Raw genomic sequence first — 144,179 nt, 5'->3', positions numbered from 1 at the left:
ACAAACTGGGTGGAGGATATTATGATGTTTCATGGTCATAATTGCGACCTTCTGGATACAATGATGGTTTTACTAAAGTGCTACCAATATTCGCATTATGAATGAAAAGCAAGTTTGGTGCTGCTGCCAACGTGACAGATGGAAAATTATTCATGACCGAGTGTGGATCATACACTGAATACGAATGCGGCGAGCAAAACATTAAACTAGTTATCTTTGTTAGTTCGTACTTACATGTAAACAAATCATGTCAGTTCGTACGAAACACGGTCATCCATATTCTACAACACTACCTCTTGATGTCTTAGATCAGTCAAATCACACCCTTGAGTCTCTTCTCGGAAAAAATACATTTTTTCCGCTAGATCAATTTACCATTTTACAACAGGCACAGCATCATTAAGGCCAGTAGGTCCTTAAAAGTACTTAAGACCTCTAATTCCTGACTTGATGGTTGTCACTTCTTCTCTTAGGACAGACTCTTGAGTAAGGTACCAGAAGTGCTTCAGCAAAATTTATTTAGCTGTATAAATTGACAAAATCGTAAGCCTCTTCTGATATGCATTGGCAAAGCAATGATGGCAGTATGAGCAGTTAAGAATCCAATTTTGCACATTGCAGGAATGTTTGTATCATCATTTGTTTGGGTGGATTGGATGGAAACAGGTTTCCCTGATCCCGTGTCCTATAGACGCCGCCTGCTTCCCAAGGTCACTGTGGGCTGGCAGTCCTGCTCTCCCCTGTGTGCAAGTGTAATAGCACTGGCAGGAGAAGCAGGTAGATGGAGATCCATAACAATCTGTCACCAGCTCGAGTGACAGCTCTGGGCAGCCTCAGTGAAATGGAGGACAATCAATTACTCCGTCACAGCGCCTGTGCACTGCCAAACTTGCAAATATGTCAACGCACCTGGAATGAGATAATTGAGGTCGTCCTGGGCCGGTAGCGGATGTGGATGGATCGCTATAATAAAAAAAAAAAAAAGCTTCATTAAAAGAATCCATCACCAGCAAAATTTTGCATATGGCAGTTTAAATGTCTTGCCATTTTTTTTGGGGGGGGGGGTGATGCTTGGTGTTATAGATACATTTTCAGCAAATTGCAGCGCTATCGGAACATCATTCATTTGAGGGTTAAAGTGAAACTCCCCCTCCTTGAGACTGAAATAAGCACATCCTTAGTTACATTCAGCTTAGAGGTATTTCCTTCAGCCACTCGTCTGCAAATGGATTTTGTCATGCCTGCCCTTTCTGTTGTCTTAAATGCATGAACTATGAGGGAAGCCATAAAAGAAAGCTGAATTAAATACCTTTATTGTATTAAAAAAATGCATATACTTTTCATTTATCACTTTGTAGGCCACAGTTACAATAAATACAGAAATATGAAAGACACTAGATTTCCTTTGTGCAGTACTGTCAGTATATTAATTTATATTCATTTATACTGATAATCAGTTTTTGATAAATTGTGCTTAAGTCAGGCAAACCATATGCTGGTGCTACATAATGCCATCAAGAAAACAGATGAACATCTTCACATTGAATAAAAATGACTTTTAAATGAAAGAATGAGAAGATAATTACTTGGAATGTGACTAATGTGTTTATGAGCTTGACTTTCATGTCTTGTTAAAATTCAGAATTGCACTGATTTTGCAGGGCTATTGCTTTGGTGAGAAAGTTTTTCTATATATAAATTAGCAGGAGCACAGTGGCCCTCCACACCTGTCCACATGGTGGTCCCAACCCTCAGTACTCCATTGGTTTTCAGTTGTTGTTCCAGTGTGCTGGAATAATCACCCCCCCCCCAACCCCCCAACCCCTCAGAACTGCTGAATCCCTTTGAACATTCAAGAAGGGTCTCAACATCTCTTTCAGACCCATTTCTCTCCTGATCTCCTAATTTCTCCACAAATTTGCATCTCACCATCTGTCATGGTTATCTGTATATTTTGTTTTTGACAATCAGTTCTATTAGCAGACGAGTAGCTTCAATGAACAGAGGTATCACAAGCTGAGCTTCGATAATTGTGTCTCTCTCCAAGGCTGTCCACTGAGAAATGTACTTTGTCGCCTCGGAAAAAAGCATCTGTCAAATGAATGTAACGTAAATGTAAGTCACTCGCTTCTCTGTGTTTTGTGAACCCATCTAGACACTTCTTCAGGCTGGTTTCTCTAAAATGATGTCTTTGAAAGAGTGCCGAAACAGAAAACGTAAACAAAATGCATTTTGTTTACCTTTCAAGGTAAAATCCGACTGGTTGACAATCGGAGCAGTGACTTTAAGGGATGAAGTTGATCTCTGAGCTGGTGACTGGAGCTTTGGGCTCAGCGACAGGAGAGATAACGCAACTGCTCCACCCCAGACAGATACATGCTCTTTTTGTCCAGCAGACACTCTCAGCTTTGTACCCATAGTTTCCGCGATCTTGTGGACTGTCTGGTTTGGTGCAGGTGTACAAGGGACCTCCTCTGTGTTGTCTCTAGGCAACCCGTCTGTCTAATCCTCACAACAAGTCTGGGGAATAATGAAAGGGCTGGTTTGGAGGGTGGAGGGGTGGTGGAAGGGGAACACAGAGAAAAGGCAACACGTCTGTTGCAACCAATAGAAGCGCAGATATGCTCTCCTAACATTCCGGCTAATCCCCGTGTTATCACCTCAGCAACGCTTGCTAATTGGCGAGGCGCACGGTTCGGGCCAGACCCCGAGTCGCAGGTTCATTTCCCAGGCTGCGGGCCTCTGCCAGCAGCCCCCCCCCCTCTGCCCATCGCCCCCGGGACCCCATCAGACCCATATGGAAAGCTTACGTACAGCGATAGCCCTAGCAGCTCCTCGTGTGTCTTCCAGCTCTGCGAGTCTTTGTGATCGATGCTGATCAGCAGTTCACAAAATAAACATGCTTCCGCAAACTGGAGAAGCTCGCCGAGCTGTGAATTTTACGGTATATCGCCGCGTGTAACCCGACGGCCTCTTATACAACACTAACAATACTGTATAATAAGACAAAAAGGTTGTGATTTGAAAAAATTAAGTGTTTCTGGCTAAAGATATTTTCCTGAAGAATAAGTGATGAAATAAAGAAGGATTTTATATTTTCAGTTTTGGAATTCTAAAATAAACAAAGCTGTGCTCTCCAGAGAATACTTTGTCTCTTAGCATTCATCATGAAATTGGCCTTGTTTTTATGCGAAAGTCTCATCTTCATCTTTCAAGACTGATCGTATAGTGCAGCTGGTTACTGGCTGTCAGTCAATGGTCTCTGAAGACCTTCTTGAGTTTGAACTATTGGTCACTAGTGATACAAAAAGCAATACCTCACTTTACCGCTCTTTCCAGTGTATGTTTTCTACCATTGCTTGCAACCCTGAAGCCGTATGTATTATTCTAATGGGGATGGTTGCTGCTGAGTGCTTTGGGTTTATTGGTCTGTGGATAACTGGTCCACCAATTACCAACCACTTATCCACAGACGGGGGGCGCAGTGGGCTTGGCCCGTGCCAGCTCTCTGGGGGGTCTGGGGTTCAAGTCCTGCTTGGGGTGCCTTGTGATGGACTGGCGTCCCCCTCCAGCCTTGCGCCCTGTGTTGCCGGGTTAGGCTCCGGTTCGCCGCGACCCTGCTCGGCAGAAGTGGCTTCAGAGAGCGCGTGTTATCCACAGACTGGAGTCAAAAACATGCATGTTTTGTGGAGAAGGAAGGAATTTTCTTTAGTAAGTACTGGGACAGACACCTTCTTTCTCAGATACAGCACACAAGATGACACCTGTTGCGTTAAAACGGAAAAGGTCATTCTTCTTGTCTTTATATGAATATCTCATACATTTCATTTAAACATCTCCAACTAGTAAACATTGAACTTTACATTTACATTTATTCATTTAGCAAACACTTTTGTCCAAATCAAATGTACATCTCCGCATAAGTACAATTTATGCATTACATTAAGAGAAAGAGACAGAGCTGCAGACATGTGACTCAATTAAACCTAGTTTGTTTCCTACCACTTGCTGCACCGAGGTTCATCGTTCAAGCAGGTGCATAAAACACAAGATAGACAAATCCTGATACCCTCCTACCATTGATTTTTTTAAAAATATTAGAAGATACACAAACAAGCAAATACAATGAATGCCGGAGTAGTGGCTGAATAAAGGCTTTATGTGGTGATGCTCATGAAGTTACGGTGCGTGAACATTTACACCGTATCTTGGACGAAATGATTTGAAATGGGTCTGGAAAAAGGTGAGTTTTCAGACCCTTCTTGAATATAGACAGAGTTTCTGCAGTTCTAAGTGAGAAGGGGAGGTCATTTCACAACCGCGCCAGAACCGAGAACCTCCGCACTTTACTTTCCGTGCGCGGGACCACCGATAACATACATGCTAGTGAATAGTTTTGCAAGTCCTACAATGTTTAGGAATGAAGTGTGCAGGTATTTGTTTAACTGGGATTATTTATTACTTAAGGTTACTTCTTGAGTGGGGAGTCTGTCAAATTGTTCGTGCTACACCGCGCATCCGAGACTTCACCATGGAAGCTACACCGAATCAGTGTTAATTTGGACATGACGGAAGTCGTCCAGAGGAAGATGCAGGAGAGCAGAACTGGCCACTTCCTCCACCTGCCCCACACCGCAATGCCCCACCTGCACTGAGGGAAGCGACGTTAAGCTTGGAACCGAAGGAGGCTGGCATAGCAGCAGGAAGGAAGGGCCAGAACGAAACGCTATTCATCTGTCGCTCACAACACGGAACAGATGGACTGAATGAGTCGGGAAGTGACACAACGTGATGGGAACTGAAGGCAGAAGCAGGGGTCATTGCACATGGGTAGGCAGCTTCTACGGTCAGCTGCACAGGAGCAGTATGTGAGGCACAACACGTGTGTTTATGTGACTACTGAGCCAACAAGACATATATATATATGTTTTTTTAAAGACGCAAACAACATTTTGTCTCTATGGACTTAGTGCTACACTGGTCCGGCTGAACTCCGAGGGGCTTTTCTTTTCCATAATTTTGTCTGCTGATTTGCTGCCTGTTTCCAAACTCCTGTGCCTTGTGTCATTGCTACATATAATAATAATAATAATAATAATAATAATAAGAAGAAGAAATACATGTAAATATTATTATTATGAAGAAGAAGAAATGTAAATACAATGCACTGCTGCAACCTGGTATAATTTCTATTTGGGATAAATATTTTCAGTTCAACTCACACACACACTCACAAACACGCATTTCAGATGTACTGTGTTTTTCTCCCTAGAACATTTCTTTTTTTGTTATATGCCTTATTCTGTGCGCCAGTAAAGGTTACCTGGACCATCACTGGTTAATTTTATTTCTCTAAGTGAACTTGCAGCATGTTGGGCCGCTAAGGTATCAATACTTCGCAGAAACGCTGCACATGAGAAGGAGGAAGTACTTTGTGAGAAAGGGTTTCATGCAGTAATATACCTGCCACATGTCTCCCTCCGCACTGTGATCTTTCACTCCCTGCGGGAATGCCAAGTACCAGAAATATGGAGTTGTGTGCCAGTGTTGACAGTAAATATCATAAATCGAAGCTTACAAGGAAACTTACAGTTTAGCCGATTCCATGCGATCCGGCTCACTGGGTGAAGGAGAGAGTCTGCAAGAGAGCTTCAGATCCTGCTCCTATTTGGTTCAAGCACAGCTTCTTGTGATCACCTGCCTTTCATAATACATCACAGATCAAAAAGTACTTTGCTGTACTTCAAATACCATACGAGCCCCACACGTACATTTCAAACCTACTACCATCTTGTCATAAGGCCTGTGCTTTATTCACGGAGCCACCGTCCCTTTTTGCGAAAGTCTAACACCCATTCTTTACAACACCCCATATGGAGCTAAATCTCCCCATTCCCAGCTAAAGGGGATATAAACTATATTGAATATTACTCAATATTTAAGGGATTTTTTTTTTTTTTAACGTGCAAAATACAATTGTTTGATAAAATCTGTTTTAGCTCAACAGGGAGAACACGGAGGTACAATGCACAACATTTCTAATAAATATAGAAACAATATTACTTTTCCTTTGAACGAGCCGCTGGTCTGATTTCATCGTGGAGCCTGTAATTAAAACCACATCTGTAACAAGACATAAAGCCACCTGGTGATCTCCCTCTCACCTTTTATGCATAGCCAGCAGGAGTATAAGGATATTTATTGCATATCAATCAAAGAGGGTAAAATGAGCAACAGACAACAGTCTGAAATAAGATCAAACCGGCGAACGTTAGGTCTCGGAGGTCGTACATCAAAGATCCCAGACATACTGTAACCCAAACACATTTATTCCAGCATCATTCGCCAGGACACGGGAAAGAAAGTGTGCCGAAACCAATGTGAAGATTTTTTTTTTTGCCTTCATCATAACATTTGGCTACAACCAAGAGAAGAGCTCTGTTGGTACCACTGCTTGCCTAGAACGCATCTCGTACCCTTTACCGTAACGCTGGCTTCTCAATCTGTGCCACTCATTAGGCAGAAAGAGTGCACTTGGTTTCACGATGTAGCTACGCTTCCATTACCTCAACCCAGAACTGCTGTCGAAGTCAGAATCACTAATCGCACCACGTGAACGTTCCCTCACTGTTACTGACCGCTGAGCCACAGACGGGTGGCTGAAGTGCTGGCGGTGTTTTTAGCGTTGCTAGGCGTACACAAGACTTCATTATTGACCATTAGCTCCACTTGTCCCCATTCCCAACGCTCAGAATGTCGGCCAGACTCGTACCCTCCCGCGGGCTCAGCGGGGTCCAGTATCCAGATAAAGGGAAAACCTTCTGGTTTTGTCTTCTCTCTGAATTAACAGGAATGTCAGTGCAAAGAGCCCTTTCACATATGAGCACCATTCGGCTGCTGCCTGACCGCTGTGCCCAACCTGTGCTCTTCACGGGAGTCATTGTGCAAGTGCTCCACAGAGGGGGTTGATGGGATGTTTGCTCACAGAGAGGACTTATTTCATGTCACATGTGCCGGAGGCCTTGATTCAGAAAAAGTAAAGCATTAGACAGACATCCTTTCCTTTCCGGCCCTTGCCTGCGTGTCCGTCAGTTTAGTGTCGCCCCACATGATACATATATATAACCCAGGTTTAGGGTTAGATGCAACGAAAATACAGCATCAAGTCATACAACATTGCGAAGCGGATAAATGTTTTACCATCCCAAAAATAGATATTGCAGTGCCAAAATGAAAATGTAATGGGGTGCGCTCTGAATTGCAGTACAGCGGTACAGTATGATGGACAGACCTTTTAACACCTATTCACGGTCCAAGGTTTGTGACTGGGGCCTCTTTCCGTTTTGACCAACGGCAGACTGTCTCCTGTATTTGTGAACAGTTAATCAATAGCACTCAGGCTGGCATTTCCATCCGAGATCCGATTAAGCTGTGTAAGCAGGGATACCTCTCTGTCTCGCTCTCCGCCTGCTGCAGAATCCTTCGCTCTATTGATCAGGCTGCAGGGAGGAGTGCCAGCGAGAAACCCAGTGCCAGCTCTTCCGTCCCACTTAACCTTGAGATGCAGTTGCCCCCTCTTCTTCACCCCTTTCCACCCCACCCCCAATTACCTGCAGTCTGGCGTCTGCCGCTCCGGCCGCATACCCACGTTACGGCTGTAGAACCCGGCGATGAACTTCCTGCTTTCGGCTGCTTGATGCTGACAGTAGTTCTGAGACCTCGAGCTCTGCTGGAATCTCTCATGGGCTTCGACCCAGACTGCTGAGCTACCTTTATTTCCCTGTCCTTTTCACAGAAGAACTCCAACAGTTTTAAGCTTTAATTCAGTTGTTGTATGAAGGTTTCTTACAGAGGGAGTGTGGGGCAAAATATGGCCCCCAGAACAATGATAGACTCAAGTAGGAATGTTCTGAATCGGAGAATAAGTTATTATAAAAGAGAGTCTTTCCTGCCCACTACTGAACAGGTATTTTCACCATGGTGGTTCTGGAGGAGGCGCTGTGGCCTCACGGCTCCTGGGCTGTTTGGAGGTCGATTCAAGTCTGGAGTTGTCTTGTGTCCGCATGGGTTTCCTCCAGGTGCTCTGGTTTCCTCTCACTGCTCAAGGACACGCTTTAGGAGAATTTGTGTCACAAAGTTGTGCATAATGGTTTGGCCAGTGCCCGCTGCGTGGCGAGTCTGGGGTTCGAGCCCTGCTTGGGGTGCCTTGCGGCGGACTGGCAGCCCGTCCTAGGTGCGTCTCCCCCCCTTTCGGCCTTGCGCCCTGTATTTCCAGGATAGGCTGCGGCTCACCGTGACCCCGCTCAAGACAAGTGGTTGTTGACATTGGTTGGTTGGTTGTCTGTAACGTGTGAGTGAAAAAGTGAGTGTGTGTGCTTGCCCTGTGATGGACTGGCGTCCTGTCCAGAGTGTACCCTGCCTCATGTCCTATGCTTCTGCAATAGACTCCAGTCCAACTGTACACTGGACAAGTGTTTACTGAGGCTAAGTGTTTTCTGAAGTACCCTGGGACATCAGTAGAGGGCAGTGTACATTAAATGGTACAATTCGCTGTATCAATGGTATTAAAATGTTTCTCCTCCTCCTTTTGCTGTTCACATGGACACTAAGAGGAATGATTAAGGTAAATGTTTATAAAAGGCTTATTACTGATGATGACAGAGGCCCCATTTTGTGGTTTTAGTTGCCAGGTTCTCATTCTCAGAATCTGCACCAATGCCTGGTGATTTTTTAAAAGTCAAGGTACAGGAAATTCCAGCGCAATGTTGTTGCAATGCGATTATGGCGAGGGCTTCAGTGTAAGATACAGAATGTTCAAGAGCTCTCTTTCTCAGCTTGACCCAAAATGCCAGCATTGTTTTATAAAAACAGTGTTTTACGGGGGGGGGGGGGGGGGCAGGCTCAGTGGCACAGTGGGTCTGGCTGGGGCTCTGTAGCAGGTCTGGGGTTCGAGTCCCGCTTGGGGTGCCCTGCGATGGACCGGTGTCCCATCCTGGGTGTGTCCCCTCCCCCTTCAGCCTTGTGCTGTGTTAGGCTCCAGTTTGCCATGACCCTACTTGAGACAAGCAGTTGTAGACATTGTGTGTGTGTGTGTTTTAAAAGCTGCATTTCACACCGCAGAGAAGAAAGTTGGTACTTAAATACTGAGTAGTACCAAGTAAAATGACACCGAAGCACAGGTTCATGTTACTAACAGACTATAGCAATGTCTTTACAAGTCATGCTTTTGATCAGCTGTATCGATCGCCCCATTCCCCTGACACACCGAAAGGACACGTTAACTATGTCTCACTGCCACCTTTTCTAGAGACCACAAAGTTCACTGTTTCCCTTCTAATTCCATTACCTCCTACACCGAGGAAATGACACAAGTGTACTGGTGTGATTTTTCCTCTTCGTCTCTACTTATAGACTACTGGGATTGAACCGAATGTCAAAAAGCTGCAGAAACAGCAATAACTGCAAGGGGGCAAATACATTTTCACAGCACTCTACGAGTTCTTAACGATTCAGTAACCGAAGGCTTTTCCGTAACTGGGGAATTAGTAAAAACACAGTGAATACAATCACTTTGTGCCATGCGCCCGAAACAGACAACAGGCTAGTTGTCCACTCATTTGTGAAGCGCCCCGGAACATGCCACATAGAGCGTCTCGGGTGTACGATGGGAAACAGTATTTCGTAGTGAGAGGCTCCCTGAATAAACTTCAACACAGCAGGTTCTGACAAATGAAAACTAGCGCAATGTTACATCCCACACAATCTCAGCACAAGACATTATCCTGAACATCGTAGGGAAATTCTCCAGCTAAGCTTCACGCTGTCTAAAGGTATCTAGCAACGCCCCGCTGGATTAAAAGGTGTTGACAAAGATATACATATATTGCTCTCTCATTGTAATCTTGATAGATGTGCAGTCTGTCCAGTTAAAGTAAATTGTTTATACTGGGAAGAGGCTCTGTTTGAGTTTGGGGTTTTATGTTATATGTCCTACTGTAAGCTGCTCTTAAAACAAGCCAAGGTATCCAGTTGAACATACGAAAGACCCACCAAGTGTATTGCTTGTTTTTCCATTTATGCGACTGAGCGATTTAACAGTTCAGTCGAGGCCGACTTTCGGTCACTTTACGGATCATCATTCTCCATGCTTTACGATCTTTGACCTCTTTCCGTTTATAGTACATTATAAATGGTGTGTACAGATGAGTCACAAATTTGCATAGGCACTATGATATATAGCAGTTTAAGTCAGAGAATACAGCCAGAAAAGGACACTTGGGACGTAAAATCAATACGTGGGACGCTTGATGAAAATTGTACCCAAAATTGGGAGAAGGACTCTGTATAGTTAAGCTTCTCATCTGATGTCTCCCCTCTGCTCAGTGCTCTGTAATTTCTCCCATACCATACATCACTCCGGCAGGCTCCTGGTCAAGAGCTTATCTTTTTCATGCAATACATCAGTGTTTCCACCAACCATGGTCCAGGGTCGCGAGGGTGTTCTTGAGAGTCATGGAACAGTCTCAAAAAAAATAAATATTACACTGTTATAAGGGGATTACTTCACCGGCACAATATGAAGGATTTTTGAAGTAGTAATCAAAGTAGAATATGTGTGGATAATACAGCATTCTTCTGCGCTTAAAATAACGTTCGAGACTCTCACGTCCAGCACTTGTGCAAGCAGACCAGTGAGGACCCTGCTGTTAAGCAACACTCTTATCAGAACGCAATATTATGGCTGGTGTTGCAATTGTAGCTAATTTAGAGCTTATCCACAAAATGAAGCAGGATCATGGTAGCCACTGAAAAAATCTTTGTTTTCAATACGACTATAGGAATAAAAATAATTATGGTGAACAACTCTGTATACACCAGTGCTGAGATTCACCGGGCCTGGAGTTTTGCACATTCTTTCTGTAGCCCCTTGTATCCTTCTACTGCTCCATCATCCATCCCTCAGCTTCTTACGATTTGACCCTCCAGCTCCAGATGATCTAAAGATGCCTACTCCTAAACACAAACACATGTACACACCAACGTGAACCCGCCATCGCTCTGTTCACTGAAGGCTGTGGACTCTGAGAACTTAATGTTCCTCTCCCTCACACCTGATATTCAAAAGTGAATGAACTGCTAGTACCTAGATTGTGCCCATTATCTGCTGCCTCACTGGTTGAGCTGGAAACATTGTTGCTGAAGGTGCTTCTCTCCCAGGGGTGCTCACCCTGTTAGCCCTGTATACACACACACACACATTTTCAGAACCGCTTGCCCCATACGGGGTCACGGGGAACCGGAGCCTACCCGGCAACACAGGGCGTAAGGCGGGAGAGAGGGAGGGGACACACCCAGGACGGGACGCCAGTCCGTCGCAAGGCACCCCCAGCGGGACTTGAACCCCAGACCCACCGGAGAGCAGGACTGCGGTCCAACCCACTGCGCCACCGCGCCCCTCGCCCTGTATATTAATTTCTAATAAATTTTAATTAATGTTTTAAAAACCCCTGACAAGATAGAACAGCAAGCATTTAGTAACATACATAATTTTGCCCATGTATTAATAAAATTATTCAAAAATACTTCATATTATGTTTTGACATCTGCTATAATGTGATCATGGGCAATGGATTCCTCCGTACTGCAGCATATGCATCATACCATAATGACAAAGAACAGCCTAAATCTGAGATGATATGCAAGTACCATATTTTGACTTTTCCTCCTTCAGTTCTATTTAGCTAAAAGGAAGCTGATGCCCAAATATTTCCACAAGAGTTTGAAGCTACTTCAGAAGCCAATTTTCTCATGCTGAGTTGGAAAAACTCTCACGTCAGATTTAATATAGTTTTTTTTAAAAAAAAAAAAAAAAATCAGTCATTCACTTCCTTCACCCAGGTGTGCAGTTTTGTTGGGTACCTGCTTCTGTTCTGTGACGCTTTAATCATGTTTTGACATCGTTCACTGCATTTAAAAACGTGCGCGGAAATAATTCCTCCACATCTCCTTTTATTAGAAATGGAGGAACGTTCCAGACGTTCTGTTACACCTAGATGGTTCAGGGAGAAAAAGTGTAGGAGAAAGGCAGGTTAGGGCAGAAGCATTCTTTGCAGTCACATGGGTCACTAATGAACTAAGCTGGTTCAGATCTCTTGCGATTATATCTAGAAGGGGGGAGTGAGAATGCCTGGGGGGGCAGGGGGACAACTCAGTGGCAGGTGGTGCTTGAAACCAAGCCTCATTAATGCCACCTTCTGTTGCCTTCATCTACACATTCAACAGATGGATTCCCACCTCCATCTTAACATAACCTGGATGGCAGGATGAGCAGGGCATGTGGAGAAAGGTGTCCTGCGCAATAACCATGATGCATTTCCATCACAACTACACATCCATTGCCATTTCCCATGGACGATAAAGACAAGATTAACGGGTGTCTACTGGGTAATCTGCCTCAAGCCACATTGACACCACTTCCTCCCCACCTGGAGATTACGGACAGGTGGAGGAAAACTCCCAGCTCCTCACTTGTTACTCCCTGGGCCTCAAAGCCCATCTGGAATGCAACTCCCACTCCTGCCACAGAAGGCCTGACCTCCCCACCCCATTCTACGAGGACACACATGGGCTGAAACCAGAGACTGCGATCAACCGCCTCCTCAGTCTGCCTTTGAAATTTACTGCCATTGAGGACTATAAACATGCTCATCCAGTGTTTTGGTTTGTGTGCAGAGGGATGTTTTCATCATTTCACATGATGGCTGAGAACATCTTATTCTACTACTTTTTCCAGATTTGTTCATCTGCCTTGGCAAGCCCAACAGCCCATATGTTGGAATTTCATAAGAAAATCACATTTCAGAATACTATCAGGACCAATATACAAGTACACTATGGAAGAAACCAGGCTCTACTGCATTGTCATGGGCAGTAGAGTGGTACAGCACGTAGCACTGCTGTCTGTGCTCAGTCTGTGTGGAGTTTGCATGGTCTCCCTGTGTCTGTGTGGGTTTCCTCTGGGTGCTCTGGTTTCCTCCCACAGTCCAAAGACATGCAGTTGAGGTTCGCTCAGTGTGTTCCACTGATGTATGGATGAGTGACCCATTGTAAGTAGTGTATCTAGCGGTGTAGTCACTGTGGTGACTAAGGTGTGTGGGCTTGTAACACTACATAGTATCCATGATTGTAAGTTGCTTTGGAGAAAAGCATCTGCTAAGTGACTAAATGTAAAATGTCATACTCTCATGATAATATGTGGACACCACCACATGAACAAATGAAGGCTTTAAACAACCATTCAGTGTCATAATGGTATGTTACATTGGAAATCAGGTAATGCAACTAAAAAAAATACCTTATATCCTATATAATGTGGTCAGAGTAGGACAGTAGAGACCTGCAGGCCAACAATTTGAAAGCAACAAGTTTGAGTGTCAACTGGAGAAAGAAAAGCAAGGCAATGTGTTCATTAACCCACAGCTCCCTGAATGAATTATATTAGAACAATTGCAGCCGTGCACAAGGTATTTACTGATTCAAAGCTGGACACACACTAGAGGTGTGACACCAATTAGCTTGAGAATCCAGATGCTGGACAGCTGTCTGCTCTATTGATTTGCACTTACAGTTTCCTCTGGCAGCTATAGTCTTGAGCCCTTTCAATTTTGTATGAATACCTCCTAAAACATGATCTGTGCTATAAATGTGATCTCTTTCTTATATATATATATATATATACACACACACACACACACACACACACACACACACACACACACACACACACACACACACACACACACACACACACACACACACACAAATTCTGTTGTGAAAAGCATGCATATACAATTGTGTTTTTTATATGCCAGAGCAGGTCAACTCAACACCTGAAAACTGACTGGAAGCTGAAGACACCTGACTCATAGATTGGAATAGCTGAATCTAATTATCTCCTTTTTAAGATACCATCAGTCATCCTCAAGGTTCACATACTTTTTCCATAAACGACATGATTCTTTAAACCATTTGTTATATAAAGATATGGAAATGTGACGTGTGCTTTGCTTTTCAAATAAGACTCTTTATTAATTATTACATAAATAATTGAAATAGCAACCCCCCCCCCCCCCCAACATTACGTTTAAGGTTAAATCTATCCTTGTTTAAGTGAATTATCATAGGAAAGGATAATGGGCAGTCATTATAAATTTACTGTCATGAGATTTTCTGAATGAACACTGTTATTGTGACTTCTGCACAGGTTGTGGGCAACAAGAAATGTGCTTGTGATTAGAGTTTGCCATTAATAAACAACTATTATATAGAGAGGGGTGGACCTCCTTCATTGTTTAAAACCCCAAGTAACTGCCATCAGTCCAGATACAGAACTGACAAGACACACATATAAACATCCTGACACTGACACAGACATATATAACTCTTGAGCAGTGTCCCGTACGAGGCCTATGCATGTATATAGACAATAATGTATAAAATATCCGTTGTATATTGTTTCCAAGCCAAGCTCCTGACCTGCTCTGTGATAACACAGTCTTAATGGACCAAATGGTGTAATACGGCCTTGAGAGAAGGCAATACATTCCTGGAGCACTGAGCCAAATCCAAAATTGAAAATTCAGTTTTTTTTATTGTAACTACAATGCAATGCTTTACCTTCAACAGCACTGTAATTCAATAACAGGCATGACATTTTCATTGTTAAAGCTACTGTAAAGTGGTAACAAGTGCCGTGATGGACGGAGTTCAAGTCAACTCAGCAATCACTGTTTCCAAAGCAAAGGAGGAACAGAAGAGCTTTTCCAGTTTCTTCTTCCACACATGTTCGCGGGGGGGAGGGTGCAGAAACAGGGAAACTGGTGCAAACTCCACACCCATCAAACAGCTGAGGAGTTTTAAGGTACCAGCTTTACCTGTTGTGCAAACACATCCCTGAAGAAATACTGTGGTAAGCTGTTATTAAAAAGATGTTCTTAGCTGCATGTATTCCTACTCGAAATCATCTACTTTCGGAGAAAATACATTCATGCATTTTAAGGTTGGGCGCACACACACGTGTGGGGTGGGGGTGGGGGTGGGGGTGGGGGTGCAGTGGGCTTGGCTGGGTCCTGCTCTCTGCTCTCTGGTGGGTCTGGGGTTTGAGTCCTGCTTGGGGTGCCTTGTGTTGCTGGGTTAGGCTCTGGCTCGCTGTGACCCCTTCGGGACAACCAGTTGTAGACATTGTGTGTGTGTGTGTGTGTGTGTGTGTGTGTGTGTGTGTTAATAGAAAAACAAATAAAAGCAAATGCATTTTTATCTGTTGACTTTCGTGTTTTGTTACCATGAACAGGTTTTTGTTCTTTTTCAACCCAAAAATTCTTCTCTGGTATGAAGCAAGGGGAGAACAGACAGGAGAAGAAGGGCTCTCCTGGTAGGAAGCAGAGGGAGAAACAACCTCCTGATAAGAAGCAAAGATTTGATAGTGAGCAGAAGGAGAAGGGATCTCCTGGTACAAAGTGGATAGAGAACACATAAGTCCTCTTCCTAACCACCAAGCCTTAAATATTTCATCACAGTGTAGGAGAGAGAGATATCTCAGCAGAGCATCAGTCAAGCACACATACACTTGAAATGATACCCTTCCCTTATGCTGTACAAGTTTCTGTGCTGAAGATAATACATAAATATTTATTAAGCATATTAACTCACATCAACACATACATATAACAACTAAAAACACATAAAATATATATGTTATATGTTATTAAATACTGTACATATTAAACGTATTAACACATACAAATAAAACTGAAAATCGCAGATTTTTTTTCACTGCATAATGTCAGACCTACTGGTAGCTTTAGCAAACCTTCAGCATGACAATCGTAATAATAACTTTTATCCCCTTGGTGATGAAGAGTATGTGCCTCACAGGACAAGCGCTAAGAAGTGGTACAGAACATCCATCGATGTGCCGATGGCTCTGGATCGATTCCTCTTACTGCCCAAGTGAATCTCTCCCCATCAGCTCTTTCTGGGTCCTGCATATAAAATATTTCAAGGTGTCATTTCTGCTGTTTCTTTGCAATGCCAGTGACTCTCTTCTAAACAGACCCGAGAAAAGGAAGCACCAGACATTTTCAACACTTCAGAGCCATATTCTCAGTTTCTGTTCCAACATTTGCAGTTCATCTGCAGAACCTGTCTGATGCTCTGCGTGTGTTTTGATCTTGTACCAAGTTCTGCATCCCCAATGAAACACACAGCATATGCCTCAGAGGAGAAAGCTGGCGTCAAAAAAAAGAAAAATAGCTGGGGAAGCAAACAGTATTTTTCTCTGCAAGGTTGCTCCTTTGTCTGTGTAAATGAAATATGCTTCAATGTGACCATGTCTTTGCAAATTGTACAGCTGTAAATACAGGCTCCATATGCAAATTGTGACACATTTCAGAAAATCTCAAAAGGCAAAAAATTCTGTGAATTCATCTGAGTTGGCCATGCTTTCATTCATTTGGAGCTCATGGAAAGAAGCACATATGGGTTTTTTCCTTGCGACGTCCATGAGCAGTTTTCACACACCATATGGGTGTGGGAGACTGGAAAACAGCTCACACCTACAGCATGTTGAATCCCATGAAGCAGTTCCAGAAAATCCAATAATATCCTTTCATCTGACTACCTGTTCATCCAGACACATGAGATCTGATCTGGAAATTTCTTGTAGCTACATTCTGTAAAGCACTCTAAAATACTCCCAGTGGGAGAGTTACAAAGTTACATATCTAGTCTTTGTATATTTAGTCATATTTCTCAATTTGACAATATTAAAAATACAGTATATATGTTTGGGTCAGGGTGCGGTGGCGCAGTGGGTTGGACCGCAGTCCTGCTCTCCGGTGGGTCTGGGGTTCAAGTCCCGCTTGGGGTGCCTTGCGGCGGACTGGCGTCCCGTCCTGGGTGTGTCCCCTTCCCCCTCCGGCCTTACGCCCTGTGTTGCCGGGTAGGCTCCGGTTCCCCGTGACCCCGTAAGGGACAAGCGGTTCTGAAAATGTGTGTGTGTGTGTGTTTGGGTCATATTTGAAAAACAAACAAAAACGGGTAATGTGCTTTGACAAGTTAGTATGAATTAAAGCTTGCTATATTTCATTTTAGCAAAAGTTTGTGAGAGAAGTATTGCAGTGCCCCCTACTCCTGCAGCAAAGATATAAAAACTGTGAGGTATGAGCACACGCCAAGGTACGTCTCATAAAAAAGCCTGGATGCTAAAGAATTTTCCCCTTGATCAATGGAGTTTTTATTGTGTGGAAATTGTATGAAAACCACATCCATCAGTGCAATGAATGCATTTCATGGAGCATTATAAAATCCCTAAAAAACCTCAGTGTTATCTGGTGGGTTAGCATGCCCCTGTATCATCCCTTTAAGGGGCTGAAAGCCACATATGGTATTCATTTCAGACATGGGATCCCTTTATTTTCATAGCCAAACCACAGCAAGAAACAGAAATGTTCCAGAGTTATTACGATGGGGCTAAAATACCTTACATAAATGGGACTGAAACAAAACGATGGGGAAGATTGAGTCTCTGTGCGTAAATGGGAAACTGTGAGACAACCTACTTCAGCCGTGAGCTCGGGACTCCTGATGCGCGTGGATAAGATGCAGTGGATGGGGAATGGAAAGGAAAGGTTATAAAAATATAGGGCTTAAAAAGTGCGACACAGGGTGTTTCTTACATCACTTTGGTGACTAATATCGGCTGATGGAAAGACTTGGCTTGGCCTTCGGTGACGTGTGTTTGATAAATAACCATTTAAGTTTACATTTATTCATCTAGCGAGGTTTAGCAGTGTTATGCAGATACTTGTGTGATGTACATTGGTTCATATGGTGAAAAGAAACAAACTGCACTTTAGAATCACGTATCTGCATCTAAGCTTCTCTTTAATGTAATGCACACATTGTATTTTCTATGAGATGTACATCGCTTTGGAGTAAAGCGTCTGCTAAATGAATAAATGTAAATGTACATGTAGAGGGTGCTTTCCTCCAAAGCGATGTACATCTCAGAGAGGAAATGTAGAGAGCAAATTCATCCCCTTTCAGTAGGACACACACAGAAACAAGTAGGGTGGTTGAAGGGCTGGGTGTGGTGTATGGAATGAGTAAAACATAGCAAGAGCTGCAGTCAGGTTGAATAGTTCTCATATAAATGGTAAGATTCAGATATGCACAGTACTGTTCTCAGAAAAGTCCCATAAGGAATGGATGTATTTCTAAAATCATGAGGAAATGTCTTTCCATGGGGTTTCCATAAACATGCCTTTACCTTGACAAACTCAAAGTAAACAAGAGCATTTCACCAACAGAAAGATACTGAATGTGGACACGGGATTGTCAAAGTATAGTCATTTAGTCCAGTACCACCATTTTTGGTTCCCTATAAGTAGCTGCATATAGAATTGACAGGGAGTCATTTTTAAAAACACATAATGCACATTTACTTCTTCAGTAGACGCTTTTCTTGTGACATACACACACACACACACACACACACACACACACATTTTCAGAACCGCTTGTCCCTTACGGGGTCATGGGGAACTGGAGCCTACCCGGCAACACAGGGCATAAGGCCAGAGGGGGAAGGGGACACACCCGGGACGGGACGCCAGTCCGCCGCAAGGCACCCCAAGTGGGACTCGAACCCCAGACCCACCGGACAGCGGTCCAACCCACTGCGCCACCGCACCCCTTGTGACATATAACTCAAAGTAAATGCAGGCTATTATTTAAATATATTTTAATATTCACGTCTGTAAAATCAGAGCAACGCTTCCAAAAAAATATAACTAGAAATGTAATCAATAAAGTAATTGTTACGACAGGCCGAGAGAACGGATGGAAAAACCCAAGTGTGGAGTCGTTCGTCTGGAGTCAGAGGATCAGGCAAGTTCTCGGTATCGGGGACAGGTGGAGGGTCGGTCGATCGGCGGTTGGGGTCAGTGCGGGAATCTATGGGCCAGGTCAGGAGACGAAGTGAAGAGTCAGTCAAATGGCAATCGGAGTTGAAACGAAAATCCATGGACGTGGTCGAGAAACAAAGCTAGGGGTCAAAACCGGAGAACAAGAACTGAGAACTGGAGATGCGTATGAGCGAGGAGTCACAAGGAAGGGCGGTTGTCCCTGACGAGATTCCGCAAAGGTATGGGAGCTGAGGAGGGTCTTTTAAAGGGTGAGTAGTCAATCTGGTGCTGGAGCAGAGTCAGGTGTTGTCGTTCGAGTTGTGGGCATGGACGTGACAGTAATAAAATGCAAATTTTAAGGTGCACTGGTTTCATTCAGCTTTGCACATGCAAGCAAATTTGTGCTCTTCGTTCTGCCTTAGTTCATCGAGATGATATTCCCAGCACGCCCAGTGCACTTTACAGTCAAAATGAGACACTCTGCAGCCCATTCCCTAACAATAAGCAAACAGCATGAAAATATGACTTCATTGCCTTAAACTTTGACCTTGAGATACGCTGCTATACTCATTATGGGAAGAGAGGGGGTGGGGGGGCACCAGTCCAACAAAGAGCAGCTACTGTAATCTGCAGGGTGCCTGTGGCTCAGTGGCATTCCCTATCTCAGAAACGCAGTCCCAGTTGGGTCATTCTGGGCTTTCGAGCAGAATCTGCTTGCATGGGGTCTGCAGCATTGAGGACAACAGCTTGTAATGTCATATGCAGCCTCAGTCTGTAAAAGTGTTTGGAAAACATTTACAGTATAGTTAATTATATACTTATTAATATAAGATAACACAATACGATATAGGATGGTGCAGCGAGTTTGGCCAGGTCCTGTTCTCTGGCGGGTCTAGGGTTTGAGTCCTGCTTGGGATCCCTTGTGATGGACTGGTGTTCTGTCCTGGGTGTGTCCCCTCCCCCTCCAGCCCTGTGCCTTGTGCTGCCGGGTTGGTCTCCAGTTTGCCGTGACCCCACTTGGGACAAGCGGTTTCAGTCTGTGTGTGTCTAGTATAATATAATGTAAAAATGAATGTAATTCTTTATATTTTATAAGAAACCCATAGCAGTTCACATTTTTTCCTTTCCTCTCAGCAACTCGGATAGTGAATCACAGACCTGTCAAAAATAAGACCATGTAAAACACCGGTATAAATGCTTTTATACAGAGGAGTTCATTGATTTTTGGTAGCATTCATGAGCACACTACTGTTCATACTAGATCATTTTTTAATTCCCACCACCACACACATTCACACCTTGTCCTTCCCCTGCTGCAGTAACATGTGGGAAGGCAGAGTCAGACCTCACGCCTCCTGTGGCCCAACAGCAGAATCCCTGCTGCTGCCTTAAAAGACTTTGCCTGCAGTACCAGCTATGTTTTCTTTGGAAGAAGCGAAGCTGCCAGTTACAGAGAACGCCAGAAGTCAGAATTCTTGACATGGTCTTCTGTTTGTAGGATAAGGTGTACTATCAGCAGAACTTTCTGAGACCACAGCAGCATACTTTACAGCAATAGGTCCGTAGCCCTGAAATCTCATCTCCCCAAGTCCAGCACTACGATAGGTTTCACAGACCAAGCTGACAATTTCTTTCCCATGCAGCTTTACATCGACATGGTGGCACAACAAGCAGCACTGCTGCCTCATAGCGCCTCAGTTGTTTGGGTACAGGTTCAAATTTTGTGTGTTTTGCATATTCTCCAGGTGCTACTTGATGTGCCAATGTGCAGTTTGGGTGGATTGATGAAGTTAAATTGCCAGGAGCGTGTGAACGGATGCGCCTGTGTGTGTGTGGCTGCCCAGTGGTGGACTAGCATCCCGTTCAGGGTGTACCCCCTCTAAGCCTTGTGCCCAGTGATTCCAGGTGAGGCTCAGGACTCCTGTATCCCTGACCAAGAAGATGAAAATGGGTGGATGGATAACTACCGGCTTAATGTCCAGTGTCCAGTAAATTCAAACCAATAATCAAAAAGGCCTTCCAACCTTCCAGCCCTTCCAAGTCCTACTTGAGCTCTCCCAGAACTTGCCACACAGTGACTTAGAGACAAAATGTTACTTTCATGGGTCTTTTGTTATTCATGTAATGAGTTTTTTTGTTGTTGTTGTTGTGCTTTTTACAAGAGGACACCATGAACAAATTTTCCTTGAGAATAAATCATGGTCAGTTTGTCTTGGTTGCCAGTAATTGAATTTGGGTTTTCAAGGTGCTGAATGGCCACTGCGAGTCTCTCTCTGATTACCATGCTTTTGAAGTCCAGCAGGAGTGCTCTCCCATCGTCCTTGGCAGCAATGAGTCTGTCTTCAACCCTCCTGTTTAAACAAGGTATGCAAATCATCTTGACAACGACTGTGAATCCACAGTCTCTGGAAGCTACTGTTATATTCAGAAAAATAAGTTTGTTAACAGGTAAAAAAGGAGTAAATCTTGATCATGTTTGCATAATGGTTAACTTACTATAGCGACTGAGGACAGGAAATACGGAGCACTGGACACAGGTTTGAGGATGGTGATGGAGCATTTTATTGGAAACTGAAGCTTTTTACAAATTACTGGGGATTTTGCACTCAAAAGTTAGAGCGAAAAAAATGAAGGAAAAAAACTGCAGATGTCAAAAGAAACAAAAACCATGCAGCCATTGGGAAATCAGTATCAAGGACGCATGTGATCCACAAATTTGCTGTGTCCTCGCCAGACAAACGGGCTGCTCATTGACGAGATGTTTAGTGTGAAGCAGATGTGAGAATCAAACCTAGAGGCAGAAACAGCTGTTGACGTGGTAAATACCTCCCACCGCTCACCAAATTGTTCTTGCTTTCGCCAGACACACACCCACACATACGCACTCTTCACTGTTTTGTATTTAAGAGTTTCATTTCATGTCAGAGGTTGTCATTTCATCCCCAAGTATCTGAGATTCACAGTGCACATGAGACAGTGATGATGGTTAAAGGATGGAAAGGAAAAGCAGCCTTGAAAGGTCTCATAGGAGGTTGAATTGAACTTGCAGGTGACTGTAAAATCTTTAAATATTGACACTGAGTGACACCGAATTGCCGCAAATTATTCAAAAATCACACCTGCAATGTGGATGAAAGCAGTCATGACTTGTGGATGAAACACAGTCACTCCTTCTCCCTAGTTGTAACTCACCAAGTGAGAAAACTGAGATGATTTTATAGACAATCCTTGTCACCAACACTGTAGACAACATAGAATAACCAGTAAAAACGTTTCTTCCCCCCAGCCTAACTTCCGGAACCTCTCATTGCTCTGAATTCTACAAAACAGTCAGCCATAAATTTCAGCTCTGAATTTGTACTGCTGGTGGGAACTGTCCCTGACTCTAGTGAAGGGAAAACCCATTGATCACTTTGTGCCCCTGGCTTGTATAGCCTTGGGTAATATGTGAGTTCATTCTGGGTCAAACTGTATTCCCCCTGGAAATCTCCAAGACAGATTACAGCAGTACACTGAGTGACTTATACATTTTTTATTCATCAGGCCAAATACGAAGGTTAAACCAGCTCTGGGATGTCAGGGTGCCGTTCCACATTAACAGCTCCTGAAGACTAAACAGAATACTGCTTTGGTTTAATTACTCAAAATTTTGTCTTTACAAACTGAAAGATGCTGAAGATGGAAAGACAGTCATATACAGTGCCATGTAAAGCTGGTTTTCTTAAAATATAACCAAGAGTATTCACTCTACTAAAATTCTACTGTACATTTTAGCCAATCAGAATATGTGATTAAAAATGAATCTGCAGGAATTTCCAGCTCATTTATAAAAATGTTCCAGATTTTTTTAGATGTAAATATGTAAATGGACCTGAAACCATATGAACTGAATATAAGTTGTAGATCTGTACTAGTTTAAAACTCTTATTTAACTATTTGTTTTGGAGCTTTTCATGAAAACAGGAACATCATGAAGCAGTCATATGTTTATTATGTACTTAGGTATAGGGTACAAACACTGTATCAATAGATGAACACTCGCGATTCTATGTTTTTCAGCTGGGAAACACCAAGAAATCTGGGAAACATAAGGTAAATAAATCAGTAAGGTGCATTTCTCCTCTAAAGCAATTTCTGTTAGCTTTGATTTTGCAATGTTTTCAATGTGATACACAATAAAAACTGACAGATGGAATCCATAGTTTTGGGTTGTTGCAGCATTCAAAATGCACTAGAAATTTTATATAATTCTAATCAAATTTGGATTCATGCAGCGGATTCATACTGATCCGGCGTTCTGCTGTTGTAAGCCTTGCAGTGACGTGTCCAGCCCATTACACACCATGAAATTAACAAGTGTGTTCCAGACAATTTATAAAGCAAAAATTAAAACTCCGCCTTTTCCACCGGAGCAGTTTTGCGTGAATAGAGTTTCCATTAAACGTGGTGACGAAAAACTGATTTGTTTCTTGTGAAAAAGTGTCTGAATTTCGTGCCTTTTTCTGCTGTCAGTTTCCAGTCTTGTTACTGAAAGAACAAGAAATATGTTTCAAACAAGGTATAGCAAGAAACTTTGCAGACTTGAATTTCTTTTCTCGCTCAGTAACACCAGCTTGTTTCGATTGAATGAAGCTTTTTAGGATGATTTCTGGTGTTGATACCATACGATCTCTGGTGTAAGGCTTTCAGCCGAATTCTGATCTTAGGTCACATTAAATCAAATCAAGGTTCTGCACTAATTTTCTCCTGTTACAGAGTGCAGTATGCGTTTATCTTTATTTCGTTATCCGGTTCTAATTTGTTCTTTATAACAGACTGAATATTGATAAACCAAATAATGAAATGGCATGTTCCATAATTTTTTATGTTGAAAAAAAATCAAATTTTTTATAAACCCCATCCCAAGTTCACCGCAAAATTACAAAAACAACCTTAATATAAAAAAAGAAGTGGTGTAACACATTAAAATTTTAAGCAATTTAACATTTTCAGTTTGTTCCCAAAATTTTGTTTGAATTAATTTGGTTTTATTCCACTTTCTTTTTAGATGCAGGTCAGACGTTGATATGAATTCTGAAACCTGTAGCACTGCATGGGGTGCAGTTCGATACTCCCTGGCCAATGTTTGTATTTTTGTTGACCTCCCTTCCTCCCACTGGGACATCTCTAACAGAAGAAAGGAGGTGATGAAATAGAAGCGGGATGTCATGAGCAGCATTAACAGAACCACAGAGGTAAGTGGCAGTGTAAATACTGTTTTTATAATAGCCAATTTGCAGCAAAGTATAGGGGGCAGTCTAATCCTTCTTGTGACATCTGCCTGGTTTTCCTTATTAAAGGACACCGTGTCGGGATTTCTGGCTTCAATCAGGCTCTTTTCCCAAACTCTTTAGGCTTTCCGAGGTGTCCGGAAGAAGGGGAATCAGAACAGTAGGCAGAGAAATGAACTCCTCAACTCTTGGTCTCTGAACTTCCCCTCTCCATCTCTCGCTTTGCATGGAAATCAAACAACAAAGGGAACTTTATAAGACATCATGTCGTTGTCATGGGGAGGGCATGTGGTATATCACTGACAATGAGGGGGGCGCATAGTGATCTGTACAGAGGTAGAACTGTGAGCATTTGTGTGTGCATGTGGTTAGTGATGTTCTGGTCTGTCTCCCCTGCATGACACACTTTTCTAGAAAAGTTCAATTTGAAAGTTAATTTCAGAAGTATTAAATAAATCATCCTAGAAAATGTAGAAGAATACCTGGTGGACTTACATGTATTCTTCTAGCTGATGCTTTTTTCCAAGCTGACTTACAATGTTAAGGTACTTACAATCATTTATACAACTAGGTGATTTTACGAAAGCAATTTTAGGGTACGTACCTTGCGCAACAGTACTACAGCCAAAGATGGGAATTGAACCTGTGACCTTTGAACTTCCATTTTGGATTACAATTCACTGGAAATCTTGGACCTGCCATCTCAACTGGTCCGTCTTTGACCAGAAGATAGGAGATGATGAAGGGACAATGGGGTGCTGTGAGTAGAAAATCATTCAGCTCTATAACCAGAATGCAATACATTTGCCAAGAGTGCAAGAGTACAGCTTGGCTGACTATAGTAGTGGTACCATCCATAGGAGGGGCCAGGCTGCACTGGGTGATATTCCTTAATGAATCATGCAGTTCAACTCACTTTTCTTGAATATGTCAGTTCAAGACTTAGAGGCGCCTTCATATTAATACAATGCTTCCCCAGTTTCAAAAGTCGTGAAATAAAAGAAACTTAATGGAATGTTTAAGCTATTTAAGTGATCAGAGCATAAGAATGTTGTAGCATGTATGCACTGTGAACACCTGAAGTCACGTTATATTTATCATAGTTTACAAATGTGAATGATAGTGACTCCTCAGATAGCTCTTCTACTATAACATTTGAATGCCTTTCATTCAATGAATAGTCCAGTTAACCAAAAGGGCAGTTCAAATAAAAATACACTGGGATTTGCCAGGAAGAGGACTTGAAAACTACTTTATGTGGCTCTATGACATTTACAAAGTGAATGACCAAGAGGATAGGATGAATGGTGAATTGGGGAAGGACACTGGAGATGACTTCTGATTCCAGATAAGCTTTAGTTGAGCTCTGTGGATCAGGAAAGTCTGAACTAAACTGGGGGATTGTGAAGAGGGAAACAGAAGTTCAAGAATTTTCCAAACATCTGACTTCACATGATTTTTTTTTTTTGACAAAGACATTCTTCATACGTTTCTATCTCATAACAATCCTACAAATCATCAGTGATTGGTTTTGGTGCTTCATGAGTTGCAGAGTCTCCTTGTAGGCTTCTCAGAAGTAAAAACAGTCTTGGGAGCAACAAAGAGATTTGTACATGTTTGACAGTTGGGTTACAAGTTGTCTGTTTCATCTGACAAGCTGTGTTGATGGGTTAAGCAACCCAGGCATACCTGAAATATTTTCCCTCAACAAGGTATTTGTTTGAAAGTATCACAGATACCAAATATGCTTATTTTAACTTCTGTGCATGCTCTGTTTGACCCAAGATGTGTGATGAATTCATGTTTTTGCTTCTAAAATATGATTTTTTAAAGATTTTTTCAATAAATTTCTTTCAGTGTTTAAATGTCTATGTATAAAATACATAAGAGTGCCAAACAAATATGTTAGTAAATTTTAAAAGGCATCTTTTCTTTTCATTATAACTTGCATTCCTTTGCCTCAGCTGAGAAACTTATGTATCATAAAGCAAGCTGTCACAAATGAATGTATTTATAGAAATTTGGCTGCATGACAGAAACACAAGGATTTGTGGCAGAAATGTTTTAAAAATGAACATGAGTATGTGTCAACATAACTGCTGAGGAAAGAACAAAAAAACCTTTTTGTTCGGCATCCTTTTCATGACACCTATGTTCACCATGCAGAGTCCAAACTGAAATGTCGCATGGACTGTTAAATAGGTTAATACGGATTTGAAAAACATTTGTAGTTTCAATTTTAATACCAAAGCTGACAGATCTACCAAAAACTATTGTGGTAATACTACAAATGTTGCAAAAACGCACCTTAGAAAACAAACTGTAAAGTAAGATTTCACGTGGAATAAGATTTCCTTTCCAGCTCCTCCTGCAGCTTGTTCCACACATTCTAGGGAAAAGTGTGCTTGAAAAGTCAGTGACTTGTGTAAATGCGATCCTTCTTGAAGTAAGTGAATGAAAGGCTGTGTGTCAACCAGTGGCAGGTCACTTGAGCGTCCCCTTTGTCTGAATGGTATGCAAATAGGCAGGGCCGGCAAGGAGCTTCATGGGAACCTGTGTGAGCTGGCTAATCTGGCATGTTAGAAATGCTCATTGAGGCCCAGCATGTTGCCTGTTCACTCCCACCCCCCGTACCCCCGGACAAGTGCCTCCCCTCAAACAGCCCCTTCCTCATCCCGCCTCCTTGGCCTGAGATTTTGCACTTTTTCCCCTCATTCACAAAGGCTGAGGCTTTACCATCCACATTAAGACAATGTCAGAATTGTTTCCATGTATCTTCAGTCCCAGGTTTTCCAACCGTCATCTGGCTGGCTGACTAAACCAGAATAATCATTTTTGTACTTCTTGGCATCGTCTTCTTTGTAGTTTGCATCTGGTTAATAAGTGTTGTGGCAAGTATTCCACAGCTTACAGAGCCTGAACTGCAGATAATGGTACTTCGACAACCAAGGTTTTTTTTTTCTTCAAGTAGTACCTGGGAAAGTGGAACAATCATGCACAATATCAAATTTTGAAATTCCTATTTTTTCACCCCTGAAGGTAATTGAATCTTGTCAGTGATATTAATTTTGTATTCATTTTGCATTTATCATGGTGTATTTCTCTTTCAATTGTAAATGCTGATAATTTTTTTAAACAGCAGTGATAAGAGTTCCACTCAGTTTCTATGGCACACCATGGTTAGTACTTCGGACCTCTGAGAGAGGCTCCAGTTCACAGAAATACAAGGGGCCAGGCTGTGTCACCCGAAGGGCTTGGTGACAGCAGATCAGATCCACTTTTTTGTACATTGCATTCAGCCTGAGAAACTTACCTTCCTGGTTTGCTGTTCAGCCAGAAATACTGCTACCTTTACATGTTTCATGAGAAATCTGAGGAAAAGTTTTTACTTCCAGCTCCAAACTAAAATACATTTACAGATTTTACTGTGATTTCCTCCCCCACAAACCATAACAGGGTGAGCTGCAGGCTATTTAACTTAATCAAATCAATGATGGCTGGCTCTGATTAAAAAAAAAAAAAAAGGAAAATATGCAGAACGCAAAAACAGCCAAAACCCTCAACCGTACTGCTATTGAAGCCAGATGTTTATTTAAATGGCCAATTTTGATAAATGGCGTAATGATAACTATTATACATTTGGTAATTTTATATCAGCAGAGGCCCATATTGCTTTTGTTTTCTAGCCAAATTCAGTCTTCTTGTGTGCCAGGCAAGGTGTTGTTTTCTAACCAGTCGTGGAGCCTGGCTTCTCAATGCTCTTTCCGAACAATCTGAAGTGTCTGGGAGCACATGCAGACTTTTGTCCAATTCATTCATTCTGTTGAAAGGACAAGAACATCACGCAGGAAATATCTTCTGCAACAATGCTAGGTCTTCATAACTGATGGTAGGTTGGATGCTCAAGAGTTTTGGGGGAAGAAAGGAACAGACTGGCCTGTCATTTCAGATATTGGCTTGAGAGAAGTTTTCTTTAACAGTCGTGAGATAAGAAAAGGTTTTAAAGGCAGATGGGAAGCAACCCGATGACAGTGAGAAATTAAAGATGGATGAAATGAGTTGGAAGAAATGGACTGTAAGAAAGGAAAGGGATGGGATCATGAGCTCACGTGGCAGATCAGTATGAGAGCAGAAGGTTGAAGATTTCACTTTCTGATGGGGAATGAAAAAGAGCATGATTTTGCTGTGGGTCCTAGCATGATTAATGCAGGTAGATGCTAACTTTTTGTTACAGAACAAATTTGTAATGAACTAGGAAAAAATTGTATGCAGTGGAGTAAGGAAGCGGAGGAAGAAGGGAAAGAGGATGAAAAAGTGGTAGAAAGTTGGTGGGGTTTGTTAGTTATGGACTGTAGTTTATCACAGAAGAAAGTAGTTTTTGCTTGTCAGTGAAAAGATGTATGGAGCCCATTATAAACTAAGTCTGTTAGACTTTTGGCCTTACACCATTTTCCTTCAACATTCAACAGAGAGTTTAGTTCTCTTAGCCTGCGCAGCATATCTGATTACGATGGGGTAGAGATGAGATGTGCTAGTTTGGAAGTTGGAGGACAGAGTTAAATGAAGAGGAGAGGGATATTAAGTCATGTTACAAATTGACGGAGAAAGCAAAGAAGCAAGGTATGGTATGGAATGGTGGAAGGAGATGAACTGATGTTAAAAAACATGGAGTCAAGTTAACAAAGAGGACAGGAAGGCCAAAATTCCTAGAAAAGATGAGATCAAGATGATGGTAGAATTTGTGAGAGGTAGAGGACTGGGGCATAGAGAGGTCAAATGATGGTAAAAGTGACAAAAGGCAGGTTGCTTAAATCTCAAAGGGAGATCAAAGTTATCCAGAAAAATCACCAATGCATTGTCAGTGGGGAGGAAAGTCAACAAAATGTCAAGGTCATCCAAGAAATCACCGGTGGGGTGGTGGGGGGGTCAGAAGGGTGGCAGAGTACAACCATAGAGAGCTAGAGAGCTGCAGCCTGGGTAGTAACAGAGTAACACCATGGATCTCAAACAATGGAATGGGAGAATTGAATATTCCCACTGGGGAGAGGTAAGTGAGCCTGTGCCTCCACCCCTACCCAAGCAGTGCTGGGTGTAGGAGAAGGAATAACTGGAGAAGAAGTTGTGGCAGGATTTTCAGGAGTGATCCATGTTTCAGTGAGGGCTCAACCAAGAGGTGGGAAGCACAGGCCAGGATAATGTCTACCTTCTTTACAGCAAACTGGCAGTTCCAAAGGCCCAAAATCAAAGAACATAAATACCTATGATTTTGTAAAATACCTATGATATTTTATCTGTAAACTAACAGATAAAATATGCCAGATTATAAGAGGAGTAAAAACACAAAGTAAATCAGTATTTACCCAATTGTGGCGTATCTTCAGCGATGACCATTGAGCATAATGCAAAGTACAACATGTAACACTGTAGTTACAAATAAGGGACAAAAATGTTCTAGAATTGAAAGAGGTGAAGTTTTACAGAGATGAACATACAACACCCAAAAAATATGGAGATATAAAATCCAGCATTTTTAGCATAGCTCATTTTATTGTTTAAACAGTTTTGCATAGGAAATATATCCACTTCCAGTAATCGACTGCAGTATGAGCAGCTGCTAGCAGTATAGGCTGGATATAACCATAACAATCACAAAAAGTCAAGCTTTATTTACACTGATTTTAATCTTGTGGCAATTTTAGCCCCTGCATAAAATAGAACTGGGCTCAAATGCAGAGCCTAAAAAAATATCCTGTTAAGACAAAATAGACAGTGGGGAAAACTTTTTTATGCAGGTTCTTGAAGAACATGCACTAACTGTATAGAGTTATTTAGACTAGGCAAAGGTTAAGAACAGCCTGGTAACAATTTGACTAAAAATGATATCCCAGAATCAACACAAGTAAGTGGACATACACACAGTATAACTTTTTTGAGCATATTTTTTTGAGTGCTGTTGTTGATGCCGTTGTTGTATTTATTATGTATTCGTTTTATTTCCATTTAATTTGCAGTACCTCAGTTGTCTTGTAACGTGATTGCAGAGGGTGTAAAAGTGCCACAAGACCCTACATGAATCAACCCTGCAGTGACGCTAACAAGATTTTTTTTTTTAACTGACAACTTGTCACCTACGGTTGGACTAAACGTAGCACTGACGAGCTAAAGGAACACATTGTCCTACACCTTTTATATCAAGAGAATGGGCACTCTACCCCAGATGACTAAAAAAAAAATGCACAAAGCAAACTGAAGCTCACCTAAGGACAAATTTCCAAATTTAACAAAAATAACAAAGACTGAGGAATCACCCCACATTCTGTCAAAATTTTCTGACATTTCCATGAAGAACTTTATTTACAATTGAACTCCACTGAGACTGTAAGCTTGAACAGGCACTGCTATTATTAAGTTTTTTCTTCCTTTTTTGGTAAACATTCCATATGCTGGTTTGTTATGTTCCTGTTTACTCAACCTGATGTTATTTCATGCCATAACAAGTGCCCTCTAAACCAAAGCACATACAACATACTTCTCAATGTCCATGTTCTGTTCACTAACTTGTTCTAGAAGTCCCTGTAGCGCTATTTTCAAACACATTCGGTAAAATGTTCTTGAATTGCACAAGTGCTGGGTTGCGTTGCCATCGCTGGCTTTCTTTGCATACAAATAAATCAAAGGACAGATGTTTAGGAGTTGCCTCACCACCAAGAGCTGGGCTCTTCAAAAAAATTCTCTAACAGGCCAGTTCCACTGATGCAACCGATCCATGTAATGCTGAGTAGTTTTAATACATGTATGTAATTTTCTTAGTTTTAAACACATCAGCCCTTTAAAAGGAAAATAAAATCTACACTAAAAATATAGATAATATTGCAAAGAAAAGTACTGATTGATTATACTTTCCCACTGTAACATTGCGAGCTCAGGGTTACGGTTAGGATTAGGGTAATAAGCAGCGTATGCAGATACCACATCACGGAGGAACCGTGTCTCAGGAACTCAATGTAATGTCAAAGGCGTTCTATAACACTGTTTCTGCGATATACTCCTTGTAAGTGTCAGAAGTCACACCATTGCTAGTCAACAACCAGGAGCTAGCAGAAAGTGCAAATGTAAAGGTAGCTGATCAACAAGCTTTCCTTGTTGGCCAAACTGAATGTCATGGAAGTCAGTGAGGTGTAACACACACACACACACACACATATTCAGAACCGCTTGTCCCATACGGGGTCACGGGGAACCGGAGCCTACCCGGCAACACAGGGCGTAAGGCCAGAGGGGGAGGGGACACACCCAGGACGGGACGCCAGTCCGTCACAAGGCACCCCAAGCGGGACTCGAACCCTAGACCCACTGGAGAGCAGGACTGCGGTCCAACCCACTGCGCCACCGCACCCCCTTTGAGGTGTAACATTCAAATGTAAATTGTTCCAATTCCTCCTTCATCTCAGCTGCTAGGTCTTATTATCTTTTTATTTGCTTCAGTTACACAATTTCTATTGATTTCTCCCATCAGGTACCACAGAAAATGTATGTAAACTTCGTTGGTGAGCCAAACTGCCAGCAACATTTACACGGTTCCATAATCTCACTTCTTTAAAAAAAAAAAGAAAAAAAAAAAACAGTAGAATCAGCAATTCTAAATCAACTCAGACGTAAAATCAGACATATAAACTCTCTAAGAGTTAATTTAACAATGCTGATTTTACTGTACATATGTATAATGGGACACTGCTGTATTTTTTTGTCTTAAGAAATTTTTTGCACAACGTGGCAGAGGGACACAATCTCGGTTACATTGGAAATATGGTGCTCATATTGTGGTTGTGACCTAAATTAAGTAATCTCGGTCAAAAGAGATACTATTGAACCTCTTGTAATGCGAACCTCACATTAAATACATTTTAGCCTAAATTACAAAACTTTCTATGGCCATACTAAAAAAAATGACAGTGTTATTTCCAACATTTATGAAATGTTTCCAAAAAACCAAGCAAATTATACTCAGTACAACAACAAAAAACCTTCATAAAATAAATTTTTACCATTTATAATCCTGTAAAGGAAAACTCCTGTGCTTTTAAAGCACGGGGATCAGAACTGGACAGCTTTTTTTGTAGTAATAAAGTAAGGAAAACATAAAACATTACATACTTTTTAAATGGAAATAGCAAATATTCCATATCATGTTTTAAAAGTTTAACTTTACAAAAACAGGGGTTTAAAAAAATAATTAAAAAACTATACAGTGTACAAACTGCTGTCTACAAGGCAGGCATTTCAAAACAAAGACCCTCAGTTTTCCATCATTCCACAGCTTCAAAGTCACATGAACACATTTTCACTGGAGAGGATGAGGTCAAATAACAACCCCAAGGGTACTATTGTAGTGCTACCATCAGCAAGATTTCTGCCTGTTTGTACTTGTCTCTCCTTCACTGCACTGATTTCCCTACAAACAAGCTTGAAAACATTCTTTTCACACTAGGGGAAAATGCACTTTAGAGGCATCGCTGGAGACTGAAGGGCTGCAAAGCACTTGTGTTTCTCGTATTAACAAAGGGAAAACAGTGCACATAAAACAGGGCGTCTTTTTTCGGTCAGAATGAGGTTGTCACTGAAAGAGGAGAGGCGAGGCTTGACTTGAGATTCCTATTTTAGATCCCCTCCACACATGCAAACATGACTGACCTGTTGCAGCAGGTGGGAGAGCTCACTTGCAGGTCTCCCAGATACCCACGGCACTGGAGACTAGTGCAAATAGTGTCAAGGATAAGGGAAGTGACAGCTAACTTACATTAGGTAGTTCGGTGGACTTTTTTAAAGGGAACATTGACCAAACTTTGAAAAAGGATAATTAAAGTCTGTAATGCCCGTGTGTGTGTCTGTGTGTGTTTTTTTTTTTTTTTTTTTTAAATTGAGGAGGATTGCTGGCTATGAATCTTTTTTAAAACTCTGACCTGTTATGCTCAGGAGTGGAACTTCTAGGCCTCAAGGCAGCGTGCTGGGGTCCTTAATACAATAACTGACATACAAATCTGTACACTTGCCAAATTGCCTTTTTTGCTGTCCTGGAATTTATATTTAAAATCTATCTGTGCAATATTAGGGTAAGTGTATAGTGTTGTCAAGTTTACCTATTAGACCATTTGGATCAATGTGATTGTAGTGCACTTTAAGAAAGTCACTTGGTTTATTAAGGCATACATTTACAAAGGTAGTTTGCATAAAACTTAGAACACTAGCTGATATTTAAAACTTACTGAATAACAGCAGTGAAATGAATATGAAGAGATAACTGAATACACCTTAGAGTGACGATGAGTACGAACATCCAATTACACAGATATAGCGACTGCTGAGAACACACCAAGTTGTCTGTCTCAGAACAGTCCATATCATCAATCTGCTGTTTCGTGCATTTTACTGCAACTCTTGCTTTACATAATTGCAAAGTGTATGATTGTCATACTCAAGTCGTGCCCCTCCTTCTTCCAGAAACCTCGCAAGCACCCTGGTGAGAAGCTGAAAGGGGACCGAGTTCATCACAGTAGACAGATCAGTGACTTTGCAGCTATTTCAGACCCCAGGGTTCCCTCTTCACAGACGTGCTGTTCAAATTGGAAAGAGTTCCCCTCCCCCCAGAATTTAACGAAAAAAACATAAAATGACATACTTCTCCATCTGTCAGTACACTAAAAAGACCTAGTCATACACTGCATAGAAAGCAGTCCCCACTTTGGTCAATTAAAAAAAAAGGACAACAACCACCATAACAGCAACAACAACAGTAACAACAACAACAACAACAACAACAACAACAACACCAACATCAACCAATTAAATGTGTACAATGTTGTCTATTTCCATACTAGCTTATAATAATCCATAAATCTAAATGCACTACCTATATAGGCAAAACTCGGTATTGCATAAGTCTTAGAAATTTGAAACCTCCTGCCCCCCCAAAATAAAAACTGGAACATGGATAAAAGGTTATAAGAAAAAAAACCACCAAAGGAAAAACAAATACTGAAAATAATGCTGGTTGATTATAGACTTTAAAATGGCAACTATACACAGCCATGATATGCATTATAAATGTGAGATAAAGTATTAAATGTTGTTAAAAATCAACAATGTCACAAATTCATCCAAAGTACAAAATATGTTTTTTTTTTTTTCTTAAAAATGTTAATTCTTAAAATGGTAATAAATGCAGCAAAAAAACTGTAGTGATGCTTTTTTCTATATTCAAAGGCAAGGCACGTAATGTGGGCTATATATCTTCGTGCAAATTAAGATTATTGAAGAGACTGTATCTGGATTGGAAAGACAAAGGCAATATCTGCCATGCAAACTGTAGTGTTACTGCTGGTTTTCTCCAAACACAGGGACCTGTAGAGTTTCTCAAAAAGCACCATGCAACTCCTCTGCACTCTATTAATCTGTGTTGAGTGCACATTTTCAGAATTTCTTTTTTGAGCTTCATCATCTAGCATTCCAATTTTTTCAAAAATTGTACTGTAAACAATAGCTTTATAAGCTGACAGCCAAATGATTACACTTTCATATTGTGGACAGGGCATTGTAGGCTATTTATACACAATTTGTGTGGTTTCCTCATAATAAATATATCCATTCTCCCCTTAGAATATAAGTGCTTTTTCGTTCATGTTCAGCTCTACCCAGATATGAGTGCTTTAGTAGACGAAGCAACCATTTGCTTTCACTACCCAGTTTTTCCCCTTTAAAATTTATGATGTAACCTTAATTAGTTTGAAAGTTTTTTGCTGTTTTCAAGAAAACTTTCCATCACCCTCGTTTAGAGTCTCAGGGCTAGCAGACTTCAATAGCTTCCCTTCAATTACAACTTCAATTGCACATCAGCGAATCTTTCTTAAAAAAATTTGTTTGCTTTGCGCCAAAAGGTGTCCAGCCGTAGGGTTTTTTTATGTAATCTTTTTTAGTTTGTTGAGTTTATATGCCAAACTTTACCTTAAACTAAACCCCAATGCTAGATCTATATGACATCTTTAAGATTACACAAATTCGAGTGAGTTGTGGTGAATGATCAGAAGAATCAAAAGCCTCATTTTCTTGTTATGGAAAAGGAATGGAAGGTTTTACCTGTGAGCCTCTTTAAATCAGAGCCGATTTCACTTGAGAAAAAGTCTGCAGTTTGACATTCGCAAGATAGTCTTTGCACAGTCAAATTATTTAAACCTGCTTGTAAAACTAGAGCTCCCAAAAATAATACCAAAAATACAAACATAAACTAGCATATCATGCACATATTAAGGCATCTAAAGTCTGATACATCACAGTTTTTCACTGGGGGGATTTTTTTTTTTTTACATGAAGCCTGCTAGGCTTTAGCAGTAATATATCATGAGAGTGCTTGAACCCACCCTGTAGCGTTGCTAGCCAGCATCCTCCGAGAGGACAATGGGGATTGTTCAGTGTTGCATGCTGGTCTGTCCTCCGCTTGGGGCTTCCTTCCGGGCTGATCCTCAGTTGCTGGTTTCCGCTTGAAGGAAGGGTTCACCAATGATGTTTATGCTGTAGTTCTGGACATTTGTTGGCAGGATCGGTGTCCCGTTCGACACTTGGAATGGAACTAAGCTCGCCCAGGTACCAGGACTGCAAAAGACAACAAAGAAGGAACTGAGAAAAAGTGAGAGAAAGAAAGGCCAACGAGGGGGAATGACATTAAAAGTGAACTTCAACACCAGAACATTAAAGTAAAGTCAATCAAGGTGCTTATGAGAAACACCACTTCCTGTTCCTGTGTCTGCATCAGTATGAGCAATATTCATAAATGCTCATTAATGCATTGCACAAGCATGGTCTTCCTGTAACAGCACTGCACAATAGCTAAAGGCAGAATGAAAACAACTTGCCTCGTTTGTAAATGTGGAATTGCCAAGTGTCGAAAACGTACAACGTTCTGAATCACAGGCCTTGGAATTCCAGTGAGGGGTATGCTTTTCTTGTGTTTAACCACCAGCACACACCTAAACCAGATGGCTTTGCTCCCCTTTAAGATCTACGACATATGCTCGCCAGTGGGTCACCTATCGCTCTCTTTAACTAACAGTATGACCGGCCACATGCTGCATGCACTGTCTCTTTCAGTAACAACACCGTTTCATTTCACCATCATTTGTTGTATGTCTAATTATTACATTATAAAGTTTCTGTCTTACACTTTAACATCAATTAAAGCCATCGGTGCCCGTAAACAGACACTGGAACTGAAGCAAGAACTTTTCAGGATGACCCAGAAGCACACAGGTGAGACAGAATTTTAACACAGTAATGGGAGGAACAATCTGACGTTGGCCAGGAAAGAGGATGGAGAGGTCTTGTGCAGGACTGATGTACTCCCAACCAGACACACCAATAACAACATAGTGGTTTTAACACAAACTACTGCATGTGAAATTTCACCATATAATTAAGAACCAACCAACCAATTTCAATAACCACTTGACCCAAGGGGGGTCGCAGCAAGCCGGAGCCTATCCTGGAGACACTGGGCGCATGGCTGAAGGGGTGGCACACCCTGGATGGGACACCAGTCCATCGCAGGGCCACAGCTACACAACAGTCACACAACTGGGCAAAGGTACTGGAGCAATTGCAGGACAAGCACCTTGCTCAAGGGCACTACAGCCGGAGGCGAGAATCGAACCGGCAGCCTCCAGAGCCAAAGTCAGCCGCTCCAACTACGGCGTCATTAACTAAGAACAACGAACAAAAATACTGTAAAGTATGCAGACCTCAAACAAAGGGTATCTTCTTACGGAACTGTATTTTGTGATACTATATGGGATGTTTGCACACTCCCACACAACCCATTGTCACTGAAACTACCATAAACACATTTGGTTCTGGTAGAAATATAACACCACCAATGCTCATAGTGGAAATACACAAAGTACACAGAAATATTTCCTGCAATGAAGCTACATAACTTAAAGCCACAAGTAAAGCAGCTGTGCCAATAAGCTAGGAAAAAACTGTTAATTTGAAAATGCCTTTGCTGTAAAGCATAAGCAATTATCAAAAATCTTCTCTCAGGCAACAGAGGCAGTTGCTAAACAAACAGAGATTGTTGTCCTGAATAGGGCCACTGTGCACTTAAAGCTATATGGCAAAGACTTGTCTATAAGGCTATAGAGAAAACAACTTAGAACAGTGCCTTTGCCAGAACGGTTCAACTGTGATTTAATTAGTGCTTGGATTAATAAGAGCCTAATTAAGTAAAAGAGTATGCATGGAAAAAAACAGCACTCTGAAGCTTTAAAGTTCTGCATTTTCACCAGTAATCTGTGTTTACATGAGAATCTTTCAGTCATGTCTAAACCCCAGCTATTTGCATCTGTCTCCCAAGATTCCCCCCTTATTCTGCAGTTGGGGAGACTGAGAGGCAGACAAAGGTCCCCATGCATGGGATGACATGATGTCCCTCTTTGTAAAGGATAGCACACACACTGCAGAGAGCGGCCCAGTACGGTCTTAACGCTGTATTTGTGCATAGAATCCCTTAGTACCTGATCAAGACAATCCCCCTTTCTGTTTGCATGGTACAGGGCTGCTCGCAGAGTTCTGTCAACAGGGTTCAGAAGAGACAGTCAAGCCTTTGTTTCTCAACAAGATGTCTGTCTGAAGGCAGCAAAGACAAGGGCTGAGAAACTAAACCTTTCTTTATGACTCTTTCTTTATTTCTCCTTGCAGGTGCAGAATCACAGAAAAACTGGCTTCGGGGTGCTTATATACTTTTTGGTGGAGAATGTTAAACGTTGTAGAAAACCTGTCAGGACTCAGCATGGCAATTCATACTGTTAAGTGCTATAAACACAAACTTTTAAAGGAATGGGAGGATCCCCTTAAGTGTAAAGACAGCTCTAAAACTTCCTTCCAGATGTTTCATGCAAATGTTGATATTTGTAAACATGCAATGTAAAAAGAATCTTCCAGCAAAACAAAAACTCAGTTATGGAATCCTTGCCGTTGCATTCTCCCATCATAACCTACATATACAGCAGTCTCAATGTAATATTAAGGACCTTCTCCCAACCACCTCAGGAGCAGTTTATTCGGAATTCCTAAGTCCACGTTCCTTGGTGATTGCCTGATTACACCCAAACAAGGAAAGAGACGTGGAATGGGAGGAGTTGCTTACTGCAGTCCCATGAGTGTTAAATGCCAAGGATTAAGCCAAAAAAGTTCTTGGTCAGGAATTAATTCCCAGTGCCCTTCCCCTTAAATTCTTTTCACTATTGGAACCTTCTACGTCTCCCTCTCCCCATCTCTCTTCCCATCTCTTGCTCTCTCTCGCTCACACTTTGGAAAACCAGAAATCATGTGGCAGGAAATGAGAGATTAGGTTTCCCCATACCTATCTGAAGAACCAAGCAAAGGCAATCCACCAGTGCAACTGAGAACTTTCCCTCCTCCAGTGGGAATGTGCACACACTTTGGGAGGCAGCAAGGCCAAAAACTGCGGAGAAAGCTGGGCTGGATGGCACCATATTTCCCTCCACAGCACCTCCCCCAACACCCAGACACTACTTAAAAAGATTCATTTAAAAAATGCGCCAGTCGATGCTGTCTGGGATTTGGACGTTACCCACTGTAGGCATCCATTGTCTACCCTGTTTCTAAGTCCTTAAAGTTCAAGTTCAGTCTGGCATTACCTCATGTCTGGTTTCCCTGGGATACCAGACAGCTTGAGACCTGGCTGCTACTACAGAGAAAACAAACTTTTCCTCATGCTTCAGCTCCCTTATCAATTCAGACCTAAAGCTGGACCCCCATGCCACTCCCCCAGCCCCCCATCCATCTCATGAGAGGCTTTCTAACCCTTCCATTCTGCCTATACCTCTGAGATCCACTCGCCTAAATCTACAGCCCTGATGCTAGCAAGCCTCCAGCACATGGCACGTTTAATTTAGGGATTAAGTTTGAAATTAGATTATCTAATGGAATCTTAATGGATTGCTGACCCATTTCCTGAAGAATGGCAGAGTACAAGTCTTAGTGCATTTAAGTCCCCATATAGCTGATGCCAAACAGGACAGCTGATGTGATGCACAAAAGAAAAAGCTTTGATTTGGGCGTATAAATTTTCAAGAAAAAGAATCAAAATGTAAAACTGTTCAGAACTTGTAAACACTAGATATGCCTAAGAATGCTAGAAGTCCCAGCCTATACCTTAATTGCATTAACTGTTCTCTTTTTTTAAAGAAACAACCACAAAAGAAAGCATTAGCTTCTATAAAGGACCACAATGCTGGGCTTTCAGCCATTTCAATAAAGCACCACACCGTTGCAAATCTTAAAACCTGCTTCCACGTCTGTAAATAAACTGCTCCCAACACTGCCACTCCCTTAGCATTACTATTTTGTTAAATTCAGCCACAGTCTTTTAGTTCACCCATGAAAAGATGATATTTTTAAGACATCACTGGATGTTTCAGACAATCAAACCTCAAGACAACAAGATAGGGTACGGTTTCATATTTCTCAGACTGGTACTACAGGAGTAAGGTGAAATAATTAAATGTCGCAGACTGAAAATCGCCTTAAGTTTGGTATGGCATATACCTTTAAAATTTGGGTAAATCAAAGTAACTCTTGGTTAAATCACGTTAACCAGTATGAGGCCCGCTCTTCCCTCCAATGTGTCTGTGGCTAGGAGCACATTCCTCCCTGCACCATCTCTCACAGGTGCAAATAAGGCCTGTGGTGTGCAGGACTAGGTCCCAAAGAGAGAGGCGACAGATGAAGCCAGCAACCGTCGAAGAAGAACACTTTTCTCAGGCAGTTCTTCCAGCCTGGACAGGCAAGCTCCGTCACTGAGTGTCAAAACAAGAGCGCAGGCAGGAAAAGGCGGGGAAGCCTGGTAGCCTTTAACACACGTGCTTGTTGTGTCAACCGCTTTTCAACATGGCCAGCAGAACACCTGTGACTTTAAAGGCTGGTCGTTGACTCAGAAACACCAGAGCTCACAAGAGCCACTTTCATAAGGTATGAGAACCAAGTAACTTGCATTTGGGCTTTACCCAAAAAGAAGTGACCGTAAACAACAGCATCCATTCAAGACTTAAGGCTATTCTAAAGCCATTCTTACAAAACAGTAAAAGTTCAAGTGTTAAAATTTGATCATTAGGAATAAAACGAGTTGCATCTGGGTGGTGTTTTTGACTTATTTTCCAAAATTTACCAGACTGAATTCAAATTTAGTCATGCAGCTAATTATGTTTCACTCTGTCATGGGATATGAACCACTGCCATTTCTGCTGTCCAATACAAACACTGTCATCTATAAAGCCCCAAAGAAATTACTCGCTGATTATAAATGAAAGACATAAATAAATTCAACAAACTGTTTGCCCTCTCAGAAAACAGAAAATTATAAAATACAAATAAATAGTGAAAAACCTTTCCGTTTTTTGTTGTTTCTAGCTGTTAGCTAAACATCATCTGAGCACAAGAAATGGAATTTTAATGAGGCACATGCCAGGCTAGTATATTTTTGTGTTTAATTGGCTGTTGAAACAGGCACCAGCGCTTACTCTTTCTCGAAGCCTTCTGTGTAACATCTGCTTTACCCCTTGTCCTGCACCAAACAAAATTTAGATCCCCTCTTTTCCCATCCCATCTAAAAGTAGAGTCTTCAGGTGACCTTTAGAATTATGCTCCCTCTATTTCTGTGAAAGTCTTAACAGATGTCTGCAGTTGGTCCCCAAACAGTGTCTATTTTTACCCTACTTAAAGCTTTCTTTTTAATGGAAAGTAATTTTCATTATTATAAAATACAATACTTCCTTCCTTAAGCGATGGCAATAATGAACAGATTATTAACAGCCTTGTGGTAGGTATAAGGAAAAGCAAAAAAACATACATAAGGGAAAACATGGCTGAGACCAGAGCAGTATGCTATTAGCGTGGGCCTCGTACCAGTGTACGGCTCACTGACCAGAGAAGGGCCTCAAACAGATGTTTAATGTATGCTTTGCTTCCAGTGACACAAGTATGTTTGCCCAAACCCTACTAGGCCTTCCTTGCCGTTTACATTAAACCAAAGTTAAACATAACAATTCTCCAGGCAGGAGGACGGGGACGTGAGAGCAGGTCCATCGGGTTAACCATTAGGGAGCCGGTGTGCTTTTCCAGCACTGTCAACTAGATGTCTTATTTTCCCAGGGACTAAAGGGGAGTAAATCAGCGAGTCCACCTGCCAGGAGAGGACTGGCTGTCGTAGCAGCTTACCTGAGCACAGGCAGCCTGTTCACATACAGCACTGCATGACAGGAACAACTGAAGGCAAAAATAATTCCAGCGCTTTCCCATTCAGTGCCTTCAAACAGCAAAGCACCATAAGAGAAAATGATTAAATAAAAGGCATATCGTAGTGCATGGTGCTCTTCAGATATCGCCATGTACACAGAACGGAGTTGTTAAAGCGCTGTCGTGCCTGATAGCCTGAACGGCTTGACCGTCCTTCGATCCAGTGACAGGGAACGGCTCAGCTAAGGAAAAACACCGAGGGCAGATGAGTTATAGCTGCTTTTACATGCAACAACAACACAGAACGAAAAAGCAAAAAAAATGGGGGCGTGTGTTGTGTTGTACAAGTGAGTGCAGGTATGTGAGCAGTGTTATGCAGGTGTGTCTGAGTGTGGCTGAACATTGACATAAAGGGCTCCTCAGTGTCACTGTGGCACTCACACATGACACCCCGTGCTCCAGTGACTAATGACTAGGCTCTCCATTATGGTTTGCCCCTCACACAAGCGTCCTGAATGGCTACTCTGCAAAACAAAAAGAGTTAACGCACGCGGTGAAGACACAGCACACAAGTCTTTCCCTGCCATGTGACTCTACACATGTGGCGAGCACAGCGTTAGCACAGCCGTTCCCATAAGCAGACACAGGGTGCAATATGGCGAGATGCAGGAGACATTTTTGAAATAATAAAAACGTTACCTTTGCCAAGCAATTCCCAAAGTATCCTCACTGGCACTGGGGTAATAATGCCTGCCGTTTTGATTCATGGTCCAGTCACAAATCCTCAGCTGTCAATCGAAACCTAGCAGTCAGATACCAGCCCAGCAAAACTGCACTTACATCTCATCAACATTATGCATGCAACATGTACTGTAGATTTTTAATAGAAGCCAGTGCTAATTGTTTTACAGCACTTTCATCCATTAACATTATACTTAGACACTTAAGAAATCCAAGCAAAGAAACACTGTATGTGGCATGCAATAACATTAGTACTGTATTTATTAAATAACCTGGAAACAAAAGACATGTTAGTGCACAAAAAAGTCAAATTAAAGGCAGATCATTCTAGATTCTGCAGGACTTCCCGCACTCTCGTGTTATTTTCAAACCCCATGCATTTTAAATGTTTACACATGCAACAATCTCACATTCAGTTACTGGTGACAGGCTTGTGTTTTGTGGACTAAGGGATGAAAAGACAGACCAGGGACAGCGTCACGCTGTGAGAAGGCTGAGCGCTAGCTAACTGTGCATTTTCCAGCCTCGGAGAAATTAGAAGGGCTCAGAGACAGTCTTTGCTCACAAATGCGTCCTCTGTTTGCTGAACAGTTACGCTTCTTTGCAAGAGCTCTCCTGTTTATGCTCTACTGAGAAAAACCTCCAGCTGTGTGACACCCGGTCCGACCTGAGCCGATGGCAAGCCTTCCCAGGACGCACACACACCATCCTTCTGCTTTAACAGGCAATATCATATTCCTGCAGTTTATTTATGTTAGTCCGAAGGCATATTTTCCTCCGTACTGCAGATTTATAGATTCTATTTTTAGATAAATTATTTAAACACAGATGAAACAATTAAAAGGATTTTTTTAAAGTGGAACTCAAACTAACACTACTCAGTCGAACAGCAAGCTGGATGTTTTAAGGTCCACATGAGTGTCATAAAGTCTGAAAACAGCACTAATGTTTGTTGTGGCATTTGTATGACCTTTTGGAAGCCTAGGTGTTGAATTTTACACGTCGGTTTCACACTTTTCTCAGGCTTTACAAAGACTTGGAACATAAAGCAAGGCTTAAAAATGTGAACTGAGGCCATCCACAGAACCCTTTGACTTTGCGCAAATAATTTAAAACGAAGATCCCTCTTCTCAAAACTCCAGAGCACAACAGGAGACCCTGAAAAGGCCCCTGTGAAGCACTGCAAAAACCCTATACCTCCTCAGGGAAGCTGAACTATTTATAAACAGGGTCCAGCTCTCCATCATTGTGAACTATTTACACTTTGTCTCCCTGGGCTACTCTGAAATCCAGTAAACTCAGTGTGCTGAAAAGGATGCTGGGATGTAAGTGTCACATGTTCCTGCTGTTGAAGCTATGTATAAAAATGAGGCTCCCAGTGGAAACGCTGCACACTTGCACAAGCAGATCACAAGATGCTGGGAACCAAGCGAGCAGCACTGCATAGTGAGAATGTGTGCAACACTGCATACTTATCAAAATACTCCAAGTATACATTCACATTCTAACTGACTGCTACTAACTCACTTTGGGACATTTTTCATATGCGAAGGAGCCTTTAAACTCAATTTATGCAGAAATTAAATCCTTCTGACCGGATTCAAACAGTCATTCCCAGCCAAGAATATGAGACTTAAATTCTGGGTATACAGACAGAATGTGTATTTCCACATCTATTTCCTTTCTAAAATGCTGGAAGCACAAAAGAATCCCACAGTGAATAACTAACCAGAAGGGAGAGAAAGAAACAAAAAAGCAATTTCCCTTCCAAGCAATCTCAATTCAGAACATGCCTCTTTTGCTACACTTACGCACTACATGTGTATTACTATGTGCCCTTCAAACACCCAACCCAGATCATAATCTGTAGCTACTTCATGAAATTCTTACCACAAAGAAACTGCCATACATGTTTTTTTAATAAATATTACATTATCGGGGCGCGATGGCGCAGTGGGTTGGACCGGGTCCTGCTCTCTGGTGGGTCTGGGGTTCAAGTCCCGCTTGGAGTGCCTTGTGGCGGACTGGCATCCTGTCCTGGGTGTGTCCCCTCCCCCTCCGGCCTTACGCCCTGAGTTGCCGGGTAGGCTCCGGTTCCCCGCGACCCCGTATGGGATAAGCGGTTCAGAAAATGTGTGTGTGTGTGTGTGTGTGTGTGTGTATGTGTATTACATTATCTATTGCATACAACCCTTCCTGCATGTTGTTTTCGGCAAAGGCATCTGTTAAATGAATTAATGAAAATGTAAATCTCAATGTAAATAGTTTATAAAAGGATTGTGCTATGAAGTGAATTCACGTTGATTTTACAATATGATTAACACAGAATTCACTATCACATGACACTTATCTTAAGGCAGGGTCACAGCGGTGTTGAGCCTATCCCAGAAGCACCGGGTATTTGGCTAGGTACGGTACACCCTGGACAGGTTGCTAGTTCATCACAGAGCAGCCACAGACAGAAATTCACAGACATGCATGTACTCTAGGCAATTTAAAGTCACCAATTCACCTGAAACATATCTTTGGACTGTGGGAGGAAAAGGGAGCACCTGGAGGAAAATCACGCAAACACAGGGTGAACATAACTCCACACAGACTGAGCAGAGATCGAATCAATAGGAAATCAAACTCACACAGCCCAGTCACTGTGGCACCCAAACCACACTACTTGTCTTATTTAGATGTTTTAAGAATACCCATTTAAATTCAAGCAGCTTGAATGTCTAGAAACCACAGGCTGAGGATTACACAAAACCAAAAATTAATTTACCCAAAGAGTCTAAAAACGTCCAAGCAAGGCTACTGCATTAATCGAAAAATGCACAATCCTGCTTTCAGGTACCCGGTCTCCTACTGGCACACAAGTGACCTGTTGTGCATGTAGGCCTTTCCCGATATGAACTAACTTCCAATCCTGCATTGCCCCGATTTTAATTTAAAGAAATTAACAACCTAATTCCATAAAATGGGTTTCCAATGCTGACGTTTATTATATTTATTTATCACTAACAGCATAAAATCAAGTAAAACTTGGAGTGTGAACACAGAAGTTTGAATCCTATACATATATGTCTCTTTTCCAACAGCAGTGAGTTCCCAGTCCTTATGGTGTGCAATTGTATGCTGGTGGGTGAGGAAAGGGGTTAAAGAAGGCAGCTCAAGATGATATGCCTGGCCACTAAAATGGTCCCTTGGCGTCATGGGGCATCACACTTCACCCCCGGATATCCATTAACATGCTGCCTAAACACAACGTCTTTCCTTGGCCCTCCAGCCTGACCGTTGTTTTAGCATGTTATAGGCCTCAGGATCATGGGAACATGGAAAAAAAAAAAAAAGAAGTATTAAGATAAACTCTCTTTCTTAGTAAAAACTAAAATGAATTGAGCTATAAAGCATACTAAGCTCTGCTGTGTTCATTACAAAGTCATGTTCAATATTTCATTATTGCAGGGACTAGTGAAAGGGTTTACACAGGTCATACAGTCATAAGAATATGAAGTAAGAGGGTAGAAATGCCTGAATGGGATCCAAGCAAAACACTTGCTTCCATGTGTGCTTTAAATCAATCCTTTAATCTAGCAAAGGGAAGGAATAAATAAACTTGTACATAATCCCAGCCTGCAGCTCCACATCACGCTGTTAAATGAACCCCTTTCCTGAACGGTGTTTCATGGCTGCAGATACTCAGGTGGGAAGGATCTACCAGAAGGCAGCTCTCAAGAATGTCCGTTACTTCTTGTGAACCGAAGCGATAAGACTTTGCCAAATATTCAGGAAAACCAATGACAGGCCTCACTGGGTTCTGATCTACACCCACCCAAGTGCCATCAGGATCCAACCATATGTACTCTGCCAGGTGGTGAATATGGTACCATGGATGGGTGGTCTTCTGGAGTGGAATAGCCAGAGGCTAGCAGAATACAACACAAAAAGCTAAAACTGGCTAGGCTTTCAAGTCAGATCCAAGGCCTCATGAGCTTCAGCAGATGGCCTCTATGATGGAAAAGCCACCTCTGGGCTGTGGATGTGCCTGTAGATAGCTGATCTTCACTATAAAGCAAGAAAAACAAGGTCAGCTACTGAGTTTCACTGGAAATCTGTTATGAGGTTGCAGGAAAATTGACCCAATAACTCATTCCATTTGAGTGGATAGGTACTTATGCCAACACAAAAAGCAGAATACACACACACACACACACACACACACACACACACACACACACACACACACACAATTTTCGGAACCACTTGTCCCATACGGGGTCGCGGGGAACCGGAGCCTACCCGGTAACACAGGGCGTAAGGCCGGAGGGGGAGGGGACACACCCAGGACGGGACGCCAGTCCATCGCAAGGCACCCCACGCGGGACTCGAACCCCAGACCCACTGGAGAGCAGGACTGTGGTCCAACCCACTGCGCCACCGCACCCCCTCAAAGCAGAATAAAAAGCACGAATTCAAAAAAAAGACAAATAATCTATTTCATTTGGCCACTTTGTGCCTGCTTTTTTTTTTTTTAAAAATTACATTTTTCAAATATTTTAATATTCATATTATTTTCCACTTTTATTTCCAATATCAGAAGGGATTTAATGGAAAAGAGCTATGATGTAACATTGTTAAACAAGTCTAGACAACATAAACGTGACTTTTTTCCCTAATTACTTATTTCTGCTGCACAGTTGCTCTAACCATAATAATACAGGGAACTTGTGCTCCATTTGAAATGCAAAGCTTCAATGTAATTTATGCACTACGTGAGTCCAGTCCTCACAGGAAAAACACAAGGCTGTCTGCGCAAAGTTGCTGAGATGTCTATAGTCTGCCAGGCCTGGTGCAGCAGACCTTCCCATATTAAAAAATAGCATTTGTCAGCAAAACTACATTCTCCTCCAACCTCAATGAGAATGTCGAGGAAAGGCTAAAGAGTCATTCTTTATAACTCCAAAAAATCCAGTTAAAAAATGGGCCATTTATCAATTTAGTGTTAACTGCCACTCCTCTGTGCAGTAAAGATTATCTGGAATTTGTGTCCTCCATGACCACAGGTTACATCACTGATGATGTGTGCAGGTGCACCAGAAAATATGCAATAGAAATGATTGTGATGAGCTGTCCAGTGACAACCAGGAAGCGACTGGTTGACAACCAAAAATAGTTTGGCGGCAGCTGGAAACACAGGAGACAGAAAGACTGCAAACGGGGCAGTGAGAACCAGCAGCCTGATCTGCACCTTCTGTGAGGAAGGCACCCAAGGCAAGCTACAAAGATTTCACATAGAACATTTCCCCATGGGAGCCAAAGAGGAGAAGAGAATGAGCAAATGACAGGCTTGGACCAAAGGTTTTTGAAATGTGGTTTTGTAGAAATGGCAACATGTGTGCAATGCTTGAGAGGCAAGATGTGCAAGATCCCACAAGGATTGAAGATCCATCAGGATAAGTTGAAATGCTTGCAGGTTGGGCATGTGTCACAGTACATAAGTAACACACCTGGTGAGTTGCAGGAGGGGTCAGGCCAGGAGGCACCTACAGCACATAGAATCTTCAAGTGACATGACCCTGAACCCAAGGCAGAGCAGTAGAAAGGTGTCAGGTAAAGGGGGCTTAAGGTAACAAGAGGAAAGTGTGATGCCAGTTTGAAGCAGATGTAGATAAGGTGCTGGAGGGAACCTCAAAGGGTGACATTCATAAAAAGCTTCAGACAATGACTACCATTGTCATTAGTAGCAGAAACGTTTGGCACAAAAGAGAAGGCAGTCAAGTCGGGGTTCGGCAGAATCAATCGAACATGGAAGAACCAGACTGTAAGGCAGGAACTGAAGGCATCAAGGCGTCAGTTCAGGGTAACAAGAGAAGAGCAAAGAGCAGCACTGGTTAAGTTAAGGTGCATTCAGAGAAGAGGGTTATGTCATTGCAGAGCGCAAATTGGCACAGAGGAAGGGGGAAAGATGGGGGATGGAAAGCGGGCAGCTTTCAGGAGATATAAACATATAAAAGTGTGAGATTAAGGTGTTTGTCTTCATGATAGTCAGTGTTACAATAACGTTGGTTGAAAAATCCACATTTTATCTGAGAAATGCCACTTTGAGTAGCATTATATTTTTAATAGCATGTAGAAGCTTTACTTACAACTCCAAATAGTTCAGTGTTCTGCATATTTTGTAAAGACTTCTTTCTCTCCTTACTCTTTTAACTGATAAGGTAATCAAAGGTAACCCATAATCAATCCTCTCAAATTTTTGCTGAATACTGGGAAGTTCCAATATCACTGACAAACTCAGTCCCTTTAGATAGCCGCTTGACCTGGTCATGGCTGTGGTAGTCCAGAGCTCAAAATGGAATCACCGGGCGCAAGGTTAAGGGGGCTTTTCCCTGGACAGGATGTCAGTCCATTACAGAGTTCCAACATCACATTGCAAAGATTATATATCTCTTACAATTCTAAGTTCTGATAAAGTACAGCCATTGTTCCACAAGGCATTAATTATGATTGAGCATTGTGTTGGTGCTTTGATTGACTTCATTGGAAGACACTGGTCTACAGCTGTTTTTTTTGGGTGAAAGCAGGGAGGTGGGCCTATTCTTGCCCTGACTCTTCACCAAAACAAAAAGAAACACAACCTGATCTACATCATCCGAACACCAGCAATCAGCCTCCAGCTTGCTTGCAGTTTTTTCAGTCCCTGGACCGCCCTTAGGATATGAAGTACAGGCACTGTCAAAACCCCCAGAAGATTTGTGGTGAACAGCATTCAAGAACTAGCACAGTTATGTCTAAAAATGTACAAGTGTACAATTGTGAATGTTTTATTCCTGAATGAGGAGTATGATGCTGGGTTATGGCCCTTTCTCAGACTTACTAAGAATCAACTGTAATTGCTGTCCCTAACCCAGAAGTTAAATAAATATAACTTCAGTGAAATGTAGTGGCAACAGTCATGGCGTTATCTCAAGTAATGTCTGTCGTCCTTTTTGAAGAAGTGACCTTTTACCCAGTAAAGTAATGCAATATTCATGTACACAAGTCTGAGAGACGCACTGTTTGGCCTTCTCCACAAAGGGTGCAAAGGTTTGCTATAAAAATTGATGATGACCTTCAGAGACAAACTGATGCAGATTGTTGCTTTAAAGAATGTTGTCACCATTTACCCCACACCCTCTCGCACAGGCTCATGTCCAAATATAGTATGACAGGGGCTTTGCTGAAATATGGCAGACAGATGCTCATTTTATTATTTCGTCCAAAAACTGAAAATTATGAAATGAATTGTAGAATGCTTGCTTCTTTGAGAAAGGCCCCATGGACAGAGAGGATTAAGACCCAAGTGTGGTCAGAACTCACCTGCTGCTGGTGCAGGAATGCAGGGTCCCTGGAGCTGAGTCCCACGAAGCGGTTTGCAGTGGGGGTCCCGGGGGCCGAGTAGGCTGGAAGGTCAATGGAGAGAGCACAAGGGTTCAGTGACAAAGCTCTCCTGCTCTAGCCAGATAGCACATTCCTCAAAGTCCCTGGATCAGGCAATTTAATGCACTTAAACACTTCTTCCTTTTAGGCAATCAGTAACTTAATGGGAATTAAATTAAATTACCTTTCTACTGAGAACCTTCTAGGTGAACTGAAACTCAGTGGACCATCTGAGTAATTCCATATAGTGTCTACTATGTTTTAGACATCTGCATGTTCATAAGGATGTTTGTGGTCTCTCTGTGTTCTCTGCTTACTTCGTGCCTGCCATGCTGTCATCTGGTTTTCTAAAAGTAACACTAATCAAACAGTAAACTGTAACACTAATCAAACAGCTTTTTTTAATTTAAATTAAGGCTGTGATTTAATAATGCAATTCTCAAAACTGACATTGCTGCTTGATCAGCATAATATGAAGCCAGTAATTAAACATATAATGCTCAGAACACATTTTTGAACTTTTTTCCACTGTGTTCTATTTTCACAGAATCATTCTGTCCTGCTTTTTAATCAAAAACTTAGAAATTTCCACCCTGGAACTTCCTTTCTTAAAAGTGTTCAATGCCAAATCTGTTGTAAAGGAACACAGATTATGTGCTTACTGACAACATGGAAATCAAAGGTGTTTTATTATGATTTTTGCCTTCCAGATAGTCTGCTCTACAGTTTCCTTGGCTTACAAATGTTGTACTTCTTTAATGCCATTCATTATGCCTACTTTGAGCAGTGCTACATTATATACTAACATATTTAGAAGATTCATTCAGAGCTGCAAAACAGTTTAGGGTTCCCCATATCTAAACAGTTCTTGTATCTCTTACTGTGTGCCTTGACAAGGTATAATCCACATTCAACAGTCTGCAAATCACTGTGTGAGTATATACATAAATATCTAATGAACTGTATATACGCTACATGCACGCACATCAAGGCTGTCTGAATTAATCAGGTCACTAAGACAAAACTATATCAAAATAATTCATATTCTAAATAAGTGGTACATCAATGTGTTAGTAATGACAGTCAGAACATATGTGCTGAATTTTTCAACGGTGGTAATCATGTATACAAATAAATCATCACAAATAAATGTGTTTATATTCAGGCTGTCAGAGATAACAAGTTTACACGTTGACTCAGGTGACATTAAACTAATATTAACTTACTGTTGAGTGCCTTGACATTAACAGTGCAAATATATTACGGCATATCATTTAATTGTTTGCTCTACAATAAAATATAATTCTGATAGCATCAGGACAGTTTGAGAGGGACAGATGGAGACAGAAACAGGGAGAGACTGTGAGAGAGGGGATCACGGGGAGAAACTATGCTTCCCATTGCGTGAGCAGTACTTACAGGTGCTGCTGGGTGATGCTGGCTCACCTTCTGTGGATGTGGCGATGGGTTTGCTGTCGGGCATTGAGAGGGCGATAGGTCGTACGCTGTGATGTGCAGAGGGGGCCAGTACAGGGGTGAAGTGCCCAGGGACCTTCCCCACCACCTGACTGCTGCTGTTGGGCTGCAGGGCACATGAGAAAGAGGGCACTCCATGAAGCAAGTACATCACCAAGCTCCAGGAAAAGTGAATATTTCTAAACTCATCAGTCCTTATCTGTTCAATGCATGTTCATCAAATCGATTCTACAACATAGAACAGAAAAATAATGTGGAGTAGATTCTGGCCAGCCATGCTAGTGGTGCTATTGCTTTAAAAACACACCCAGATTACCATTTATGTTCATCATTTTTCATTTCACTACATGGCCTCATACTGTCCAAGTGAATACGTCTCAAAACTAAAACACAAGAAACGAAAGAGTGTGGAAGAGTGTGTCTGACTACCAAAGACAACCAGCTGAGTTGGTGTACTTTGTGGCCCCCAAAGTTAAAATCTCAGACTTAATGAAAAAGCGCTGTGTCCATGGGGTTCTTTAATATGAGCAGAATTTGTAATTGGGGTGTAATATAATCTGAGTTAGAGCAAGCATAAAACATTTTGGCAGCTGTCCAAAAGGTTATGTACAGTTTGTTATCTGCCAAGTTTTTTTTTTCTTTTCTTAACAATCAGCCACATTAAAGGCACAAACTGGGTTTGCGATCTGCATCACTTATACTGTTTCACTGAGACATAAACTATTAGTAGGTCAACATTACACTGTTTCTCATATCATGGACTATCAGTACATCAACTGTCATTTGTCAACAGTACATTACCAAATACACTTTGTAAGTAACAGTTTTTACTGTTATTACTAACACTTTTCTTGTGTTTTAGTCGCAGTGGGCCATTCACTGTAAACATCCCTCATCTACTAGAAAAACCACCAGTGTTAACCCGAGTATTAAGAAATTATCTACAAAACAGTTTTGCAGTTTCAATAACAATGAGATCACTGCGCAGGAATAAAAATAAGTTGAGCCATACTTAGACTGTATTTATTTTATCACATACAAAAACAGATCCTCATAACCGGTTGCTGTCAAAAGCCTCTAGAATAACATTAGAGAGAGCATGTTATGTTTGGCGGTGGAGTCAATATTTGAAAGGTTGAATAATTGATAAATTCATACAGATGATAATTTGGTGTCAATCATGTTATATAAAATAAGCTTATAAGATGTTCAATTTAATTTTACTCTGTATACATCCTTTCATTGGATTATGTGAATGTTACAAAGGAGCTTTAGTAAATGAGTGTAAGAAGTATAACTACGTAACTCAACAGGTACGTGTGTAAAGGGGAGAAAATGAACTATGATTACATTAATTCCATAACATTTCTCATTTTAAAGAAGCACAGTAAGTACAAGAGGAGCACTCCTGCACACAGCTGCATACATTTATCCACTAGCAGGCTCTGATGTTTCAATGCTACGAATCTGAAACTGGAAGCTATTTTGCCCTCACTGAATGAATGGTGCAAATTAAGAAGAAAGCTTTTCACTGAATAATTTATCTGTTCCGATTAGCCTAGGAGCATGTAGGCTGTCTGAATGCCCCACCCACAATCCCCTGCAAGCACACTGACCTGAATGGCCAGGAACATTAACAGAGAGCAATTCAAAGCAAAGCCCATCTGTATGTCATCCCTGTGCCTTCCCTGCGCACTGAAGTTGCTGCTTCTGTACCCTTCCAAGGAAATCTTCCAAGTTTTACCCCTGAATTGGGCCACAGTTGTCCAGGAGTGTTGAATTTCTGCCTATTATTTCAACAAGTAAGGGACTGACCCTTGCCTTCCTAAAACTGAAACCTCTTCCTCCGAGTAAGAACAAAATGGCAAAGTCATTATTTATTCTCAGCACAACACAAAATAAAAGGTTGTTTTTATTTCCTAAATAATGATAAACAGTACCCCCGCTATACTCAGAACTAATGTGCTCATGGTTATTCCTCAGTTTGAGAATCACTTTGCTTGGGTGCCAACTTGGTGGTTTCCAGGACAGGACATAAGCCAACTCTGGACTACTGCGAATGAGACATAAAAACTTGAAGGATCTCTACCCAGATTGGGTGTCAGGTGGTGTGAAAGGCAGGCAAGGACCCTGGAAATCCCTACCGAAGGTATGCCAGCCATCAGACTGCCTTCCGTATGAGATGACATTCAATCAGCAGAAATTTTCTCAAGATTAACTGGATAGAAAATCCAAGGGAGTATAAGAACAGATGCTTTGCAAATTATATAAACTGTATGAGTTGTATCTTCACTACATTGAATGAGAACTGTTCAGTTTCTGCAAGTTCCTTAACACCTGAGTAAAGTTTCTGAACTCCTACCTGTTCTATAAGTTTGCACTACATTATCTTTTTAAAAAATGTACTCTCAACATGTTCTATTCACAGCTGTATATGTGATGTATGCTGGGTAAACGTGGTATTGAACTATCTAGCTGTACTTTAAGAATAGCGCGTCTGCATCTGCTGTATATATCTCTGTTGGTAGAATGCACCTTTCTTTTCTCTGAGTTGCATGCATGCTGTGTTGGAGGAAAGTGTCTGCTAAATGAATAAATGTAAATAAAGTATTTCAAAGTCTCAAAAAACACAAGCAAGAGCAAGAGTTTGCTTTCACTCTGTGATTTCCTCTGAAGCAGTATGTGTGTGCTGAAATTTTTCAGTTTCTGAATCAGGACCATAACAACACAAGTTGCATTTGTGTGTGTGTGGGTTTGTGTGTGTGTGAGGGCAGGGGACCTCGGGGTGCTGCCCACCTGGCTGCTCTGTGGACTGGACGGGTCGTACGACGGTACGTAGCTCTTCAGGGCCTCTGGGGGGTTGAGGTGTGGTGGATAGCGAATAGCAGAGTGGGAGAAGTAGGGTGACGGAGCTGGGGGGAGGATGGCCGGTGTTGAGAACTGCAGCGGTGATGGTGGTGGAGGGCTTCTAGTTGAAATAACTTGGAGAGGTGGAAAGCAAAGCGTGAGAAATACAATTATTTAAAACAACACAGCTTATGAGGGCACCAGCTTGCAACAGTCTACCTGAAAGACAGCAGGTGATGGTCAGAAAGGGTGCATTGTTAGAAAGAAATATCGGAAAAGCACTTAACATACAAATTTTGAAGTGTTTAGAATGTTTGAAGAAAACAATAAAATTACCCATATTTTCAGCTTTACAAATGATTATTACAGATTAAAAAGACTCAGTTCCAGTTATTCTTGGTAAACTCACCAAGGACAAAAACATTTGATGAGAATTACTGCTTGTTGACAAATCTTGTTATCCAAAGCCACCCACAGTTTTACTCATTTACCCACATGGACATTTTCAGTGGAACAATTCAGATTAAGAACAAGGGCACCCAAGTCACAGCTCCTCTAGGGTCTTGAACTCACAACCATAAGGTCACAAAGCCATTTCCTTAACCACCATACTCTCAGCTGGCCCTAGACCATTGCCTTGGGCCTTTGTTGACTGAAAACATTAAGAGGTGGGAATCCCCCAGCAGGTGACTCTTACCATTGTGCCCCACCCCAGTGAGGGCCGGGTGGTGATGGGGGAAAGTGTTGAGGCGTGCAGGGGAGTCCTGTGGGGAGGTGGGGCTGAACAGTGGCTTTTCGGGCTTCTTCATGGTGGGAGACGCCATGTCTGCTGGACAGGGTAAAGGGACAGGGCACAGCAGGTTCAGGACCAGGCTGGCCCACAAACCTGGGTTTTCACAGCTCTCTGACCAGCTGCTCAGGAACCTTTTAATCCAAAGGTATTCCTGTCTACCTTCACTGTTCTACTGAGGGAATTTACAGTAAGGCCTCCAATTCAAACAGTGCACATGTTCAACAAATATTTCATATATACACCGAGATGTTCAAAATTCATCTGTACATTTACAGGTCGACACAAACTTTGTGTATGCTGACACTTTTACTGTGTTTTTAAAGTTTAAAGCAAACAACGTATCCTTTTCACGTACAGAGTATACAAACTACAAATGCTCAGCTAACATGAAATTTTCTGTACAGAACTATCTATGAAATACACACACACACATTTTCAGAACCGCTTGTCCCTTACGGGGTCACGGGGAACCGGAGCCTACCCGGCAACACAGGGCGTAAGGCCGGAGGGGGAAGGGGACACACCCAGGACGGGACGCCAGGCCGCCGCAAGGCACCCCAAGCGGGACTTGAACCCCAGACCCACTGGAGAGCAGGACTGCGGTCCAACCCACTGCGCCACCGCACCCCCCTATCTATGAAATATGTAATGCAAAAAATTTTACATGGATATGATCACCTTAGATTCTCAGCAAACATTTTTTTGGGGAATTTGGGGAACAGATAAACTACAAATGTCCGAAAAAGGATCAACAAAGGCACAGACAATATATATTCATCATGTTGCTTCCATTGATATGTAAAACTAATGAAAACATTTTACACTATACAAAACACTTTAAAACCTAGCTAGAGATAACACTGAACTATTTGTTAACAGCTACAGTTAGATGAAGATCTACAACAGTGTAGCAATTATCCAAATACTTCCAGTTAAGGTACTTTGCTCAAAGGTATAGCAAGTCCTGCCAGTTAGCCACAAGTACAGGTCTCTCTACTATGTTCCCATTTCTTGCAGAACTGTTTCAAATTTCATGATAGTAAGATGTAATTTCATTGCCCTTTTGTTTTCTCCACGTTACACATTGCTTTGGACAAAAGCATCTGCCAAATGAATCAATATAAATTTAAAAGACAGTCTGTCTCACAAGACAACATGACGCAGAAATAAAGAGTAACTGACACTCTATATAACTTACTGATTCAGGGTGGGCCGCAGTTTGAGAGGTTCAGATGGATCTGTGTCATCTTCAAACTGGGACTTAGAGTTTGTGTTATTATTCGAGAGCCATGAGCAAACTGACACTCCTCACACTAGCGAGAGCACCCCTACACTGCATCTCCTGACTTGGGATGTGTAAATAAAAGCTCCTGTGTCGACTGAGTGCAGGCACCATGGATGATGGGCAACAGACGAACTGGGACCAATGACACTGAGTGCAGTGGGGATTTACGGGAAAACCACACCAGGCTGATTTCAAACATCCCCAGTGTTTGCAAAAGTAATTAAGATTCTACGGTGATGACGTGCACTGACGAACAACTCAGTTGAAGTCTTTTCCAATTTCTACACAAAGATGTGCGAGATAAGCAAGAAAAGAGGTGTATAAAGCAATTTTTTACCTTCACCAGGTAAGAAAGGTGCGAACAAAACTGAGATAGAGCAGACAAAAGCAACGAATGAACTTGCTGTTATCTCCACGAATACCAAAACAACCCAGTGAGATCAGACACAAACCCTCAACTATAAAAACAAAGAAAAATGGTTGAATGGATAAACAGAATATTTTTAAGAAGAAAATTAAGTGAAATCAAGCTCAGAATGAGAAACATTAGGGGTCTTTTTCACAAGCTTTTGCCTGCTGCATGAGGCTAAGTGGGTGGTCCAGATTACTTGTTAAATAATTTTTTTCCTCATTGTGCATAACATAGCACAGTAGAGCATCAAAAAGTCATTGAATGTCTTTCAAAAGAAGACATTTAATAACTTTAGACCAACAGGAAGAGAGAACATTAAATTTCCATTCAAGATTAAAAGTAAACACACCTTAATAAAAACAAGTTAACCAGCATGTGAGAGGCAAGGTTGAGTCATCTTTCAGAAACTTGTTCATATCACACCACAGAGTAACAAAGTTGTTGAAAAATATTCCTTCATATAAATACCTTCTGGGGGCATCGTTTGAAGGACAAAGATTCTGTGTATATGTATTTAAGTTCAAGGTAACAAACCTCCGTTTCTGCATTTTAGGAGCTCTCTTGGCCGAGAAAGGCCTGCACGTTTGTGAAATGCACAGATCTTGAAAGTTGATACAGCTTTATTGCAAGCAGCTGTTCGTCATCACGCCCCTTCCCAAGTTGAACCTCCCTTAAGCTGACAGAAAAGCAACAGCAGGAAAGGTTATAGTGGCCTACTTTGAGAGAGAAGGTAGGCTGAATGGAGTAAAAACTGTTATTTCATCTCATTCTATTCCATTTCATTTCAAAAGTCCTGCTTTAAAACAGCATTGGCAATGTTTTTCCTAGTACAGTGTGTGCAGTCATGTTGCTAGAAGATATAATATCCAAATTTAATATTCTACGCATGTAGCCTCTAACATTTTCTCAGAAGTTCAATGATTTTCTCATGACCAGCTCCTCCTCCCTGTTCAGCTAGAGATCTTAAACATTACTCTACCTCCTCCTCTTCATTCCAGCGCACCTAACCTTCCTGGCTACACCTTGGGAGCCTGAATCCTGCACTCAAGCCCTTTAGCACAGTACCAAAAGGAATACAACTGCCAAAACTGCTTCCACTATTCAGATGTCTGGGTGTAAAAGCTGACTCTGTTCTTTGCTTCTCCCAGCACGCTGCAGATCAGCTCTTGCAGACATACCCTCTTCAACACTTATACCAGTACTTCACACAGCACTGCAGACCTGGGTGATATTGTGCCTAGACTGCTACAAATCCCTCCTGTCTGGTCTTCCAGTCTCTACCATGAAGCCTCTCTACATGATCTAGAATATTGCTAACCAAGTTGTGTCTGATCTACCAAAGCATTCCTATGTATCTGCCCTCATCATCTCTCCTTTGCCTTTATATCAGGATTAAGACCAACAAGACCATGGAGGTGTCGTATTGTTTAATTGGGGTGGAAGAGTTTGTGGAATTGCTGCATTTGTTGAGGGTGAAGGCATCTAGCATGTGTGTGGAGGGGGGTGGATCTGGGTCAGACTGCACTGTTCAGCCTTCCTGAGGGTCGTGGGCATAATTCAACAAAACACCGACGAAGGGAGGTGCCAGTGCCCACTTGACAACCTCAATGAAATACCCATGTTGGCACCCTTGATGAGGTGGTTGAGGGAAAAAAATTTAGCGGTATGATCTTGAGTCATGCAGATGTATGATCGTATGGCCGGATGTCGTACAGCCATTATAATATACGCATGGAGAATAACATCTTGTTCCGTGTATATTAAATGTTATCATCCTAATGTTTTGAGTACTATTTCTTGAGACTGTTTGGAGGGTGTCTGTGGAAATATTTATAGATGTCCATAAAGTCCATCTTTTTTTCCCATTTAAAATAATGGGGAAGGACCTACAGACTTTGGGTATACAATACATTTGCAGGACCGAATTAGGTCGGTATAACTGGGGATACTTGTAGTGATTTGTGGCATATAACATGATACGGAAGCTTGTGCCCCATACCCTCCCCTTCCCACCTTCCTTTCATCTGCATACCCCCATCGACTGCTGCATGTTGCAGTGACTAGCAGCGGTCTGTCACCTCAAGTACCCCCGACATGAGTGTCACATGACCCACCAGCTGGCAGGCCACCTGTTAGTCAGGCTCCAGCGGCATGCACTCATCCCAGGGCACGTTCAAACGGGCATTGCAACACCTGTCACTAGCACACACCTGTTCACCTTGCAAACCAGCCCCACCTCCACCTGCCCAGCCAACCTCATTCCCATTATCCAGTAATACCCAGCATTCACATCCCATCAGTGAACCACAGCTCAAAATCCTTCAATACCATCTTCTGAAATTTGAAAATGAATACATTTCAAACATATCTTCAAGTCGAGGCAATACGGCAGTATACTGCAAAATCTGAAATGTAATATGAGCTAACTACAAAAATGTAATTACGCATATTGACAATATAGAATATATTATGTGATCATGTAGCATTAATTATATTTTTTATAAAGATAATGCATCTATCCATCCCCAGGATCACAAGCTAAAGAGGAAAACATCTGACCACCATGTTCCTCACCACAGGTGCAGTTCTGGAGGCACAAGTCAGAAACACAGGTCTATGATACATACATACAGATAGATTGACTGGAACCGTTTGTCCCAAGTGGGAATGTGGCAAACTGGAGCCTAACCTGGCAACACAGGGCATAAGGCTGGAGGGGGAAGGGACACACCCAGGATGGGACGCCCGTTCGTCACAGGGAACCCCAACCAGGCCTCAAACCCCAGACCCTCCAGAGAACAGAACCCAGTCAAATCCACTGCGCCACCGAACCACCACACCCCCCCTTACAGATCCATGAAACAGGCTTAAATTTCTCCCACTTGAAAAACTCACATTTAATTTGCATGACACTTCTAATTAATTCTTGAATATCTAGGCACCCTTCTGAAAGTTATCAGAAAGTGCTACAAGATCATACCAGTGATAAAGTGTAACTTTTTGACCCTGAGCCCTCGTTCTATGCATGTGGACACGTTCAAATTTTCTTCGTGTGCTATCGCTACCTACCTGCTGTTGTGAGCATGTACTGTTCATAAAACCAATTAAAAAAGAAACAAAGGTATGTCAACATTAATGATTAGTGGGAAACCGAATGACTGCATTTTATGTTTACTTTGAGATGACTGGTGACCTGCCTGGGCTCATGTGCCCTACATGACAAGGCTCCAGCAATCATATGGGACACAGTCTTCACACAGGTGTACTCAACATATGCATGCTTTGGGAGACGTGGAAAAGCACTCACACCCGTCTTAATACGACAGTGATGAACTGCCATGGTTATTTCATCTGAAGTTCCCCCAGGAGCGTAAACAATAAGTACACAGTCAGACCAAAGCACAGAGGCCTTCCCCGGGTGGGAGTTAATAACCTTGTCAGCAGGAACGAACCCATATTTTACCCAGCATCCTTCGCAGCTCTTGCACAGAGCTCAAAAGAGCACATGTACGTCCGCACACAATCAATGGCACAGGACGGCTTGTTCGTGTGCATATTCCTCCGGTCAGGGGTCATCTGGTCCAGATGCGGTCAGACATGTTTCCATTTCTTTTCTACTTGAAAATCATACAGTATCCCTTTCCAAGTGTTCTAGCTGGCACACTTCCAAAAAATTATCAGCATGGTGATGGAAGCAGGTAGCATAACGTATTGTTAGAGTAACGTAATACTTATTAAAGTGAACATTACATCTTGCATTGCCCTTGTACACTTGAGCTAGGTACTTCAACCAAATTGCTTGCATCAGGTAGCATGGTGGTTAAGGACATCAAACTGAAACCAAAATATTTCCAATACAGTACCACTGAAAAGTCTTACCCTTTAAAGAGGTAATCCTGAATTGTTCCAGGAAAGCATCCTTGTGAAACAATTTATGTATTTTGCTTTGGATAAAAGTTTTGCCAAGCAATAAAATAATGAGAATATTGCTCAGTCACTGTAATGAAATCCTTACCTTGATCTCTCTCATGCCAGGTCCGACTGCCGCTGGCCGGAGAGTTGGGTGTTGAGTAAAAGTCTCCAGAGGGACTTGTCTCCATGCTGTCCTCAATGGCAACGGTCTTGGGCCGTTTGCTGTGTGGAAAAGGACCGCTTATTTTCATATACAGCTTATTCAACAGCAGTCCTCTGTGAACCACCTGATTCAACCCAAAGTCTTCTGTGAATGCACTTAACTTTCTAGGTGAGCTTATACTGGTGTGAGGCATTCTGGAAATCCTGATAGACTAAATTAAGATTTATCCATTTAGCTGATGCTTTTCTCAAAGTACATTACAGTGTTGGGCTCCTTACAATGATTTACCCATTTATACAGCTGAATAATTGTTACTGCAGCAATTCAGGGTAAGAATTGTGGTCAGAGGGGGTGTGGTGGCACAGCAGGTTTGACCAGGTCCCACTCTTTGGCAGGTCTGGGGTTCAAGTCCTGCTTGGGGTGCCTTGTGATGGACTGGCCCCCTGTCCTGGGTGTGTCCCCTCACCCTCCAGCCTTGTGCCCTGTGTTGCCAAGTTAGGCTCTGGTTTGCTGCGACCCTGCTCAGGACAAGCAGTTTCAAACTGCGTGTGTGTGTGTGTGTGTGTGTGTGTATGTATCTTATTCGGAGGGACTACAGCAGAAGGTGGGATTTGAACCTGGACCCTGCCAGTTGCAACATGGCAATTTTTTTACCATAATACCACATGTGGTACATGCTTTGTGACTGTGAGAATGTGTGAGAGAAGAGTAAACCACAACAAGAACAACAGCTGATGTTGCCCGCTGTCTGAAGACCACGCAGCGAGGGCCAACCTGCTGGGTGGCGAGGGCAGCGACCGGTGAAGACCCACGCCTGAGTTCAAGTCATGGTAGTATGGCTGACTTGGCATGTCGGCAATAGAGAAGTTCACAGCCGCTCCTTGGGTGATTGGTGCTGCGATGACACACACGACACAAATGCACACACAGTGAGGGGACCTTTCCCTGCTTATGAGCATTCCAGCTGACAGAAATGTACCATAAAAAAGCAGGAGAGTGGCAGAAAAGACTCTTCATGAGCTGGTTAACTTGAGAAGCATTTGATCAGCATTGTTTGAGTATGGCTTGGCTTGAGGCAAAGGTGCAGCAGAAATACAGGTTCAACTGCCACATGAAGAACCCAAACATCAACAGCAAAAAGTTCAGCAGCATTAGCTGAGATACAAAAGGTTCCTGTGCAAAATAAAACAGAGAATATCTTCAAAAAATGATTTTAAAAAACTATATTTTATGAATGCATGACACAACAAGTAATAGTCATGAGCAGAACATGTATTTCACTGCACCATAAACAATTTCACTGGTTGGTTTGTGTTGACGGAATTAAAAATTTGTGAAATGCTTAGACATTTTTTAATGTGCTGCTATTTTTCATGCAGAAGTCAGCCAGACTGCCTCCTGTGTCTTTCTATGCCTCAGCACTATCAAATTTCGAGGATGGAAGTGTCACATTTACATTTATTCATTTAGCTGATGCTTTTATCCAACGTGACTTACAATGTTAAGCTACCTACAGTTATTTACCCATTTGTACAACTATGTAATTTTACTGCAGCAATTTAGGGTAAGTACCATGCTCAGGGGTACTACAGCTTGAGGTGAGATTCAAAACCTGCAACCTTTGGGTCCAAAGGAAGCAGCTCGAAGCACTACGCTACAAGCTGTCCCCAATACTAAAATCAGGTTAAAAGACTAAAAGTCTTAAAATAAGATATTTTTAGAAAGAAATTCTTTGTTGTAACCTGCCTCAAATTCAAATGTACGTGTGATACAAGAAAATCCTTGTGAAAAAACAACCCATATCAACACTTCACAGCCTTTCTTCAGTGATAAAGGACTGTACGCAATAAGAAAACAGAATACAGGCTTGAATTTTAACAAATTTTAACAAATATCGCATAAATTAATGTGTTTTCTATCAGCTGAGTCAACAAGCAAGTTTTTAAATGCTTAAAAGCAGCTACCTTATTTGTATAATGAGAAAATGCCATAAAATATGTCTTGAAATAATTATGCAACACTTTTTAAGTATTGGTCAAATATGAGTTTCGCAACACGACAAATGTTGACTAAATGCAAAAAAAGAACAAGATCATGATGTGACTCATACATATTCAATCACTTGAACAGTATGCAGTTCATATACTGTACAACTACTGAGTAACACTTCACCTTTACTCAAACGACCAAGTTCACAACACTGAAACTATGCTGATTTTTTTATAGCTTAATTTATTCAAGTTAGTCAACTCGTGCAATGTTTTGAATGGAAAGTTCAAAGAGACAACATAGTTGGCACCTAGCGCGCATGTTTATCATTAAGATCAAATGAAACTTCTGTCAGGTATTTGTGCTTCTTTATTGTAGGTATTGTACTACAGGATGCATGCCTTAGGAAAATGCATAAATTCCAAGGTGGCATGTTTATTATGTAAAGCAGGGTGCGTACCTTGGGAAAACACATAAATTCCTGGGTGGCACACTGCAAAAATTGTGCTGCGAGGCAAATGCAAACATGTCCCTTTAAAAACGACGGCTGTGTGGGATATTTGCGAGGGAAGACAACGGTGGCGAGGCCAACCGCAGAGTGTATTATTTGAAACTCGTTAAGTCCCCAGCTCTCTGGAAGTCATTGTGGCTGGCAAGGCGGCAGCGGTTTGGCTGCGGGGGGGAGCTGAGTGCCGATCCCTCTGTTGTGGGCTGAGGTTTACCAGCAGTACCGCAGTACCAGGCTCGGCGGCAGCAGCACACCACTGGCAGCCGAGAGGCAGGCTCCTTCGCTTTACACTGATCAAAATCTACCAACTGTCCACTGCTGTCCTTCCACTTTGGGCAGTCAAAAAAGGATCCAAATCAATTTCAGAAAATAAAAAATTTGTCAAGATCCTTTTTCTCTCTTGCTGTATTTATGTACATTTCTGCAGCTTTGTTTTTTCTAATTCATTGCTGACAAATAATTATTTTTCAATAATTTCATGTATGGCAGAGAACATGCTGTATGCTGTTTCATACCCAAAATAAATGTAATTTCAATCGGTTTTTCTACATAATTTAAAAAAAAATTGTAAAATATTTATAAAAATGTGTTAAATATTTTTGAGAATTTTTGTCATTACATGCAATATACAATTCAACATTTTTAACAGATTACCAGGCCATACTCACAGAATGACTGTGATCAGGGAGGGTATGTAATATGGCAATCCCCAAGAGACTAGCATGACCTCAGGTCCTGTGCTTGTCTAAAATAGGATTTTTTTTTTGTCTGACGCCAATGCCTGACGAAGGACAGCAAGTGACCGACTTACTTCTGGAGATGCGGATGAGCTCTGCAACACTGAAGACTCCTGATTTGATGAAACTGTCTTCCAAGTATTCTGCAGGGAAAGCAAAGAAATTAAGGTATAGCTACCAAAAACAGTTGTCTTTAGACAAACCTTTGTGAGTTTTTTACACCAGGTAAAAATGCACAAAGAACAAGTTCATTATTAGCTTAATTATACAGTGCTAGTAATGAGATAATTAGTTTAAATATTGCCAACTCCGTTAGTCACTGACAGTCACAATAAACAAAGGCATCAACTAATGAAAGAAAAACAACTCTCAACAGTGGAATGTTGCCTGCATTATATTTTTCATTATTCACTGATAAATTCCCCATTTTGAAACGTTGTTCCTTCCTGAAGAATGTACTGCACTGGAAAAATTACTTTATTATGCAAAGGCTAAAAATGAACAGTTATAACAAGCTGAGTAAAACAGATCCACCTCAGCCAACAAATTATAATAGCTTAATGATTGTACAGCGAAATTGTGCATCAGGACTCCTAAAGACTCAGTTTAAAAACAAAAGTTGCTTACACAAATGACTGCTACACAAGAGTGCAGCAGTATCCACATTTTAAGCTACGGAGGTAGCGATAACTGAGGACAGACTATGCACTCAGTAGCCAAGGGCAAGAACAACGAATGCTTTGTTGCAACATGTTGGTATCACCTGAAAAGGTTTCTCACACAAGAAAGAAAAAACCTCCTTTCAGAAGCTGCTGTTAGTCGCTCTATAGCATATTCAGATTTCATTGACAATTTTCAATCTCTAAAATGTCGCCCTTGACAGTAAATTTAGCGTACTCGAAATTTTCCTCATCAGCGTTTGGCCATGCAAAAAATGTGTGGAAGGTCAAGTGGTTGGGTGGACACTGTCGTGCTCTGAGAGAGTGTCGCTGGCCATATCCTTCATCCTCTCCATCTCCATCTGTAGACTGATGCTAAGGCATCCCGTGTTCGTACAACTGGGGCCAGTGAGGTTCCCCGGGAGCTTACTTAATTGCTTTCTGACCATCTAGGACGAATGTGAACTTTGTTGAGCCCTGCCTTATCCCTCTCAACCGATGCTAATCCCATCAAGACCTAATCCTTAGGCCTTCTGAGTTCATTCCCTTGCGTGAGGTTGGGCAAGGTTAACTGTTCTGTTCACAGTACCTTGGTTTACTATTTATAAGACATGGAAGGCTGGCTAATGCAGGATGGCTGAAGAACACAACTCAGTAATGGGTCCTTCATTGATACCAAAAGCATTTCAAACTGCCCTTTCAATTCAAAGTCCTCATTGTCGGATCAAGCTGCAGTTAGAGGTCAGGGTAAAAAATCCGGTCTTGCTTTCACCTATTAAAAGTACAAAAAATGTGCTTGTGTAATCCCGGTGCTCAAATTCATAGCAGGAATGAATATCTGTTTGGTAGGTTGCACAAGGTTGGAGTGTGTTGTCACATTCTCTCAAAGTAACGTGACATGGTCATGGTACTGGCGGCTTAAACTGCATCCTTCAACATGACCATTGCTGGCCTTTATTGACACAAGAAGCAGCTGGTCCATAGGCTCATGAGCTAACTCCTCTGCAGTTTCCCAACCAGCTCTTCCGGCACCACAAACACCACAAGTGACAGAGGAAACATCCTCCTGCCGCTGACACCTTTGGAAAATTACCACTTTGCCCAATGTCAAGCTGCTTACACTATCAGGCTGCTGATATAAAACAATGTCCAAAGGCTCGTTGTTGAAAGCAGAGCTGCTAGAGGAATGTCTAACGGTTGACTGAATGTCAGCCCTAAGTAGATGGGCTTGGATGTGAGCCAAGCAACTTGGGGAGGGGGCTCAAAAGCATTCCGCCTTGAAATGTCGTTATCGCCATCTCATCCAAAGTGCTTGAAGGAAGCTGTCCGAATTCATAAACCTTCAAATAAACAATGAAGGGATTTCGAATGAAGACACTAGGATTTTATGAAATGGCTGCACCCCAGCTGCATTGTTCTACTGCAGATTCTTTAAAGAAGCCATTGATGGAAGGCTCTTGTAAACACACAGTGGGAAAATACTTTGGAGTAAAGAGGGATGCAATGGACGGGCAGCTCCAATATGGCACTTGGCACTCCCATACCCTGAAAGAGGAGGCACGGCACTCTGGGCCATGTCAGAAGCACGGCCATGTGGCTGTACGCACCTGGAGGGTTCTTGCCTGGCTCGTTGTTACTGGGACTTCCCGACTGCTGTGGCTCTGAAAACAGAACAAAAAAAAACAAACAAACAGAGTTTACCATGCTGGCTCAGATGTAACTACCTTAATTATTACTTTTATCACACTGTGAACCAAGTTATGCACACTTGAAGTTTCGCTCATTGTCTTTGCATTTTTCTCAAAAAATTGTAATTGGCATTTGCCTGACCATAAATGTTGCCTGTAATCGAGTAGTAATATATAACAAATCACTTATAGTCATTATAATCTATAAGAATACTTTGAATCTAGAATCTTGCATACTGCCATGATCATAAATACATAGCTGTAGCAACTCTTTATATTTAAACAATGTTTTGCGTTTAAAGCATGCGCCTGTGTGCCCTTTTCAATAAATGCCTACAGCGAGCTGAAGTCAGCAGCAGTGATATTTAAACACAACCCAGATGTGCGTGAAAACCCATTTGCAGAGGGGAGGGAAAACATTAAAATTGATTTTAAATTCCACAGGGTGCCTGGTGAAGTACTTTTCTCTGCGGAACCCAGGTTTGCGCTGTACTGTGGAGAGTTGCAAAGCGTACAGGACCTTAACTGCAGCACATTACTGAGAACGTGTGACAGGAGGCAGCTGATATTTTAGTCTCCCGCATGGCAACATTCCTGCTGATTTGCATATTATGTTTGCACGCTTGATGCCTTAGGTTGTTACCTCAAGATGCTAACCTCGTTTGTCATGATCACACCTATGATTAGTCATTCTGGCAACTGGTATGACCATGTCTGCACAACAGTTCAAATACATCCACTTAAAACACAGTGAAACTGGAGATTACAAACTCAGTCCACCACTGGAAGAGCACACCACTTTACAAAAACTGGAATCCTGGACACAAAAACTTTCAGAGCGCTTTGTTTCAGACTACGCAAAACAGCTTGGAAACAGGAACGCGCAAAAGCCAGGATGTATTGACAGGATAAAAGTTGTGTGAGCACAGTGTGTGTGCGTGTGTGTGTGTGTGTGTGTGTGTGTGTGTGTGTGTGTGTGTGTGTGTGTGTGTGTGTGTGTGTGTGCGTGTATGTGTGCGTGTGTGTGCGTGTGTGTGCGTGTGTGTGCGTGTGCGCTCCAGTCCCTTGCACACATAGTTCCTTAACGTAAAGAAAGAACAAATGTGGGAGAGTGAACTCAAACAGCCCATCGAAGCGACCCCACTTCGCCCAAGAACGGGCCCAGTAAGCTTACTTTCACAAGTTAGAAAGCCAAAAAGGCAAACCATTGGGGTTTATTTTCTTTCGCCTAAAAATGACCATTAAACAGCACTGTAAAAACGGAATGTTCTTGGCTTGGGCTCAAAAATGACAAAAAAAGGGGAGGGAACAGGACCATACATTAAACACGGGGGTGAAAAAACATGTTTCCTTGGGCTTAACCCTTCCACGGCTCTGCGCAAATCCCGCTTTTTCCTCAGTGCCTTCTCCGTGGTATTCCTACCATCTTCCCCTTTGTCCCGCTCTGCTATTAATGCCCGTACGTTAACAGTGAAGCAGCTGCTAGCAGAGAGGAAAAACACCGTAGGGTTGCTGGTCCAAGTCATGGGGGCTCCTGCTGCAGAACTGCTCCAGTGAAACACGCAGCCCTACTAATAGGCAAATGAAGATAATTTTGATAAATGAGTGTTGAAGTGACATTTCTTCCACATTTGCAGCTGCAAAAGCTCAATAACCTTTACACAAATGGTGTATAGACATTACTAGCTGTTCCACGCATTACTTTTTAGCTAAAACTTTGTCATCCCATCCAGATTTCAGACAGTACTACAGTACTTTATACAGCAGAACGCCGTTGAAGCGTCTCGAAATCTTAATTTGGGGCTACGAACAGCACACTGGTCGGTGTTTTGGAAAAATCTCATGAAAATTTGAAAAAAATACTCAATAAATTTTTGAAAATGTTCTCTGGTATATTCGGAGCACACGTAAACTAAAGCAGACATTAATTAGCATTTTCACATATCTGTTAAAACCCCATTTTTCCATTAAACACCTGATGCTAGAACTTACATTTACATTTATTAATTTAGCAGACGCTTTTGTCCAAAGCGACGTAAATCTCAGCAAAAGTACAATTTATGCATTACGTTAAGAGAAAGAGACAGAGCTGCAGACATGTGACTCAAATAACCATAGTTTGTTGCTTTCTACTTGCTGCACCGAGGTTCATCGTTCAAGTAGGTGCATAAGACACAGGATAGACAAATCACGATACCCTCCCACCAATTTTTTTTTTAAATATTATAAGACACACAAATAAGCAAGTACAATGCCAGAGTAGTGGCTGAATAAAGGTTGTATCTAGGGAGAACTGGAAAACTTTTTGTGCCTGAGCTGCCATGCTGCTCATTGACTGCTGAACTTTAAAAAAAAAAAAAAAAAAAAAATAGGACAAACGCAGCTGTGGAGGGAAAGCTCGTTGCATGTGGGGGAGCACAGCCAAGGAGTGGGGGGCGGGGGTGCTGGGCCTGGGGTTCAGTGCTCTGCACCTGCATGTGCCTTCCACACTCACCAGGCGCCAGCAGCTTCTCACAATCCAGTGGGCCCTCAGCAGTCCCATCTCCCCCCACCTGGCACCGTCCCACTGAACCGCAATTCCTTGCTTTCCCCTTCTGTGACGAGACATGTTTTTTGCAGAGGGCAAAAAAACAAATTGCGCGGCTCGGCAATTCAAAGGCTCTTCCTCGGGCCCCGCTGATGGAGGCACCCGCGTGAGTAGGACAGAGCGAGGAGGCCACGTTGGAACGAGACACGCTTACGGTGCGATTCCCTTCTTTCATCACACCGGCTCTGTTACCGTGATTTGTTCACCAAAGTGCTGCAGTCAAAAATCAAATTAGATATTATGACTGAAAACAAATTAACTAAGACCAGACACACATCACTTCAGGGCATTTATTAGGTACATTTCAGCTTGCATGTTCTCCCCATTTTCATGTGGGCTTCCTTCAGGTACTCTGGTGTAGTCCTGCAGGCCAAGGACATGTGTTGCAGGAGAACTGGCATCTGTAAATGGCCTATATTAAGTGAAAGTGTGTGTGTGTTGCATTACTCTGGTGTACTGTATAAGTGTGTGAATGATTGCAGGCAGTTCAGTGTATCCGGCACTGTAAGCCATCTTTGAAAGAGGCTGTTTAATGCTACACTGTCACTTGCCGAAAAAAAAAGCATCTGCTAAATGAACACACGTAAATATGCGTTGCACCTGATATACTGCATTTGCACTGCTATAGATACGCATCATCTGTTTGGGTTCCGAAAACCACCAATTCTTCTGACAACACCGATTTATTCATTCAGAGAACAGGGTAGTTTTTACTGGAGCAATTGAAGGCAAGTACCTTTCTCAGTAGTACTATAGCAGCAGGTGGGATTCAAACCTGCAACTCAAATGCTTGCTAAAATTAAGGTTTAGAGCTCTGTCCTGAAACGCAAATCACTCTGGGCTTCCCAGTTGAGCAGCTTTCTATGAGCGCCGCAAGACAACGTGCCCTTTAAATGTGTCGAACCCCTTTCAATAGTGCCCAGTTCTGTGTCTCAGGTGTGTACCGGGCAATGGTGTGGCCTCACATATCCCAAAAGGGCCCGTGCCTGTAGAACATCAGAGCGGAGCCAGTTCTTCAAGCAAGACATAAGGGTGTTTCCAACAGAAATTAAACACAAAACAGAGCTGAAATGTAGCTGATAGGAAGGGGATGAAAGAAATCTCTTAGATCGTTATTAGTTGAGGGAAATGCTTTGCATGCCTTACGTGCGACTTTGTTGAACAATGCATCCTCAAATAAAAAGATAATTACTTTAACAACACAGTCATCTGTGACAATATTCATTTAATACAGAAGCAGAAAGAAGGGTTGGACGCCTCCCGTCCAGCCGAGAATGTCACTGTCGTCACGTGGCACCGTGGGAAATGTCACAGCTGATGACAGACAGGCACCTGTGCTTTGTTTGCTCTGCAGTCACCGATCAAGCTCCATCCCTCCCACACCAAAAGCCTGCAGAAGGATTGTGGCTTGCAGACACCTGCTGATGAACTCACATTTCCCTTTGTCCCAAGCGCCCCCACCCAGTCTGAAACTCTGCTTTCTTGGGACTAATTAAAGTGTTCCAGGTTCTGGTTTTTTTTCCTTTGCCAAGGAGGTGAAAAAATTAAAACTTAGCTGGAGAAGTTTATTGTGATGGTGACAAATGGAAACATGCGCATTTGGAAGGACACCAGGATTTCTTATTAGGGATTTACGTTTACGTTGCGGAAATACTCTTCACTATGTCAAAATCTTTACATTAAAGATTAATGTGATTGTTGGGAACAGTCTTCAACAAACTGTTTCATTTCACCCAAGATCCTACCACCAGGGTGAAATACAGACCTTAATGAGAGGGAAGAGTGCTGGTGCAAAGAAAATGAGTCCTAGAAATTGATTTTCATCTCATATGTTTCCACATTATTGTCATGTTATGTGTTGACAGTTGTATACTTGAAAATCACATTCAAGGATTTTTTTTGCAACAATCTCGATTTCATTTCACCGACTAACCAGCCACATTTTCCAATTCTTTTTCAAACATTCTGGATAATATATTTTTCAAAAGAATAAGGTGATTTGCTTTGGGGGGGCGCAGCGGGTTTGGCTGGGGCCTGCTCTGTGGTGGGTCTGGGGTTTGAGTCCCACTTGGAGCACCTCGCAGTGGACTGGCATACCGTCCGGGGTGTGCTGGCAGTCTTAAAAGTGTCCCAGAAACTGGATGCGCAGTCCAAAAAGAGCTGGTTGAGAACTCAACAACGCAGCTAAATCCATCATTTGGCGAATATAAAAACGTGAATTAATTTGAGAGCAGTGACAGCAAACTCCTAAGACGCTGACCGGCGATGGCAAGCACACCGTGGGGGGTTCAGCTCAGAGCCGATACGGGACGCGCAGGAACGATCCAGAGAGTTCTGTGGACCGGAAGGAGTTCCCTGGCAGCCGCTCTGAGGGGCCGGGCTGGTGCTAGGACGCCGTGCAGGAGGAGGGCCTTTTCTCCTGGCAGCTGAATCTGGCAGCCGGAGCGCTGCTAGCACACATAGCCTGTCATAGGTTGTCAAAACACAGGCATCACGGGAGTGGGTAGAAGCATGGGGGAGAGGGGAAGGGGCTCGTCCGCATTCGTCCCGATCGCAGCCGCTCAATGAGGCGCAACAACAACTCCGCCACAAGGCCCCAACCCCCCGACCACAACACACTCCCCATCCCACTGTCAGCTGCTGTGGCATAGACCCTCGGAGCAGAACAGACGTTGAGCGCAAGTCATACGGAGTGCGCAAGGCCCGCCCTCAAAGCCTGGAAAATTGCTGCCAGAGCCGAGAGCGATCCTCCCGCAGCACGAGGAGGCAGCCGGTGCCCAACAGCATGTGTGATGCGGCAGCCATCAAACAGCCATAAATGCCAGAAGGTGTACAGCACAGAGGCACAGAGCATTGTGTCGATGCTTCACTGCAGCTGGACCGTGCACTTGAACATGGGTTCGAATCTGGTTTCCTCTGTGTGGAATTTGCAAATTCTTCCTGTGTGAGTTTCCTCTGTGGGGTACTCTTGTTTCCTCCCAGAAACATGTATTTCAGGTGAACTGGTGACTCTGAATTGCCCTTCTTGTGTGTGAATATGTTTAACTGTGTTATATTGCGCTGATATACAGATTGGTGGATGACTACAAAGAGTTTAGTGTATCCAACATTCTAAGTCACCTCGAAAAGACAAATACTAGTCAAGAATACAATGACACAGGTTATTTCCGGCCCTTTGAGAAACTCATAGCCAAAGGGTTTGGCAGTTTTGCAAAAGCTGGTCGGGCACTTTCTGCAAAACTTGAGAAAAGCACAGGGATCTGGGACGCTCTCAGACGAGCGCAACTTCCCATCAGGTCTCCGGCACAGGTCCCCCGCAGGGAGTGGGCAGGGCTTCCTCCGGATGCCGAGGGGCGACGGGCCTCTCTCTGCGGATGGACGCGAGCCTCGCGCTACACTGACCACAGGGCCTCCTAATCCAATCTGTCTGTTTTTGCCTGGTTACCCCCATGAAACCGCTAATTGGGATCACACTGGCAGCGGTGGAGCCGGCCATGCACTCGGCCCTAATTGGGGATAACTGGTCTGCTGATACAGCCAGAACAAAGATTAAAAACTGAAAAAACAGCAAAGAATGAGACATACAGAAAGAGGGATGAGAGACAGAGAAGGGGCAGGAGGAAAATTTCTAAAGGAACAAAACTGAATTTTTAATCAGCTCTCCTTCCATTATTTGGGTTTTACAGTTTTTTTAATCCATTTAGCTGATACTTTTCTCCAAAGTGGCTTAGACTATTAAGCTCCTTGAAGTTATTTATCCATTTATACATTGATTTTTACCATATTGATTCAGGGTATGTATCTTGCACAAGGGTACTGCAGCAGCAGTGGAGATTTGACCCCAGGTCCTTCCGGTGCCAGGTGGCAGCTCTCACCACCACACCACCTGCTGTCCCGTAAGTCATACATACCCGACAGGGATTTGTATTATTTTGCTGACTCTCTGCCATCTGTAAATAATTAGTTGAAATCCTCAGTGTGTATTAGCCCTCGTCTCACATGAGCATACGGCTGTTGAACCGCTGCTGAAGGCTCGCCGCGTGTCCCAAGTCCCCCTCACAGAGGGAGAAAGATGAAAGCAAAAGGCCATCAAGACGGCAGTTCAGGTCTTGTCCCATAACAGCCGATGTGGACGTGCATGGAGAGCGCGGGCTGCTGTGTCTCTCCTACATCTTTGCTCTTAGGAAGCACCAGTCGCACCTCGGCAGCAGTCCTTCCCTCCACCCCATCTGTAACGCATCGCAACACACTTTTACGAACGGACCCCCTTCCACTCTCGCCGGCTCCCAGATGAGACCAACGTTCACTTTGGACCTTCCTACCCACGATCCCCTTCTGCTGGCCTCACCGAAAGTAATAACGTCATCCGGACACTTTCTCTCTTGGCTTCAGCTGCATACGCGCACATAGAGACTGACGCGCGCACGCGCCGGCACGCACAGCAAGCTCGGCAGGCGCAAGTCGACATTTCGGGAGCTGCTTGGCAGCCATTTTAAACAGGCATTGAACCTGCTTCCAGATGAGCGTGCGGCTCCCAAGCTGAACGGCAGGTCCTGGTGTTCACGTAGAGCACTGGGAGAAAGTGGGAAACGCCTCGCGACCGCAGACCACTCGAGCTGCCGGAGTTTCCACGACACAGCTGTATCAGTGTAAATATTTAATTTGGCCGCGGCGCACAGCCACCGCTCCTCCGGCCCATGTTTACGGAGCACAGGAGCCTCCCCTTCAGCCGCGTTAGGCCTGGCACATCCCTCGCACCCCTGGCCGCAACTCTGGGCAACCGAGCCAAAAGGCATTTCGCGCGCTGGGGCGGAGTAGATGGTCCGAGGGCTTCTCATCCATACCCTCTATTTCCACGTGCGCCATTCTGTGGTTACCGGTGCAGCTTACAGCAGTCAAAGAGAGAGCAAGGAAAGACCAAATGGACAGATATGACAGTGTTCCCTTGGGAGGGACATCACTGAACAGATTCTGCTGCAGTCCTATGGCTGCTAGAAGCGAGAGGTCACCTGTCCCAAGCCGCCCAGAGCCACAAAAGAACGACAGCTCACGCGAACATGGCCAGACCTTTGATAACCAGACACTGGAATGACTGGAAAGTCCAGTGCATCACAATATAACTTTTAAAATAAATTCTCTGGAGCTTTTCCAATAGGAAAACATATACAAATTGGAACAGGAATTCCAACAAACAAAATATATATTTATTTCAATATTTCACGAGCTTCCCAGGCACACAACTCAAAATACCACAGACAATATTTTATTAAATTTAGATTTGGTAAGGAAGTGCTGTATATGCTGGCCTGGAAGCTTCGCGCAATGCAGATCTTATGTTATATTCCTCTCACATGCACCAAAAAAGTTATGCTAAAAAAGATCGCATACAGTGGCTTTATAAAATATTGTGTTGTGTTGCAGATCCAATTCAGAGCAGGGTGATTTATTTGCCATCGATCAACACACAATACCATATAGTGATAAAGTGAAAAAAAAACCTTTTTTTATTGAATTTTTGCAAATTTATTGTAAACGAAAAAAACTGAAAGAGCTCGCTTTATGTAACTATTCAGAGCCCTTGCTATGACACTCCAAATTGAGTTCAGATGCGTCATTCCTTTTGATCATCCTCGAGACGTTTCTAGAATTCGACTGTACCTCACCTGTGGCAAATTCACTCGATTGGACACGGTTTCGGAAAAGCGCGCACCTGTCTTTAGAAGGTCCCGCAGTTCAGCGTGCTCAGCAGAGTAAAAACCAAGCTCTGTCGCTACGGCTTATTGTGTGTTGATCGATGGCAGAAAAAAAAGAATCAGTTCCATCCATTTCGAAATAAGTCTGCCGCAAAACAACGTGTGGAAACAGTGGAGGGGTCAGTACTTTCTGAAGGCATTGCATAGGATACATCGGAATTACCGACTGGACGCCCTCTCCCCCACTAATCCGGCCATGTGAAGATGAACTGTTGAACTGTATCCTGAGTCACAGCAGCCGCTTCACATGCCAGCACATGCGGACTGGGAGAAGAAAATGGATATGTCATGTACTTTCTTTTTCTACGAAAAAATCGTCACATGTTCTCTACCAGAATATGCATGTATGAACACAAGACATGTTGCTGACTGTAGCAGTCAGTTCGACTAATTTGCTGCTAGCTGAAGGAATTTGCAGTCACAAGAAGGGGTCACGGACGCCCCAGATTTGTTAATGGTCACGAACTTTTGCGTCTTGCGTTCCCAGAGTTCTGCGTCAGATTGGAGAAAAGTGTGTGCTATATGAACAGACGTAAACGTCACGGACACCAAGAACTCGTCTGCAGTCTCAGAGGGGGAGGGACAGGGCAGGTCCAAATCAGAGGTTCGGGGCATGACGTTGGCTGAGCAACTGGAAGGTTTCAGCATCAACAAGCAGCATAGTGTGCGACCCTGCTGTGGCAAAATGTGAGACACACACGTGAGGGAGCTGACACAGAGCTACCCTACCATGTTCCTTCCAAGTAGCACAGAATGCCTTCCTGGTGTGACCTGGGATCCCAGCACTGGCCCTCCAACATATGTTTTAGACTTAGCTCCCTCTATACCTATCATATGTAGAAACAAACACACAAATGCACGCTGACACACACACGTAGACATGGAGGTGAGTCAAGAAGGATCCACGACAATTTGTATTCATTTGAACATATATGATTGGGAAAAGCATTGCTCTCAAAGCCTCTGATTTTGACTTCTCTCCCTCTGCCACGGAAAAGTATGGAGCTGACGGGGCCCCCATTGCTGTGCCTTCCAGCAGCGGATTGACTCGAAATCCCACAGCCTCTGCTTGATTAGAAACCACAGATTAGAAACCACAGTGCTGAGCTGCCTCACCCATTTCATGTCCAGCTGCTTCCTGGGCTGAAAAAAGGCTTACAGGCACAAACTACAAAGAGGGAACAAGAGGAGAGGACAGCAAAGAAGGCGAGAGAACCGCAAAACGGTACCTTGGTGTTTTTCTAGGCCCCGGTGCAGAGGTGTGGCGGCAAAGTCGCGTGCGAGACAGCCCCCATGGGCGCCCTCCCAGGCTGGAGTGATGAGAATACTAATGGTAGCAGTGCGGTGGCCCCCGCTGAGCAGCCAGTTCCCCTGAACAATAGTGTCTCCGCCGAGAGCCCCCCAAGGGAGCTGAAAGGGCTGCTTTGGCAGCGTGGGAGAAACAGGCCTCTTATTCAAGAGAAGCGTGGTGGAATCATCCCTCTCTCTGTGTGTGTGTGTGTGTGTGTGTGTGTGTGTGTGTGTGTGTCGAAGAGAGAGAGATTCATTGCTCAGAGAGTGGGCGCAGCATCATCATCATGGGAAATGGTCCGCTCTCACACATTTTCCTACAGCCTATGTGCACGGTCAACACCGGTGGAAGCTCATCAGCACCTATAACTGCTATATTATACCTTGGCAGGAGTATACCATATTTTCGATAGAGAGAGGAGCATGTTTCACCAGATTCCGATACTTTGAAACATCCAACTTCCCAGATGCAGTTCTTAAGTCCTTAACTGTTCTTATGTGTCAAGTTCAAATGTGTATGACATCAGTTGCAGGATGTGCATCTGTGCAAGGCAAATGCGAAAGAGAAACGACGATCCCGTGCGCAGACCGCCACGTTCTTCTGGAGCCATCTCTGCCGCTGGCAAACTTCCAGAGTCCTTTTGTACGGAGAAAGATGAGCGAGAATATAGATTTAATTACGCATGCACATTCCCACTGACGGCGGCAGGACGACCAATGAACCTCCACCGCGGGTTCCACTGGTCTGGAGACGCGCCAGCGAGGTGACGCTCAGGTCCTGGAGCTGGGCCAACTGGGGTGGAGGGAGGCCAATGTGAGGGAGGGGAGTCGCTGTGTCCGGGGACTGTTTTTAACGATGTGAATGAAACAGCGGGCAGCTGGTGAGGAGTCATCTCCACCAGGTCTGCATGCACAGCTATGAGTGGCAGGGAGTGGCTCAAAAGGACAGATGGGGGAGTAAGAGTGGGGCGACAGAAGCCCATCAGACAGACGGACCTTTGGTAGAAGGTGTCTGCAGCCCTTCCCCCCTCCCAGTCTCACTCGGTTAATTATAAGACAAAGGTACCGTGGACATTTCACTTAGAAAACCCTCCTGCGCACACCCCTCTGTATGCAAAGCGCCCTCTATCTAGGCTCCGTGCTATTCAACCTCGAGACGAGGAATATCAGTTTGGATCGTCCTGGTCTACTTCATTGTACTGGAACCCAGCAACCCGTACACAATGATCTGTGTTCCACAAACAATCAAGCAGTGTGTTTGATCATATTTCCTGTTCACTTACTTTTGAAAGGATCACATTTCAAAACGTACAGTGCATTTATATTAATGCACATTTGCCCCCAACAAATACAAATTATTATGGTCCACTGCGTAATGCCTCTGCTGGTGTAAGGGCTTGCGAACAGCAGTCAAATATTGACTATTATTATAGGTCAGTATTATTGAACACTATTAAACTATTATTTAGATCACTTCTAAATGACCAGATCATTGAAACCTTCAGCTGCCCAGCATTCCTGCAGTTATGTTATAATTCGCTGACGATGTGTAAGGGCAGTGCAATTTCATATGCTGCCATCATTCCGCCTCACTTCCACCAAAGCCCAGATTACTGCAGAGTTATTGTCTCTGACATTTACAAGCCTGCCACTACACGGAAAAGTTGTGGGATAAGTTTCACCGTATAAAGATGTAGTGTTTTTCAGTGGATGGCTGTTAAACTAAAATAACGGGGTTGGGCGAAGCTGCAGTTCAGGTGCAGCGCTGGATAAACCGCGACACGAAATCAAGTCGCCGCACTCTTCTAAAGTTGAACGTGATGAATATCCCAGAAGGCAACATGTGGGAAGGTTCACTCATCCCTTACGTTTCTGATTAACCAGGTAGTGATCAATCACTCAGCCAAAAACGGCATGCTGACAGCGCACCCCGGGAAGCACCGAGGGCCAATGGAATCTCAGCTTAGTAGGGAAGAGGCGGGGCAAACTGCCAGTAGGCGCGGGCCGTCCTCCAGCTGGGCAAAAGGTAACGCAGGGCGGCCCTCCGTCACTGTTTACACTCCCTCCAGACTCTGGCATTGTCGCGAGGAGTGCCTAATTAGGATGTTGAAGGAATTATTGGATCATATAATGCCACATCTAAGGAGGGTTCTTGGCCCAGAGAAGGCGATGAAACAAAACATGCAGCGATTCAGACAGATTTACTGGCACCCGCACTTGGAGCAGCACTGAGCACTGAGAGAGGAGCGGGGCTGCAGCTTTAATCACTGTCATTTTCAAATACTGCTTCCCGACAGCACCGGCCGCCTGCGCTTCCTTCATTGCTCTGCTACGGTTTTACTTCCACAATGAACATATTCACATCGACCATCAGTCATACTCTCGCTAAGCAATAACTACTTCATACTCATGGCCACTTCCAGTTTTTATTCTGAAAGGCATGACGGGCGGCACATACCGATGGCAGCGAAGGCTTCAGAAAAAGAACATCTCATATGTTGACTCTATTCATGACATTAGGGTATAGAAGTATAACTGTCTTAGGTCAACGATGTAAAAAAATCTGCATGGACGAAAACTCGTTTTTTGCGAGCAGGTGCCACCAGTCATAAACAAAATATAGAGGCCTACTGTCAGAGCAGGAGCTCCAGGTACACACGGACAGGGGCTTGCTGGCACCAGTGAGCTAACAAGGCTGTGAGGCTTGTGCAGATGAAATCCACTTTTGTTTGCTCTAATTTGCACATTGCTTGGGAGAAAAGTGTCTGCTAAATGAAAAAGTATACCATAAAATCTTGGATATAATGCGCATCCACAATCTCGAGTCTTGCTGTGCTGTAAAACTGTAAACACCTACAGTATGTATACTACATAGGTTCACTTCAGGGTTTTTCTTCACTAAGCTTGGCTCAGTAGCGCTAAAATTAAAGCACTTAAAGTGATCGTTATTAAGTCAAATTTATTATGTTTAACATTGACATACTGACATCCCGTCCTGGGTATGTCCTCTTCCCCTCCAGCCTTGTGTCCCGTGTTGCCGGGTTAGGCTCCGGTTTGTCGCGAGCCCATTTGTGACAAGTGTGTGTGTGTGAGAGAGTGAGATTTCAGTAATTTATAAAAAAAAAACACAAAGTCTCAATCTGCATCCACTGGAGCTAAAAAATTAAAGGTATGTAACAGTGAAGCAAACAGCCATCACTCTAGAATGAGCTTAATTCTGGGTGAAGTTAGAAAGTGATTCATCATATACAAAAGACTTTCTATTTGCACAGTTTTCCACTTATGTAAATAAATCTGTTGTCTTTATTTCAAACCACGAGATGGGTCACACCTGTATAAAATTAAGGAACTATTCATAAAAACTCAAACCTGCGTATGTTGTATAAATTGTTTATAATGCATATATATAATGTTCACATCATTTAGCTGACACTGCAAAGAAACTTGCAATCATTTACCCACTCATACAACTGGAAAACTTTTACTACAGCAAGTTTATGATAAGTACTGCTGGTATTACAGCTGGAGGTGAGACCTGAACTTGCACCCTTTGGGTCTACAGGCAGCAGAGCTACTCACCACACTACCACCTGCCCTGTAGAGCATATAAGCAATCAAGCTGTAAATATAACAGCAAAAGCTGTATTATTTCTGTCTTGCCACGTTTTTGTTGCTGCAATGTGACGTTCGCTCAGTCAGTGACTCCCATCCTTTACAACACACACACACACACACACACACACACACACACACACACACACACACACACACACACACACACACACACTGTCTGAAACCGCTTGTCCCTCTTTTACAACAGCTCTGGAAAATTTGATGTAGTGCAGCAGTGTGGTGGGCCCCTAGACTTTTAAAAAATTGGATAAAAAGCCGTGTATTACATCAGATGTAACGACTATGTAAACGCATTCATCTGTGCATACTCCACCTGAGGCCATACGAAGCTGCTACAGGTTCTGGAGAAAAGCGCATTTTCCCATAACTTTAAGACTTGCGTGCAAATCAAGCGGACACGCTGCACAAGCTGCTGCACATTAGCACTTTTTCAGAAACTGATAAGAAAAGATAAAGAGCCCAGGGATAAGCTGCTGAGCTGCTATGCCGCTATTCCACTGGTGTGTAATTTTCCACCCGTACCCCGGCCCACACCCCAGAGGCCGGCACTTCCTCGGCCTTCCGGAAAAGGCACTCTTCGACTCAGGGGTCAGTTCCTCGGAGCTTCTACCATGCCCCTGTTCCCACCCGGGCTGTTTTCACCTCATCATCCCAGCAGGAGGGGGGCCGGGGGAGGAGCCACTAGGTGGGACACATGATGGAAAAAGTACCACTTCCCTATTTGTGTGTCATCGTGGTTTTCCCACTGAACGCTGCACAGCCTCTTGTCTCACAAACACTTTCACATTCACATTTATTCATTTAGCAGCTGCTTTTCTCCAAAGCATCGCACATCTCGTGCACACACACACGCACACACACACACACACACACACACACACACACACACACACACACGCCCGTGCGGAACAACTTGTTTCATCTTCACAACTATTTAAAGTCCAGGTATTAGTTTTGACTGCCCTTGGAAATTTCTCAGGGCCTAAAGCAAACCCTGCAAGATATTTCACAACACTCAGTCAGTCAGCCTGAAAACGGCTGGAACCCCGAATGTTCCATAAATAAGTGCAAATCTTCATCGGCCAATTTACATTTTTCAGTAACAACAAAGGGGAAAAAAAATAAACATTCAGATGCTAAACGGTCTCAGCAATGAATTCTCTTCCACTTCTCCTCTTCTGCTTGTGCTGCAGCAGAGAGGACTGTGCAAACGTGCACACAATTGTTTGCCAACATCTGCAAGCCATTACTGTAACTATCTGACAGAGATGAAAAACTATTTTCCTGCAAGGCCAGTCTCATAGAAAAATGCAAGTGGTATAAATTAAATGAATTCAATGGAAGGAGGGGTGAGATCTGACAACCAACAGGATATAAAGAAAGGCTGGTTGAGCACGAGCAGAAACACAGCCGTGGCATCAATCTCCAACTTTACAGATTTACAGATAAAAAGTGCCTTTGTGATAATGGCATACAAAAGTCTGCCCTTGGTGTTTCAGCTGCCGCTCATGAACGAAATGGCCGTCCGACGCAACGTAACGACACAACCTGTGCTATAGATAGCCTCTCATAAAGAGCTGTTTCCAATAGTGAGTCAAAGGCTTCAGTGTTGTCACGGCAGGTGTTTGCCGAAGGACACGATGTTGTCCCCAGAACTGCAGGAGAGCAACACTGAGGGGCAGCGGCACACAGGTCCCGCACTTGTCTAGTTCTGACACCCCATTTATTGAGTGCATGCTTTAGAAATATAGCCAAATATGACTCACCTTCTCACCATACATGCGTACAAGGGCATGTCTGTTTAACCCCCAAGATTACCACCCAACAACCCCCCATCTTTGTGGGGATTTTAAATTGGCTTTAGTGCTACAAATTATTCCAAACTCCCCCTCAGCGAATCTTGAAAAGTTCTGTACTTCAGTTTTTTTCTTTTTTTGGTCAGCTGAAACTTGAAATACTGCATCCTGTTCTGTAGTGATGTCCTCAAAACATCCTATTTTTGGGGGTTTGCAGTGACCTCTCAAAAACAATCAATGTTATTAGTATATATTTAAACAATGCCTTTTTCCTTACAGTGTTGCACAACTGTATAACTATTCACCCAACTACAGAGCAGGGCAAATTTTTCTATATCAATTCAGGAGAAGTAAGGTGTATATGTTCACGCACTATAATTTTAAGATAATCTCAGATAAACCCTTACGCGTCTACTCCTGTAATGTAACGTAAATGTTTATATGTATCTCCAAAAAATATATATACCAGGAAGGTTATCATGAATCGTGGATATTCTGATAAAATTTTATGCAGCTACTTATGTGATGTACGTTGGTTCATATGGTGGCAAGAACCAAACTAACTGTACTTAGGAATCACATGTCTGCATCTAAGCTTCTCTTTCTGCTAATGCGATGAAAACATTGTATTTACTACGAGATGTACGTCGCTTTGGAGAAAAGCGTCTGCTAAATGAATAAATGTAAATGTAAGTACCTGGATCAAGAGTATTACAGCAGGAGGTGGTATTTAACCCAGATTCCAAGGTCCCTCGAGGTACGAAAAAATAAACTTCAAAGTGTGCGCACACACACACACACACACACACACACACACACACACACACACACGAATATGCACCCTAGTAGCAGGCACCTTGCAGAGCACCTCCACGGTGCCACCCAGCTGGGACGTCTGCCAGCCTGGCCTCCACTGTGAACATGGGGCCAGCTCTAATGGGCTCCAGCTTGGGAGGGTCCTCCTCCAAGAGTGCGTTCAATACAACATCACCTCTTGTGCGCCCTCACCAAATCCCAGCATACAAAGTAACACTTCCACACTGCCAACTATGTATATTTATCCATCCAAGTCCTACAGTGGGTGCAGAAAGGTGCAAAAGTCATCACTCACTGCCATTAGGTTCACACCCCTGTTGCCTTCACTGACTCAAGGCTCTGTTGAAGACTGAAGATTTTTGCAGATGGGGATCCACACTGAGCTGTTGGAATTCCGAGTTGTTCTGTGCAGCAGAGATCAACCAGCACCTCCCCTCCAGAGTTCCACTCTTGCACCCACATGTCCCGGCACAGGATCACAGAGGGCAAGCGTCAACTATGGCTCCCGCTGTACACCGCTCGCACAAAGGCAGGAAGCGTCAGCGGCTTGGTAAATCACGCCTCGTTTCATCTCCTGCATTTTCATTTTTTTAGTGGAGGGAAACCGTAAGCAAGACAGCGGCCTATAAACACAGGCTCCGAGGCCTGAGGTGATGTAAACAAAGTACATGGCCTCTGCTCCACGAAAAAAATCCCTCTGAGCTGCAGCGACTGTACACAATATAAGATGTGTACACTGTTTACTAACAGACAAAGGAAAAAGGCACCTAATCTTGTTTGCAGACAAATGTCAAGACCCAACAATGACAGGAAAAGACCCTTTGGGAACCTAAAAGTGCTCATTTGATGTCTTTAACAGAAACCATGACTTGTTTCTTTATTTATATAAAATCAAGGGATTTGCCATGTTAGCACCAGGTTTCTAATGTGTACTTTCAGGCATTCTCCGTTGTGGTTACTGCACCGATGTGGGAGAAGCATGTTCTGGGGCAGAAGGAGAACGGTTTGCTGCCTGGGGAGTGAACAGGAGTCAAAACCTTCAATCGGACTCCATTTAATGGAACGTAAGTAGTGTACTTTGTAGTATGAATCTTCATTCCCACAAGGTAGGGTTTGGAAGAAGTGATGGCCGAAGACGTCATGGTAGTTTCTCCAACAGGATCCTCATGGATGGAGGCATAGTTAGTGTATAGAACTTCATTGGAGAACTCAGGACAAAGATGATGCTGAGGCCACTGATGGATGACACATATCAAATGTCACGTTGGGCTGTTGACTCAGAACCTTAAGGGTAATTTGATCATCCTGGCACAGTGCATACAAGAAGCAACTTCCAAGAGCTAATACGAGCTTGTCTCACACGGCTCCATTACCATAACAGAAAATGTGAGAAAGTATAAATGACCTCCAAAATTCTGAAAACACATGACAGAAGCATGGTGTGAATAAATAACTATTCATGAAAAAACTGAATAAAGTAAACTCCCCCCAAACTGTACTTGAACCTAAGGTCTATCAGAAAGCTGGCCTACTTGGCTCGGACTACTTTGGCTAACAAACAACTCACCGTCACCTTGTTTAACCTTGGCAGCCGTAGTAAAATCTCTTCGACAGATGTCCACAGTACTAACCACCAGGCACTTGAACACTAGCTGGTTTGATGCACATTTTCACTAGCACCCAAAAAAACAGGTGAGTACTGCAATGTGACATATCGAAAAAAGACACAAAGTTGCCAGAAAGACCGTCTTAACTGAAAAAAACATCTAGGCTTTCAAAATCTCAAAACTCATCACCAAAACAGATTCTGTGCTACTTTACATATCACTTAGTTAATGTCCCTCAGACATTCTCAGCTACTTGTGGCTGGAGAGAACTACAGTATTTGTACACCGAAGTCTAAAGCACTGTTAAGGTCTCATTTCTTCTTGTTTCTTACTTTAGTTCATTCTCTTGGTAGAAACACGGCTTATTTTGCTGTAAATTATATGTCTTTAATGAAGCTGTGGAACATAGATGGGTTATTTTAACACGTTTGGCACGGTGGTGTATTTTATTGGCATGGTTCACAAGTGCCCCTATAAATATGTTGTTAACCCAAGTGTCTAACTTTCATCAGCTAGATGTGCTAACACCTGATCTGCAACATAATTGAAAAGAATTCTAGATCATCTGGGTAGCCTTTTGGAACTTTTTAGATCGTGCTACATGATCAGCCCAGCAAAATACTGTCATTTTTATCCTTGAGCTGTATTACATATTTATGAATTTTGTATTTTCTCTGGGGTAGTGCAGCAGGCTTGGCTGGGTCCCACTCTCCAGTGGGTCTGGGGTTCGAGTGTTGCTTGGGGTGCCTTGCGACGGACTGGCGTCCTATCCTGGGTGTGTCCCCTCCCCCTCCAGCCTTGCGCCCTGTGTTGCCGGCTTTGGCTCCGGTTCACCGTGACCCCACTCGGGACAAGCGGTTGCAGACAGTGTGTGTGTGTGTGTAATTTCTCTGTATACTGTTTCTATCTCTGTTCCTGTGATCCATTTGTTTTGAGAAAGAAAGAAAGAAAGAAAGAAAGAAAGAAAGAAAGAAAGAAAGAAAGAATTGCCGTAATCATACATATCCTTGACCCTTAACCCTAACCCATTATGGTACAGTATAGGACATATAGCAGCAAATAATTTCAATATGTACAGGCTTCTGACTGGTAACGCTCTCTTTATCGTTGTCTTAACTCAGTGCACAAGAACATCAGCTTTAATGCAGCATAGCGTCATGAGCTCAAATAAAAGCGGTCTACCTCAAATAAAATACATATTTTCGTACTACAACTCACGCTGACAGACTGCTTTTCTGGCATACAAAGAAAAGTGCACAAGATTGCCCAGTCATCAGAGATAAAGAATGCAGTCACACCCAGGAGTGCGGTAGTCCACATCATCACACACCTACACAGTAGACACTTCCAACATTAAAGGCTGGCTTGGAAAGGGTAGTTTACATTACATGTAAGCAGTTCCAGTACTGAGGGTTAGGGATAAGGATCACGGCTGTTTATCTCTTAGACAGTGCTCTTCAGAGATATGTAAACATAAAGCATACTCGACATACAGCTTCTGAAAAGACGATAAGTCCCTTTCCCAAAGTGGTGAACAATTCATCTCAGACCCTCTCGGAGGGGGACATCACTTCCGACGGCTCTGTAGCCACATCGCTAATTCTTCATGGGAAGCTTGCTACCGCGGCAGCACGACCGCCGTGCTAATGTTGTGTGACCTTCGCAGAATCCATACAGAGAGAGGGGAAATTGTTTTGAGAAAAAAGTAATAGTATTGATTATATCCAATGTATTAAAAAAAAAAACTGAAGATTTCATGTCAAAGGACAATAGTAATGCTTCTCTCATGTCATAGTTAAATCTACTATCGGTATAAAAATCCCAGATTTTATGTGTTAGCCAAAAATAACAGATTATAGAATATTTGTTGTTGGCTCTATAAACCTTAAAAAGATCAACATGACGTGCTTGACCACAACTGCGAGTAGACCTTGACTTCCAATGGGGTTTCGTTCCTACAACAAGCCCCAAATCCACTTATACTTTATTATATAAATCATAAGGATATATAAACAATTAACATGCATGAATGCTACATCGTACAACAAGCTTTGTTATATTTTCACTCATTCCACACATTATTCATAGAAAAATAACACTAGCAGGAGTAATAATATAAATATGGTAAAATGCAATATTTTCATTTTGCACTATTATTTTCAAAACTGTTTTCTTTTTGCTTTTTTCTCTGCACCACCAAACGACTCATGCTTTAGTTTAGTAGCCACTGCAAAAGAAATTACTTTAATGGAACAACAAATAAAATGTTATGTAAATACAACAATATTCTTGTGAATAAAACTTGGTGCCGATGGACACACTGACCTCTGACTGAGTCAATAAGAAATAGGGGCCTTTCGGTTCTTGGCCAGACGCTCTTACTATAAAGCAGATGGAGCGCTCGTCCTTAAACGTTACGAGCAAATGTTGGGAGCCCAAAATAATACAGAGTAATATGGTTAATGGAATGGCTGTTGTAAGTCTCATATGTGGTGTAAGTCAAGAACTACTTGTAAACAGAGGGATGTAGCTGTAGCAACTGTACATTGTACATTTATGCATTTATATTACACTTTTCTCTAAAGCAACGTAAAATATTAAACTACCTACAATTATTTACCAATTTATACCGCTGGGTTATTTTAATTGGGGTAAAAATTACAATAGAGACTAAGTACCCTCCTAGGGGGTACAACAGCAGCAGATAGGATTCAAGCCTGCAGCTACTGAATGCAGAAGCAGCAGCGTCGACCACTACCCCACATGCTGCCCCAGTCTTTGACCGCTCGGAGCACCTGCTGCTGGCTGACATTGGCTAAACGTGCTCCAGGATTCCTCAGAGAACTCACTAGGGCTATGGTGCACGTCTTGAGATATGACACCCGATCCAATTCTGCAGCGCTAACGGGAATGTAAATTAAGGAACACGCTGTATTGTAAAAGCGAGCAGCAGCACCGGCTAGATTCGCGACGATGGGGGCATGCGAGTTCACGCTACCAGCTGAATGGCTTGATTCTTCTCAGCGCCACCCCATTCCTCTCCTTCCAGAGAATGGCTTCTGTGTCCACTCCTCCCCTCTGTGTCCCGCCCCTCAAAAGCCCGCTGCCACGACCCACGGGCACATTCACTTACCCCTCCACACACCCCACCTCCCTCTTCCACCCACATTTCAACCGCTTCCACGTCCCTTGCCCTGGCAGAGAACTGAGCACTTAGTCACCACGCTCTGCTGTCAAGGCCGAGTTTTAATTTGGTTCCTAATCAAAACTGATTAAGCATCACAGAGCAGGGACAAAGATGCCCCGTATATCAGTGGGCTCCGGCTCTGGGCATCCGTGAAAGGGGTTCTGTCTGCTGCACAAGATGACAGGCGTGCGTTTGGAGGTAACGGTTATTTACGTTCAGTGCACCGGACTCTGCCTGTTTGTCTTCCGTGGGTGTGCCGTTGGGCAAAAACAACAATAGGCCCATGCAAAAGGACTTTTGTTTCGTCACCGAGGGCTAGTCAAGAAGAGCAGAATGACTGTCAGAGGAGCAACAAGTTCTGTATCGGCATTTTACAGTTACGTTTATTAATTTCACTGACATTTTCCTTCACAACTGATAATGTTAAGCTACTAGCAGTGATTTAACTGTTAATACAACTGGGTAAATTTTACTGTATTACAGTAATTATGGGTAAGTACAGTAAGTTGTTTGAGGGTCTTCCAGCAGCAGGTGGGATTTCAACCTGGGTTCTTAAAGTCCAAAAGCAGCAGCGCTAAACACTACGCCACCTGCTGCTCCAATTTTATATCTTTTATGTGCAATGATTGCTTCAATATGACAGTTGCTTCGACACCCAGTCCAACAGGGGTGACCTTCCAGCCTCTGGTGCCATAAACCTACTCTGCTAACTAAAACACACCCCCATTGTTGGCTTCACTGAGTTTTATTTATTAACAACCAACAGCCATTCATTATTCCCTAATAATTACTGCAGGAGTATTACAGTTCTAAAAGTCTGCAAGCCAATCCGGAGTGTACAGACAAAAAAGGCTGGCAACTGGCTGCTGAATTGTGTCTTTATTGTGAAGCACTGCAGGTTCAGCCCTTTGACAGCCAGATCTACCACGCAGTTCAACGGGCATGCGAAAGCAAAGGAATTTCGACACGCTCCTTTCCCTAATATCGAATGAAAAAGCACAACGTCATGTTTGCGTTCGCATCGAGAGATTACGCAACATGCAGGTTGGACGTGCTTCGCTGGAGTTAGGTGAGCTCAGTCAAACCACTGGCAGTAAATCTTTACCCCAAATGTGCCTGTATGAGCACACATGTGAATGCAAACACTCATATATGCAGAGACACAAATGAACTCAAGAGTCAACTGCCAGCACACATGCCCAGCTGCTGACACACACACACAATACAGCTAGATCTATGCATGCCCACACGCAAACGTGAGCAGACACTCACACCGCTACGCACATATGCATGAATGCCGCACACGCACTAGCACGGGCACACAATGCACGCATACACAGGCACAAAGAAAACCCTGAAGTCTCCCTTCACTACTTGCCTCAGCTTGTGTTTCAGGCCCTTAATCCCTCAAGCGAGATCAGATGACACCACAGCAGAACATAAACTCATGAGGACCTGACCTTATGGTGCAACTCACTGCCCTGTACAGCACACAGAGGGAACCTCATCACATTTAGCAATGAGCATTTTTGATTATACCTTTCATTTTATTGTGTCATTCCAGTTTCATCGAGAACATATTTTTATGACCTAACTGAACTACTCTGTGTGGTATGAGGAACAAAAATACACACATTTTAGGGTTTTTTAGGCTTCCTGTTCCGGATGATCAATGGGTCAATGAGGAAATAAGAGGTAAGGAGAAAGATTATTTTTTTGAACAAGCAACCCGTTGGGCACAACTCTCCTGCATATTTCCTATGAAGTTAAATATCATGTTTAGTATTTTTTCTGCAAATGCAAGTTCACTATATTTGAAGGGACACCCAGGCCATCTGCTTAAGCTGGCTGGGGCCGAGAGGAAAGAGTGAAGAGCAGGGTCTTGGGTCACTCCCGTGCAGTTCAGCCATCATATGCATACTCGTGGCTTTCTGTCTGGGAGTGCAAACAAATATGTACTGCTTGGATGTCTGGAAGTCACAAAGCAAACAAGATAAGACAATAAAATTCATTTAATAAAGAGGAAAATGTCTTTATCTTTGAAAATTTGTCACTCAAATGTTCGTTATACAAGGACCCATTGTATCGAGGACGGACTATGTACTGAAAAATAACTTGAGTTCAGAATATTTAAAAAGCACACGGACACTTGTATGCAAATTAGTCTCAAGATAGGTGAAGGAAGCCTAAGGACCTGAGGAAGTGGTTGTTTTGCTTTGACACTCCAAGAAGGAAAAATGCCAGCTGCTCAATGTGATCAATTAAGACTGCAGAGACTAAGCTCCTTGCACAACTGCAGTTTCATCTACACAGCCACCTTTTTATCATTTGGTGGCCTAGGAGTTCATATAGTCTATATCTTTGTGTACATTTGTGCTCTGTACATTTTTTGACTTTATCCTCTTGCAAAAAGGAAGAGTTGTGATGAGACAGAAGTGGATTCCGTATACATTTCACATTGCACAGGACATTCAAGACATACTACCTACCCTACCATCCTCGCTGCCCCATAATGAGAACTTACTGGTAGGGATTTGTGGAAAATGTAGACTTCATCAACGAGACTCCTTGGGCTTCTATCACACTCATAACACATCATGCATTTTCACTAAAGTGCATCTGAGTTTTGCATCTGCTCCTTGGTCGAAACATAAGGTGCCTTTGATTAACAGACATTTTGCATTTTCTGTGCTGAGTTTTCACTGAACAAACACAAAAAACAAACAGACTGTGCCAGTGTGACTGACCCACCAGTCCCTGTCAAGCTTGAGAAACAGGTCACAATGTGCCAATCTTCCCTTCCCAGAAACTCTGTTTCTGTGAAATCGGGTCAGGTCACATAGCTGAGAATCACTCTCCTTCGGTCAACCAGCTAGTGCAGCTTCATTCGGTGCTAACGTAACAGAATACGGCATAAGTAAGAAAAACAGTTTTTAACTCATGAAGCAACTCAACTACTTAGGATGAAGCATATTTTCACAGGTTATAGGATTTATAACCCTATTCATGAAGATGATGTCTCTTCTGAGACCCTAATTTCCACTGTTATACTCAGTGAGAGGACTACGGAAACAGTGAGTAGAATGTCCTGCTTCAGGCAGAGGCTCGGCACTGCATGTGTGTACTGATCACTAAGGCACTTTTGCACTGGTGATCACCAAGGCTGCTCTGATTTCCCCCATCTAGACAACCGAGTGCCAACAAGTAATGTTGCACACAAAGGCTTGATGGACATGTTCAATTTTCATTTTCACGGTGTTATTGTTTGGGTTCTCTGGGGAATAAAGACAGCGCCCTTTTCCTAGGAAAGGTGCGGGCAATGCAAGCTGGCTAGAATATTTGCACAGACTTCCTTTTAAAGACATGACGCATGACACTAAGGTTTATTTTGCACGTTATAGCTCCTCCGGTATTACATGTGAATCTATTACGGATCACATTCTTCTGTTTCACGACACTGTCTCCATGACACGTTCTGTTAGAGGTGAGGGAAAACAGTGATCATATTTGGTCACACACATCTTTCATCCTGCAGTTTGGAAGAAGTGCATACCTTGTAGCATTTTCATTATTTTCACTCTGTTTTTGCAATAGTGTTTTACATCCACATTTGCTCCTCCTATTAAAGAAAACTAATATGTGGAATGGTAATTAAAGAATCAGACCTGCAAGTGACAAGGCTGGATTTCCTCTAAAATGTAACTTGGATCTCTACAGTAAACATCCATCCATACAGGTACAGCATGCATATCAGCATGCAGCTGAGAGAGCAGTGGTAAGAGCTGTTGTCTTCAAGGATCCAAGGATGGCAGGTTTGAATCTCAACTGATGTAATACTCCTGAGCAAGGTACTTACTCAAAATTGCTCCAGTAAACTTACCCTGCTGCATAAATGGGTGAAGAGTTGCAGGTATCCTAGCACTGAAAATTCCTTCAGTGAAAAACCTCAGCTAAAGGAATAAATGTAAATATAAAGAATTTCGGTATGTCTTTCAGGAAAAGGTACATCACATGGCTCATGGCACGAGGACAGGCTTCTCCTTTTCACGCCTCCTTCCCCAGCGTCCTGCTGCCTCAGCAGTGACCTAAGCAGCTGATTGGGCGGAAACCTCCCCTTCTCCAGCCAGCTTCCGTCTGCCTAGCGTAGCTGTGCCTGGGCCCACTCCAACAGCAGCATCTGCTTGGCTGCGGTTCAGACCCATGAAGAGCTATCAAATTCAGCCTTTTGTGCTGTGCTGTTTATTTTGCAGCATAAAATACTTCTGCAGTGTAAAAAAAGGAACTGCCACGCTGCCATTAGCCTATCATAATCACCCTACTGGTTGGAACACTAATGAAGAGAGATGCGGTCACTTAAAACTAAAAAGAGGAATGGATGTGGTTACAACACCATGCCAAGGTTAAACCCCAAGCCTCATAACCACAATGACTACTGATTGCCTCAGGTGGTTTCATGTGGTCAGTTGAGACCCCCTTTCTTGTGCAATCAGTATGAAATGTATTGCATGGGCTGCTGGTAGTAACAATAAACCTGTATTCCATGCCAACCGCAGGATGCGACTGGGAGGTCCACAGGTATGTACCACAGGTATGTACTGAATTACTGCACATCTGCTCAAACCAGGAATCCCTATGGGACATTCTTTTAGCTCTTTGTCTGTTTTCTAACAGTTCTTCTTCCCTCAATGTCTCAGAGCTGGCAAACATGCTAACATTTTAAAAAGTCCCTGGTAAAGGCAGTGCAGAGTTATTTTTGTTTGAATAGGCTGTTGTTCTTTCTGATTTTATTGTTGTGTAATGGCAGGCGCTGTAGAGGTCAAGGGTTGACTCGAAACAGAATGAAGCAGTGTGTCTCTTGGACAGCCTGCCAGGGAGGGAAATGCCGCCATTTGGCTCCTGGTTTGCGCATGGATGGGGGTTGAACTCCAGAAGCAGGCTTCAGGTTCCGCAGCAGGAAGGAAAGGGGCCTTGCGATGGAAGTCTTGAAAACAGAAACTTATTTACTTGTATGTCAAGCCTCTCAATGCTGTGGCTCCTTTACAAGGTTCGCCTAAATCCATTGACTTCTCTGTCATTCCAGGTCTCTATAACAATTCCTTTATGCTTTTCCATGAAGAGCAAAGAGAAATTTAAAACAGCATTTTCATGTTGGAAGGAATTTCGAAGAGCAAAAAGAAAATAAATTACAAGCGAGCTGAGCTCTTGCAGGAAAGACCCAAATTACCTCTGCTGCAGCCGGGGGTCCACCGAGGTGAAGGGAAAGAATTTAGGTCATTCCTACTGCAGCTTTTACCCAGCAAGGGCTGCTGGCCCAGAGTGGGTAGCCAGCCCACGAAACTGGAAAGCAGGAAGAATGGGAATGGCTGAAAACTGGCTTTTCACCTGTTTTTCAACACAGAAAGAAGTGGTGCGACTCCATGCTTGTCATGGCCTTAAGTTGGAAGCCTGTGCCAAGGCTGTATGTGGCACAGCCTATAGGAACATTCCTCCTTTCTTTGGCTTCCCTTGATGCAACTCACTCGGTCTTAAGTCGAATGTCACTGCACATCCCGAAAGCCACTCTCGGTCACACAATAGGGGGTGCGGCAGTCACAAACACGCTCAGGCAGACAGGCACACACACACAATGCGAACACTCTTATTAAGCCATGACTCATTGTGTGAGCATGGAGAGGAGACATACTCCATTGAGGTTCTCAGACAAGGCGAAAAGGGGGAAAAATAAAAAACCAGGACTCCTCGCCGTCCACACAGACGGTGTGTATGAAATCCAATTACCGATGCTGTGGGATTAAAATTCCTGTAGTCTGGCAGGTGACAGAGGCTGCTTTTGGCCAACATTTTGCCACTAACAGTCAGCTTTCTGCCTCTTTAGCAATTCTCCTCCTAAATCAACAATGAGAACATAAAGAACTGAGGACTTTTCATTACAAAAACCATGCAAAAAATTTATCTAAAAAAGTACTATTCTGACAAAGGTTTATATTAGTATTCCTGCCTTGAGAAACTAGAAAGTCACTGATTTTCTCTTTGGAAAATAAGTGAAATTTAAATACGGAACAGAATTTCCTATTCACAAATAAGCAACAATATCATTTATATGACTTATAATGTAAAAAGTGAAACAATGCATTTGGATGCCTTTTGAACTATACTAAAGATGAAAAAACTGAAAATGGCTGAACTGGTTCACGTTTTTTGGATTAAAAACCCAAGTTGGGCCAGGTCTATTTCACAGTGAAACATAAAGAAGATAAATAGGCATGGCTAAATAAATCCACATTCAATTGTCAAATGCATGAACAAAGACTAAATGTTACTGATTTTATGAGGTCGCACGGCTGAAACAGCACATCAGATGAGCTACGCTACCACAAAGACCACAATGCTGAAGGATGAACTTCAGAATAAGGAGGTAAAAAGAGAAGGTTATAAAAGACTGGCAAAGCATTGACCCTTCCCCCCAGAACACAATTAAGCCCATTCTACCATAATGGAAATACATGGCACAATTCGGACACTCCCAAAACCAAGCTGTTCTACCACTGAGTGACTGGATGAGAAGGGTAGTTGTTGCTGAAGTGACTAAGAGGCCCTTTACAGTACTGACAGAGCTACAGAAGTCATTGGCTGAAACAGGAAACACTGTCCAAAGATCAACAAATCATCTCAGCACAAAGATTTAGCCTCTTTGACAGAATAACCTGATGGAAGCTACGTACCTTTTTCCAGTTATACCAAAATCCTTGCGAGAGATCCTGAGGCCTTCTAGAAGTAGATTTTGTCACCTGACAACAGAACATTTCAGCTCTCTGGTCTGAAAGTGAAGTCTGGTGCAAACTAAATATACCGTGTCACACAGGAAACACCACTAATATTACAGCATTATACCACTAGGCTGTTCCTCAGCCAGAAGGACTAGGAAGAGTGTTTCCATCAAAGGCAAGCTGGACAGAACCAAACAAAGACAGGAGAACTTAGTTCAGCCAGCATGAAATGTCTGTATTGGGTCACAGTTCATGTTCCAGGTTGGTGACCCAAAACTATAAAGGAATGTATTAAAAAGAATTGTAAGTGTTTTGGATGAGATCTGAATCTTACTAAAAATCTATGCTATTACCAGAATTGCTCTCAGCTGAACGCAGTATGTAAGCCATTGCAGAGTTGGAGGCCTACCTACAAACTGTGTGTTCATTTGTAGGAAAAAAGAATAACACACTGTAAATATCACACACAATGTCTACAACCACTTGTCCTGAGCGGGGGCAAACCAGAGCCCAGCCCAGGAACAAAGTCCCTAAGCAGGACTCAAACCTCAGACCTACCACACAGCAGACCCTGGCCAAACCCACTGTGCCACTGCACCCCCCTCACTGCAAATATGTTGAATGTATCATGGAACTTCAAGCAAAAATGCTCTTTTAATGGACTGAGGGTTAAAGATATAACTCAACAAAATGTGGGAAAAGTCCCAGGAAATGAACACTGAGGTACAGTGTTTCAGTGCTTTGATTCACTAAGTGAAGCAATCAGTGACACCCAACAAATCAGGGAGTACTACTGTGAACCTCTCATGGATTCACCAGTCCAACTTAAATCAAGGCAGATGTCTACACTACCATCCTCAACTGGTCTGTGGTCCCAAAAATGCAAGTCACCTACCTTCTTGAGAACAAACTGTCAAGAAAATATTCTTGTTCCCTCTAGAACATGGCCAAATTCTACATAACATAACATGAAACAAGTTGCATCACCTTGCCTCTTAGTCCTCATCCCACACAACAATCTTGTTAAAGCATGACATAGTTTGGAATATAAAAGAAAGAAGCTAGAACAATCCTGGAGAGAGCTAATGCACCTGTACTTGGCTATCATCCGGACTCATGAAGTGTCAGGGAGTCAGAGCTATGTGAGGGAAGTTGTCCTGGTTCCTGGGCAATGTGTATGATTGGCTGCTGCCCACTGTAATCTCATAGACTATGAGGGGGATCTCCAAATTTACAGTAAAAATCCAAGATCACCTGGCAAAATGGCTGAAAGGAGAACTTGGGAAGATCAGGAGGGGCAGATTTTTTGCAGTTTTACCCTTTAGGAGTACAAGCCATATAGAAGAAGCCACATGAAGGTTTTCCAAATTCTCCTAACTTAAGTCGTGATTTATATGCCTGGCTTTAGACTCCAATGAGAGTACTGTGAAAGGCTGTTTGGCCTTTCCTTCTACTGTTCTTCCATTGCAGCACATTGAATAACATCTGGAACCTTTCTGAAACAATACTACAACAAAACAATAAAAGTCTGGCACAGATCAATTAAGGGCAGCTGTATGAAACAAAATATTTCTGTAACCGTTTAACTATTATAGACAAGATATCACTGGGACTGTAACTCTCTCCTAACTTCAACTGTTTTAGCTTTAATTTGCTCAATTTTTCAAATATAATACTACGTATCAACCATTACAGTAAGTAAAGCTCCTTTAAAAAACTAACTTTAATTACCCTATCTGAACAAAAAGATTACATTTTGGAAATTCTCAAGGACAAAAATCTTCCTCAAAGAATAAAGTTCTTTAGAATCCAAAAAGAGTGGGAGTAATCTCATTTACATTTAGCTGACGTTTTTCTCTAAATTGACTTCTAACAATAAGATACCTACAATTAATTTTAGTGAAGCAATTTAAGGTAAGTAGCTTCCCTCAAGGGGACTACAGTATTGGTTCAAACTACCAACCTCTGGATCTAAAGGCAGCACCTGTAACCACTACCCTATCCGCTGCCCTATGTTTTAAAAGCTGTGATTAGTTACTTACATTTTTTATGTGATTAAGAAGTTAAACTAAAAAAACACTCTACTGCCAGTAATCAGTATGTGGAGTAACAGGAAGATTCAAGAAACCTTCTTTCATTTCTGCAGCAAAAATGGAAAAGTAATCAACTGTAGATCAGGCTGGGTTAGTTTAAAAACATGTCATTAAAACTGTTGATAGTTATTCTCCTTTAAGGCCCATATGAATAAAGAAAGATGTAACATATACATCTTAAGGCTTGTTTATATTAAGTGCAAACAAAAATGGGAGTTTGACAAGCATTATGTCTATAAATGTCTTCTAGTCTCAGGAAAAGATTCTTTTAATCAATTTAAATTTCAGTTAGCTTTTCACTTTTAGAGCTGTTTTTATTCTATTTTAGCTACATGATGCAATGGCTTTCATTACATTTCAAAATGATAACTACAAATATAATAAATTCTGAGTCAGTCAACTACAACACATTGCTGGCCTTATTTGTTTTACATTTCACATTAAGTATTTTTGTCTAAACAAACTTCACTCGAGGGAAAAAATAAATCACTTTTTGAAAGTGTTTCTGCGATTGTGCAACAGCCTTGTTCTCTGTTGCTGTGTGAGAAAGTAATAGGGGTCTGATGAAGCGTCCAAGGTTTGGTGGAAAGTTGGAAGTCTCTTGGCTGGCTCACTTCAGTTCTGCGGTTGGTGGGAGTAACTTTGGGAGGATAATGAAAGACCCAGGGTAAAATATTAACCTAGAGCCTTTATTCTGACTATGTATGTACATATATGAGAGAGATTCAGTTTGCAGGAAAATCATCTTGGGTGACACTGAGGATATAGTGACAATAAGGACTGGTTGGAGTGAAAGAGAGCAGGCATCAAACAGGAACCCAGGCAGGTAACACAGTGAAGCTCCATCAGACTTCAGCCCTACACCCATCTTCCCACATTTTACTATATACACTGTTCAAATATCCATGCCATCAGCCCCCCACAGCAATCTTTTTCCATTCTTCTGAAGTTCCACTCCAAGTTTAATGCACATCTGTTCCACGAGACATCCGGTAGTTGCAGTAGGAACATGAGACCAGACACCAAGAAGCTCTACCATGGCAGCTACTACACCATGCATAGAACTGTATCTTTGGGGAACTGGGTTCCTTTACCACAGCGCTTTGAAATTTGCTGATATTTCACGGTATGATTAATTCTTCATGAGGACTAAAATATCCCACAGATCATCTGAAGTGAGACGCTGAAGCTCCCAAATTCTCTCAGCAAGTAGCCCCTCAGTATACGATACCCAACACCAGTTGGGTTCAACCCATCTGTGTTGCTGACTTCACAGGACTAATGGACTATAACTGCTGGTCTTTCTGGCCCTCCCACTGACCAGACAATGAAGACAGACATACATGATACTAAATGAACAGGTAAAAACGCTAAGAGTCTGAAATGGAGATGAATGAGAGACCAGACTTGGTAGGGATGCTTTTGATTTGACCAAGGAATTGCTCAGAGAAGAGAAGAGCACTGTCACAACTTCCCGACAAGACGGAACTCCTGAACCCTTCATTTACACAGTTCTGGTGCATCATATCTTGGGAGAAACAAAGAATAAACTTATGTTCAGTGCAATACTTGTCATGTAAACAAAGTAGCAGTTTATTTCTGTGTTTCAACATGTGTTTTAGGGTCCTGGTTCCAGCTGGGCAAAAGGTTCTGGTCCTGCAATAAATGATAATTGCCTCCTCAAAACTCTTGACGGTTCCATCATCATCTGAGAGTCATATAAGAATTAAATCTGAAGAACAGTAGTTCTTCGGCCAAATCCAGACCCTCACCACTGGCTTCACTTTTCCATCAGCTGGCATATCCTTGGCTGAGTACTTGGAAAAAGTGTTTTTGAATGACCATGTTATTGGTTTGTACAAATTTTCTTCTCAAAACAATGCTCCAAAATGCATCTGGGATGGCAGTGAAATAATGAGATTCTGTCTGGTTGACTTAGACAAGACAGATGAAGTTGGAGACACAGTTTTTGACAAATGAAGGTTAGGGCGTTGCAATAAACCAAAGAAGCATCTATACTCTGAGCATTAGGTGAAAACAACTCATAATGAGGAGATTAAAAAATGAGTACTTGACTTGGGGTGGCAAAGTGTTTGGGGTGAGGTAATTTGTAAAGTTCAGAAAAGCAATACCTCTGAAGTTCACATTTAAAACTAGCTCCGTGGTCACCAATGTATTAAGGACAGGGTGACACACGTGGCTGTCCCGTCTCATTTGCATTTGGTACTCTAGAGCTCTTTCTTCAGCCTTTTTGCTGTAATACAAACCAGCTTTAACAAACTATTTATGCCGAATTTTCTCTTCACTGTAATAGCATACAGATACGTGTTATGGCTTCATTTGCTAAATAAATCCCTAATCAACATAGCAGTACTTATTTCCTATAACTAACAGACTTTTCCTGAAAACAGCTGAGTAGTTAGCTTAGAAATGTGTCAGAGGTTAATTACCATTACGTCCCTGAAGTCAGGAGTTGTTTTCGACACAATGCAGGAAGTACACTTTAGTTACAGTACATTATTTACATCCCATAGGCATTGATAGAATTCCACATCTGCAACATTTTTTTCCTTTTTATTCAAATTATTCGCTCTGACATGGGGGAGGGGATTCCTGCAAATGTAAGTTCCTCAAAAAGCATTTTTATTCCCAGCTGCACAGCTGTCTAAACCATGAGAAACAACCAGTTCATCATACAGTACAGCACATCTGCTTCTCAAAGCTACCATAGCACGATCCCATTCTCCACATCAGTCCAGTGACTCTGGGAAAGTTGGATGCATTTATATGTGTGTGGGTTTGTACGTGTTCATCTACATATGTATGAGAACACTGCTATATGTTGGCCCTGCGGTTTAAAAACTAAAGATTCAAAAAGCAAAACAAATTCTGCAAATTTTCATGAAAACTCCTCCAGCTGGTTTCCCATGACTCAAAAATGTAACACTCTTGCTAGAGATTAATAACATTACATAGTTTAGGAAACCTGCTGCAAAAAAAAGCCTGAATGTAATACACAACCTTGCAGAGATCTTTGTTCCAGAGAAGAGGGTATGAATTTGAGACTGTGTTTGCGTTACAGCGCTTTGAGAGCGTGCAATTACCGGCCGAGCGCACAGCCTGCAATGGGACTCAAGCCCCTCCAAGAGGAAAGGGTGGTCAGCTGTGGATTACATCCTGAAACTAGCCCTTTGTTAACTGCGCGCCATTTGCAAAAGCTTCAGAGACGTTCGTTTTCACAGCTGCCACTATTTGTCATAACTGCCCCTAACAAGACACACATGCTGAGGCGTGGCTTGCCAAAAATGGACAAATTCAAACAGACTTTTTTGGGATGGGAATACATTTTTTCTGCGGTAGTGAAGTAGTATTAAACTACCCGTGGGTTGTCAGCTCAAAAGCATGCGAGTTGCTGGGTACTGCAGTGTTGTTCCGGCTAATGTGTCTGATGAATTACAATTTTTCCTATTTGTACAGCTGGATATATTACTGCAGAAAATGTTGCTCAGGGGTACCACAGCAGGCAAATCCTGGGAACTTACAGGTTACAAAGCCATATTCATTACTATTCGGCTGTGTGCCTGGCTGTCTGTGTTTGTGGAAATCCTCTTGCTTCTACGTGCAAGACATTGCACCAGTTCCAGTGCTGGACAGGTAAACAAATTTCACATTTCCTCTCTGATTTGCCTTTGCTGTGCTTCTTAAAAAACGTTCATCGTATTCATCAGACTGTAATGGACACTGTACAGCACGAGCAATAACACTAAAACACTCAGAGTCACGGATCATATACAGTGGTCTCCAGAATCATCAGGTCCCACGAAAAGATTAATAAAAAAGTCTTTTAAAAAAAACTGCAGAAACAAAGAGCTACGTTTCACCACCAAAAAAAAAGTGAAATGACTGAACCTCTTTCACTAGTTCTTAGAACAACCTTCTCTGGCACCAACAACAGCACAAATCGACATCCTATCATTTTTAATGAGGCTGGAGAAAATATTGGGTCCATTTTTCCAAATCCTTGAGTGTACATATGGACAATCTTCTTCAATTCAGATCACAGGCTTTCTATGTGGTTTGCGAAATGAAAATTTTGTTTTCTGCCAGCAATTTATTTGTTTGTTTCCAGATGTGTTTGGGGTCAACGCCATGCTGGAAAGTCCACCTGCGCAAAGTTGTAGTTTCCTGATGCTGTCAACCAGGTTTTAAGCTAGTATATCCTGATACTTTGTGGCGTTCACTATGTCATGGATCTTATCGGGCCCTCTGGCTGACTTGGTGACCTCAAGATGACACATGGCACTGCACTTATACAACTGTAATACTGCAACCATTTTCCAAAAACTGCATGTGGACAAGATACAATTACTTTTGACGACATGTACTTCTTGACTATTGCCCTAACTGTGTTAAGCGGTATGTCTAATTTTATGTCATGTCTTGTTCTTTTCATAATCATGAACTGATTTGTTGAGATAAACCGTGAATTATCTATTCAGAAAGTTCAGTTCTTTACCTTTCTCCAAGGTGATAGCTGAAAAAACATGTTATTCTATCACCCCTTTCACATGCCGTAGTAAAACGCAAAGTACAAAAAGGTCTCGTAGGAATTAGCTGTTCAATCTAAATTCCATTGCATATTTAATTTTGTTTAGTTTTCTGACATGACACATAACACACAGGATCCAATAATTTTGAAATCTGTATTTACTGAACGAGTATTTGTTTTGAAAGAAGTGCATCTGAATAAAATCCTGCGGTTTCATGATTTTTTGGTGATGACACACAGCTGTTTATATGCAGTGTTTATACTGTTTTTTGTTCATGTAAAGACTGCCAATAATTCTGGAGGTCACTGTACAAACAGAGATTTCATATTATATGGGCTATGTCATGCCTTCTTAATGTAGTATATTTACTCTGTTACACACTGGGCTTTCTCCAGATCTGGCAAAATGCTTTAGGGAGTAATGTGAGGCTGACTCACGCATGTTCAGCAAGACACACAGATATATGCAAAAACACACGTGTCTTGCCAAGCAGCAGAAGCACAGCTGTGGCAAGGACCAAACGGAGGAAACACGGATATAGAGAAACACAACTGCTCCATCCCCATAGACCCAGACAAACATCTGCTACACAGAAGGTCACTTTGTGAATCATGCAAGTTGCAGTCTGAGAAAAAAGAGCAAGTGAATTCCAATTGATTTCAATAAAAGAAATGCTGACCTTTTCTCCAGCTGCTTTTCACCATACTCTAAATCCCCTATATTTCTGCTGAAGCAGAAGAAATAACGGAATTAAGGGAATGTATCATTCTAACTTGCTTAAGAGCCGTCTAATGAACACTATTTCTACAGATGTATTTGTAAAATAATTTCATTAAGAGACTAACCGAACATAGTGATCTGTACAGCTTATACAGCTTATTGGTTCAGATCTGGCAGGACTGGAATTTTTTGCTGAACGCACAGCCACACAGATTCATAGTGCCTGGGCCCAGGCCAGACCATCCCAGGGTTTCCATTTTCCAGCCCAGCAATCCCAGAGAGAAACCCCCTTGCATCCCCTGTGCCACTTTTCCATTCATCTTTCTTGTGCTTTCCTACCTGACATTGAACACCACTTTCTGTTTAAGTGGCACTGGAAAGAAAGATCCTTTGTTTTTATCACCAGTCTGTCTGTCTCTACAGCAATGCGCAGGCACAGTTCATGGGCAGCTGTCAAAATGGTCAAATATCAGGTCTCCTGGTCAGTAATGAACATTCAGGCAATTGCGGGCTGTTGCATTCAGTGACAAGCACTCACGGTCGAACACGTACAGTCATGTTCAGCAACAGATATTCACAGGCAGGGCTGGTACATTACAGTTAAGCATGGGCACCTCTATCGGTGATGCGTACAGTGGGTACCACCGCACCGCTTTGAGATCAAAGGACCAGGTCTGGATCCCTTTGTCCCTTCGCCTGCTATAGTCCCACTGAGCAAAGTACTTGGCCCAAATTGCTTCAGTAAGAACTCCCCTGCTATATACATGGGAAAGTAATTGTAAGCAACTTCATATACAAACCTAACATTGTAAAATGTTTTGGAGAAAGGCGACTGCAAAATAATGGCTAATAACGGTTATAATTGTCAAAGTCGGAAAATAGTAAGTGAACGAACAGCACTCAGTAAGACGTGTAATCAGTGATAGGCATTAAGAGTAAGATATGAACAATGCCGCTGAGTGACAAGCTCTCACAGTCAGGCACATGTGTACCTGCTAGTACAAGGGAGCAATTACAAAGGCTGTAAAACCTCCTCCCACAGAAAGAGCCTCCAAGAAGGCCCCTTAAAGGCAGTGTGTTAAATACTGTTACAGTCTCATTAAAGAGCATAACCTACACAGACAGAGATGGTGCCAGATTCAAACCCACAATCCTGGCACCAAAATGCTGCTTTTCTATGGGGAAACAACAATGGAACAGGCAAACGCTGCTTACCATCTCATATTTCCACTCAATACTTTGACACCTCTGATTCGACAGCAATTTAAAGATTAACTTTTAATTTATGTTAACTGTCTGACAGCAGCTTGGCCTTGGCATGCCGGCTCACAGAAACGGTGGTGTTGTACGGTCGGATTATTGGTGATGTAATGAAAGTGCTGTCAGCAATGGCAGACTCGCATCCTATGATTGTGGTGTTAAGCTAATTGAAGCTTTAAAGCGGAAAATCACGAAGGAGGTTTAAGCCATCCTCATTCGATGCAGGCCAGCCTTGTGACAGTAACAACCTCTGCATGGTTCTGGAGACTACGTGCTTCATTTTATTTAAAGGTCTTGAACCGTGTCCAACCATACGGGAACCACAGGTTATGAAGCACTTTAGCAAATGTATTATTTTATTGCTTAGCTAAAGCTTTTATCTACAGCAGCTAACAATGTCACCCACTCAAACAGCTGGATATTTTATAACCACACTAAATACTTTGATCAAAGGCATTATAGCAGGATACTTCCCAAGACATGAAGAGGCCACCTACAGGTTTTAAAGTCATAACCTTAACCCCTGTGCAACACGCTGCAGGACAACGTGGCTAGAATAAATTTATTCACACGCCCCCAGTCAAAGGCGACAGGTACGAATAATCAACACTTTGTATAATGAGCCTTTTTACAGAGAGCAGACATTAAGCCGCCTTGTCTCGGTTCCAACTTTGCAGCTTTTTCCAACCAACAGGAAGTATTTCACGGTTCAGCTGAATAACTCGCCGCGCTACAAGTGTTCCCCATTTGCAGCAGCTGTGAAACAAAGTTCACCGCTAAACTCGCAAGACCTTGAGTCCGACAAAAGGCGGTATAAATCGATAACCTTTTGAGACAAAGAGCACAGTGGAGAGACTGCTTCTTTGGTGTGTTGAGCAGTACTCAAGAGCAGCAAAAAGAAACTCTCAGGTGGGTTGTGCGATGGCCTCCCAGTTAAGGCTGCAAGCCCGGCTTAATGGCGAGCCTTGAGCGACACGAGCAACCTTTCTTCTCTTTCTGACGCAGTGATGTGATGTTGGGTAGGAGCCTGCAGACAAGGGGGCCTTTCTTACCGGTAGCCACCTGCACCAACAGATTTCCTTTCATCAGCACTGAAGGTCGCCACTCCTCCCCACCCCCCTGCTCTACACAGTCACCCTACTTCACCGTGCCCATTTCATTCCTGCTTAATTTCTCCACGGACTGTAACCACCATCACACAATGTGGTTTCTGCTTTCTCTTTTTCCTTTTTTCCTCTCCAAACATGTGTTTTTACATAATGAAACAGCGTGAAAACAGGACACGATTAACACAGGGGAAGGTAAATGGCCAGAAGTGTTTTGACATCTGTCTTTTTGGTGATCGTCAAACCTTGGTGTGTAGCTATTTCTGTCACAGGGACCATTGCGAAACATCAAACGTGCACAAAGTAAAAGAGTTTAGGAGAGAATTAGGAGCGTTCACGCCTACTTAGCAACGTAATCAGTTTAACAGGAGCCTGTTCAGCATTAGATGTTTCACTGGGCACTCTAAAATTCGCAAGAGGACTTTGTGGCAGGCCGGACCTGGGCACGCCCACTCCACACCCGAACCGACAGCCATGCCTGGAAACGTGGTCCATTGGACAAAAACTGGGAGAGAGACTCCAAAGAGTTTATGGAATTGTTGCTAGTGCATTTGTGTTTTGTAGATAGTAAATTTGTAATTTGACCTCTGAAAATTGCAGTTACTTGGGCTTAACAAAACACAGATTGTTGTGCGATAAACTTCATTTCCATTCCTGTTACTGATTTAAAGTTTTCTCATTTCAATATTTGGATTGGTGTTTTGTCTCATTAGTTGTTCTGCTAATCTTTTGTGGTTCACATAATTGCCTTGCACTGTTGCTCCTAACCTGGTCACTCTCCACATCCGGCATACCGCAGTGACGAAACTGTGGTGTTCACCAGGCTGAATTAAAAACATAGCAAAATAGCTTTACCTCACTCTTACTTTTGCCAAATAATGCAGAACAGGACTTTCCATTGACCCATCAACTACCTCACACTTGACTATGCCACCCGGAGTGCCGCACAAAATTGTCCACTTTAGGAGGAGGGAATGTTTCAACGTGCCCACAACACCCCAATACACCAAAAACAAAAACATGAAATCTAACCCATTGAAAAACCCTGTGCAGTACAAGCAATGTACTGCCCAGTGAAAAAAGAGTGTTTCTCCAGCATTCATCAAAGAGGGTGTGTGCACACAGCAGACAGTGACGCACATGATCACTCAATCGCTCTCTTCGTCTCTCATACCAAATCTTGTGGTAGACAGTCGACAATTTGTAGCATCTCTTTTAAGCGGTGTGCATGCTTTCATACCCTGCCAGGTACAAATTACAGGACACCAAACATGAGCAAAGGTCAACTTCCACAGCCAGGAGTCATCAACCACAACACACCAAAAGGGGAGGAAGTTTGCATAAAGTCTTTTTGCCCCAGTCTGTGGAAAAGACACATGGCCTGCCATGAAAAGTGCTATGGGTGGCCAGCTGAGGCAGTGCAGTGGGTAATAGTGATGGACAAAGGGACAAAGAGGTACTATACATAAAATAAAGGGGTACACAGTCAGCAGAAGTGCAGCTACAACTTGAGTGAAGAACATATGGCAGATCTGATGGACAGAACAGAAATCAGGGCAGAGGGGGATACAGTGTTCTACTCAGTCAAGCAGTGCATCATACCTTGCAGTTTTATTCCTCTGAGGACCTATGTGCCCAATGGGCATACATGCTTGGTAAAATTATAATTACCCTGATTTACTTACTGTATTAACTTGGCAAATATTTTTCCCCAAAGTGACACAACTCAGGAGAGACAAAAGAATATTCAAAAAGAGACACGGAGCTTTAGACACATGATTATCAAAATGCAGCTTGTTCATTGCCATACTGCTTATGCAATACTTAAGGAGCAGCCTATAGAAATCAGAATAAAATATCATCAAATTTAATGGTGAAATAAATTAAAATAAAATGGTGTCTGCTTATTTACTAAGTGTCTTTACCCAAAGTGATTTTCAGGTCTAAGGGCTTACAAATATACTCATGCAGACAGTCAGAGGGAGGTGCCTCTTGGTTTGGTCCTGAGTCTAGAGCAGGAATGTCACCAGCTGCCTGGAGAATAAGTGATCTGTGCTGGAAATACTCTACAGCGATTGGCCGGCAGATACAGGAGAGGACGGGGCCACTGAGAAAGGGAATGTCAGAAGGTTGCTTGAAATGCTCATTTGTCTTCATTTGTGAGGGTTGCCAAGCATGGCAGGCCTGTGGACCCCCTGCTAAGTTGTAACCTGGGCTATGAATACTCTCATAACATTAAAAAAAAGAAAAAAACTTCAAAACCCCTGTTAGTCCTCACTGCTACTATTTCCACCAAGGTATACTTCAAGCAATGTGATATTTAGAACAGCAAATCGAAGAAACCTCCGTGAATGATCACACACTGTGGATTAATGGTATCTACAGCTAAAAGACCTATGAGCTCTACTGTACCGTTTCTTTTACGCTTCCAAGCTCCACTCTGCCCTCCGATTTGGTCTCCATGGTGCTGGATCAAACCGCATGGCAGGTTTACTAGACCAAGGAAGTAAATGAAAATTTCCCTTGGTGATGACATGTGGGGTGATCTCTGTTGTGAAACTGTTATCCATATCACCAGATAAAGAAGGCTGCCTCGCTGCAGTGAGTGGAGTAACATGATACTGGGGAATGTGAAGTACACCAAGGAATATATCAGGGAAGGGGGAGGACTGTGGTAGAGATAAACAAAATAGAAAAGAATGAATGGGTGTCATTCTTGCAGTTGGAGATGGAGTAAACCATCTAAACCACAACAGTCATGGGTGTTAAGCAGCATGCTGCACAGACCACACCATGATCTCAAAACCATACTCACATTTATTCATTTAGCAGACGCTTTTCTCAAAAGTAACTTTCAACAAACACTATGTAGGAGTATCGAACCACGCCTTAGTCACCCAAGATGACTTACAATGCTAGATACACTACTTACAATGAGTCACTCATCCATGTACTTAAGACTACAATGACTCCCTTAACGATTCTGTAAACAAGTGAGCACAACATGTTCTGTTGTAAGTATAAGTAGATGTAAGTTAAACATAACCATGAAGCAGATTTGGACATAGTTTTCAAAAATAATACTACAGTATGGCTTTTTTTGCAGTGCCCTAACCAGCTTTATGATTTATTACACCTGAAAGAAAAGAATCTATCTAACACAGACATAACTATGTAACATATGGCAACATTATATTTTTCTTTCTTCGGGGTGACAATTATCTCAAATGACACGTGTCCTCAATGTGACTGAATGTATATCACACAGCTAAAAAAAAACCCTACAAAAGCCAACACACCCCAGAAATGGGTGACTTCATAAGTGGACCTCAATGTCACACTCGGCAATGGGAAATATCCTGCCTCCCAGATATACCAGTAGTGTGCAAGAAAAAGCAATATGACTCCTGTCCTTCATCTGTCTCTGTATTCTACCACACACACACACACACCTTCTGAACCGCTTGTCCCATACGGGGTCGCGGGGAACCGGAGCCAATCCGGCAACACAGGGGGTAAGGCTGGAGGGGGAAGGGACACACCCAGGACAGGATGCCAGTCTGTCGCAAGGCACCCCAAGCAGGACTTGAACCCCAGACCCACCGGAGAGCAGGACCTGGTCCAACCCACTGTGCCACCACACCCCTTGTATCCTACCATTTAGCTCTTACGGAGTAACATACACTGACATTTATTTATTTAGCAGACACTTTTCTCCAAAGCAACTTCCAATGAACTCTATCAGCTTTATTCACCTTATTCACCACAGTGACTTACACTGCTAGATACACTACTTACACTGGGTCACTCATCCATACATCAGTGCGACACACTCTCTCTGTCACTGACACACTATGGGCGAACCTGAACAGCATGTCTTTGGAGTGTGGGAGGAAACCAGAGCACTCGCACAAAACCCACGCAGACACAGGGAGAACATGCAAACTCCACACAGACTGAGTGGGGATCCAACCTACGTCCTCTCACATCACCCAGGCATTGCGAGATAACAGCGCTACTCACTGTGCCACCATGCTATCCGACATAATATGCAACTATGGATGGTTTTTACTGTGATAGTACAAAGCCATCATGTTCATTCACAAAAAAAGCACATTTATCACCACTTCCAACAGATGATGCCCTTTAGTCATTGATACAATCATCATGCGCTTATCAATGGAGCCGAGATCTGCGGTATTACTTAAGCAAGTCAGCATAAATATTTGTTTTTTTCCCATGTAAATACAGATGGTGTTCTGATTTCTGACTGATGTATCTGGCACTGGAGAGCAGTGAGATGTATAACTATCAAAATATTTGTCAAAAGAAAATGGAATTTCAAATGCATTATGGGCCCTCAAAAATGATCTGCAGTTGTGAAATTTTGGTACCAAGGCTACTTGAAATGAGCAGCACACATACTGAATGTCTGTAAAAACATCTGATAATGAATCGAAGTTTTACGGCAGTATGGGGAACTTCCGAGACAGCTGAAACCTCGAGGAAACTCAATCCACATCACGGGCTCATGGAGATCATAATTACAGCAGCAGACGGTGGCATTCTTCATTTGTGGACTGCGACTGTGCCAAATGGGTCCCAGCACCAGAACTTTGGACTACGGGCTTAGTCTGATTACACAAAACATTTCTGCGAGGTAACAGGAACCCTCGCAGGCTATTGTGTTACACTTTTTACAGTCCAGTGAAAGGCTTTCAAAAGCTTACAAATCTTGTGTTGTCTGTGGTCTGGCATTAAACACAATAAGGCCCTTTATCAGGAGAGGGACCGCAGCAGAGCAACCGGTGACATTCCACACAGTCATTTGGTGGAGTGGAGAAGAAAAACATTTTGACTGCAATTCGCCTGTCAATCACAAAGTAAAATAGTTGCACTTATTTCCCCCCTCCTCATATAATGTGTCGTGCATTAATGTTTAAAAAAAATCCAGTGCTGAATTTCTGAGAAAATTCAAAAAAACACTGTCTTCCAAAAAAAAAAAAAAAAAATGCCGCTGTTGCATCACAAATACGAGGACTGCAAATGCTGGATTTGCCAAGTTTTGCTTCCAACTGAAAGTGGTATTTATTAAATCAATGCTGTAAAAACAGAAACAAACAAACAAAACCAACCTTTACCAAATGCTGCCACAATGTGCACGGCTACTCGGTTATTCCTCTCGTTCTCTGGCTGAAGGTTGGAAAGCAGCTGTGAGGGTTTCACTGTCCTGCAGCCTCACGTTAGTCTTGGGACCGTGGAGTTTACCCAACACAGTGCCCCACGGGCAGTCGGCTGGAAAACGAGAGCCAAAAGCTGCCCCCGCCCCCCTTTAAAGCACTCACGCACACGGGTGTACACGCAGACACTCACATGCTCTCAGAGCCCACGCTCAGCGGGCTGCAAGTATGACTATGCAAGAACAGGCAAGTGACGAACAACTAGTCATTACAGAATTCCAAGCCGAATAAATCCTTCAAACACATTTTGTAAGAAAATTAAAGACCTCCTTGCATTTTGAACGTGATTTAAATAACTCCCAAAAAACTAGGCTCACCTAGCACATTCAGAAAAAAAGCATAAAACAAACAACACTGACAAATTAAGCACCACTATGTGCTTAAACAAGCCACACGCTTGACACGGTCACAGTTAATCTTCATCCAAATGTAGGAATTTTCAACAGAGGTGATTTTTTTTTTTTTTTGGAAAAAGCCATGCTTGATGTTTGAAGCAGCATAGTTAAGTACCAACACCAGTTTACACCTCTTGAGCCTGGTAAAGAATGGTGCACTGAGGGAGTTCCTAGAAATGTTTTATCATCTTTTAGGGGCCAAAAGTGAAAACAGCCACTGAAATGAGCAAATCATTCACAGTCAAACCTTCAAGGTGCACTGAATGAGAAGTCAAGGCAATGACCCTCTCCTCCCTCCCACTCCACCTCATCCCCCTCCCAAGACATGACACTGGCCATCATCACAGAAAAGCAGAAATTAGGGACAACAGCAAACAATGCAAAGGTCTAATTGCAGGCAGTACAAGGGTTGACCCCAGGGTGTGAGGGTCATGGGCTCAAAGGTGATCCAACAAGGCAAACACCCCCTGGTTTCCAGGACTACTGCCACTGATTTGTTTTCACAGATCTGTTTTGGTCCATTAAACCTCACACAACATTCACCCGCATCACATTGCCGGGGTCTTGACCCCAAGGCCACAGGCTAAAGCTGGTCTCATAAAACAAGTGTTTTAACATGGCAGAACAAATTAGCGGCAATCCGTCAGTGGGTACGACATGCCACCACCACAGACTCCTCATGGCCTCAGACTCCCACATAATGGAAGGAAAGGTGGAAAACAGCACATCACTCATATCAGCTAAACTGCACATTTGTACTTTGGGTTACAATAGGAACCTGCTTTTAATCCACCAGACCTTGTTCCGCTTGGGCTTATCAGCAAAGTCCATGCACAAAGTAAGGTTCAACAAACAAACAAACAATGGCACTGCAGTGGAGGAAGAGCTGGAAGGCAAGAGAGGTAAACATGCCATGTTCGATTTCTCTGTATTTCCTTGCAGAAATTCTTTCGTTCCGATACATTTATGTGATGCTTTTCTCCAAAGCAGCTTACAATGATTTACCCATTTACATACCAGCGCAATTTCGCTGGAGCGATTTGGGACAAGTACTGCAAGAGGTGGAACTCAAACCCACAACCTTCACATCCAAACCACTATGCTACCTGCTGCTGTGGAGAGAGTTGTTCAGGGCAAAACTTTTTTAATACATAGAAATAAATTAAAGTTATACAAATGTTTAGTCACTATGTTAATTTGTTCTTGATCTATTCATAAGGGATCCTTCCCTTGCAGCCCATTAAGTGGTATATCCCTTTTGGTTTTTAAGTACTTTTAGTACTATTAAGTACTAAAATGCCCCCTGTTGCAAAGGGTATCATTATGCATCTACATAAACCCCTAATTCTTAAACACTTGGTCAGATAACTAGTCTCTGTCTCAATTTTAGAGCATTTCTTTTGAAAAGGATTTTTTAAAAATGGTCAATTCCATTTTCAAACATACGTGATCCACCATGGAACAGCAGATCCTTTGGGCAACGTAGACGTTGCTGTGTTTGCTAGTTATGAAATGAAATCAAGGAATGGAGACGATGTTCAGCAAGTCCTAACTTGACTCCCATGCATGAGATGGTCTGTTTGGGTTTTTTTTCCCTTTTCCAGCAGTGTTGATGTTAGTAGTGTATTAGCTGCAGTGTTGTCCCCCCAACAGTTGCTTCTGCAGTGCTTGGGAAAATGTGGAGAATAACTTATGTTTCCAATTACTGCCAAGAGAAGCCCAGTGGTAACAGAGCCCAGTCGCGGGACCAGCATTGAGTCAGCTTGTCTGTGTAAAACAAACCAAAGCCAAGTCAGACCTAGGAAAGGACACACAGAGACTGAGTTTTTGCCCACAACTGTGTTTCATCAATTCCACAATGTGGAAATCTGTTGTGGGCCAGAGACAGACGCAAATGGAAGTTATTTGATTGTTGTTTTAGAGAAGAAGTCAAGGAATATAAATATATGAAAGAACATAGTGTGGGTGGAGCAGGGTCGGCCCTGCCGTTCTCACTGATGGGAATCAGCCTCATCCAGCTGACTGCTCTGCTCCCGCAGGAAAGCAAGTTCTTAACTTGAATGGAGAGGAACACAACATGTTTCACACTTTTTGTTCTCACAGAGAGATGCCACTTTCAGTAATCCCCTTCTTCAAACCTCTGATGGCTACCTCTCACCTTCCCCCAATTCCCCTTTTGCCTACCCATGCTCAACATCACCTCATCTCCTTGTTGTCTGTGCCCCCCAAGAAAGCCCCACTCATGCCCCCAGATCTGTCCTTCTGCTAAGACCACATTACAGCCCACCACCCCCTCAAGGTCTTCACTCCATGCTGAAATCTGGACCACTCTGAGCAGACAGGCACCATCTCGCATCCAAAACCATTAAGAACATCCTGACCATGTCCTTGTCCACAAACCACAATCCTTGACCTGTCACGGAGCTCAGCTTCTGCCCACACCCAACGTTTCCCACAGAAGCAGTTTAAAGTGTAACATCTTCAGTAAACGAGAGGCAATGTTGAAATTCATGGTCCAACAGATCTTAATAGCAGAGATTAGTGCCATTTTATGGTTCAACAGCAGTGTAATAGAAAAGCAGTGGGGCTACAATCGGCTGTGTATTCAAGCCAAAAGCAGGACATCAAACAGAGCAAGCCTGGGAGATACAGCCATTGTACCCACCTACCTGCTTATTGAATCAAGTATAAGCTGTATAGTCAACTTTACAGCCAAATATGCACATGGTGTAGCCTTTTTGTACACATTTTCGTGTGGCTACAGAAGAACAAAGCGCATAGGCTCTGATGCTACAACTGTCAGAAAACTTTCTAGAGCGCCCACCGCATTGCGGATGCCAACCGACGAATCAAAGTGAGGCTGCATGCAGACAAAGAGGGTCCGGTGCCAACCTCCGTACCACTGACAACCATCGCTCGCACTGAGCCATTTCCCTCCCTCTCTCCTGGCACCGCACGAAACGAAATGGCACCATTCCATCGTGTCCCAAAACGTAGACTACACTGGTCCCACAGCAGGCTGCAGCAGCTGAATGCAAAATGCCGTTTTCTTCCCCATCCCCCATTTGGTTGTTGACTTCCTAGTTTTGGCCCTGCAGTTCAACGCTATGATCCCTCTTTACCGCAACATGGAAGTTTAACATTCAGTGTTTCACAAAAATAATTACCAAATCGGCAGAGAAAATTTCATTGCAATCCAAAGCGTTCTGATGAACAACCCAAGGGTACCCATCTGTACCAGAAAAAGACAAACACTGACGTTAAAAGCAGCTCGGCTACAGCAGTCAAAAGGGATGCGTATGATTTTTCTACACCCCTACTTTGACTGTTCTTTGTAGTAAACAAAATTTAAAGCAACAACTCGCTTTCCAAATTAATCTGTTGAGAAGACAAAATTAGGAATTGCAAGAGGACCTATGGATAGAGTACCTGCATCTTAGATCTAAATTGGACAAAAGTTTCACAAGATGTTCCTCCATGTCTCACAGGAGAGGGGAAAACAAAAAAAAAAAAAACAAAATTTCATTTAAGGAAGTTTATACAGTTTTAAACGCAACCGAGCTGTGACTGCAATGCGGATGCCAACCAGCGAATCAGCAGCAGCCTACAGCGAAGAGCCGGGTCCGATGCCAACCGTGGCGCCAGTGGCAACCATTATTGTCACTTTGTAATGCCTTCCACTGCCGCTGGCATCGAGAGACACAAAATGGAGGAGCACGAGCTAACGGCCGTAAGCTTCATTTAGCGTCTTGGTTCATTTCTTTGTCGCTCATCGATATTTTCAGCCGTCTTTAAAAAAAATAAATCCATATATTGTTCAATAATGAGCAACAGTAAAGGGAGACTTCAAATACACCCATTGAAAGCTATATTTGAGGTTATTTTCAAAAACAAATTTTAAATATATTAAGAGTCTATAAATACAAATGCTGTTTTTCTTTTCAAAAGATATTTTTTTATTTATCTTCATCTCACCTGCTTATTTTGCAAAAAAAGACTTCCAGTTACCATCAAGACTCTTTTTACCACTTTATCTTGGGATTTGTCTCAACCGGCATAAACTTAACCAGATAAAAACCAAAAAAGAAACAAAACCTAGAAGAAACTCGATCACCTACATGTCAATTGATTATTTTAACTTTCTGAAAATAGTCACATCAGCTGCTGTTTTCAGAGTAGCGCACAAATATTTAGCAGCGATGCCTCCTCTAATATAACCTCTCCAAACAAAAGCTCCTGTAATAAAGCCTCATTTTACCACGTCCCACAACACAAGTCTCTCTAGCAAACCAACGTACGGGGGTCTGCTAGCACCAGGCTCCCTGGTTACAGCACCCTGTAAACAAACATGACATTAACAATCCCAGCTTCTGTTTTATTGTGACCAATAGATAATTCTATGCACCACAAATTAATTCAAAACAGAACTAAATCTGTATTCACCTCTGCCAGTTTCAAATAATAAAATAAATTACTTGCACATGATTTAAACATAAAGATGGTTCAAAACAAATGCCAAATGAAGCAGGTTTTTTTTTCTTACATGCTCCTTTTGCCCTCATTATATACCATGCTGGACAAGATGCATTTCCAAGCAGACTTTTGGGCCAAAAATAAGAAGCTTCCTCAAAGACCAAAATCCAAAAAGCTGTATAAAAAAAATATAAATTATTATTAAATACACCCACCTTACATTACAGGGTCGATTTGTTTCATGTTTGGCCAATTTCCATAGTGAGGGTTCTAATAACCATTATTTGTGGAAAACAAAAATATTACCTTAAATCAATTAAAATTCCAAAAAAAAAAGGTATTTTAATCCACACAGCAACACCAAATGAATGTATATTTATAACAGCAATTATTATTTCTAGCTTGTCTTGCAATGTTATATTTCATTCATTTACTCACTCATTCATTCTTTATCAATAAATGCTTGTCCAGTGCAGGGTCACGGAGGTCTGGAATGCACCCATGAAGCAGTTTGTAGGACAAGACGAACCCTGGACTGAGACATTTCGATCATTTGACTCATGGACATTTATGATATAAAGAAACAAAGATCACAAGATCACTGCTATGTCTCATTCTGCAAAGCAAGCAAATGCTATGAAGTTAAAGGTAGGATGTAACATTAACAACAAATGTTTGGACATTGGATGGTCTTCATTTCATCACGAAATCAAGGCTTTAATTACTCAAAGCTCAAACCCTACTCATTCTTTAGGACCCTGAATTGCTCTAGTAAAAATTACCCTGCTATTCAAATGGGCAAGTAATTTTAAGTTGCTTAACACTGTAAATCAGGTCGGAGAAAAGTGTCCACTAAATGACTTATATTTACCCTAATTGTTAAGATTGTCAGTGTGATGGACAGGAAGCAGGTAGTCCACAGTCTCCAACCAGTGTCTATTTAAATAGAGAGTCCAACCAGCACAACTGAAACCTTACTTGTACACCAGCTCTCAGTTTCCAGGGTAATGTAGAGATGTAAATGTAAAAGAAGTAGATTTGGCCAAGAAGCAACCACACTAACACCACTGAGGAGCAAAAACCTTTCGGGTTTGAAGCACAAAATGTGTATCACAACTGCAAACTGTTTGATACAAGTCATTGCACAGAATAAAATACCTGTTGTGGAAGTAAAATGACTGCATAGTGCCACTATAGTGAATAAAAAGCCAAAAAAAGCATATGTATATTTACAAGCCATTGTAACAGGTTCTCGATGTACAGGACTGATTTACATGAGGGCAGAGTGTACTGTAAAAAGTACTGTATGTTTTGAGTAATCCATGAAATACAAAGTGGAAAACAGAAATTTATCAACTGGAGACAAAACCAAATTTAAATGAAATTTTCTTTTCTACTGATTGTCAGTTACTGAAATGTACTAGTGGTCTCTCGGATTTGATTCTTTAGACATAGTGATTTAGAACACTAAACACCATGGCCAATATGTGCTTCCAATGACAGAATTAACATTGGCTGGACCACCACAGACACAGAGACCGCCCCGATGCACCTACCAGGGTCCTGGACATAGTATGCGAGAAAAAGGTCCAGCTCCTTGACTGACACTGTTATGTGATGAGGCTGAACACAAAGTGCCGGGTTCGAGCAGTGGGGGGACTTGACCAGGCGCTCGCCATCCGTGCTCTCGAGCGGGATGCCTTTAAACAGAATGACCATGACCAGGTCCAGGCGCCACACCTTGTCGGCCTGCCGCAGGCAGTCAATGCGCCGGATCTTGCCCTTCTGATCCGGGTTTGAGAGCACGCAGCACGGGTGCTTCTTCCCCGTCACACTGAGAACAAAGTCCTCCCGATACTCCTGGCGGATGTCCTTGCGCAGCTTGGCCAGCAGCCGCGACGCCCACTTCTGCCTGACCTCAGGCTTCTCACCCAGGAGCTCGTCCTTGACCGCTCGTTCCTCATCCTTGGACATCCGCTTCTCGTGCTTCTTGAAGTACTTGCGTTTCCGGGCCTGCAGGTTGAACCAGGTGTAGGCGATGGCACGCACATGCGGCAAGAGTGCTTCGATAAACGGGTGGAACTCATCCTGCCATTGGAAAGAAAGGTAAAGGGAGGGTTCAAAAATGAAATGTGGTCAAAGTGACCAAAAGGGAAACAGTGGCCATTCAAAAAAAACAAGAAAAAAAAGCCCTGACATATTTTAGTCAAAAAGAAACAGATAACTATATATCATGTAAAACAACTGTAAAGTAAGCCACAAGTTAAAATGGACAGCTCACAGTTGTTGTGGTAAATATTGCTCCACAACTGTACTAGATTCAAAACCACAACATTATGAAATCACCAGCAAAGTTCAAAAACATAAGTAACAAATCTTTAAAAGAAAATAAAAATAAGCAAGCAGCTGTAAAAAATGTGAAAAGGTTTCAACAACCCCTCCGTGCAACGCGTGCACTCTATATTTCTGTATTAATAAATTGGTTTCGGTTCTGTCTCTGAAGAAGGGTACGGTTGACACTACTGACAGCTGCTGGAGACAAAGAAATCAAATGTTACACTCAATTTCATACATATCCTGTATATATGAAGCATATTTTACAGTCATGATGAGCTGTTCCTAATGTATTAACATATTTACAGCAGAGTATATGGCTACTACCTAGAACATGAACCTCTACAGTACATCCACACTGCATACCAAACACACTCATCAATGGGACCTTTCTCTTCAAAAGAGCTGCATCTGGCAATGCAGCATGGTCATACAGCTCACCTTCTCATGGCGATGGCTACCTAGTCTACCTAGCCTGAGAGGTGAGGCACTTAGGGTTCTGCAAGGGCAACACCATTCTCCTGCTTTTACAGTGGAACTCAAGATCCTATATCAAGAAGCCACAAGGCAATTATTCTAACCTAAAAAATTAATGCAAGATGGACAATAGGAATGGCAGCTTGGCACATGCAGTACATTCCTGTTGCCCATGCATGCTGGGGCACGGGTGGCAATGAGGGTACACCGCCAAACAAGCACACTAACTTCAAATTAAAGGTGGTTTATTCTTAGAAGCAGGCAGAAAAGGACTTAATATAGCAGCTATTTCCAAATGATCTCCTATTACAACCTGCAATCTTTCCGTACTCGTTCAGCGAGCAAAAACATACAATATGTGCACTTAAGGCACCTAATCCTCGATAATGCTGAAATAACACAACCAAATTAGTCCTCTTTTAAATACCTTGCAAATTGAAGTACCAGATTTGTTCTAGTATTTTCGATGCAGTGGAAAAAAAAACGGTTTCACTGAAATATTAATCTATATTTGAAACTTTTTGAAACTTAATAGACCTACTCAATGAAATAATTTCAGCAAGAGCGCATCTTCTTCTGCAAATTACACACAGCAACAGCACATAGAGAGCCGTTGCTGGAAAATCAAATTCCACATAAAAAACAGAGTGATACATTGCATATGCACAAAAACATTTCCTCTAATAACTGGTCAGTTCCAGAGCACAGACAAAAAGTGACCAAATGCAGCGGCATAAAAAAATGAGACCATATATTTCTTCACTTGCCTGCTTATTAAACAGACCATGGTTGTTGTTAAGGGTTGAAACACACAAACACACACACAGAGTTTCCCGCCTTTTAGGGAAACTAGAGATCTCCCCTCTGTCCTGTGAGCCGAGCACTGAGGGGACGCAGTGTTGGATGTAAGGTAAAAATCCACGCGTTGTTGCGGCTACTTTCTCTATCCCACTTCAAAATATTAATTCCTCATTATAAATTCTCCCAGCTGTATGAAAAAAGACAGGAAATGCGTCCAAACCGCGTATAAATTGTGCATAGCAGAACATTTTTGAAAGAAGTCAGTTCAGCGCTGAGCGCGTGCAGGTGACACCTCACTACGTGGTACATCGTTTTATTAAATACGTACCGCATTCCTCTCAGTTAAACTCTGTCCCGTGTTGTCTAATAATAGGCAATTTACACGGAATCCTGTACATGATTACATAAACTCCCTCACACGCGCCCGCGCCCGATTTAAACGAGCTTGACTGCTGCTCAACCTGAAATGTGTACCTTTCAGGACCTGCCAAAGCTCCGCGGCGCCTTCCCTTGGTACAAAACGAACCGTATCTCAGTCAATCACTTTGCGAAGCCAAACAAAATATAAACAGAGAAAGTGTGTCAGCCAAGAAGAAGGCGAGGAGGAGTGTGTGTCCAACCGCACTGTCGCTTATCGTCCTCTTCATCTCGGAGCGCCTTTCCGCGGGCGAGAGCGCGCGCTCCGGTTCCCGCTCAGCCAGTTCCGAGCCCCTAGCCTTTCACCACAACTTACACCACACACATGATGTACCCTCATAGACACGGCTCCGCTAATACACTTTGGCGGGGCTGTGCGTTCTTCAGCGCCCGCGTCGCTCGGCCCGTTCACGGCGCATTTCTATCCTGTTTCGCACCATCACTAACGCGGAATTGGGCGACTTGTTTAGTTTTCGCGCGCTTTTAAAGTCATAATTCTGCGGGGATCGCGCACATCTATACGTAAAAATAGTTTCGGACGACACACTCCAACCGAGGACTATTGGCACTGGTATTGTTTCCTTCACACCCACAAATGGAGGAAGCGGTGATCTATGCGTTTCAAAAAACGATGCAACGCGTTAAACTTTACACGCCGGAAACATGTGTAGATCATCAAAAATATAATAATAAGCAGTGCATTTCTTCGGTGAATACAGTACTTCAGAACTTCTGAATGGTATAAAAGCGGTTTATGCATTTATGCTCGCCACATGCCCTTCGGTCTCCGCGAGGATTACACGGACAAGATGATTACAGATAATTGCGCGTGGTGTTCATCATACTGAATGAAAAATAACCACCGTCACAAAATGAGCAACTCCATCAGCTCAACTTAAAACAATGAATTAGACGCTGAGCTCTCGCGAACGAGACCAGAACGCAAGGAATCCAACACTTGTTAAGTAATAAACAGATCTGTGAAAAGGCAGCGCGAACATACCTGCGTTAGACAAATTGGAGAATACATCATGGCCTTGGCTGAAGAAAAAGCTTCGCGGAATTAACGAAGTGTTTCAATAAGGGCTTAAAACGCGTGTCGATGCATGGTCGCCTGTCCTGCGCACCTCGGCGCGCGAGTCTCCTTGGGGACAACGGGGTAAAACGTCCGATTAAGATGCTACCCCGGCCGGCGGCCGCAGTCTCACTCTCACGCTTTCCCCGCAAGCCGCTTCAACTAGTGAGAACCAGATCCACGTTCCGTTTTATTTTTCCTCGGACAGCTGGCCGCATCCTACACGAGACACAAACCGCGAAGCGATGTACTGTGGGCAAGTCCAAGGACGCAGGGAGACGTCCCGTGTCCTCGCTCCTTCGGGAACACACTCCACCTTAGAGCAGCGCAATGCCGGTCGAGCCAAACTGAAATTCCTGCTACCGAGTTTACTTTTTCAACTCGATATGATACAGTATCGAGCGCCGACACCTCCGATCTTTTTGATCCTAGCAAATCGCTCCAAGGGCTTTTTTTCCACGGAACTGGAGACACACTCCTCCTCTCCCAGCAGCGCATTCCATCTGCGCCAACCCACTTCGCAGTGTTCAGCTACCAGGGCGCTTCCAAAACATGACTCTACTTTTCGTTCTCCTTCTTCGGCTACGGCACTACGAGGGAAAGACATTGCAAGACGGTCGCATCCGGAGGGAAGGGACAAAAAAAAAAAAACCTCTCATTCTTGAGCATTTACTAGTATGAACTTCCATTCGCAGTGGAACTTACTGTACACTGCCGCGCGCCGGAATGTGATACAATGAATGTACCGCGCTAAAGATTTTGCAACTTTGTTTCCAAAAAGCGTCCCGTTCTTGACCCTTTACTTCGACATCTTTTTAAAAACCTGCAACTTTTTAACTCTGGCTGGTCTCATCCGTACTGAAATATTTTAACAGCCTACCAGAGGACAAATGAAAGCGCAAAGCATAACTGAAATAAAAAGTGCTTTTTGCACAGCACTACACGTTATAGGCCTACTTCACAACATAACGAGCGTTCACAGCAACATCTATTCTGTACTCATCGCCATTGCTTTGCCATAAGTAAACCCTTCTGGAAAACTGTGTAGAGCTCGTTATAGCTAATAAAAAATATCCGAAGCTCAGTAGAGTAATACGTACAAAATACGGTCACACTAACGCCAGGACGACTGACAAAATTTAGACTCGCAAGCAAGCACTGATCTTATATTGAGACATGATTTTAAAAATGACACGACACACCGTAGCTCACCACACATCATGCCAATATCCTCCCGTTTCGTGCGCTGCACATGACAAAGAAGCACATTGGCATAAATGCGTTTTTTTTTGTTTCTGCCTCTGTGGCTGCTTGACTTGTTACAATGTGGAAATGTGCGATGGAAAAGGAGAGCGAAAATGGGATTTCCATCAGTGCACACCGTGTCAGTGTCCAGTGTGACTGCCCACCGCACGGGGCTTCTTCCCACAGCCGCTCCGACTCCGAGCGCTCGACGCAACTTCTCGTGACGAAGGAGACTCGGCCGCGCTGTGGGAGAATAATGGTGCAGGGAGCGCCACGCAGGACGGGATAAGTGGACACCGAGCTCTAGGCAGCACTGGCTTAGCAGAGGCACAAATGCTGCATTTGAGTCCATTATAGAGATGAGATGCTGTGCTTGAAAGCAGTGTCAGAATGAATGTCCGAAGCATAAGAACCAGTAGCACTGCAAACCGGTGAGCACGAGCTGATTTCAACAGTTCTAGTACACAATCGACGCGTGTGACTACATACAGTTGCCTGTATGTATGTCTGTGTGAGTGTGTAACCTACATGTGTACACACACACACACACACACACACACACAAGGTAGGGAGCGTGTGCAGCAGAAAGCGCAGCGCGATTCGACCTGCCAGCGGAGCTATGCAGCGCCGGCTCGGAATCCAAGTGAAGTTCACTGCCAGGAAAGAAAAAAAATGTTAATGCAGGAAATGTGCCAAGTTCAGCACTTTCCGGACTCCGGCTCCACCAAGGACTCGCCGCGTATTGCTGAGAGCAGAGCAGGGAAGCTGCCAATACAACACACAAACAATCAGAGCTTACTGCGGTATTTGGTCAGGCTGTACGGCGGGCGACACGCAGTTCAGCGCGCTTTCCTCCGTACACTCCAGCCGGGATCTATTTCAGTGGCCGAAGAAGAACTGGAAACAGCAGTACTTTGCTCATTAGTTCAACGCATTAACTGATCTAATACAAGAAATGACCGTGTTCACATACCATTGCACTGTATTGCATGAATTAAAACTGGGATCCGGGAATCTGGGAGAAACAGGATTCGGTGCCTTCACATTTCTGAAGTTCAAATTTGTGCTTTCCCTTTTTTGCTTTAGAAGTATTTTTTTTTTTCCGACAGCACCGGAAGATAAATCTTGCTAGAAGGCGGTAAAGTCAAAGCAACGAACACTTCGTTTTTTTTTTTTTTTTTTTTTTTTTTTAAATCTTCCTTCCTCTTTCGTTCGGGATTTTGGAGAGTATTCTAGAGGTTGACTTGAACTCGATCCAGAAGAGGCAGAGTTTTGGCTCCGGGTAGGTCTGCGCCTTTCTTTCTCTGTCTGGCTGTCGTCGCTGCGGCTCGCGGGAGGCACGGGGAGCAACGCACTTGGACTCGATTCCTCGCTTCCCATTGGTCGGAAATGCTTCTGCCCTCAGCACTCCATGCCTTCATCCCTTCACTTCCGCTCGGCGGGCGCAGCGTCCCTATTTGCATATCTAAAGATCATTTAGCCTATCATGATCAAGACTAACTGAAGTTGAAACATGCAGCGCCAGACAGGTCAAGACCTGAAAGTAATTCTTCACCCAGAAAATCTGAGTTACAGTTTGTGCTATAATAGCAAAAAGGAGAAAGGGTGCAAAAACGTGCAAACAATGTAATGAATCCATTATCCTAAGCAGACGGTATCGTAATAATTAAGGAAATTAAATTTGGAATAACGAGCTACAGCACAAAAAAAAAAGCTTCAGCAGAAAAATATAGGACTATGCTGTATTGCAGTCATGATTCTGTAATCATCACCTCATATTTTCTCTGTTTGCACAGTAAATATTTTCCATCAGATTTTTTGCAAGTTTTTTTTTGTCATTTAATTTTACGTGTATTTAATCAACAATGAGACAGACAATTCTTTGTTGTTCTTTGTTATCATTGGACAATAGATCTAGTATAGCTCTAGACTAGAGCGTGTACTGTTGCGGGTGGGTGGACATCCACAGGAATAACACAGTGGCCTCCAGTCGATCCTCGGCCGCAGAGCTCACGCGGTCTTCATAGGACAGGGCGGGTAGCGCACGTGACGTCCAGCCGAGTCCCAGCACTCTGATGGTCATCGGCCACTTCCATTACAAATATTACTGCAGTTATTTACACACCGCTCTCTCAGCACCGAATCATAAATGAGTGCTTAAATTCTAACGTTAACGATGTAGATGTGCTACATGCCGAAGAGCTGAATATATCTGCAAAACACTATAATACTGAGTATTATTTTTAACATCGTGGTGCATTTAATGATTTCATTATATGAAATACCATATTACGTTCTTGTTTTGACAAGATTCGTTGTGATTCATAGGAAGAAAAGCTAGAGATCACATGAAACCGCTGGACAAAGTAATGTGTTGAAAAGAGGCGAAAGAAAGCCTGTTTGCACCTTTATTGGGAAATAAAGCCCGTTTATACCTTTATTGGAACGTTTTTTTAAGGATAGGAAACTATGAAACAGTATTACTATTGTATCCTGTCTGTCTATATGTGCAACGTGAACTGAAAATCATCTCTACAAAATATGAGCCCCTTGGTAGGCTGTTAAAAGAAGAAAATAAGACTGTTTCATTCCTACTATCTTTTCAGTAATTTCTCTTAAGAAGACAGTATTCTTTACAAAGGTTGTAACTTGCGATATTAAAATTAATGTTTTGATAGCACATGTTAAAGGATTTTTTTGGCCAGGTAATTATATTTCAAACAGGTAATTAATTTTTCCTGAATAACTACTCCAGTTTAATAATGTTGGTAAATCACTGTTGATACATTATTACTTAGTACTATTTTTTGATGATGATATGTTTTGTATTTTTTGCCACAGCTTGATGACCCTTGATCCTCGAACAAACGTTATAAAGACATTAATAAGAACATTAATTTCTGTGCTAGTGATAACTTTTTAAATCAAATACTAGCGCAAGAAGTCTTAAGACTTTTACACTGTAGCATAATAGGAGTGACATTTAGTGCTAAAAATAATATATCGCAGCCTTGCCTTGCAGTGCTTGTTGTTTTGCAGTTGGATTTGCCATTTTTACAGCTAAACAGGTGATAAGATTTGACCTTATTTTAATATGCCTCATTCCGCCTTGTACTTTGAGGGACTGGATACCCTGAGACGCTTGTTTAGCAGCTCCTGTTGTATTTAAAACAATGAATGACACGCATTAATTTTGGACCCAACTCAGCCGCGAGCGCGTGACCGTGACCGCACGCGTCCCGTCAAAATGTGCGCGAAAAACTTTTTATTTTTTTCCTTTCCACAGACTGAGGCGAACACACGGCATTTCTCATCGCTTCCCCTCCGTGCGATGCGGCGGACGGGTGAAACTAAGCCTTAGGGGTGTAGCGGGCGTGTGTCGGGGGGCTCGAGCGCTGCAGGAGCCCCGCGGCGCGCGGACGCGGTCACACGGAGACGAGAGCGGCTCCGAGCACGAGCTCCTCTCGCTGCGCGCGACGGGCGGTAGGCGCGTCCACGGCACGGCCGCTCTCTTTCGCGCTGTGTCTTTTCTCGCTGTATAATTGCGTCTTTCGGTGTGTGAAATCGCTGTTTAAAGCGGGCGACTGTAGCGCTCGGCGGCGGCGCGGTGTGGCGTGGTGGCTGTGCGCGCGCGCGCGCGCGCTGCACGTCCGCCTTCCAGTCACTTCAGCCGCTTAAATTCTCCTCTCGTAATTTTCGCAGAGGCAGATTTAAGTCTGACGTTCCTTGGATTTGCGGCGACACTCCGACGAGTTACGAGAGAGTCGTTAAACCTTCATGTAAAAAATGTGTATGTTGGAATTTACTTTCACACGACGAGCGCTGTGTTCCGGCGCAAGTGGGAAAAAGGTGTTATATTCTTATGAAGAAAAAATTATACCGTGTGTGTGCAGCCCGACACGTATCTAATAACTTGCGCCAACTGCTTTTTGTAGCTTTCTAAATACGTTTTCGTTACATTCGCATTTTCACCCATGCAGATTATGAACAAAAAACCACGCAAACTCATGCCAGTATGAAAAAAGCAACGCTGTGTGTCTGTGTCGTCGAACTATATTTCCATAACTGCACTACAACCATTATTTTATTTTACTTTATTTTATTTTGTTTTGAAGTCTGAAGTATCGCATCGATCTCAAAATGAGAAATGTGACTCTAAACACGTGCTACTATTATGTGATGTGAAAGACAGGATGATGTGCTGGAAATAACGTGTCGAGTGAACTGCTACATCATCATGTACTAGTGAGCGTTGTAGGATCAAATGGCATCGTTAGCAACCGGTTAAAACTGAAAATTTCCAATGTGAAACGTGTCATTAGAATTAGTGTACAACGTGAAAACTCTCTCTTCATTTGTACCTTTCTTAGGCACAACGTTTTTCTCACAAAATATCTCTTTGTAATAGATGTCAATGTTAATCATCAAATCACCAGAAATATGTAAGAAGTTATGAAAATTGAAATGTTAAAATTGTAATTAAAATTTAATATATTATGCTATATTTGCACTCTGAATATATTTTATTTCAGGCAAAAATAATGTCCTCATTTTCAGCTGCAGTTTTCACTCATCATACAAAACCAGGGATATCAGAAACAGGTAAGTAGGGAATATTCAGACAACAGTCTTTTGTAATAACTAAATATAGAATAAATGCTAATTATACTAAATGCAACCATAAAACGACTAAAAATATTTTTTAAAATATGCATGATTTCTAGATTTTGTGGTTACCTTTATGTTGCTGGAAATGCAGAAATGTCTTGTAAGTGCATGTATGTTCTTGTTTTAAAGTGAAATTGTCCTTTTTTCTTATCTATGTCTGCTATAAAATAGTTTCATTAAAGCAAATACAGCTTAAAATGAAATAGGATATTTAAATGTGTGGTTTTTGAGAAGTACTCCAATGATTTGTCTTCATAGTTTCACAAAAAAAGAATCATTGCTGATTTTCTTATGGATAGAAAGTAGTAGGTTAAACAGAAACCTTTCTGAAAAATATTTTGTAATTCTAGTTTAGAAACTAATTTTCAATTTTTATTTTTCAAAATTCAAATTTTAAAGATGAAATTATACGTTTCTTTATTATTTTAACGTGGGTAGACAGCATAACAGGTAGTGCTGGTGCCTCACAGATCATGATCATATCTTCCCATATTTCAAAGATTTGTTTTGTGGATGTATTAGTGACTCCTAAATTGCCTTTAGTGTGTGTGTGTGTGTGTGTGTGTGTGTGTGTGTGTGTGTGTGTGTCTAAGTGATGACCCTGCAATGGATTGGCATATAATCCACAGTGTACTCTGCTTCACCCCCTACACTTCTGAGAAAGTCTGGACCATCACTGTCCTGCGCTGGATAAGTATTTTTTTTTTTTGCAATAGCTGGATAATTTGTTTTTAATAAATTAAGCATTTGTTATTAAAATGTACGTGCACAGAATTCATTTAGTAAAAAATAACATTCTTCGAAGTGATGAATGGCTGGATTGCTAAAAAAAAAGTTTTCGTTTTTTTCCCCTAGCTGCCATATACTGCGGAATTCATCTTAAAGTCACAATAAAAATGTCACAGAGTTAGTCCAGGAAAAGTGAAAACAGAATGTGATTCTTGCGCCTGTGGCTTTTCTGCATTTGAATGAAAGTTCTCTCCATCTAGGCATAAATCAGAAACAGTTTGCCTTTATTTTGCTGCAAACAGGTGCGGTGCACATGGCCTTCAGACCACAGTGAAACCCAAAGCAGGCTTCCCACACTGCACTAAGGCTCTGGGCTCCTGTGAATCTCTCTGTATCCGAGTGCATTGGCTACAGCTGATAGTGGCCCAGTTTGCATTGTTGGAGAGTCCCAGAACTTCCTGCAGCTCACAGTGCCCCAAGTCAGGCCGGAACCCTGCTCCTCTCCTGTGATGTTCGGGGCGTGGGGCGGAGCAGGGAGGTCCTCTGTGGCACTTCTTCCTTTGCCATATGTGACTTCACGCCAGTGCCAGGACTGAGACCGGAGCAAGAGCTCAAACCCCCCGGGCTGCTCATCTCCGCTCCTCGACAGGCCAGAGCTTGAGCAGGCATGGATTTCAGCACTGTGCCGTTGTGGCCTCGCCGTTTCCCTGGCGTCACATATACATGCCAGCCTTTCTCAGGCTCCTCAGGCCACCAGGAGTACATAGGCAGCTATCAAATAGCCATTTTGTCATCTCGTTCAGTCACGTTGGAGAACAATGTGACACAGGGCCGCATTTATCCAGCATTTACCCCATCTCTGTGCCATCCTCAAGAGCAGAATCTGTGCATTAATGCTTTATGCTTGGAAAATAGAACTCTTCTTCTATATCGACAGGGAAAGGACACACACACACACACACACACACACATTCTTCAAGACAATACTCTTTGTAACAAAGAAAATCTACACTGACAACGTGCATTTCATTTAGCCTGGAAAAACAATTAGTGTCAAATTGCACTATTTAACACTTAACACATTTAAGTCTAATGCCACAGTTTTGTAAGAAATTTGTGTGAAACCAGTATGAATAATTAAGTCTTTTAATATGTGAGCTCAGTATTCATTCACTTAATGACAATTATTAAACTACGAATTCAGCTTCTTACCGCACAATTCAAACAAGCAAATTTATGATCAAGACTGAATGTTTATGACTGCATCATTAAATTCTAGCTTTCTGACAACTGTTGTTTGATTTATGCTAATATTTTCATGTGACTTGGCATTTACTGTAATTGAAAACATTCTGGTGAACTTGAAAAGGGGTCACATTCCTGAAGATATAAAGACATTTTCATGAAATTATTTTGCCCTGGAAAACTGTAGACCAACAGCAGGTCTAGATTACGACAGTTTTTGGACCTTCTTGCTCTTATGTTAATGTAAGGTAACAATTGAACAATTTATTAATAACCTTACTTTTTAAAATAGGATTTTAATTCAGTATCCATGAAGTATCCAAATTTTATGTTTTACTCCTAGAGATGTTAGATTTTTATGCTAAATCTATACAAGTTGACATGTTTTCAAAATACAACTCTGACTTAACTAAAATATTAAAAATTGGAACTGAAAAATGTCTTCACTGTAGAAAGACTGAATAACATGCCAAAAAAATACAAATGTCTGGCACAAAAGTTCACTTGTTCTGTAAAATCACTCCACTAAACCAATCCCTGTGGTGAGGATTTATTATTTTTCTTTATATATTATTATTTCTTAATCTGTGTCTGGACAAAAAATGTCACCTAAAATGACAAAAATTAATTAAAATGACATATTAATAAAAAAATTAAAAATTTTAGTTAATACAATTAATTAAAAAATACAAAAAAATTAAATTTAAAGTTAATTTTGAATCACAAAAAACTAAAAGGCATTTTTACGCATGGTAACATTTCTAATATTTATAACAAAAACAGCTACTTCTAGCTTGTCTTTTGTTGTCATATTTTATTCATTAATTAAATTATCAATAATTGTTTGTTCAATGCAGGGTTGTTGTGGTCTGGAGCCTATCCAGGAAGTGTGGGGATAAGATATTTTGATCATTTGGCTCACAGATGATTTCGTTATCTAGAAATAAAGCTCTCTGTACAGATGAATCAAAAGTAGGGATTTTTAGACCTCATGAGCTGCATTCCGTGTGGCAAAAATCAAGTAGAGCATTTCTGAAAAATAACCTTCTACCAGTGGTCATGTATGGCAGTGGCAGTGTGATGGTCTGGGGAGGTTTTGCTGCCACAGGAGCCTGGTGCCGTATCACTGAAGGAGTCATGAGCTCCTTTGCATGTGAAAATTGTAAATCAGAATGTCAGACCATCAGTCTGTGAGGTGAAGCTGAAGTGCAGCTGGGTCACGCATCGCAGTAATGATCCCAAACATACAAGCAAGTCAGCATCTGAATGGCTGGGGAAAAGTTCATAATGGAATGGTGTGGTCAAAGCTGTAACCTGAATCCAATTCAGATGTTGTGGCAACACCTGGAAGTATGTGTTCGCGCTCAAAATCCTGCAAATGCTGCTGAGCTAAAGTAGTTCTGTCAGGAGGAGTGCCATGCCATCCAGCAAAATTAATTAATAATTATAGTACTGGGTCTGTTATTGGCGTAGTGGTGCAGTGGGTACAGCTGCCACCTCACAGTGTCTAAGCGGTTTGGGTATAGGGTCAAATGCAGCTCAGTCTATGCGCAGTTCTCCCCATGTCTGCACGGGTTTTCACCAGGTGCTCTGGTTTCACCCTACAGTGCAAAGATATGTAGTTCAGGTAGATTGGTGATGCTGATTGCTCAAAGTGTGAGAATGTGTGTGTGGCTACCCTGCAATGGACTGGCATCCCATCTAGGGTGTAACCCCCCCCAGCCTTGCACCCAGTGATTCAGAGATAGGACCCAGATTACCAGGACCCTAACGAGGACAAGAGACTGACTAAAGTGAGTGAATCTTCTATCTCTGTTTGGATTTATATTTGCCTTTATTTATGGTTGTGATGGACTGTGATTGTCAACGTGATATAAAGTCGGAAGTATATCCAGTGCTTAGTTTTGTTATGGAAGAAGTATGGGCATGATAATAAGATGAAGGAAAATACCCACACTGACACCGCTGAGGCACAAAAGCTCTATTGTATGTGTATATACAATTATATATTTGTATGAATTTTAATGAGTGTAATACACTATGCAATAATCTATACTGTAACATCCCAGCAGCAAGATGGTGTAAAATTATGTTATGATGCGGTGAGATTGTGAATTATGAATTATGATACGCTGAGATTGTGCACCATCACAAGTTTGCTTCTGAAATGAAGGAAAGCGGATCCAGAGAGCAGAACGTGGAGGAGAACGTGCGATAGCCCAGCTCTCCGACACCCAGGCCAAGAATGCGGCCTGTCTGAAAAAGGTACCTGCATGCTGTCTGCTCTGCATTGCCCTCGCCATTGTCAGAGCGAAGAATATCTACTGACCTTCACTACCTCTCATTTTCTGTACTGTTATTGTCATTTTTGGATGATGGGGATGAAGAATAAAGGACCAGACGAATGCTGAGTAACTGCACTGTCCTCGTTGTTTTTGCTGCTGTACATTAATCGTCCACAAGGGGGCACTGCTTGTGTGCCCTGCTCGCTTTTTCTATCAGTTACACACGAGAACAATGAGATTTGTTTTCATTTCTAACAAAAAAAAAACCGCAGAAAGTACCAGTATAGGAAACGAACATTGTTATGGTTTGGGATGATTAAATGCAGATATGGGTTTTAGGATATTTCAATATTCTTTGAAATAGTGTATTTAACAAATGTGCAGAAGGAATGTGGTTAATTCATTTTCAAACATCCTGCTAAAGAGGAGGTGTTGTAGGTCTTTTTGGTTTTGGATCGTGTGAATCAGTGCTGCTCACTCTAACAAGCAAGATTTAAAAAAGGGCAGACATGCTGTCTTCACACATGGCCACTAGGGGGTGCAGGGGTTAAAAACTTGAGAGGTGCAGAGACACAGTGACTCACAATGTGCCCACAATGGAAAGACTTTGAAAGTGAAATAGTTTTAGAGGATATTGTTACTATTGAGGGGGTGCGGTGGTGCAGTGGGTTGGACCGCAGTCCTGCTCTCTGGGGGGTCTGGGGTTCGAGTCCCGCTTGGGGTGCCTTGCGACGGACTGGCGTCCCGTCCTGGGTGTGTCCCCTTCCCCCTCCGGCCTTATACCCTGTGTTGCCGGGTAGGCTCTGGTTCCCCGTGACCCCGTAAGGGACAAGTGGTTCTGAAAATGTGTGTGTGTGTGTTACTATTGATGACATTCTCTATAATTTCATAGGTGCACCTTGTGAAATTAATTTCCATGATAAAGACATTTTTAAAGAAGCATCTTCATGCTTTTTAATTCTTGGAATCGAACTTTACTGTGCAGGATATTCAGTTTTAAATCAGTTTTTGGGTACACTTCTGCTTGTATATTTTAAGACAAAAACATATTGAGTATGCTTATGACTGAGCACTCATACTAAATGCTATTAATTAATTATTAGCATTACATTATTGTGATTGTAATGTGAGTGTCATGTATAAATTAAAAAAAGAGGAAACAATCCGGCATCCAGTGAAGACTTTGGTGAAATCCTGTATCCTACATTCCACACTTTGCTCAGCCTCATTCACTAGGAACATTCCAGATTAGTGCCGCGCTGTAAAAGTGCACTATTTTTTCGTCAGCTGGTAAAAGACCTGGGCAAGTTGAAGCGTCACTAATTTTACCGTGCTAGTGCCTGATGGAATGGAGCGCAACACAAAGTGCTCAGCGCACTGTAGCAGTTCACCTGGGAGGGCGGTGGTTACGGATGTGGTCTTTTGTCCTCTACGTTACAGGTTCGAGTCCCAGATCCGAGCTGAGGTACATCGAAGTAAAAATGCCGAGTAGTACAAGTAAATAACAGAAACTTTGATAAAATAACTATTGCAAAGGTAGTGTGTCAGTCATGTTCAAACAGGGCCACAGTCTATAATTTCGCACCTTTGTGTGAGAACATGTGCAGTTAGACCCCACAGATTTACATGTATTCAGTTAGCTGATGCTTTTCTTCAAAGTAACTTAAGGTGTTGAGCGACTTACAGTAATTTACCCATTTATACAGAATAGTGAGTGACAGACAGAGAGTGTGTGTGTGTTCCACTGATGTATGGATGAGTGAGCCAGTGTAAGTAGTGTATCTAGCAGTGTAAGTCACCACGGTGAATAAATGTAAATGTAACGCAAATGTATACAGGTGGGTCATTTTACTGGAGCAATTTAAGGTAAGGACTTTGCTTAAGAACCTGCGACCACTGGGTCTAAAAGCAGCAGTTCTAACCTCTTCGCCACCAGCTGCATTCTGCATTTGACTGCGTTTAGATACAAGAAAATGTGAAGTGATCACCATTCAGTTAGAGACCATAATATTTCCCACCTAAGTGAACACCTCTGCCTGTGAAACGCTCTAACAACAAGTTACCAGGGTTCACTTCCACGAGTGCCCGCGGATGCCGAACCTCTGCGAACTGGGAGGTGGAGCTCGGCTTTGCTTCTGCCCACGCCACATCCAGACAGCGGGAGCTCTCTCTCGGCCTCCGCGAGCCGTCTCTCAGCAGGGACGGCACTCGAGCCTCTGCAGACGTGGGACGAGACATTCCCGCAGCGCAGAACCTCCAAACCGTCCTCTCTGGAGCGGTGCCGTGGCGCACCGTTGGGGTCGGGCACACAAAACCTAAGGGGTGCTCCGATTGTGATCTATCTGTCCAGTATTGTTGTTGTCCAACTGCGTGGAAGAGACAGGCATCAACACAAAAGGGCTGTTTCACAGCTGCTGTCCCACTAAGGTGCTGACGAGTAGCTGATATGTCCAAACGTCCAAGAGCGCTTGTTCACTTGAACCTGAATAGTTGGTGTGCGACAAAGCTTAGGAGAAAAGCACGTGGGATGTAATTATCATGCCGTCCGCATTAAGCTCGGTCCGTATTATTGTTTACTTATTTGCACAATGAATCGTCCTCATACCGTGTCTTTCCCCTCACTTAATGCCCGCCGGGTCACACACACAGAGGCCATTGTGCCCACATGCCATTAGCCTGCAGACCTTTTGTGAGCCGCCTCTGCCGTGCCCCAGAGTGGCAGCCCACGGGGTGCCAGCCCACGGCGTGCCCACCCCTCCCCCAGGGCCCCGTGCCAACGGTGCTGCCACAACGGCTGCGAGCATCACTGCCAGCGCAGAGCTCTCGACCCCGAACGACCTGCTTTCCTGCACGGTCTCACTGCAAGTCATACAAAGGGCATAAAATAATGAATAAAGTGTCAATAAGCATACAGGGTTATAAACATCTTGTGCACCTCTTTCATTCGTTTCGGTTTCATTGAGGATTTCGGCTATTTTTAGCACCCTTTTCAGTCAGCCGTGCAGCACTAATATCGGCGTATGAATATAAATGAAGACGATATGATACAAGCACCCTATAAATTGGTGTTTGTTTACAGTGTGTACATTTCGCACTGTCAAATGTCGACATGCGTGAATACAGTTGTTTCCATAATTGTTCAAACGTCCTTGGTGTTTGATTCAAAGGTGCCTTTGAAAATATATGTACTGTATTTTTAAAAAGTTATTTTCATAAAATGTGTGTAACCTCCATCACAAAGAAATCCAAAATAGCAGGAATGGACTTACATTTACGCTTATTTTTTTAGCAGACACTTTCCTCCAAAGCGACTTCCAATGAACACTATGTAGTGTTACCAGCCAAGACACCTTATTCACCGCAGTGACTTACACTGCTAGATACACTAATTACACTGGGTCACTCATCCATACATCAGTGGAACACACTCTCTCTGTGTCACTCACATTGTTGATAAGTGTAAAATTTCCAAGTGTTAGGAACCACTGGCCGTGTCACGTGGAACCAAGGGAGCCGGGACGGCTGGACCCAAGCGCAACGTCGTTCGTCTGGAGTCAAGGGATCAGGCAAGTTCTCGGTGTCGGGGACAGGCGAAGGGATGGTCGAGCGGCGATCCGTGGACGCGGTCGGGAAACAAAGCGAGTGGTCGAAAACCGGAGAACGTGAACTGTGAACTAGAGATGCATGTGAACGAGACCTCACGAGGAAGGGCGGTTGTCCCTGACGAGACTCCGCGAAGGATTCCGGTCAGGAACTGGAGTCAGGTGCTGTCAGTTGGGTTGTGGGCGTGAACGTGACAAGTGGTTCCTAACCTTGGAAACTTACACCTATCAACAATGATTTGATCCACTAAACAATACTGACAAAAATAGCGACCGCACTGCTTTTTAAGACATTTATGTCACATGTAACTTAACGTAGGTCAAACAAAACAAACAAAGTGAGCGACGATTCACGTAGAAGTCCCACAACCCTCAGGTCCCACGTAACGAAGCACTAACGGCCTTTTCACCTCCCACACAGCGCTCTACACACCTCTGTGCACTGTCAGCAGCTACAGAAAGGACAGGTGGCATCACACTCAGTTTATACACCGCTGATGCACTTTCCAACCTGGGAAAAGACCTCACTCGGCAGGAGCAGAGGGCCTCAGACTGCAGGAAACCTGATGGATAACTGCGACGAAGAAGTGCAGCGAGTGCACCAAAATCGAGCCGGCGGTGTGTTTCGCGCATTATTTCCTACTGACAGGGTGACGTGAATTCGTGGCTCGAACCGGTGGCTTGCAGTGATGTGCCTTCGAGCTCCGAGCGCCGGTTCCGGTTGTACGTTTCGATCCGAGCCTCTTTCACAGTTTTAGGGAAACGCGGAGAGCAGAGCTCAGCGTGACAGCTGGGTCATAAGAGGAGACAAGAAGCTGTGGTGTTTAATGAGAGTCAGGGCCGTGTGCATCGTGTCCGGTCCCCTGGGTGCCGAACAGGGGTCCCCGAAAGGCACCCAGGTAGTGCGGGCACGCTCAACAGATGGTGCTGATCCCCAAGAAACTGATAAATGAACTTTGCCATAAGTCAGACCTCAGAAGCGGCACTGGGTGCCGTGAGCCAAAGAGGAACCGAAGGCTCATGGTCACAGGAGAGCAATGGAACAGACCAAACTGCTGGCACAACCATCAGCAATCGCAGGCGCTAACCGTCCGCCAAGGGCGTGGCGTGCGAAAAAAGAGGATTCTCGGTGGAAATCAATATTCATCTTAATTAGCTGCTATGATTAGTGCAAGGCCAGTCGTCCCAATAGACAGAAATGTGCACCGCACTCCGCTTTAGTTAACAGTGTATAAAACGTTACTGTGGTTGGTCATTGAGCCGGTACATTTCTCCATAGTAACTTCCAGTGATTTGGGTAACTTTCACTGCATCATTCAGGTCTCGCTCAAGGGTACTACAGCAGCGGGGGTGGATTTGAACCTGGGTCCTTCAGGTGTTAGGGAGCATCTGTAAGCACTATACTACCGCAGTAGCTTTTACACACACACACACACACACACACACACACACACACACACACACACACACACACACACACACACACACACACTTGCCGAAACTGGGCTAAGAGACACACACTTCTGCTGAATGGTTTCACCCCTGAAAAGTACAGTATACTGTTCACATGTGCACCTGATGCCCTGCTGTCAACTATGTACCTTTACTACTGCTAATTACTCCTGTAATTACCTACTTCCTTAATATTAATGTTATTCATAATTAGTTTGTGTTATGCTAATCTGTAACCCAGACCGACTGAAAGGTGTGAGCTGTTGCCCGAGGAGCAGATTGCAGATGAACTGGCAGTGGCTTCCCAACTGTACTGTTTCGGGACCTCAGAGACGTTTTTCACAATCACCGATGCCCGAATCTAGTGCCTAAAGAAAGCGTGCAGGTGATTAAACTAGTCTGCTTGAGCTTGAGCATGAGGCCAGGGCAGCCAGGTGCATGGTGATTGGAGTTACTGCATTTTCGCCCAAAGGTTGCAGGTCTGAGTCCCACCTCCAGCTGTGGTATCCTTGAGCAAGGTACTTACCCTAAAACTGCTCCAGTAAAATTACCCAGCTAAATAAATTGGCAAATACATACACGCACTGTCTGAAACCGCTTGTCCCGAGCGGGCTGCGAAGTCTGGAGGGGGAGGGGACACACCCAGGATAGGATGCCAGCCTGTTGCAAGACACCTCAAGTGGGACTCGACCCCCGGACCCACCGGAGAGCAGGACCTGGCCAAACCCACTGCGCCACTGCAAAATGGGCAAATAGTTGTCACTTTTTTTCAAAATCTGTTCTCTACCAAGATCTTCATCTGACATAGATCTCCTCCCAGACACCATACAGATTTACCTAGTAATGGCTCTAGTTTAGTCTCGCATGCCATTTATCCTTAATTTCTTTGGCGGTACTCGGATTTTAAAGAAACAAACACTCTGCCTGGGCTTGTAGGAAGAGGAGGAAGAACAGCACTTTTCAGATACACTAAGCACATCTGTCGGGCATTATCCAAAATCTTGATAAACACTGACTCTGAGGCTTCGGTCTGTGACGGCGGCTTGCTGCAGGCAGTCCAGTTCCAACTGACCTCTCCGCTTTTAAAGTTCCTGTCGGCACACTGGGTGTGTCACGCGTGTGTGGCTCTTCCAGGATTCAGTTTCTTCTCGGGCAAATCCACATACTGTACCGCTCTAGGGATCCCCTGGCACGCATTCATTAAATGTTCTTTATCAGGAGATACAGAAGCCATCTCATTACTCTTAAGGGTTCTGAGACCATTGTGGCATCAATCAGTTCCGTTGACAGAGTTAAGCATTAATGAAATGGGCCCAAGTGAAAGACTGCTTGCAATTTTCTTGTGCTGAATCACTTAACTCCAGTCAGAGGGAGCAAAGAGCAGGAAGGCGATTACCACGGTACACGTGCAGCAGGCCTGAGGGGCACCCGGGTGGGGTCTGCCCGGTACAAGGGTTGGGCACGGACGGCAATGCACAGCACACACGTTCTGCACAGCTCAGAAACTAGAGGCACATAATCATATTTCACCTAAAATTATGTGCATTTTGAGAGGTGCTGATAGCAACCGCTGTCTTAAACAATTAACTAAAAGAACCAGCAGGAGTTAAGATTGCATTTATTTGCTGAATTGTGCAAATAAAACATCATTAAATAGTAATAACATAAATTGAGTGATTTATAATAATAATAATAATAATAATAACAAAGCAGAAGTATTAGACATTCCCAGTACATTGCTTCTGAATAATTAGTAAATTTACAAAAACTAATATAACATAAGCTTAATATTAATAAATTCTGTATTAATGGTCATGAATTTTTCTATATTCTTTTATGTAAGAAATGTCAGCTTTCCACAGTATTATTTTATTTTATTTTGTTTTATTATATTCTATTTTATTTTGTTGCATCTGAAGAAATAGGGATTTCATTCTTTTTACAATTTATGTTGAATGGCACAAGCACTGTACAGGTGTGTATGATTTACTTACCAGTTCCCTAGATGCATTAATTCCAACAGAGCTTTACTCTATATATTAGGTCACTTAAAAATATGCACACATAATGTGACTTTTCATACAAGACAAAAAGATTATAATGAGTAATAATTACTCATTAAAGTTGAACGAATTATTAAATTCTATGCACATCGAAATATTTGAAACAATGTTTTCTATACAACATTAGTGTTATTTGGAGCGATATTTTACATGCACATTTTCCATAGGAACTGATGGGAATTATATACTTGAGAAATAAAACTGCTTTAAATTATAATGTTAAAAGGAAAAAAATTGTTTGGTTGATGCTTTTTTCCAAAGTAACTTACAATTTTAATCTACTTGCAGCTATTGAGCCGTTTTTAAAGGCATGTAGTTTTAGCGGAGCAATTCAGGGTGAGCACCTTACTTAAGTGTAGAGTAACTAGAGATGAGATTCAAACCTGCAACCTTTGGGTCAAAAGGCAGCAGCTCTAACCGCTATGGGACCAAGTCCCCCGGTGAAGAAGTACACCATTCCTGTGTGTTTATTACAAAAAAATCACGACCTTATCAAAGTAGCCAAGTTCAATAACACTCCGGAAAGTGTGCGAAGTGCCACTGGGGGTCGCTACTATGGCACAGGGGGCAAATGTATCAAAAAAGCAAAGTTGACCACTTCCATGTCTTCTTATGTCTTATTTGTTCTTAATCACGTCAAATGGCGCACATCGAGGACAGCTTGAGCGTCCGCACTGAGGTTACATTCTCCGATGATAACCGAGTACTGAAAAAGGCGAGGAAATCACGTTTGGCGAGAAACCCATACACCCCGTGAAGGGTCACACCTCCAAAATGGTTTTCGTGCTTCTATCTTAGAATCTGCCAAACACCCAGCGAGACACATCCTCGCTTGCATACGACCGGCTCCTACACGGGAAGCGATAATGACACGCTTTCCCAGTTTGCCAAAGCTATGACCACAGGAACGTTGAGCTGCAAAATTTCCTTCTACCAGGGCGAGTGTCACGGTGCCACTGGCCCAGACACAAGTCCAGCTTTACAGGCGAAAAAACGAGACTCAAGAAAAACAGCAACACTGGAAGACTGAACTGAACTTTCGCACAAATGCCAAACAGACAACTTGTGAAACTGATCACATGTGGATGAAGGAGGAGTTCACAACCCCCCCCCCCCCCCCGCCATCGTAAACACACCCCTCAAAAAAGATGACACCACAACAAACTGAAGAGCCAACTCACCATCCACCAGGTCCTGGCTGACATGTCGTAACAGAGCTGCCACTTTATGGAGCCATCTGCCTCCTTGCCAGCCATGGTTGTGTCAGCAGCCTTCATCGGACGCAGCTTAACACAAGATAAGACACTTAATCGGGGAATCACGAGCCACGGCACGCTGGGCTACATGGAGGCCCATCCTTATCGCAGGGCATCATGGGAAAAGCTCTCTCACCACCGGTGACCGTGCCCACACTCTGCTTTTCCAAAGACAAGGATCAGCTCGCTCCTGTTTCGTGCCCCCCCCCCACTTCCCCCTCCCCCACGGCACGGCTTCACTTTGAAGGAACAGTGGAGAACAGCAGCATCGCTCCTTTGTGAGCACGGGAGCCTGGGAGAGCAGCAAGTGGGCGGCCGATGGCTTTGTGAGGCCAAGCAGGCGAAAGTTTATTTGCATTCTTGCTGGTTGCATATTGTTCAACTTGATTCATGCACTCTCTGCTCCCTCCCCCCGAACCCCCCCCCACAGCCCATCCTTGGCCCCCCCGTAACCCTCTGGCCTGTCACTACCCCTCCAGCATGTGTTGGGAGGCCCAAACAATCCTATATTAATATAATCAAACAAAGCAATACGAGAATCCCCAGAATCAGCCACAAGGGCTCGGATGTCAGTGAACACACACGATCGCACACACGCATCCACGCAGAGAGGAACACACAGGTAGCAGCAGCTGGATCCAGAGCTGCTATGTCTGCAGGCTGTTTTCCATGTATATTCGGAGAGAAACGACTTTGGTTCATCCCAGCTGAACAAACGGCGCATGGAAATATAGTAATGAACTAATTAACAACTCATCCAGTAATGGAAAAAAATATCATATTGGTTGCAGGGAGCTCCTGAGAATGTGGGGAGAGAGCAGCACAGGAGTTCCGGATTGCTTAATGCGATACACCGGGTAATTCGTACCTGACACCGCTGCCCTGGCTGTGGATTTGTTAGCAGAGATGTGGAGCGCCCAGATTTCTCTGTGGAGCGGTCGCCGCGGCAGTTCTCTTCTCCTTCTCTTTGCCTTCAGTTTGGACCCGGTGCCTTTCCACGGCTCGTGAACTTGACCGAGATTCATAACCGTACACTTTTCTCTATTTCTTTACAGTAAATATGATTTCTTTACATTGACGCTTGTTACCATGTTCCATTCTGTATGTTACATGTACTGCTGGATAACTGAGCGAAAAATACGGCCAAATACCGGCAACATGTCTGTTTAGAGTGTGGAGATTTATACATTATTTATAGTAACGGCTCACTGACTGAAGGACATCAGACGTTGCAAAGAATCATATATTTTGATGAAGAGGATAAATGGGTGTAAAACTGGACTTTTTAAAGCTAATTAACTAATCACTTTATAAGTTTAAAAGTACTTCTGTGCATCTTGTCTCCTGCTTGTCTTTTTGGGATCAGTTGGTGGAGTAAATGACAATTGCATCAAAACTGATCGGAGTTGGGATGGCAAAGTGTAGTAAACTGAGCTACAGGACTATGGACAAGGTCCTACAGCCTCACCGGGCAAACAGGATATCTGAAGGGCAAAATATTTTTAAAAATTGCATACGTTTATAATTACAAATTTATTGCATTGTGTAAGAAATTAAATACATTGTTTCAGGACCTCATGTGAGTTGTGAAAAAGCAGTAATTTTACCGCCGGGTTTCTTCAGGGACACAATTTGAGTTCTGCTTCTGGCTTGTGCTGAGTTTCCGGCAGACGGCCCTTGGAAGAAACGCCCACATTCCGCCAGGCCGCCAAAGAGCCACTTTTATTACCCATAAATCAGCCCTCGGCTCTCATTCTAACGGCAGCTGAGCCCATTAACTGCACTTGTCCAATAAGAAGGATGTTAAGTTCCGTTTCCTGGAAAGATCCAGCCCAAGCTGTCAAACCCTTTGAACCCTTGACTCAAAAGAGCACGGATTTAACGCAGCTTGAAAGATCTCAGCATCTGGCTTACTCACGGACAAATCGTGGCTCAGCCTTCGTCCGTGACGTGCGGAAAGAATCCTCGGTGTGATCTTCGCACAATGTGTCCGTAAGATTAGCGTACAGAATGGTGTGTGGTTTGATATAGAAGTCCTGCAACGATAAAGACACCGTGTCCATACACTGCCCTCTCACTCCTGCTCCGTTTTTCACAAAGAGCTCTGAGTGGTGTCAGGAAGTTCAGTTTATACCAGGAAACATCACAGGCAACAAGTAATCGTAAGGTGGGTGAGTGAATAATATAATAATAACAACAGCAACAATAATAATAATAATAATAATAATAATAATAATAACAATAATATCACTGCTGTCTCACAGCACCTGGGTGGTGTGGGAGAACGTGGGTTCAATCCCCGCTCAGTCTGTGTGGAGTTTGCATGTTCTCCCCGTGCCTGTGGGGGTTTCCTCCGGGTGCTCTGGTTTCCTCCCACAGTCCAAAGACCTGCTGTTCAGGTTCCCCCACAGTGTGTGAGTGACAGAAAGAATGTGTTCCACTGATGTATGGATGAGTAACCCAGTGTAAGTGGTGTATCTAGCAATGTAAGTCACCTTGGGCTGATAACACTACATAGTATCCACTGTAAGTCGCTTTTGGAGAAAAGTGTCTGCAAAGTGAATAAATGTGAATGTAAATAATAATCTAAGCATTTGGCGGAGCCGTTTTTTCAATATCGCTGCAGAAAAAAAGGTGGGTCTTTCCTAAACCCTGTATGTTTTAAATCCTTCAGTTCCAGGGTAGAGCCTCAGGGTGCCCAGGAGATAAGTTGGTTTCTTGTCTGGTGGGAGACATCAGAAAAAAGCCCTTTACTTTTGGCCTGATTTAATGTATATATTCTTAGAGGCATTCTTTGGCAAAGAAATATTAGGTATTGCTTGTTTTGGAACATGAGAAAATAAAAGAAATAAATTAGTGCATGACACTGGAGGAGCCACTTTTTGTTTTTAAAAATATTCCTTTAAAACTGTCAGAAATTAAAAAGATATTTTATGAAACAAGTTCTTGAACGGAGGAGTGAAAATTTCCTGTACTTTCCCATTTATGACAGTTTTCCCACATGTTTTCTGAGTTGAGCAGGGTCACAGCCTTGACATTTCAGTGTTGGTAAATGAGCCCTGCTGCAGGCTCGGATGTTCAAACCCAGTGTGAATGTAGCTTTGTCCTTCGCATGGTGCATTCAGGATGAGGGGGAGGGAATGTTCCATGCAACCTATTATTCTCCGCATTCCACCCCACCACCTACTAGGGTTACATCTGCAGTGCAGAGGGTGCTTCCACGTGAACAAGACCTGGGATTGTCTGGTGTGTGAGAATGATCTGCAGGAACAAGCGGGCTGGACTGCGCTTTGCGACGCCACCGTTTGTCGCGCCTGGCATTTCGGATAGAGGGGGAGTCAGATAACACCTACCGAATTATACACATCAGACCATTCACTCAGCGCTCATTCATCTCCTCAGTGCTCCTCTGTGATTCATCTATGCAGTGATTCGCCACTCATTCATCTCATACACTTACCCATCTTCTCAGTGCTCATTAGAGATTCACACATTTTCCTTTGCTGCCAAATGCCTTCTCTGCACTAATGTACTGCGCGTACACACACACACACACACACACACACACACACACACACACACACACACACACACGAACACGTTTGTCCATTACCATATTCTGTGGGAAATGCCTGACTAATTAGGCTGCTGCATATCCAGTGTTGTTGTTAACTGTGTGGAAGTAAGTGAATGTTGCCGACACATGCTTAGTGAAATATTGCAGTTTAACAATTTACACTATTTACACTATACTGTTTACATTATATACACTTCAGATGTCCAGTTTAGATTTACGCTGAGATTTGATTCCGCTACACTGTTTTGAAATAGGTGCAAGCTGCAGTAAATTTATAGTAAATAGATTTTTACATTAAAAATGTAATTTTGAAACATATTTTACAATTATTACCTGTGTATTGTATATTAAAATGTCACAAAGGCATGCAATTTCTTCAATTATTAATTTTTTTTTAGTATATATATTTACTTTATATTGCAAATGATTCAGTTTTACTACACATGGGCTTCCATAAAAGCAAGTAGAGAGTACCGGTATATCCTTCCAGCCAACTTTCCCAGGGAGACACTTGCTGTCTGCTTCATACTTACTCTATGCAGGTTTAAGTTTCTGCATGCTGCACTGAAGACACACAAACTCTATTGTTCACATACTCACTTACACTCATTTTCACTAATTGCCTGTCCAGGTCAGGGTTGCAGTGGTCTGGAGCCTATCCTGGAATCACTGGGTACATGGCTGAGGGGATGCATCATGGATGGGAAGCCAGCCCATCACAGGGTAACTACATAGGCTCAGGAGGAAACCCAAAGGAAACTCACACAGACAAGAGGAGAACATATAAATTCCAAATAGACTGCGCTGGATTTGAACCTACACCCAAACAACCCAGGCACTGCGAGTCATCAGCACAGCCCTGTGGGTAGTGCAGCCTTGGCATGGGAAGGGTATGAGTTTGATTGACAGTTCCTCATTTGCCATGCCGGTTCAAGTTAATGAAGATGAGCTGCTGGTGACAGAAAGAGTAAGGAAACAGCAGTATTTTAAGGCACCTGGCCAGAACATGGGGAACATGGAGACAGAGCGGACAGGGAGAACGAGGTGTTTTGGTTTAGTTCTGGATGTTTTTGTTTCTGGTTTTGAGTCCACCTATACTAAAAGTTACATTGGAGACATGACAACTTTTCCTGAAGCAAACATCATTTGAATCAAACTGAAATCCAGGAGTGGGTATGGGGACATACCATCCCAGGACTTGGATGTCCAAATCTGGTTACCTTTCAGCTGGTCAAAGCTGGGTTCCTGGATCTCCCACCTGATGAAATGTTCTTTAACAGCACAAGATACATCTCCTGGATGACATAATCAGAGCTGGCCATCCATATTTGCCGGAAGACGGATTTACATCAGGGTAGCTTTGTTATGCTTACCAGAAGGGCATAGTCTAAAAAACTGAGTTTACTTCTGCCCTGAAGTTTCTCCTTTATGCCTCCTTTTATCCTTAGTGTATATGAGGAAAAAATGCCTATTAATATGTCCATGATGTGAATTTTGATCTCAGTGATGCAAGGGTTTTAAACCCACAATGATTTTTCCTAGTAATATGTCAAAAGCCTATGGCCATTTCTGATTTTAAATTATACATATTCAAAAATATGTGAAACATAACTTGTGCCACTGAAGATCTAAGTTACACAGAGCAGTATACAAGCTGTAGGATACAACCCCAGGTCGTTACCAGTGAATGATGTACTGAGTCCTGTAAAGTACTTCCAAGTGCAATATAGGCCCCCGCTCTCCTGTATTTAATTTCACATTTATATGAGTCTTTGTTAAAACTGAGCAGTTCTTAGAGATTAGTTTACAGATTAGCTGCCTTGAACCAGCAGCAAAAGAAAACTCTGACTGTCTAGTAGACCTCTTGAAAGGGAAAAGCATGAATATGAGAAGTTCATGTAACATGGTTCGGGTGAAAGGCAGAGAAGCACCGTGAGACGAACCGGCTCCTGGCAGTAACCACACACCTATACGGCGTACACAACCTGTTCCACCCGGGCAGGATATTACACTGCAGTCTCCTGCTAACACGTCTAAACGCTTTATTTAATACAGTAACTTTTACACCTGACAGCTAAACTGATATAGACTCCAAAAGTACAGAAACGTGGGGTTGCACTTGTCCTCTTTCACCCCTCAGCAGGAACTCAAGACCTTGGAGGTGTTTTCAACCGGTATGCTCCTCCGTGTCGTAACGGTGTTGTCAAAGTTTTGTATCTGGGGTCATTTTTTTATTAGTTTTTTAACAGCACCAGGTCACAGCAACATAGAGGTAGACACAGCACTCTTACACACATCCACGTACATATGGGAGGAAGGTCAGTAGGTTACAGTGTTTCACAGGTGTGATCAGTATCACGACCTAATAAGTTCCAGAAGGATGTTCAGACACTCCAGAGTTCACTTTAATTGTCATGCAGATCAGGTGCAGACCAAAGCATTAAAATGCAATTCCTAGCCAAGTCAGAGTAATCAGCATACTAACTTCATCAAAAGCATAATAACTTCATCAAAAAAAGAACTTGTGTTTTGGTTTAATAAGAAAATAGTGGGGGCAAATCTAATTTTTATTAATGTTTTTTAAAGGTTGAGTGAACCCTGTTCTACTAAGCCAGTATCCAGTCACATTCCCAGAATAAATGTATGACGTGTGTGGCTTTACATTTAAAGAACAACTGAGATGTCCCAAGAAACATGTATGAAAGTGCACTGGAGTGACGCAGATTCTGTGAATGAGCTTCAAGTTTTGCTCCTGGATGCATCCTGATGTCAAGTTAAAGGACCTTTCCAGAGATTCACTCTTTTTCCTGTTTTGAATAAAAGTACTCAGAATAGCATTTTTCCTAGAGCCTCGGTTTAATATGTACCCGAGGGCACAGTACATGCCAAACAGAAGGTAAAAAAGAAGTATTTAGAAATGAAAGAAAAAAGAAATTGACTTTATACATTTTTTTGTGGTGAACACTTCCTGCCTACCACTCTTCGTTGCCTCATCTTTGGTGCCAGAGGGATCAGATTTCTGAGTGCCCAGCAACTGTATACAAAGATGTGAGTTGGGGAATAGTGCCAGAACTGGAGAAATAAAGTGTACAAGGGGACACGGTATTTAAATTAAAATAGTCTAATTCCTAAGGCTGCAGAGCTCTGTGAGTCAGGCTGTGTTTATCACAAGTGTCACACATCTGGACAAAGAGATTTTGTACATTATGATATTTATGTTGCGTGAAATTCAGGCTTGGAAATAACAGATGGGTCTACCCTGGTGTGTTATCGCTGCTTCCGCACCTGCTGGATCCTGCTTATCTGTGAAGCACACAGAGGGCTGAAGATGCACCTGGGCACAGGCTCTTGAGTGCAGACCCTCCTCTTACCCCCAATGCCAGGAACTGTATCGCCTGGTCCGCACGACACAAACTATCGGTGACACCCAGGGTCACCCAAGGGCAGGAGAAAAGAGCACAAGCTGATCTTGTAGAAGACTGACAGGGTTTCCAAGGCTTTGGCAGGGGCTCATGGTGACCACA

The 144,179-nt window shown here is 42.8% G+C and overlaps 1 protein-coding gene and 2 long non-coding RNA genes across 12 annotated transcripts; 2 read left to right on the top strand and 1 right to left on the bottom strand.

The window, feature by feature from the left end:
• The first annotated feature begins 29,774 nt into the window (after window positions 1–29,774).
• On the top strand, window positions 29,775–31,857 carry LOC108927825 (uncharacterized). The gene is made up of 2 exons (XR_001965625.1): window positions 29,775–31,411; window positions 31,641–31,857. It is a non-coding gene; the product is annotated as an uncharacterized LOC108927825 (long non-coding RNA).
• Window positions 31,858–32,473: 616 nt separating this feature from the next.
• LOC108927827 (nuclear factor 1 B-type-like) lies at window positions 32,474–122,396 on the bottom strand. 9 transcript variants are annotated; one of them, XM_018741389.2, is made up of 12 exons: window positions 120,752–122,396; window positions 114,986–115,517; window positions 66,076–66,129; window positions 63,884–63,952; window positions 61,350–61,470; window positions 60,516–60,634; window positions 54,708–54,839; window positions 53,960–54,144; window positions 51,107–51,269; window positions 49,628–49,710; window positions 42,236–42,324; window positions 32,474–35,878 (listed from the first exon to the last, which is right to left on the bottom strand). In XM_018741389.2, the coding sequence occupies exons 1-12, from the start codon at window positions 120,767–120,769 to the stop codon at window positions 35,749–35,751; spliced, it is 1,695 nt and encodes a 564-aa protein (XP_018596905.2). In that variant the 5' UTR covers window positions 120,770–122,396; the 3' UTR covers window positions 32,474–35,748. The 9 variants fall into 9 exon arrangements, with proteins under 9 accessions (XP_018596905.2, XP_029114702.1, XP_018596907.2 ...); XM_029258869.1 differs by having other exon boundaries at window positions 54,708–54,836; XM_018741391.2 differs by lacking the exon at window positions 120,752–122,396 and adding an exon at window positions 118,462–119,502 and having other exon boundaries at window positions 51,134–51,269; window positions 54,708–54,836.
• On the top strand, window positions 120,992–126,604 carry LOC108927828 (uncharacterized). 2 transcript variants are annotated; one of them, XR_001965626.1, is made up of 3 exons: window positions 120,992–121,060; window positions 124,336–124,380; window positions 125,076–126,604. It is a non-coding gene; the product is annotated as an uncharacterized LOC108927828 (long non-coding RNA). The 2 variants fall into 2 exon arrangements; XR_003798231.1 differs by lacking the exon at window positions 120,992–121,060 and adding an exon at window positions 122,562–123,261.
• Window positions 126,605–144,179: the final 17,575 nt, after the last annotated feature.

This window comes from Scleropages formosus, chromosome 16 (assembly GCF_900964775.1).
Source record: "Scleropages formosus chromosome 16, fSclFor1.1, whole genome shotgun sequence".
NCBI lineage: Eukaryota > Metazoa > Chordata > Actinopteri > Osteoglossiformes > Osteoglossidae > Scleropages > Scleropages formosus.
The sequence above is the reverse complement of the archived record's forward strand: the minus strand, read 5'-3'. Positions and strand labels throughout refer to the sequence as shown.

Excerpts from the sequence above, each read along its gene's own strand:
- LOC108927827 (XM_018741386.2), bottom strand. The coding sequence starts at position 118,491 with ATGATGTATTCTCCAATTTGTCTAACGCAG. Across the intron at positions 66,130-114,985 it reads ATACTATGTCCAGGACCCTG|AGCCACAGCAGTCGGGAAGT; the intron begins GTAGGTGCATCG and ends TTCTGTTTTCAG. Across the intron at positions 63,953-66,075 it reads GCCAGGCAAGAACCCTCCAG|AATACTTGGAAGACAGTTTC; the intron begins GTGCGTACAGCC and ends CTTTCCCTGCAG.